General features: G+C 42.3%; 3 protein-coding genes across 4 annotated transcripts; 1 reads left to right on the forward strand and 2 right to left on the reverse strand.

The window, feature by feature from the left end:
* Positions 1 to 4,402: 4,402 nt before the first annotated feature.
* cubn (cubilin (intrinsic factor-cobalamin receptor)) lies at positions 4,403 to 104,482 on the reverse strand (the record flags this gene model as incomplete). Its single annotated transcript, XM_080418203.1, has 67 exons — positions 4,403 to 4,533; positions 5,607 to 5,842; positions 6,591 to 6,756; positions 7,084 to 7,265; positions 7,903 to 8,044; positions 8,821 to 9,029; positions 9,991 to 10,153; positions 10,524 to 10,720; positions 13,217 to 13,434; positions 15,790 to 15,919; positions 17,465 to 17,680; positions 17,974 to 18,123; positions 19,049 to 19,205; positions 20,444 to 20,631; positions 20,993 to 21,218; positions 22,776 to 22,897; positions 23,040 to 23,189; positions 24,529 to 24,732; positions 25,327 to 25,495; positions 26,087 to 26,274; positions 27,247 to 27,387; positions 28,097 to 28,306; positions 28,931 to 29,109; positions 30,232 to 30,418; positions 31,207 to 31,375; positions 33,036 to 33,226; positions 33,499 to 33,645; positions 34,512 to 34,709; positions 35,490 to 35,682; positions 59,877 to 60,058; positions 61,006 to 61,205; positions 62,202 to 62,334; positions 62,526 to 62,654; positions 63,885 to 63,998; positions 64,958 to 65,074; positions 65,286 to 65,442; positions 67,514 to 67,695; positions 67,886 to 68,054; positions 69,473 to 69,654; positions 77,326 to 77,485; positions 79,150 to 79,343; positions 80,626 to 80,782; positions 81,272 to 81,459; positions 81,769 to 81,929; positions 83,312 to 83,498; positions 84,661 to 84,791; positions 85,218 to 85,443; positions 86,106 to 86,271; positions 86,932 to 87,107; positions 89,449 to 89,605; positions 89,945 to 90,135; positions 90,767 to 90,929; positions 91,581 to 91,762; positions 92,132 to 92,366; positions 92,657 to 92,775; positions 93,301 to 93,493; positions 94,089 to 94,213; positions 95,301 to 95,396; positions 96,384 to 96,515; positions 96,912 to 97,080; positions 98,243 to 98,366; positions 99,546 to 99,649; positions 100,630 to 100,731; positions 100,854 to 100,892; positions 102,079 to 102,174; positions 103,529 to 103,658; positions 104,358 to 104,482. The coding sequence occupies 67 exons, from the start codon at positions 104,480 to 104,482 to the stop codon at positions 4,426 to 4,428; spliced, it is 10,929 nt and encodes a 3,642-aa protein (XP_080274329.1). The 3' UTR covers positions 4,403 to 4,425.
* Positions 39,597 to 58,760, forward strand: LOC308077492 (myosin heavy chain, fast skeletal muscle-like; the record flags this gene model as incomplete). The annotated part of the gene is made up of 39 exons (XM_080418204.1): positions 39,597 to 39,803; positions 39,892 to 40,035; positions 40,288 to 40,444; positions 40,540 to 40,567; positions 40,658 to 40,772; positions 40,903 to 40,995; positions 41,083 to 41,146; positions 41,241 to 41,339; positions 41,455 to 41,558; positions 41,679 to 41,817; positions 42,279 to 42,397; positions 43,148 to 43,297; positions 43,882 to 44,052; positions 44,428 to 44,731; positions 45,591 to 45,658; positions 45,938 to 46,025; positions 46,140 to 46,257; positions 46,344 to 46,467; positions 46,922 to 47,058; positions 47,287 to 47,546; positions 48,235 to 48,473; positions 49,589 to 49,765; positions 50,177 to 50,322; positions 50,408 to 50,498; positions 51,400 to 51,789; positions 52,212 to 52,338; positions 52,519 to 52,637; positions 52,869 to 53,065; positions 53,528 to 53,711; positions 54,167 to 54,332; positions 54,815 to 54,939; positions 55,345 to 55,653; positions 56,011 to 56,214; positions 56,296 to 56,421; positions 56,760 to 56,930; positions 57,496 to 57,600; positions 57,714 to 57,809; positions 58,462 to 58,590; positions 58,694 to 58,760. 39 exons carry the CDS (start codon positions 39,597 to 39,599, stop codon positions 58,712 to 58,714), a joined length of 5,811 nt encoding a protein of 1,936 aa, XP_080274330.1. The 3' UTR covers positions 58,715 to 58,760.
* Positions 104,483 to 105,402: 920 nt separating the features above from the next.
* On the reverse strand, positions 105,403 to 121,067 carry trdmt1 (tRNA aspartic acid methyltransferase 1). Of its 2 annotated transcripts, XM_080418209.1 has the most exons (11): positions 120,940 to 121,067; positions 119,118 to 119,227; positions 117,376 to 117,452; positions 117,151 to 117,222; positions 115,294 to 115,359; positions 113,853 to 113,922; positions 113,600 to 113,680; positions 111,629 to 111,966; positions 109,376 to 109,433; positions 108,182 to 108,311; positions 105,403 to 105,938 (listed from the first exon to the last, which is right to left on the reverse strand). In XM_080418209.1, the coding sequence occupies exons 1-11, from the start codon at positions 121,001 to 121,003 to the stop codon at positions 105,838 to 105,840; spliced, it is 1,167 nt and encodes a 388-aa protein (XP_080274335.1). In that variant the 5' UTR covers positions 121,004 to 121,067; the 3' UTR covers positions 105,403 to 105,837. The 2 variants fall into 2 exon arrangements, with proteins under 2 accessions (XP_080274335.1, XP_080274336.1); XM_080418210.1 differs by lacking the exon at positions 117,151 to 117,222.
* Positions 121,068 to 127,177: the final 6,110 nt, after the last annotated feature.

Genomic DNA, 127,177 nt, shown 5'->3' on the forward strand with positions numbered 1-127,177 from the left:
GGTGGCTCAACTCCACCGCCCACAAGCCCCAAATCTACTGTACATGGTCACGAAGAGTCTGGTGCGAGATTTGCCCACATATAAGGATTTTGAAGACATGCTTGGAAAGCTTGCGCACCCTATGCGAAGAACAACACAGTCAAAGACTACTTATGCCTCGTATCGGCTGTGGCCTGGATAAAATGGCATGGGCCAAAGTCAAAACACTCATTCAAGAGGTCTTCAGAGACAGCCCTCTGCAGATAGTGACCTTGCCTACTAAGAAGACGAGCGAAAACACTCAAGTGGAGCCCCCCCAGCAAGAGGAACTTGAGGAAGGACTGGACCTGAATGGAATACAGGCCCAGGCGTCGTCGTGGGAAAAGCAGGAATGGACTAAAAACAAGGCCAGAAGATGGCTGCTGGAGAGGCCCGGATGGCATGCCCTGTCTACCACATGCCCTGCATGAGGAAGTATTCAAATTCTTCCATGGGAAGGGACACTGTGGGCATAAGAAAATGTTGGCCCAGATGCGACAATGGTGGTGGCACCCTAGGATGAGAGACATCACTCACACATACGTGGAAGAGTGCCCTATTTGCAGTGACCATCAAATTAGGCCCACTCTGAAATACCCGGCCACAGGTTATTTCCCAATGCCACCCATGCCATAGCAAAATGTGTATATAGATTACACGGACATGAACCAACGGGTAGGGGGCTGCCGCTACCTGTTGGTGGCAGTTGATCATTTCACAGGGTGGACAGAAGCCATGGAATGCTGCAATGAAAATGCTGCCAACGTTGTCACGTGGTTCACACAGTCTTTAGTGGCAAGATGGGGGATTCCCCGGACCATCTTCTGTGACAATGCCAGTCACTTCAAGAATAAACACATGCAGCAGCTGCTCGATCATTTCGGGGTGAGACAACCTTTTGGAGCTGTGTACAGGCCACAAGCTCAAGGGAAAGTCGAAGTCCAAAACAAAGCCATCAAAGATAAGATAGGGAAGATTTGCGCCGAGGCAAAGGCCAAAGCAGTTGTGGCAACCAAACTTATCCCGGAGAAGCTGGGGAGAATCACCAACAAATTCAAGGTTACATGGGTAGACGCACTGCCCATTGCATTGATGGAGATGCGTGCTCAACAAAACTCACGCACGAACCTGTCTCCATATGAGTTGATGACAGCGAGGCGCATGCCTGGCACAGCTCGTGACCAGACGTTCGATAGCAGTACTGTCTGGCATTTGACTGATCATGCAGAGTATTTCAAACTCCTAACTGATACTCTGAATCGGTCCTCTTCGCAGGTACTTAGAGGGGGACGTCCCTCTCCCGAAGAATTTGCCCTGCGTGGGGGACTGGTTACGAGTCAAGATCAGGAAAGCGCATTATCGGTGCCCGCGCTGGACAGAGCCGGTCAAAATTCTTAAAATACAAGGCAGTGTTGTTTATCTTGACAGGCCCAATCAAGGGTCCCAACCGGTCCACATAGCACCCATCCCACAGGGAGGGAGCCTAACCTCTCTGGTAGAAGTTGAGGAGTCAGATCCCGAGGTAGATCACCTGTAGGGAGTTTCCCACAGGTGTGTGTGTGTGTGTTACTGGAGGCTAAGAGCTCAGAGGATTCAGTGTAACGAGCCCTCACCATTTTTTTGTCATAATTTTTGTTTGATTTTATGGTTTATTGCTTTGGTCACATTGACGTGACGATATGTATGTGTACATCTTCATGGCCATTTTGGCCCTGTCTGGTTCCCAGCCTGAACTGAATATCACGTGCTATGAAGGACAAGATTGTGTGTTTATGGTGCCCGACGCACATGCCTGGTACTCCTATTATAATAATCCAAACAGACTAGAGATTACCCTGTCTATCTGTGTGTGTGCCTCCATGCAACGACTATTGCAGTTTTGACTGCGCTTCGTGGATGGCTTGGACAGCAAGCGTTCTTCTTCCGATCTTGATTCCAGCAGCAATACTCCTTTGCTGCGGCCCTCCACTGATTCGGTGTTGTGTTAAGAGGACCATGTGTTCCATGACATCACGCCAGTCTGACACTGACATAGTGTTGCTTGACACTGAATCCATGACTGTTCCCGCATACACACAATTGCATGACCTAATGACACTAACACAGGAAAATATTTCCACATGTGCCATGCCAGTTGCATGTCAAGGAGGGAAAGAGTAGACATATAGGCACACACATGTTTTACTTATTTTAAACTAGACACAGAGCACGTTTTCCAGGGGACAATAGAGGGGACACGGGGCATACCATCATCGGGCGCACTAGAGCTCGAGCACTTCCTAAGTTTATAGAATGGCGGCATACACCTCACAACCATCACCCCCATTTTTGTCACTCCCCTAGTAATTAGAGATGCACCGATTAATGGCAGTCCCCGAATTCCCAAACTCCTCTGAAGTAAATGGCTGGATTGACCCCACTGCACTAAGAACCCATGCTCACATGAATATCAAGGAGGGTATGGAGTATTCTTTAGTGACAGATGTAGTATTGAGAGAACACGGCCCTACACCTATGCTGCCCAAGGCCACTGAACGACCCCAATTTTTTTTATATTAGCATTGAGGCACGACATTTAATCCTAGCCATCACCCTAGCAGTATTTGCCACACTAAGCGTAGTATATATTGCCCATCACACATGGAGAATGACACGGGAGCAAATACAGAGGAATCCCAATGCACACCCCATAGGCAGTGTAGCGTATCGCCACTTGGGCCCCCATGCTGAACTCGACGAAGAACCTCCTTGCACCATTCTGGCACCCTGAACTGTTGATCAAGGAGGGCGCGGAACTGACCGGAGCTGGGAATGGGGGCCCCTATATATGGTCAAGGGGGCCCTGGTCCCCAGCAACGGAAAGAAAACCCCCTCCCGCCAGGAGGGTATGGATTGGACTGGAGCCTGGGAGCAGGACCCCTGTATATAAAAGGGGGACCTGGTCTCTGGCACTGGAAAGAACCTCCTCCAGAAGACATGGATACACACATACGCACATGTTAGAATAGTCGCGTGTAAAGGCAAACATAGGGGGACTGCCCCCCTATTGTGATCCTGAAGGTTAGCAATACACACATATTACGCGTGATATTAGGGGACACCAAAGTTCCCAAGCTTGTTCAATCAAATGAAAAAGTTATGTGATTGTCCCCAATAAGAGCTCATGTCCGGATGGTAGGCTGGGACTGCCCCATGCCTAGTTCAGAGTTTCCCCTTCAAAAGAAGGTTTCCTCGGTTCACATGACTCAATAAAAGAAAAATAATGGGACCTGCAAAATGATTTTTTGCTATAATGTAATGTTCAGATTTAAATTTTGTGTTGTGGGTACTAAATTCGTACCCAAGGAGGGGTTGATGGTCCATTGTGAAACCTTGGGCCGTCAACCTTTACGTTCTAGAGTGTGGAGCACAGAAGCTGTGCTCCAATTAGAAGGCCGAACGTGCCATCCACTGTTTTTGATATACTGAATGCTAAAGATAAGAACCTCAGAATTCTCCAGGCGCTCAACCGAACGCTTGTTTGCATGCAGACCTAGATGTGGAACGAATTGCCTTCGTAAAATATCAGGTCGTATTTTGTTTTATCATTGAATCTGCTGTTTGTGTAATTCACATTTCATAGAGGGAACTTCCCATGTAATCAATAAATTGCCCTTTTAACTGGTTGATTATGTTCTCTGTATTGTCGTCTATAAACTGGACTTTAGGGTTTATTGAACCTTAGCGACAGGTCTGCCACGGCACATCAGTTCATGGAACGGAATAAACCAGGCTATACGGACCGACTTTGTCAAGCCTGGATTTGACTTAAGCCCAGGCTTATTTAATTCACCTTTCGTGAAATAGGGCCCTGGTCAGAGATTCACTTCAAAAAAACAGATTGCTTTATTCCATCATCACAAATTCCACTGAAATACACATTTGATGTTATGTAGAACATATATCTACAGAAGAAGAAAACATGATTCTCAAACAAATAACATTGGTTTCTTATGCTTTATTTTATATAATGAAGATTTCCTATTTACATTGATTCATCTGCAAAAACACATAGTCGACATAATCAAAACATGTGTAAACATCTGTGTGTGTGTGTGTGTGTGTGTGTGTGTACTTCTTACACCCTATATGTACAAAGTTTATTTGAATTTGAATTGCTCTTTTTACTTAAGTTAATTTCTTTACGATCACAACACATCACCTCTGTTGCATAAGGTTCCTTATCTCCCTGAGTCACATAGAGCAGCACTTATGCAGTTCGCTCTGTGCGTGTGTGCGTGTGTGTGTGGTGTGTGTGGTGTGTGTGGTGTGAGTATGTGTGTGTGTGTGTGTGTGTGTGTGTGTGTGTGTGTGTGTGTGTGTGTGTGTGTGTGTGCGCGCGTGTGTGCGTGCATTGGCGTGCTCCTCTCAGCTGCTCCAGGTGAGTCTGAAGCCGGAGGGCAAAACGGCATACTGAGCCTGGAACACGATGAACACGTGGTGGGAAGAGGAGGTGAACGGAGCGATGTTGGTCTCCTGTCAAACACCACACAAACACACTGGCTCAAACACACTGAGCAAGTCTTACACAATTTTCAAATGCTTCCGCCTTATCAGTCTCCCGACAGACTCTGTGCATAAAGCTATGGTCAGTTCTAGGGGTGGGAATTGGTAGGTACCTGACGATTCAATTCGATTCCGATTCTGAGGGCTACGATTCAATTAAATTGCGATTATTGCGATTCGCGATTAATTTACTTCCATTATATTTTATTGATAATAAAAACTAATGGAAGAGATGTGTCACTGTCAGCTGGAAGGTTATATTTGCCAACATCAACAATTGCAGAAAATCAACAAGAAAATCAACAAGTCCTTTTTTGTAAAATAATACAGACTTATAACAAAGGCTTCTCAATATTCTGATAACCAACCAAAATATGGCTGCTGCTCTGTGAAATTAACGATATGATGAGAAAAAAAATCGAATAATCGATTTTTAATTTTTATAATCGATTCTATAATCGTCCATGTCCGAATCGCGATTAATTGCTGAATCGATTATAATTTCCACCCCTAGTCAGTTCCTTCGGGTGGCCGCAAGCGCCGTTCATTCCCATTATATGGGGAAAACGAGGCGCAGCTTCCCTGTTGCGTTAGGTTGACAGAGCTGAAGCGCGTCGGGTTCAACATTGGTGAACCATGACCTGACAGCGACCGGCACCAACCAATGGGACAGATGTGTCATACGTTCATGCACTCGTATTTCAATAAATGTAAACATCTTTATTTTAGATGAATGGCCTGAATACTTTAAAACCCCATCCCCACCCCCCACCTGAAGAGCTTATGAGCAGTCTAATAGAGAATAGCAGTCTAATAAAGAAATGTTGTTGCCCCGAAATAAACATTTTGGGGGCGTCACATCTCATAGATGAATGGCTCAGCAGCAGATTTGAACTGGAAACAAACGACACCTTCATGTGTTTCCAGTTTAAATCAGCTGCTGAGCCAATCAAATGAAGCGATGAGTTATGCAGAGAGCCTATTGGAGACAGAATTAGACAGAATTAGACAGAATTGCTCAAAGAGGGGGGGGGGGTACATACCGCTCCACAGTAGGGTCCCACAGGAGGTGAGGAGGAGTCGTGCCCATCGTACAGCTTCAGGAAGTTATTCTGGCAGTCGCCGGGGTCATCGATGCTGATCTGAGCAAAGGTGACCGTCACCACGCGCCCATTGGGCGCCCTGATGCCCCACTCGCAGTGAGTACCGTTGGGGTAGGTGCCAGGGTAGTTGGGACTGGCCACCGAGCCATGGTCACCGTACAGCGTGCCACCACAACCTGCCGGAGAACACGTCAGTTTGTTATGTTTCACAGTACAGTATATAATTTTTTTATTTTTTATGTATGACGTTTTTACTGCATTAAGACCGCGAATGCATCTGTGTGTCATTTTGTGTGTGTGTTTCTTTGGCTATTCAAAAATAGCATATAAACAAGCTTGTAGCGCGCTATGAGCTTGTAGATCTGCTATTTTTGAAAAAAACATTGTGAAAAAATGTGTGCAAATCTGTGATATATATATATATATATATATATATATATATATATATATATATATATATATATATATAAATATATTTAAAAAAAAAATTATATATATGGAACAAAATATTTTGAGATTGGGATCCGCGGCCAAATACTGTACATATCATTTTGGCATGTCCTTGACATGAAAAAGTGTGAGAACCACTGATTGTAGCAACATACCTTTTCTTTTTTTAACTGTTAGGATTTAGATGACATTTGTAGAATCCCCAGAAGCAAAGATTTGTGTTCAAAATGGTCGCTTTAAATATATATATTCAAAGATTTGACACGAAAAAAAATATATATATATATTTTTTAATGGCAGATCTACAAGCTCGTAGTGAGGCACCATGAGCTTGCATATCTGCTATTTTTGAATAGCCAAAGTATAAAATAATGGTTAAAGTGGTTACACAGATGAGTACCTGGTTTTAATGGGGTTAAGCATCTATCTTTGTGTGTGTGCGTGCGTGCGCGCGTGTGTGTTTTCAGGTCTCACCCTGAGGGGAGGAGGTCCACGTGGCTTCAAATCCGTTTCGTGCCTGCGAGGCGTCGGTCTTGAAGCGCAGGTAGAGCTGGTTGGACCCGGGGAAGACGGGGGCCGGCAGGGTGGTGCCACAGAACTTCCCCATCAGAGGAGAGGTCGCCGTGCTGCCGTTACGCACCTGACGATCACAGCAAACAAACAAACACACACACCGTGATCATACCGTTACATACAGCAGTGTTTCGCCAACTTTTAAATTCCAAGGACACCCCCGGTTTGATACGCATAAGGGCCACGGACCGCCATTTGATACTATACTGTCTGGGACCCCAATCTACACTGTAAAATCCTAACTCTGAGAGCGAACAAATGGAACCAAATGGATCCTTACGGGTCCAATTGGTTCCATTTGTACACTCTCAGAATGCTGATGTCCTCAGAACTACGGTAATACAAACGTGTGTGTGTGTTTGTGTGTGCGTGCGTGTGTGCACGCGCTGTTCACCTCCAGGTAGTCGTATGCACACTGGCTGTGTGACTCCAGGTCGAAGGTGTTGAAGAACAGAGAGATGGTGTTGCCCTGCGGAGCCTGCAGGATGATGGTACAGTCCAGGCTGTGGGCGTACACGGCAGGCCATCCGGGGCTCTTCAGGTAGCCATACTCCTGCTCGTACGTACGACTGCATCCTGACCATCCACACACAAACAGGGAGAATTTGAATCTGTTTTATTTGTCACATCATCACAGGTTTACAGCTTCAAAGCAGCGGGTGATATTATTTTTCCTTTTTTCGTATTCCGTGAGAAGAGAGAGGAAAGAGCGTTGTGAGCTTGTAGATCGGCTATTTTCAGCATGCAACCAAGTGTAAAAACAGCCATTAACCCATTTAGACCTGAGGCCGATTCTAAAAAACCCTTCTAAATCCTGACCTAAGTTTTCTGAAAAACTTCAAATATTTATTCAAAAATTACAACAAATGTATGTTGCTATATACTGTACGTATAGCAACAAGAACCCCAAAAGGGGTTCCCGTCCTGAAAGGTATAGTTACAAATAGGGGTTCCCGCCAAAAATGGGTTAAGACACCATCAAGGCACCGCCAAAATACATTTTAGTCGACTAAATCAACAGTAGATTTAGTCGACTAAAATCTTATGATATTTAGTCGACTAAAACTAAACAAAAACTAAAACATTTCAGATGACTAAAACTAAATGGAATTTTATTCAAAATACTACGACTAAAACTAAATAAAAAATGTTGGTCAAAATCAACACTGGTCTACTGTATATGGAAGTGTGGTGACCACCGTCACAAACCCACCTGCCACCTGGTAGTTCACTCTCATGCCGTTTCCTGCCATGAAAGCGTCAGATTTGAAGTGCAGGTGCATGGTCCTGCCATAGCTGTAGAAGTCAGGGACGCTTTCCGCCGCGCAAAACTTGTGTGACTGGCCGTAGTCTCCCTGGAAAACAAGTGCAGAGAAGAGATTTATAATAAACACTCTTTGGACCGCATGCATTTTCAGAGCATGTTTATCTTAACGATCAATCGTTGCTATTGTGGGCCACCGGCCCACAGGTTGAGAACCAGTGTAGTATGGTATGATCAGTGGTGGAAAAAGTGCTCTAATGTTTTACTTAAAGTAAAAGTACCAATACTGCAATGTAGAAAAACTCACAAGTACACAAGTAAAAGTCCAGTACAAAAGTATTGGCATCAAAAGTACCAAAAGTAGAAAGTACTCCTTATGCAGAATCTCCCATTTCACAAGTTTTCAAATGTGTAAAATCTATCAAAATCGTTTGAAAATAGTTGACAATGCGTAGCTCGCAATGCGTTGCGATGCGACACATTGTGAGCTTGTACATCGGCTATTTTCAAATGGCCGAAATGTATATAGGTCAATGTATGTTTTGTAATAATAATCCAAATCTACAAAGTAACTAGTGACTAGTTTTCAAATAATTGTAGTGGAGTAAAGTATAATATTTGCCTCTGAGATGTAATGGTAGCCTGATTATCAGCCTGAAGCTGCGTGGAGCTTATAACCTGGGGTCTATGGTCTGGAACTAGGCTAATGTAGTGGAGTAGAAGTAAAAGTACAGACAATTGGAAATACTCCAGTAAAGTAAAAACAAATCTCAAAATTGTGCTTAAGTAAAGTAATTGAGTAAATGTACTTAGTTACTTTACACCACTGGGTATGATCCAATCCAGTATGGATATCCCTCAACTCACCAGTGGTTGGTCTCTCATCTCCAGGTAGTTGGTGGTGCAGGCCTGGCCGGGCTGGAGGACAAAGGTCTCCACGGAGACCTTGACGCTCTCCTGGGCCGGGGCGTCCAGTATCCAGCGACAGGAGACGAAGGGCGGGTAGGCGTTGGGGAACGACGGAGAGGTCAGGGTCTGGACGGTCGTAGTGGCGTTTAGCGTGCCGCCACAGAGCCCTGTGGGGAAAGGACAGTGGAGGGAAAAGTACTCCCATTCTTTCTTAAGTAAAAGTATCGATACTGCAATGTAGAAATACTCTGTTTACGAGTAAAAGTCCGGCATTACAAATTTACTTGAGTAAAAGAACAAAAGTGTTGGTATCAAAACGACTTAAAGTACCAAGTAGAAAGTACACATTATGTAGAATGTCACATTTCACACGTTATCAAACGTATACAAATCTTTTGAAAATAGCAGATCTACAAGCTCACAATGCGTCGCATCACGACGCATTGTGAGCTTGTTGATCTTGTAGATCTGAATTTCTTCTGTGATTTGTGGAACTGGTGCTGTGTTTCCTAAGCCATTAGCACAATAAGTAGCTAGAATTATTATGTTTAGGCATTAAACCTATGTTCTACCTATGTAAACGTACTGTATGTCCTTGCTGTTATACACACACACACAGCCAACCAGTTGAAGAAGTTGCAGATTGAGACTTTAACCTATTTGCTTTCATGAAATATCCATTAGGGTTTTATGGAAGATGCTTCTGAACATACATTCTGTTGCTTGTTTGATCAATACTCTGTAATCTTGTAAAAAAAATTACTGAAATGAATCTTGGCGACAGATAACTTTAAGCTAATGGTGGCCAGTAACAAAGTACATTTACTCGAGTACTGTAATTAAGTACATTTTGTGACTTTGTGAGTATGTACTAATTGAGTATTTGTATTTTTGGATACAAGACTTATTACACTTACAGCTCTGCGACCAATTGATAGTGGGTTACAGTAGAGTGAAAAGACAAAACAAAAACACTATCATCCTGATGTTTTCAGCTTCATCTTCTTTTACCATCCAGAGTCTGTCATTACGCTTATTTTTTAAAGTGATTTGTGTGTATGCAGCATTCTACGTTAGTCCCCAGCACAGAACATACAGTAAAACACGATAGAGTTGAGAGTGTCTTACGGTCAACAGCCCTGTAGGTGGCGTTGAACCCCGTTTTCTGTACGCTGCTGTCCGTGAAGAAACGCACAGTCAGGAAGTTGCCGGCAGACACGAAGGAAGCAGGCATGGTGGTCCCACAGAACGTCCCCACCAGGGGGTAATTCATGCTGTCACCATCATACACCTGCAGAGAGAGAGAGAGAGGGAGAGATAGAGAGAGAGAGAGAGGGGGGAGGGGGGAGGGGGAGTGAGAGAATAATAAAATAAACAAAAGAGAGAGGGAGACCAAAAGAGTGTGTGTGTTACTGTGTTTTCATTGGAATGCTTTTCGCTACGATAATATGATCACTTCACCTCTGTTGCATAAGGTTCCTTATTTCCCAGAGTCACATCTATAAAGCAGCATTCATGCAGTTTGGGGGAATCAATACTTTTATTCTGCACCTTTTTTAAAAGCTCTGCGAATGTATCATTATTATTATTTTTATAATTCATCTACGTAAACATTTCATAAATATCACTATATTCCCAGATGACCTCATGATGACCCTCACCTTGACATAGTCGTAGCGGCAGGTGCCTCCTTCCAGGTCGAAGGTGAGAAACGTTAGGTTGACGGCCTTGTTGACGGGCATCTCGATGGTCCACACGCAGTCCATCCTGGGCTCGTAGCGTCCGTCCAGGTTGGGGTCTGGCGAGCCGAACATGCCCATCGGCATGGACAGGTAGCCGCCACAGCCCTGTGCCGGCCCTGCAACACACAGAGGAGTCAACAGCAGTGGTGGACAGTAATGAAGCACATTTACTTGAGTACTGTACTTAAGTAAAACATTTTTTGTATCTGTACTTTACTTGGTTATTTGTATTTCTTTGATACATACAGTATATGCACTATATTTCAAAGACAAATATTATACTTTTTGACTCCACTGCATTTATAAAATAGTGGAAAATAGCAGATCTACAAGCTCACAATGTGTACCATTGATGACTTAAACCCTATTTACTTGTTTGACCCGGGTCCCCCTGCGATCTATCCTTGGACAGCTCCAGTTCTTCCCTACACCAAATCTCTCTGTCAAAAATAGCCGATCTACAAGCTCACAACGTTGTGAGCTTGTAGATCTGTTATTTCCACCGGTCAGGCCAGATGCACACACACAGGCTTCAGCGCTTCCCTGTATTGGCCTGTGGGGGTCAGTAAACGACCAGAAATGCCATGGAAGTTAGTGAAGGAGCTGTGTTTATAATCTGAATGGAACAGAAAAAGTCCTGAGTCACAAAGCTGGTGTGACAACGCACAGATTGCAACCTTTCTATCATAGACTTGAATTTGTCTCTACAATAGTCACTAGTCACGGATAGTGACCTGTGTCTGAATACAAAATAAAGACCAGGGGAGATAGCAAAAACAGAGGCATTCCCCCCCAATCCCTCCCCACACTAACTTGTTTTTGGAACATGGGAGTGCAGTACCAATAACCCATTCAATCCGGGAACACATGTACAAATGTCTTCTAATGTTGCTATAATATCTAGTGGTGCTTAAACTTTTTCATGTCAAGGACCCCCCAAAATGATATGTAATTGGCCGCCGACCCCCCATCTCAAAATATTTAGTTCCAGGGACCCTCAAAAGCAAAGATTTGAGTTACAAATGTTCGCTTTAAAAATATACATATTCAAAGATTTGCACAAATGTTCACAAAAAAAAGCTTGTAGCTATACTACTCTGAGCTTGTACTGTATATATGCTATTTTTGAATAGCCAAAGTATAAAATAATGTTTTAAGTGGTTGCACAGATGGTGTTCCCGGTTTTAATGGGTTGAGGGAGACTTTTCTGGAATCAGGGCCCACTTGGCCCACCCATCCGACCATTTATCACGACAACCTGTCGGTGTTGAGTGGTCAGATGGGTTGGCTGCGTGCATTTTTCAGAGCATGTTTATTTGAATGCTCATCAGTTAATGCCATCAGTTGTGTTCCAGCGTGGATCAATGGAACTAAGGTAGTATACGTAAGTTCTTATTTATCATTGTCACAATGGAAATAACATCTTCCAGATTTTAAAGAAAAAGGTAAAAACGTATATTGGGCCCACTTATTTGCGATACCCTCGCGGGGCCCACAGGTTTGGAATCACTGCGGTAGAGAATGAATACGTTACTATTAGACCACCCAGTGGTTCATGGGAACAAAATGGAGGAGGGGCTTGTTGTGACACAATGTGGCAGTGAAGGGAGTGATTTAAGCTTCACCATGAGTGCAGGGCGAGTCTGTGGTCACACAGCTGGCATGGCAAATCTATTTTACTCTGTCCTGCTTTGTTGTGTGTGTTCTTTAACACACACACAAGCAGGATGCACTTGTGTGGCTAGATTTCTTGAGGAACAAAGGCTGTGTCTGTGCAGAGAGCAGTCAATTAAACGGACACACACACACACACACACACACACACACACACACACACACACACACACACACACACACACACACACACACACACACACACACACACACACACACACACACACACACACACACACACACACACACACACACACACCTCTTGGGAAATCACAGGCTAGCTCTTACAGGCAGACCCATTGTATGACCCATTGTCCAATTATGCCCTCATGGGAGTATTTTAATAGTTTGATAAGATTACGACACACTCGGATTTAAGGATGAGCGAGTGTTCGATGTTTGAGACAATGGAACAACAGCTACCATGCACACGGACACACCGGATGGGCACTGGGCTTAGATGGATCAGAGCTCCTTGGTCACTAGGTAAAGTGATGTCTGTCAGAACAGAAGCTGAATGGACTATCAACGTTTTTCAGGCCAAGGACCCCCTTAGCTGAAAGAGAGATGCAGGGACTCCCTACTACATGATATGTAAAATTATGTTACAGATGAACTTTTCATGGACTAGCACTATCATTAGTGTTGTGTAAATGTATGTTTTAACTTGTTTGTTTACACATTGTCTTTTCTATTAATATGTTGGATTCATGTTAATGTGTCATTTAACCACTTAACCCTCAATACTTTACATTAGTAAACTTGACCTTTGGCTCTGTACTGTGCTCTTTTCCCCCTCTACACCAAAAATAGCCGATCTACAAGCTTATCGGGGTCCCTGGCACAAAATATTAATTTAGGGATTCTTGACATAAAAAAGTTTGAGAACCACTTTGATATGAACTGTATGACTGTATCCTCCGCGGTCGCCCACCTACCCAGGGTCTCGCTGTAGGTGGCCCTCCAGCCCAGCCCGTTGACCGAGGAGTCCGTCCTGAAGACGATGAAGAGCTGATTGGCCGTGGAGCGGAGGTTTGGTGGGAGGGCGGAGCCACAGAATTTCCCTAGCAACGGAGACAAGGTGTCCGGTCCGTCATACACTGCCACGTAGTCATAGCGACAAGAGGACGAGACCTCTATTTGGAAGGTGTTGAATCTACAGAGAGAGAGAGAGTATAATGGAGTATAACCATAGTCTTCTACTGTTGGTCACTGTGATTCCTAGTATAACCACAGTCTTGGTGTTTGGGTGTAATTTTCAGTTAGATTCATTAAAACAATGTAGATTCCATTGAGGAAAGGATGCTGAAGATGGAGCTGTCAGGTAAGAGGAGAAGAGGATGGCCAAATAGTTCTATGGATGCGATGCAAGAGATAAAACGATACAGAAAACAGAAACAGATGGTAATAGATGATGCGCTGTGGCGACCCCGGATGGAATTAGCCAGAAGAAGTAGGACTTTCCATTGAGGACAATCCCTCAACACACTTTGAACTTTTGAGTTCTCAGGAACACAGAGGAAAGCCTTATTTTCACTGGCTGTGTGTTAACCAATTAAGCCCTATAAACGCTTTGTGGTTTATGGACGGATAGCAAAAATAATAGCATACAAGCTCACAATGCATCACGGCGCGACACGTTGTGAGCTTGTACATCAGCTGTTTTCGCTATTTTGAAAATGCTTTCAACCTTTTCAAATGTATTTGAAGATTTTGGCCTATAATGAGATGCCCAAAATAGGGATCATGGTTAAAAGGATTGCGTGTAGAGCACTGGTTCTCAAAGTGGGGTCTAGGGACCATCAAGGTTGCTTAAGGTGGTTCCAAATGGATCCTTACAGATCAGTAACTCTGAGTGTACATTTCGTTCCATTTGTGCACTCTCAGAGTTATGCGGGTCCTTGAAATAAATAAAACGTTTGAGAACTACTAGAGTTATTGGGCCCAATTCACTAAGCTGTTTACGCCCATATTTTGAACGTAACGGAATTTACGCAACTTCCCATGTTAGTAGTCTGATTCATTCATCTCTTTCTGTCAGTTAATTTTGCGGGAGGTCTGCTTTCTCTCAAGTCTGCTCCGAGGCTGACTTACATGGTATCAAAGCTTGTGTATGTCTTTAGAATGCTTTATTCTTCATGCAAAATGTATTACAATAGTGCCAAACTTCAAATAAAATATGTATGTGCCCAACATTTGTCAACACATAAAAAAGAAAGAAAAACAATGTCAACGATCTATTGCTTCTATGCATATTATAGACATGACATGATGCAAATTCAACCGCTTTTATTTCTTTTCAGTTGACGCATTTAGAGCTGAATTATTAGTTCCCTTGGCGTGCTTGCCATTTCTGCAACTGTGGCCACAGTTTCGCTATTGGGCTTTAAGTTTCATGCCAACTCCATCGCGATATTAATCTATAATATTGATCACATCAGTGATCACATGAATGCAGTCTTATCTTGATGAAAATACAGTATGGGTGAAATATTAGCCTACTCCATTTCCAATACAGTGGAGGGTTCGTCCAAAGAACAGATTCCCCTCAGTAATCAAAAATGCTCTGATAAAAAATATTGTATATCTGCAGATTCCAGAATCATCTTTTTACCTCGGCAAACGTGAGTGGGCAATTGTTCAGTAGAAAGGGGCTTATATAATATCCATTCCAAGTTTTCCTAGCCTTTGGTCGTGAGGTTAAACTTGGTAGTCTTCTTATTCTCGTCATTACACATGAGAGTAGGCTATTTAGTATTTACTTTATTAACGCTCGGCGTGAGGGACTCGCTTGCGCTAATCTACAAGTTGTAAGCTTGTAGATCTGTCAATTTTGAAGCGGGATGACGTTTATGGTCTGCCGTCTTTTATGGTGTTAAATGGGGCGTATAGGATCTCAAAAATGAGTTTCACCTGCGATACACACAAATAAAAGTCCATCGCACGAGAGATTGTGCTCATCAAAAATACGCACCCCTTTAGTCACTTTATTTAGGCACTATTTACGAACAGCTTAGTGCAGTGGTTTTCAACCCTTTTCACATCAAGGTTAATTATTTATTCGGCATGTGAGCCACGGACCACCATTCGATGAGATTTAGATTCTCAGACACAAAACTTTGAATATTTTGTTATCGTTGGATACGATTTTGTCCATAATTCCAAACTGTATTGATGTTGTACCATAGGAGAGACAACAGGCAAACGTTGATCAAAATAACAATTCTTTAATTAAGTAATGAAGATGTTTAACAATAATTTAACTCTTGAGAGCATAAAATGAAACAAAATGGACCCGCAAGGGTCCATTTGGTTTCATTTTACGCTCGAGAACATGAAGAGTTAAAGATCTATAGAGGTCCATTTGGCTACCAACTCTCCATCATTTAGCTGGGGACCACCTGGAACCCCCACCACTGGTCGTCCTCGGACCACTGGTTGAGAACCACTGGCGGAATCAGGCCCAATGTATTGTATATGGTGTATTCTCTGTGTGGAGAGTCAGTCTTACTTGAGGTCGATGACGGTGTTGGTGCGCACCATGATGTGATAGGTACAGTTGATGTTGTGGTGGTAGTTAGACATGGACAGGGCTGGACTGCTCACTGTGCCTGCTGTTGCATTGTAGAAACCACCACATGCTGCAGGAGACACACACAGACGCACACCATATTATTACCATAAAACAATCATCTCTCTTGTGAGGACCAGGAAAATGGTCCTCACAATGCCTATTTCTCAAATTGTACTATACTAGTGGGGACATTTGCACCTCACAAGTATAGTAATCTCTCAAGAACAGATTCTGCTCTGCGTTTGAATCTGTCGGGGGGGTTCGTCATATCGCGTACACACTGGCCTACAAGTGGGCGTGCCTTCAGATCAGGAAGCAGGTCGCGCTTTACCCAATCAAATGCAGTGGGCGGGATTTACGTGTGTACCGATCCTTCCCCACTAGAAACAAACCGAAACTAATTTAACAATAGTGTCCTCGGAGCAGACAAAACCACAGAAAGATATTCACATTTTAACTTGCTCTTTCATCATAGAAACAAGTGGGCTTATAACCAAACGATCCATGTTCACTGGGAGAAGTGGTGTTAGTGTTCCGTGTAGAAATATTGTTAGTGGGAATGAAAACATAGTCACACCACTGGAAGTGAAAGGCTGAAGGCAGACCAAAACCCTGGTTTCCTTGTGTACGTGTGCTACGTCGACTTCCTCCCAGAGCCAAGTGAGATAGTCAAAAACAGCAGAGGGCGCGGTTTTTCCTTTTCATTTGGCGATGGGTTCCCAGTATAGTAACACAAGTACATCTATGTCATTTTCATTACTTCCTAATTTTACTGTATTTTTTTCATGGAATTCCTTAGATTTTTTCTTTTTTAACAATGTTAGATTTTCTTCCCGTAAAATGTTGCCCCCCCCTTTTTCCCCCTTCTTTTTAAATATATTTACCGGCGACCCATACAAATGTGTCCACGACCCACAAATGTGTCCCGACCCAGTGTTTGGGAAACACTGATCTATGTGACAATAAAATCTCTCAAATCTGGCTCCTGTGGGGGGCCTGCCTGCACCCCCATGGTGCAGACTGTTTACACCGCACCGGAGGGGAATGTGGTCCAGAATGTGTGGAACGCTTCATTCAGGCCGGCCAAGAGGGGAACGCCCGGAATGGCAGGACGGTGCACTTTGTGAACAATCGCTGGGGATTTGACCACTCAGCCGGATGGGGAGGAGAGACCCATGGAGGCCATACACACAGAAAAACAGATCAGAAAGAGACTCAGACTGGTATTACTAAAAATGCCTGTCCCTAGACTCATATCCACTGACTGCACTGCAGCGGTGGAAGAAATACAGAGGTTTTGATGGTGAAAATTGCCGATCAACAAGCTCGGTTGTTGATCGGTTATTTTCGAATAGCTGAAGTATTAAATAGGGCTTATTTGGGTAATGTGTGTTTCGTGAAAATAAGTGGTAGTCCAGGGGTTCCCAAAGTTGACCGTACCAGGCATACCAAGGACCCCCAAATAGCCATGCATCCAAATAAGAAAAAGAGGTAGCGCATCAACAATGGGTTTTCTCAGTGGAGTGCTAGACCCAAAATCCAGTATATCTGTGTGTGTGTGCGTGCGTGCGTGCGTGCGTGCGTGTTTGCGTGCGTGCGCGTGTGTACTTACGATAGGTGCGGTATTCGGCCATGAAGCCATTGTCGTTCACACTCCAGTCCGAGTAGAAGTTGATAAACATGGGGCCGAAGCTGGAGTAAGGACCGGGGAGGGGGTGGCCAGCCTGGCCACAGACATTGGCAATGGGCGTGCCTGAGGCGCTGGTCCCTCGGTAGATCTTTACCCCGTCCCGTTGACAGTTGAACACATCTGGGGTGACTGGGGTGACTGGAGACAGAAGTTTTTCATTAGTTTTAATTTTTTTATTTCCATTTCCATTCCGTTTTAACTTCACGTTTTAAATTTGTTTTTAAAGCAGGTTTGTTAAAGCAGGTTTTTAAACCAGGTTTGCTAGACCAATCCTGGACCAATCCTGGTCCTTGATGACCCCTGGTACAACTGGTTTTCTATCCTACCAGGACCTCTAGTACTGCTGGTTTTCTATCCTACCAGGACCTCTATCTGAATACTTTTTTTTCACCACTGAATAACACAGAGGAAGGAGGTGGAGGTTACTGTACTTTCGGTTTGGAGTATGCGGAACGTGAGGACGATGATGGCGGTTGCTCCAGCATCTATGGTGTAGTTACAGTTGGCGTAGTCTGGATAGTGGGCGGGGTAGTTGGGAGACGTCACACGACCGCTGGCTGCTGTGAAGTTTGCCCCGCAGCCTGCAAGACAGAAGGAAACGTTAACAACTTAACACATTAAAACCGGGAACGCATCTGTGTCATTTTAGATTTGACCTATATATAGGTACAATTTAGGATATTTTTAATATATATAGCACATTGGTTGGCCATTCAAAAATAGAAGATATACATCTGCTATGTTTGAAAAATCTTGAAAATGTGTGCAATTCTTTAAATATATATTTGCTTCAGGTGGTCCCTGGAACAATACATTTTGAGATGGGGGTCGGCGGCCAAATACATATAATTTAGTTTGGTCGTTAAGATGAAAAGGTTTGAGCACCAATGATATAGAAACTGGAAACGTTTTTCAGAAAATTGTTGGGATTTAGAAGACATTTGTAGAATCGGCCTCAGGTCTTAACACATTCACTGCCTGAATTATTTCAGATTTTTTGCAGTTTTATGCCTCTTTTATTTTTATTTTTATTTTTATTTTTTTTATTATTTTTCATTAAAAAAATAAAAGTACTCAGGAGCCGAGATACGGAATTTTTAAGTTTTAAGTTAACAAGGAAGTGGATAGGAGTCTAGATCTTCGAAAATATATATCATATCATATCATATCTCCTTGGTCTTTGGGTCAAATTAAAAAATGAATTGGATTTTTATTTTTAAATTTTTTAAACGAGTTAACTGGATCTAGGCAATCAATGTGTTTTTTTTAAATAATCGGCGTACTTAAGCTTTCTCTCCTTATAGCCCGGTCCACACCAATGACTCGCAACGCAGCGAGGTGCAACTTGCAACCAGTTGCAGCGGTCGGAATTGACCTGTCGCAGATCGGTGCAGTTTTGGGATTCTGTAGCAAGTGGTCACAACTTGTGGAATCATTGGTGCGGACTGGGCTTAACCCTCTAAGACCAAATAGAGGCGTTTGTTCTGTGCATTATACAGTACGTACGTGAGTTGAAGTCTGCAGAGAAGCCTGTGGCGGGTACACCCGTGGACTGGAAGCGCACGGTGATGATGTTTGTAGGGGCGACGACGGGGCCCGGGGCCGTGCTGCCGCAGCCTGTGAGCAGCAGGGCATCGTCGGCCTGGGACCTGCCTGACCACACCTTGTGGAGGAAACACACACATATTGCGTCACTGTGTGTACATACAGCAGTGAATAAGGATCAACTTTATTGTCACATCACAGGTTTACACAGGGTGTAAAGAAGAGGGAGATTATTTTTTCCAGAAAGGGAGAAAAATACAAAATAAAACGTAGAAAAAAAACATTAAATATGCATGTCAAAGAGAACATGAAAAGGTCAAGATATCTACATATATGTATGTATAATAATAATAAATTAGAATAATCGATTTGTAAAATAAAACAATGCACTTCTCAATTATTCATTAACTCTTTGACTGCCAGAGTATTTTCATAAAGTACTCCCCCAGTGCCAGCAATTTTCGTGTTTTTTTATTTTTATATTTAGATTTTTTTTCATGAAAATAATTTGAAGACACATAATTTAAAGGCACAGCACAAATCCGCCACTAGAGAGCAGCACATGACAGCTTGATCAGGTCGTTGGGTCACTGTCACCCTTCTTGGGAGATTAGACAGGGAAAAACATGAAAACGGATGTGACGTAGTCCCAGATTGTCTGATCGGCCAAAATTACGATGTGATACACGACGGCGATGACTGATCGTCACCCAGACCATAGATTATAGAAGAGAACCTGTCCGTTTGTCTGTTATACCGTGTGAAAAACCGTTTGTTTACCTATTTTGGACGAAAATGACCGGGGAAAAAAATCAAAAACCGGAAACGGAATCCAGGTCATGAAACCGGATGCAGATGTGGGTGAAGTAAGTGGAACTCGAAAATAACATTGAATATTAAGCAGCATAGCGCAATCAGAGATTAAACAATGAACGCGCGTCCAGCGCCTCGAACGCGTCGACGGCCAACTGGACAAAGTAGCACTTGACGCATTATCGCGTCGTCCGCAGTCAAAGAGTTAATCAAAAAACAAATTGATTGAACCCCTATTTTATGTTTCCTATCTGATATATTATTATGTCTGTTATGTTATTAGGCCAAACGGCGAGCGCCTTACAAACGCTTCCAAGCGCCCAAGTTGAAAATATTCAACTTTTCAGCTCTTGCAGATAAAAACACACAGACCACCTGACTTTGGTTCGCTTCATAGGGGTCTGAGTTCTTTAGGAGTGTTCACATTATGTGCAAAGAAAAATCTCGTTCATTTTGAGGGCTGAAACAGTGTGAAAACACCCTAAAACGCGGCACACCCTTTGTAAACAATGAATCCTGTCCAATTCTCCTCCCCTTGCCCACCTTGACGTAGCTGTCCTGGCATGTTCCGCTGGTGTCTGGGATCTGGAAGAGGCTGTTGAAGCCCATCTCCAGGTGGTTGCCCTCGCTGCCGATGACGTGCCAGGAACACTCCGAGTTGGCGGGGAACTGCTGGGGGTAGCTGGGAGATGTTACGGTACCCGTGTCTGCATGGATCACCCCTCCACAACCTGGGACAAAAAAAACAAAGAAGACAGTCTAATGACGCCGTGGCTTCCCTTTGCAAAAGAAAAGGCTTTCAGAGAGTAATGTTAACAATGTTTGAATACGTTTGGATTTTTTTTTTAAAACAAATCTCTTATATATATTAGAGAAAATATAATATTTTCAGATGGCACAAAATCTTTTCAGATGGCACAAAATCTTGTCAGATGGCACAAAATCTTTTCAGACGGGGGTCTGCAGCCAACCCTAAAATATCAAATTGGGGGTCCTTGTTTGAGAACCACTGGTACAACTAACCGATCAAACCAGAACAGTCAAGAGATTCCAGAGAGTCATGTGCTCGTGTACTGTACTGTCGGTACCCACCGGAGGAGTCGGCTTCCCAGGACGCCACGAAGCCTCCTCTGGACACGCTGTGGTCCGCCAGGAAGACGATCGCCAGCTGGTTGGATCCTGACTGCACGACTCCCGGGGAGTTGGTCCCGCAGTACTGGCCGACGACCGGAGCGCCTGGGTGGCCGCCGTTGAAGATGGTGACCGAGTCCCAGCCACACGTTTGGTGGGCCTCCAGGTTGAAGTAGCTGAAGGTCAGCTGGACACAGGCAGAGAAGCACAGTGGAGACGTTTAATCATGTTTAGAATGGAGGTCTTTAATTGGCTAGTACGTTCACACTGGCAGGCCAAATCAGATGGCCGGCCTCCTAGACAGATTAGAATCAGAGATTGGTTTGATCATGTCTGAACAAAGACAAAAAAATCACACCCAGTGTGAAGTGGGCGGTGTGGTCATCACAGTGGTCATCATAGTGATGGAAGTTCACTTCCAAAAAGTGCATAATCCTATTTATAGGTTATTAATGTCATCATGTGTCTCGCTAGCCAATCACAGTGCTGAATAGAGTCAGCCAATAGAGTCAGCCAATCACAGTACAGCTAGGGGTGTACTAATGAGCCAATCACAGTACAGCTAATGAGGTGTCCCAACCCCACTTATAGGGGCGGCTACACCGCCCAAAAACACGGAAAATTATATTTACGATTCAGATTTGAACCACATTCCTTGGTGGTTTAAAATGCGGTTCAAATCCGATTTCTAAAGATGTGTCTCAGTTTGGACACTAAATTTAAACTATGCTGAAAACAGCCAATCTACAAGCTCACAATGCGCCACATTTCGATTTGTAGATTGGTTATTTTGGGAAATGTGGGCAGGGAACATCGTCATATGACAGAGTATTAGTTTTACTCAGGCGTATGTTGTTACCACAGCAAACAATATAGATAGGTCAACAAGGTCTGAATACACAAATCCAATCTGATCACTTCCAAATGGGTGATGTCTGAACAAAGCCGGTGTTCCCTGCTGTGAAGCCCCCTCCCCACCCTTGCAACTAATGCCTGGTACAGATTAGACAATATTTAGTCAGACAGGCAGCATGTCAAATTGAAGGCAACGGGTGTCTAACCAGACAATTGGGAATCTCAGGATTCCAATTCAGCTCTTGTTGACCTATGAGACTACCGTGAGGTCACTCGTTTGAGTAGCCAATCAACGTGTAAGTAAGTAGCCTTGGGAGCGATGTGACCCATAGGTCAGGGCACATCTCCTGTTTATGTCACGTGAGGCAGCTTGATGTCCAAGTACCCCTCAGGACATGACGCTAGCATGTTGCAGGGACTTACGCCCAATCCAACCCCTGATGCTGAGTGTCAAGCAGGGAGAGATTGGGTACCAATTTTATAGTCTTTGGTACGACTTGGCCGAGTATTGAACCCCGACCTCCCAATCTCACGGCGGACAGTCTAACCATAAGGCCATTGAGCTTCAAATCAATCAACACACTGAATAAGACAAGCCACACTCAATAAGACAAGGCACATGGTCAAAGTAAATAAACAAAAAAAGATGGATAAGAAGCCACCTTCCTCTACTTTATTGGTGGCAGCATGGAGACCACATTTGTTGGGTCACGGACACAATGGGTTGACTGTTGTTCAGTGAGAATTGAGAGCTCATTGGCTGTTGCCTTAGGATGGGTTAAATGCAGATAACTAATTTCACCGTATATGCAAATATACAGTGACAAATACCACAGAGGAGTGTGGACTATATTATTATTATTATATTAGTGTGTTGACAAAGACTCACTTTAATGGTGTGGCCCTCTGGGGCCTCCAGGAGCCAGGCACAGCGGCTGGGCCCTGGGTAGACGTTGGGGTAGTTAGGAGTGGCTATGACACCTCCCTCTCCCGTCTGCCAGCCTCCACAGTCTGAAGGGGAGAGGAGAGGGATAATAAACGTTAGTCATAATGTCCCCGATCGCATTCTTCCACGTTGATGGTGGAATTCCCAGATAGGTCGAGAAGTTGATGTGACCCTGTTGGTAACTGTGAGAGAGCGGTGGGGTCCTACCAGAGAACATGTACTTGGCCATGAAGCCCACGTCTCCCCCTGATGCGTCAGTCTTGAAGTGGACCCACAGCTCTGGGGTGAAGACCACGATGGGCAGTGAGGGGACGGTCTGTCCGCAAATCTTAATCAGCTGCTCTCCATCATGGTCACCTGGAGAAAACAACACAGATTAGTTAGGGGGGAAAAAAAACATGTGCAGCCATAATCTACTGTTGTCTGGCACTGGGCAGCACTGAACCACTTCAACCATATGCGTTGAAGTGCCCCTATTCGGAGCATGTCATAATCGGTGAACATTCGGTAGCATTCGTGCTTTGTGTGTATTTCTTCTGATTATTGCATATTTCAGTAATACAGGGTCCCCACACATTTTTAGCAATGAATTTCCAAAACTTTTCCAAAACTTTTCCAGAATATTTAGCCCAATTTCCAGGCCTATAAAACAATCATTCAGCGCAATAATGTGTCTCTTACTCCTATGTACAATGCCCAAAGATAGGCAGTGTAGCAAAAATAAAGCATAGAATATAAGATAGTACAATTTCATTCAACGTTTCGTGCAAAATTAGGGCATAGTGACCCTGCGAGCGAAAATAGGAGGGGTGGACGACGTCGTTGCACGGTTCGTTGTCGCTCGCGGTAGGTCAGGACGGTCTCATTCAAAAACATGTATTTTAATGAGATTTCATCGCCCGCTCGCTTCGCGTCACGTCGCATCACGTCGCATCGCTGGCAGTGCGGATGGGGTGTTACACAGCCCGTTCGGCGAAAAACTACTTATGTTACATATTTTGTGTAATGTTATACATGTTTATGAAAATGTTTTGTATTAAAAAAAATCAATAGCCAAAAACAATGCATAGCCAAATATTTTTCCAGGACCCTTGATAAATTCCAGGACCTTTGATCAATTCCAAACCTTTTCCAGTGCTGGATTTTTTTTTTTTTTTCAAAATATTTCCAGGAATTTCATGACCGTGGGGACCCTGGTAATAGGCTTTGTACATTTAATATCTGCCCTTTGATATTTGTCTTTACAAAGCCTATAAAGGATGTTGTGTATCGCTTATCAGTTTGCCAATGTGTACGAGGTGGAGGGAGGGAAAAGAGAATATGGGACCAGCATGGGGTACTGACTGTACTGTGGGGCGTGCATCTGCTGTACACCTGTTTTCTTAACCACTTAAACCCCTTTTGGTTCAGCGGAGCCCCTCAGGGCTCTATACTAGTGTATTTTCTGTTTTCTGTTATTGTGGGGAAAGCTTTCGCTGAAAATAGCTGAACGACAAGCTCACGATGCAACAATCCATCACATTGTGATGCTGGTGATGGGGTTCTAAATGGTTAAATAAAAAATGTAATACTTGTCCAATGTCCAATGCAAAAAAAACACAAAAAAACACACACACACAATTAATCATTTGTATAAGAATGAAATTGTCAACTAAATTGTCATGGTTTGTGACGGGCCTGCAGAGCGCTGACTCACCGAGGCGGAACTGGAGGAAGTCGGTCTCGCAGGTCTGGTGGTGTTCCACGTGGAGGTCTGTGATGAGCACCACGATGGATGAGTTGACGTGCCGGGGGTTCTGGATCAGCCACTCACAGCCCAGGTTGTTGCTGTAGTTGGACACGCCGTAGCCCGGGGACGTGAAGTTCCCGCCCGCCGGGTCACTGAGGATCCCACCGCACTCTGAACAAACAAGCATGATACCATTTACAATTTAGGCATAATCAGTGGTGTAAAGTACTGTACTTAAGTACAATTTGGAGGTATTTTTTACTTTACTGGAGTATTTCCAATTTTCTGCACTTTAACTTTTTCTACCCCACTACCTCTCATAGGCAAATATTATACTTTTACTCCACTACAATTATTTGAAAACTTTAGTTACTAGTTACTTTGTAGAGTTTGATTATTATTACAAAACATACATTACCCACTTCAGCCCTATATACATTTCGGCCATTTGAAAATAGCCGATCTACAAGCTCAATGTGCTCAATGCTCAATGCGTTGCGATGCGACGCATTGTGAGCAAAGATTTGAGTTAAAAATGTATATAGGATTTGCACACATTTTCACAATTTATTTTCCAAAAATAACAGATCTACAAGCTCATAGCGCGGCACTCGGTGCGGCGCTATGAGCTTGTAGATCTGCTATTTTTGAATAGCCAAAGACATCTAAAGTGACACAGATGCGTTCCCAGATTGAACGGGTCAATGGGTGGGTGTTATTGAAATATCATCATCGGTCTGATTGATATCTGACATCTTCTCTGACCTGCGGCTTCGTTGGAGGAGTAGCTGGCGGAGAAGCCTCCGTTGGAGTTGGAGGAGTCGGTACGGAACACCAGCGCCATGGTGTTCATGGAGGAGCGCAGCTGGGTGCCCGCTGGCACCGTGTCACAGAGCCGCTGGCGAGCGGCGTCTTCCCCCAGCCCGTTCCACACCTAGCACGCACACGAAGGAGGAGTTGGTGTCAGGAAAACAGCAAGTTAACCCATTAAGAAAATGGGAAAGCCATTTTTTTTTATGCCTTTGGCTATTAAAAAAATCTTGAAAATTTGTGCAAATCTTTGAATATATATTTTTTAAAGCGAACATTTGTAAAAATATTTTGTTCCAGGGAGCGAGAAGCAAAGATTTGAGTTACAAATGTTCGCTTTAAAAATACATATATTCAAAGATTTACACACATTTTCACGATAAAAAAGAAATAGCAGATCTACAAGCTCATAGCGCTGCACCGAGTGCATGCGCTATGACCTTGTAGATCTGCATTTTTTTTATCTTGAAAATTTGTACAAATCTTTGAATATATATTTTTTTAAGCGAACATTTGTAAAATATTTTGTTCCAGGGACCCCCAGAAGCAAAGATTTGAGTTACAAATGTTAGCTTGAAAAATATATATAGTCAAAGATTTGCACACATTTTCACGATTTCTTAATTTTTAAATTGCCAAAGAAATCTAAAATGACACAGTATGCGTTCCCGGATTGAACGGGCTATGTGTCTCAGGTGAGACATCAGGGACTCGCCTCCAGGTAGTCCCACACACAGCCTATATTGCTGATAACTTCCAGCCTCAGGTCGTTGATGGTGAGGGTGACCCTGCGTCCCGCGGGGACGATGATCTCCCAGCGGCACAGGCGGTTGTGAGGGTACATGTTGGGGTAGTTGGGGGAGGAGATGGTGCCCGACGGAGCGTTGAGCTCTCCTCCACACACTGCGAGGAGGAGGAGTAGGAGGAGGAGAGGGAGAACCAATAGAAAAAGATGAGGAGCAAATAAGGAAAATGATGGCTTGGAAAATATTACAAACAGTAATAGTATGGCTGGGAAATTAACCAGAAATATATTGAATCAAATATTTAACCTGCTTAATTTTACTCTGTTGAATCGAATAATCTGAGTTTTTTTTTACACTGTTCATATTTTTTTCGTATTTCTTATAATATCAACACAAATTGACATGAACAAATTATTAATTGATTAGACAGATTAACCACTTAACACTGTATAACACTTTGTTATACAAGCCACCACAATGGTGGCTTGCAGACCTGAAATCTTCTCTCTATGTTTTTTGTAATAATCAAAAGCGTTAAAAGCAGTCGGTATCACAAAATAATTGTGATATTGATTTGAAGTCATATCGCCCAACCCTACGTAGCAGTAATACTAGTACTGCTACTGAATACCACCACTATTACTACTACAACTACATCTGCTGCTGTTACCAACATTGTTACAGTATCTTTCTTCGCAAATACAGTATATCCAAACCAATAATATTACTATATTACATAGGCATAGAGAATGAAACATATACTGAAAGTAATCCGCAATGCTTCCTTTTGGTAACTATATGCATGGGTTGGCTTTCTATTCATTATTAATTCACTGTTGTCGGGCAGAAACCTTGTATCTCCATATTTCAACTTATTATGTTTTTTTCATTAATTAATGTCCTACTTCATCGTACAAGAGTGTCACACAAAAGTAGTGCAAATAGCAGATCTACAAGCTCACAACGCGTCGCTATGTTTCGCGTTGTGAGCTTGTAGATCGGCTGTTTTCACTATGGATTTTCTTTTAATATATAATAATAAAAAAGGAACGGTTTTGGACATAAAAGGTTTCCATCCGACAGCGATGAATGATGGCTATTATTAATAATGTGGTGACAGTATCGGTACCTTCCACGCTGGCTTCGAAGGACAGACTGAATCCAGGCGCGTTGCCAGAGCCGTCGGTGACAAACCTGACGAAGGCGAAGCTGTCCGAGGTGTCAAAGGAGGCAGGCAGGTTACTGCCACAGTGTCTGCCCAGGAGACGGCCTGAGGACAGAGGGACATGACAGACACCCTGGTTACTGTTAGTTATTCACAAATCAATCAATCATCCACTGATCCATCCATCCATCCTGTTTACAGTATAACTATATACGTATGTACTGTATAATGTACTGTTTATACTTAATGTATGATTATATAGGGGAGCTAACAGCTTGTAGCATATAGAATGTATTAGTCAAACTGACTGTGTCAGTCAACAGTTACAGCATGTTAGAATGTGTGATTGAGGGCTCTAACACTGGTGGTGGTACCAGCAAACCGGTTTGGCCTGGTCTCAGAAATTCTGTATGTTTGGCATCCATCGCTGTGCCAAAACATCCACAAGTTTCCTAAGGCGTTGTGGGCATCACTTCCTGTCGATTTGATCAGGTATCAGGGATCAAATCGTCAGGAAGTGATGCCCACAATGCCCTAGGAAACTTGTGGATATACTCTGTGCATAACTGTAGTTCTCTTTTCCTGAAGGTGGCATAAACATTTCCTGTTCCGGGTCAGTTTGTCGCAGCTTTGTTTGATTGGCTCAGCAGCAGAATTGAACGAGGAAAAACACGACGCCCTCATGTGTTTCTGGTTCAAATCTGCTGCTGAGCCAATCAAAATGAAGCGATGAGAAACTGTCCCGGAACAGGAAATGCTTAAGCCCCCTTTTGGAAAAGGGAAGTGTAGTTATACACAGAGGCCTGTTCCCCACCTGTGGCGTTGTATTCTCTGATCTCCACATAGTCTGCCGTGCAGCCGGCCGTGCTCTGCAGGTTGAGTGCATCGTAGGTGAGGGTCAGGTAGTGTCCCGTGGGGCCGTCCAGGTACCACTCGCAGTGGGAGTTGTCGGGGTAGTTGGCGGCCGGGAAGCCGGGGCTCTTGATGGTGCCGCTCTGGCCCACGAAGGTGCCTCCGCACGTAGCTGGAGGGAAGAAAAATACCTTTATTGATCCCGTTGTGGGAAATTCAGGCGTCAGAGACAGCAAAGCAGTAAAAGTTACAGACACAGGGCATAGACGTAGAGCAGGTACAGAAGAATAACATCACAAATATTAATAAAGGGGGAAGGGGTGGGGGGAGAGTTGAGGAGGTTTTGATGGTGCTGGGAATATTTGCGTACTTGTATTGTATACTCGTGAGGGCCAAATGTCCCCAAAGTAAAGTAGAATTTGAGAAATAAAAAAGATTTCCAGGTCGTCACGACTACAATATATAGTTATTTGGGGAGTTAGGTTTACGATTAGGAATACATTCAGGTTGGGATAGGATTAAAATCATGCTTTTAGAGGTTAGGTTTAGGGGTTGGGGTTGAAGTTATGCCTGATTTATACTTAGTTGCACTCACAGCATCACGCACCGGAAAATTGCGTGGTGAGCTTGTAGATCGGCACCTTTTCTGCTATTTTCTGCTATTTTCTGCTATTTTCGATGCGATCCTAAAATTTTTATGTCCTCATAAGAAGTATAGTAATACAACTATTTGTGTGTGCGCGTGCGTGCGCACAGTACTGTACGTGCGTGTGTGTCACAGACATCTCTCTCCTACCTATGCGGTACTTGGCCTTGAAGCCGATTTTCGTGACACTGTAGTCTGAGCGGAACCTCACGAACATGGTGGAGCCCGTGGAATTCTGGCTAGAGGGGCGGGTGGGTCCGCACAGCTTGGCTATGAACGCAGCGTCTGACGTGGCCCCGTCGCGCACCTCCAGGTAGTCGTGCCTACACCTGCAGACAAAATAATGATGGGATGGAGAGGAGACACAGCAAGTTCAGATCCTTCCTTTGTCTCTCCTACACAGTCACTCTCAGCTTGCCTACTGTCTGTCTCTCCTACATTGTCTCCATCTTAACTTTCCCACTGTCTCTCCTACCCTGTCATTTTTCCTACTGTCTGTCTCTCCTACATTATCTCCATCTTAACTTCCCCACTGTCTCTCCTTCCCTCTTAGTTTTCCTACTGTCTGTCTCTCCTACCTTGTCCCCTTCTTAACTTTCCTACTGTCTCTCCTACCTTGTCTGTCTCTCAGCTTTCTTGTTATCTGTCTCTCCTACACCGTGTCCCTCTCAGATTTCCTGTCTCTCCTACATTGTCTCCTTTCCTACTGTCTCTCCTACCCTCTCAGCTTTCTTACTATCTGTCTCTCCTTCACTGTGTCTCTCTCAGCTTTCTTACTATCTGTCTCTCCTACACCGTGTCCCTCTCAGCTTTCCTACTGTCTGTCTCTCCTACGTTGTCTCCCTCTCAGCCTTCTTACTATCCGTCTTTCCTACACCGTGTCCCTCTCAGCTTTCCTACTGTCTGTCTCTCCTACGTTGTCTCCCTCTCAGCCTTCTTACTATCCGTCTTTCCTACACCGTGTCCCTCTCAGCTTTCCTACTGTCTGTCTCTCCTACACTGTGTCCCTCTCAGCGTTCCTACTGTCTGTCTCTCCTATGTCTTTGGTGACATCAAGACATGAGGTACTGCTAATTCTTTTGTTTGACCTTTTTCATTGCACTTTCAAAACGGACCATAATCCACCTTGACGAATAATCTAAAGCAGTCAACATTCAGAATAAGATATATTTTAGAGATACGGACTCCCTCATTTTGGCAAATAAAATGACCAGTGGTGGACAAAGTAGTCAACCCAGTACTTGAATAAAAATGTTCACGATAAAAAAAAAAGGCAGATCTACAAGCTCATAACGCGGCACTCGGTGCCGCGCTATGAGCTTGTAGATCTGCTATTTTTGAATAGCCAAAGTATAAAATAATGGTTAAAGGCTATAGCAAAAAAATGACACAGATACTTTCCCGGTCTTAATGGGTTAAGGGTGACTGGGGGGTGGATGTGTGTGTGTTACCTGGTGTCCCCCGGAGGCTGCTGCTCGATGTCGAAGTCGCCCTCAAAGTCGATCTGGACGGCCTCTCCGTTGGGCACAGTGATGACCCAGATACAGTCACTGAAATGGGGGTAGGGCTGGGGGTAGTTCGGGGAAGTGATGTAGCCCGGTGGGTCGTTGTCATTCAGATGAATGTGTCCTCCGCACGCTGTAGAGGAGGAGGAGGAGGAGGAGGAGGGGTTAGATGCTACTTAGGCCTGTAAAACTAATTTCATAATCACCTGATCGCAATTATTTTGATAATCATAATTATTTGAGATAATCGCAATAGTTTTGCAGAATCATCGGAATCGTTTCCATGTTGAAAAAAAAAATAGTGGAACTAAAAGTTCGAAACACGTTGGAATAAGACACGTTGTGGACTTATATATCGTCTATTTCTGCTTTTCTAATTGAAAGTATAAAATATAATAAAATATATACAATATATGAAATATACTGTTGCCTATTTTGGCCATAGTACCTTATTTATTTTGATTATTGGTACTTGTACTACTTGTTATAGTCTGTCATTTCTTTGTATATTAATTTGTCATATCTCTCCTGTAGATTTTGTTCATAAGCCTAAAAGCCTAAACGTCTGACAAAAATGTAAGTTTGATTGATTGATTTGTTCCAATGTTTAATGCCAAAAACACAATTAAATTGTTTATCACAATTATTTGTATGACAATTAATCATCAAGCATTGGTTCTCAAAGTGGGATCCAGGGACCCCCAGGTTCCAAGGAGTGCCCAACTAAATGATAGTTAGGAACCAAATGGACCTGTACAGGTCTGTAACTGAGGGAGTGTACAAATGGAACCAAATGGACCCGTAATTGGTTCCATCTGTACACTCTCAGAGTTATGGGTGTCCGCGGCCTAATGCATAACCAAAACCGGGGGTCCTTGAAAGAAAAAAATACAAAAGTTGAAATACAGGACAGGGCATTACCCTTGCCATGTGCCTCAAACATGAGTTTGAAGCCGCTGGCCTCGTTGGTGGCATCTGAGACGAAGCGCACGTGGAGGTGATTGTCAGTGGTCTGCACGATGTTGGGGGGGCTGGAGCCACACAGACGACCCCCCAGGGAGGGGGCTGATGCGTCCGGACCATTCCTCAACTAGAGAGAGAGAGAGAGAGAGAGAGAGAGAGAGAGAGAGGAGAAAACAGACTGAACTCCAGCAATAACTCCATGTCATCCATCTCAGCCTGCTTATATCAGGTGTTTATTGCATGCTTTGCAGAAAGTAAAAGCAGGACCTGCCTTAAAAAGTCCCTTAATTTCACTTGACATTGCAATAGTATCCATTTGGCCATAAAACAATTTATAATCTATTAATAAAGTAAGCATCAGGGGCCTGTAAATGATACTTCCAACAGAAGTATAAACAGACTGAATAATTTCCCTGTCACTGCGGTCAAAGCGTGGTGAAGAGCTCCACTTCTTGACCACATGTGACAACTTTAAAGCCTTGCTACTTACAGTACTTACTACCATAGTAAGTAAGTTGTCTGTAGTGTGAGGTGGCTTGATGTACAAGTACACCCCCTCGACAAGTTGTACAAGAACACCTCCTGGACATGACACTAGTATGTCTCAGGGACTTACCCCAAATCCAACCCTTGATGCAGAGTGCCAAGCAGGGAGGCATTGGGTCCCATTTTATAGTCCCCCGGCCGGGGGATTGAACCCCAACCTCCCAATCTCAGGGTGGACACTTTAACCGCAAGGCCAATGTAAACTAACATGAAAATAATACCACCCCAAATTGACAAGAATAACAAAAAACAAAAACACAGATACTTTTTGCCTCTGCCCAGGCAACGTCCCTACATATTGGGTGACAAACTGTATGTTCAAGGTTAGCAGCCTGCCACAATATGAGAGAATGAGTGATTCTCTTATCTTGTGTTAGTTTGTTATTGCATGAATTATACATTTTTTTAATCATAAATTATGAATGCTTTGGCAATATGAGAAAGCTTCACCTGCCAACAATAAAATTGAATTGAATTGAATTGAATTGAATTGAATTGAATTGAATTGAATTGAATTGAATTGAATTGAATTGAAGAGAGAGAGAGGTGTCAGAACAGACAGAGAGACGGGTGACAGGCGGATGGAAAGAGGAAGGAGGGAGAGGTGGGTGTGGGGTTGACGGAGGATACAAGAAAGTATGGAGAAAGCAGGGGAACAGAGAAAGAAAGGGAAGAATGGAAGCAATGGAGTATTTTATTACAATCAATATGACTGAGGACTGAGTGGTGTAATGGAGTCTGCTCAGGCGAGGTCTCCCACATTATTGAATTCAAATGCTAATGTCCTTCATTGGCGCGACGCACATTCTCATATCACCAAAGCATTAATAATACATGATACCAAAAAATAATACATGTCAAAACAATTAATACAAACAAGATGATGCAGTCACAACTGTCATGTATTATTACATTATTAGACCCTTACATCGATACTTAACAGTAAACCCTGATTTATACTTAAAGCCACACAGAGTCCGTTGCAATTTATTTACCGTTAAATCAGTATTTAAACGCATCTTTAATAGTCTATTTGAGCTATTTCTACACAACGCCGCTGTGAGACAAAGTATAAAATAACGCTTAAACTGTTACGTTGAGGATATATATATAATTTTTTTAAATAATCACCACTCAATAATTAGATTAATCGAAAAGGTAATCGATAGAATAACCGCTAAATAATTGATAATTAGAGCTCTGATTGGCTGTATAAATGGGTGGGTCTGGTTGCTCCGCACCTCCAGGTAGTCACCGGTGCTGCACCCCGTCCCAAAGCCCTGGATCTGGAAGGGGCTCTCGAAGTTGACGGAGACTTTGAAGCCAGGCGTCACCATTACGTGCCAGCTGCAGTCCACGCCCGATGGGTAGTTCTCTGGGTAGCGAGGGCTGGTCAGAACGCCACGGTCGGCATGGAGGAGGCCACCGCAACCTGCCGGGACCAGGAGACACAAAGCACCACATCAGTACTTTGCTGAAATCCATCTACTGTATTTTCTCATTGAATGTATATTCTGTACTGTCCATTCTTTGATATATAAGAGGGGGGAAAAAAGAAAAGATCGAAAACTGCTTCTCGATTAATCAATGAATGTACATGAGCAAGATCAAGTCAATTTTTGGTTTAGATACTGTATATTTTGGGTTAATTGCCTGGCCCTAGTCGGCAGAGCTTCCAGTCCATGGTGCAGTTGAACTGCTAACCTCTGGTGTAGGAGGCGTTGAATCCTCGTCCGTTGACGCTGCTGTCTGAGGTGAAGCGGATGAACATGGAGTCTCCGGTGGAGTGGAGAGGACCTGGCAGCTGCCTGCCGCACACACTGGCCAGGAGAGGGGACAGGTTGGTCTCACCTGGCCATGGGGAACACGCACACGCACGAAAATACACATTCACGTTATTATGAAAATACCTCCAATCACGCAAAAATAGATCATTTCAGACAGCTTGCTAAAGGAATTAGCAGTTAACTGGCTTGAATCATCCACATAATATGTTAAAATGTAAACTCAAAGCATTTATTCAGTATTACTGTAGCAAGATCATTTGCATATCTTGAACAAAGCCTACACATCACTAATGATACGCTAACTGCTGTGACTGGCGTAGCATCGTCAGCTGAGTGCTAACGTTGCTGAGCTGTGACTGGCGTAGCATCGTCAGCTGAGTGCTAACGTTGCTGAGCTGTGACTGGCGTAGCATCGTCAGCTGAGTGCTAACGTTGCTGAGCTGTGACTGGCGTAGCGGCATCGGCTGAGTGCTAACGTTGCTGAGCTGTGACTGGCGTAGCATCGTCAGCTGAGTGCTAACGTTGCTGAGCTGTGACTGGCGTAGCATCGTCAGCTGAGTGCTAACGTTGCTGAGCTGTGACTGGCGTAGCGGCATAGGCTGAGTGCTAACGTTGCTGAGCTGTGACTGGCGTAGCGGCATCGGCTGAGTGCTAACGTTGCTGAACTGTGACTGGCGTAGCAGCATCAGCTGGAGGAGGACAGAATTGCAGAGATACATGTAGACAAACCCTGTTCTAGAAGGCTGACTGGCCCCTGCAGCACCATGCCATAAAAAAAAGAAAGAAAACAAAATAAAATAAATTAAAGAGTCTCTCTCGTAACATATCTGATGATGAGGCTGTCCAAGTAGCCAGGTAGGTTGTAAGATAGAGAGAGAGAGAGAATTGTCTCTCTATACGTAGACAGACAGACAGACAGATCTCTCGTACCGTCTCTGATGACGAGTTCGTCAAAGTAGCAGGTGGGGTAGTCCTCCATGTCCAGGTAGAGTATGTTGAGCTCCACGGTGGAGTCCGGGGAGCGGATCACCCAGGTACACTCCAGGTTGTGGTCGTAGTTCTCTGGCCAGCCGGGGGAGAACAGGAAACGTGGCGTGGCGTCAGGCATCAAGGCACCACCGCATGCACCTGAGAGGACACACACACACACGCACACACACAGACACACACACACACACACACACACACACACACACACACACACACACACACACACACACACACACACACACACACACACACACACACACACACACACACACACACACACACACACACACACACACACACACACACGGAAGCCAGTGACTTTATAGAATGCAGGAACATATCGTCGCTGTCGGGCAGAAACCAGCTATCTCCATTTTTCAACTTTTTATTTATATTTGTATAACTCAGTGCTATTGAACACCCTTTACGTCTGTGTGTGGGTTTTACAAATATTGAACCAATGAGAAGTATGACAAAACCTCCTAACTCCATTGGATCCACAAACTGTCGTTCAAACCACCTCCAGCCTGTGGAGATAGTTGTTTTGTCCATCATTGGAAGAAAATAAATCTCAACATTAATGGTCAAAAACCTCCTAACTCCACTTGAGCTGTATGTGGGTAAAGTGGTGATAATATAAGGACAAATTCAAGTATCTGACAAAGTATAAAGTCACCATACCAACTTTGATGAGGCAGTATTGGTGTTGTTCTAAAAACATGTTTGTTTGTTTTTTCATTTCTTGAAAAGTTAATCATTTGGACTGGTTTCTGCCCGACAGCAGAGATATACTGTACAGAAGAAAATGTCCAGCCATCATCTATGTCAATCTATCAATCAGTCAGTCAATCAATCAATCTGATGTGAGAGACATTCAATCGTCTGCCGTAAATCTATCCATCCATCCATCCCTCAGACCTGGAGCGATGGTGGGCAGGGGTCCAGAGTCCTGTATGGCCCTCCACTCCAGGAGGAAGCCTCGTCCCCCGACTACCGTGTCTGACTGGAACTCCAGGGTGACCGTGCTGCCAGTGCTGCGCACCGGACGGGGCAGGTTCAGACCACAGAACGTCCCGATGGGGTAGGAGTGGATGTTGGGTCCATCGAACACCTGGAGGAGCAGGGGAGGAATAGCGTTAAGTCGAGTGGTTCTCAAACTTTTTCATGTCGAGGACCCCAAATTAAAATTGGATTTGGCCACGGACCCCTAGCCTGGCATTGCCAGACTGATCACGTGGGATCACTCACAAGTTCCTCCACGGAGGAACGTCTGAATAATTTGCAGTTTCAAGAAAGGGGTAAACAGAAAGAAAACAAGGGAACCAGGAGACCTGGTACTGCCAGACCCCTAGTGGTTGAAATCTGAATGGCCGGACTTCGCATGACGTGTGTGCAGAGGAAAAGAGGGACAGGACAGGAAAAGAGGGAGAGACCGAGAGGAAAAGAGGGACAGACCGACCGACAAAGCCTCATGTAGGCCGACCCCTTGGGTCTGGCAAAAAGAAAGAAAGAAAGAAAGAAAGAGAACATGTCAGATATGTCAAACATACTGTACCTAGGCTGTAATGCATGGTTGAAATAGCAATACAATGAGACAAAATGTGTGTGCGTGCGTGCGTGCGTGCGTGCGTGCGTGCGTGCGTGCGTGCGTGCGTGCGTGCGACGTGCGTGCATACATGCCTGCACCTACTGTATGTAACCTCCTATCTGTGTAAGTCTCTCTCTGTTTAAATGTGTATTCATGTAAGAGAGAGAGAGAGAGAGAGAGAGAGAGAGAGAGAGAGAGAGAGAGAGAGAGAGAGAGAGAGAGCACACATACATTTGTTGATATGAGTAAAGCTAGTTCTGTGCTCAGCCCTGACTATAGTCTTTTCTTTAAGGTTGGTTTTAGGATTAATTTAACAATTATTTTACTTGTTTATAAAACACTCAATGGTCTGGCACCTTCCTACCTCTTCGACTGCCTGCCTAGCATACATTCCAAACCGGTGAAACCGCCCCTTCAGGTCTTCTAGTGCTGACCTGCTCGAAGTGCCTAAAATGGCGTGTAAAAAACACGGCTTGGAATAAACTCCCATTACGCCTAAGACAGGAAGCCTCTGTAGATAGCTTTAAAGCACAGCTCAAGACCTATTTCTTCACTCTTGCTTTTAGTTGATTTGTTCATCTCTGTGTTGTTATTCATGTCTTCCCTGTTTTGCCTGATTCACTGCCTTTTTTGCTATTATTTTAATGTTGTTTGTATGCTTTTGCTTTAACATTTTTACTTTGTTGCCTTTTCTGTAAAGCACTCGTGCTTTATTCTTGCTCTGTAAAGCACTTTGAGCTGCATTTCATGTCATGAAAGGTGCTATACAAATAAAGTTTATTAGCCACTAGATTTGTGCTTAGGCTACTTTGTATCTGCTTGATTTAATAGGCAAGCTATGACAACCTTGGACTGTATCAGCTGTTTGAGAGAAGCTGTGTGTGCAATTGTACTAAATAGACGTTCAATCAATCAATTCATGCTGAAATGTAATGCTGAAATGAAATGTGATGAGTACGAGGGATTAGGATAGCCACTTTTGTATTGGCTGACATAAGGGGCCAGGGCCAAAATTTTGTCCCAGCCAGACATGCCAGACATCTCCCCCTAAGGAGGTACATCGGCAGCATGGGAAATGGAATGTTTGATCCCCCAGTTTGATCCCAGGCTCCTCCACAGCTAGTCCTTGCACAAGACACTGAACCCCTAGTTGCTGAATCTAATTTGATTTAATTGCATATAAATAATACTAAAATGGATCACTCTACTCTTATTTAATTTATGTATATAAATAATAGTGTATTAAAGTGTATGTTCAACAGGGAACAGGGAAAAGTGAGTGTTCATGATCTTTCTATTAAACCTATAATAAGCTATAACCTATAAGTATAGTCCTACATGATCTGCTCAGATCTCAAGTCAGCAAAGCCAGGGGGGCTTTGTAGTGGCTGAGCTCTGGAATGTCCTTCCCCTTCACATCAGCTCCGCCCAGTCCATCGAGGCTTTTAAGTCCTTGCTTTGCTTAAGACCCACTTTTTCAACTTGGCTTTTAGTTACAGCCGAGATTAATTCAAATTTGATCACATCCTGTTTGATTGTTTGTTTGATTGTTTAGTTGTATTGCTTTACCTGTGCAGCACTTTGGTAGACTACGGTCGTTTTTAAATGTGCCATTTAAGTTAACTCCGTAAGCCAGAGAGGGAGAGAATTGAGCAGGTCGGCGCCTTGCATGGTTTCCTCCGCTGTCAGTAGATGTGTGTGTGTGTGTGTGTGTGTGTGTGTGTGTGTGTGTGTGTGTGTGTGTGTGTGTGTGTGTGTGTGTGTGTGTGTGTGTGAATAAATGCAACATTTACCATTTACTAAATTTACTATTACAAGTACAAATAATGCAAGTAAGTAAAAGTAAAAGTAAGTACAAGTATTAGCAGCAAAATGTACACAATGTACTTTCCCCCACTGAATATTCCAAATAATGTATGACTACACCAAGTGAAGAAACCTAGCACCCTGCCACCCTGCCACCATGCCAATTGTACTGATCATTTTAATACGGGTGATTAAATTGGCATAGATATAAACCACCGAAGCAAGTTCACCACATTCACATGAGGTGCATGTTGGAGGTATCATTTACAGGCCCCTGATGCTTACTTTATTAATAGATAAAAAATAGTTTTATGGCTAAATGGATACTAATGCAATGTCCATCGAAATTAAGGGACCTTTTAGGGCAGGTCCTACTTTTACTTTCTGCAAAGCATGCAATAAACACCTAATATAAGCAGGCTGAGATGGTTGACATGGAGTCATTGTGGGAGTTCAGAGTTCCATTTGGTGGTGAGTGAGACTTCACCTCTCCATCTCTTCATAATTTGTATGTATTAGACATGCTAGCTATTATAAATGTATTAGTCCTGTTATATTCATAGTCATATAAATGTATTACACATGTTAGATATATACATATATTAGTCCTGTTAGCTACAGTATTCATAGACATACATTTATTAGTCTTGTTAGCTATTCATAGTCATTTAAATGTATTATTCTTGTTAGCTATTCATAGTCATTTAAATATATTAGTCCTGTTGAGTCATTTGAATGTATTAGAGATGTTAGCTGCATGAAAATGTGTTAATTTGTCTTTTACAAACATAATGTAACCAGAGGTGGGTAGAGTAAATTTACTCTAGTAAGTCCCTTTTTGAAATAATTGTACTGTAATTGTAATTGTATCAGAATACTTTTAATGCAACACACTTTTCACTTTTAGTGCTCAAGTATATTTATGAAGATTTTTTTCTTCACTAGTAGAAATAACATTTTCAAATGATTCGGCTACAATACACTTTGGGCGAAGTGGCTGACTGGTTATACATCTTTTGCAGTCATTATATTAATTTAACAATGCTTTTATTTGGGCATGTTTTTTACTCGACCAACCTCTGAATCTAACCTTAATTCATGCAATGGAATACAAGTGTATAAGAATCAATCTAGTATTGCTTCACACAAATAAAATGAAACAAACTATTGTGGTTGTAATAAAGAAAACATAAGGTGTTGAAATTCAGGATAAGTAACAAAAAAATCTGAATGTGCAAGTATAATTTTATTTCAAGGCATATAAATAAATTTAAAAATTGATCACCTACTCAGTTGTGGAACAACGTTGACATTTTCATTAGGGATTTATATAATGTTATTTAATTTATGTAGGCTATACATAATAGTGTATTATAGTGTATCATTCAACTCATGTTTATGTCCTCAAAATGATGTGTTTTTTTTCCTCCACACTTTTCCCCACAGAAGTGGAAAGGTTCCTAGCTACTGTGTAGAGGGGGAAAGTGAGTGTTCATATTTTTTCTATTAAACCTATAATAAGCTATAATATATAAGAATAGTCCTACATAGTCATAGAATCATCTGCTCAGATCTCAAGTGAGCAAAGGCATCAACGCCATCTATTTGTCTGTCTACAGAAAGCCGCCACCATGAGTACGGACGCAGAGATGGCGCAGTATGGCAAGGCTGCCATATATCTCCGTAAGCCAGAGAGGGAGAGAATTGAGGCTCAAAGTGCTCCCTTTGATGCCAAAACTGCAGCATATGTGGCTGATGTTAAGGAGCTGTATCTCAAGTGTAAAATTCTAAAGAAGGACGGTGCCAAAGTCACCGTGGAATTGCTCGAAAGCAAGGAGGTAGGTAGAGGTGTATCTAAAATAAAATAGTAGCACAGTACAACTGTAATCACAATCCATTCCGAAGTTTTTTGCTTTTCTTTTTTAGGAAAGAACTGTAAAAGAGGAGGATGTGACCCCTATGAACCCTCCCAAGTATGACAAAATTGAGGACATGGCCATGATGACCCACCTCACTGAAGCCACTGTCCTGTATAACCTCAAAGAGCGTTATGCAGCGTGGATGATCTATGTAAGATTTGCTACCTACTGACTCCGAGAACAGTCCAGTATTCTGCTCTGAGCTGTCAACAGCAAAGCAATGACAAAAAGAAAAAAGAGTAGGAAAATAATAATAATAATGCTTTGCTGTTCCCTGATGCCATGTGCAACTCGTGACTGTAATCCCCCAGCCCTAGTGATCCGTTGTCCCAGATATGTGACGTGCTACTGCTCGCTGCTATGTTGTATATTTTTATAATGTTCTCTCTCTTCTCCCCTTCAGACCTACTCTGGCTTGTTTTGTGCAACTGTGAACCCCTACAAGTGGCTCCCAGTGTACGACCAGGACGTTGTAAATGCCTACAGAGGCAAGAAGCGTGTGGAGGCTCCACCCCACATCTTCTCTGTCTCTGACAACGCCTATCAGTTCATGCTGATGGGTACGTACTGGTCAGGACAAAGTAAAAAAATATGTGTCTATAATGGTTTTGTGCTGTATACATAACTAAACATGCATTTGCTTTATATTTCACAGATAAGGAGAACCAGTCTGTCTTGATCACGTAAGTTTATCATCTACTAGGCATTAAAACAAGAAGATTGTAATCAAATTCACTAACTGCATTTCTCTGAATGTATGCAATTATAACCAGTGGAGAATCCGGTGCTGGAAAGACTGTGAACACCAAGCGTGTCATCCAGTACTTTGCAACAGCAGCTAGTTCTGGAGGAAAGTCGGATGCACCAGCCGGTGCTGGCAAAATCAAGGTATAAGTAAAGGTTTTTAACTTGAACGAATTACACATTTTGAACATAAATAATTTATATGCAATATAGCAATTAAATTTAAAAGAATTCTGACCAAATTTTAAATTTGTTGATGTCTAAAACATGCTAGGGGTCCCTGGAGGATCAGATTATTGCAGCCAATCCCTTGCTGGAGGCCTATGGTAATGCCAAGACTGTGAGGAATGACAACTCATCTCGCTTTGTAAGTGTAAAATAATTATGTAATGAGAAATCCTGCAATCATTTCATAATGCAGAGGGATCTTTACAAATTGTGCTTTGTGAAACAGGGTAAATTCATCCGAATCCATTTCAACAATAGCGGTAAACTGTCCAGTGCTGATATTGAGACGTGTAAGTATGAAATTCAGATACAGGTATGATAATTGCATTATATGTGCCTTCGTTTTTAGAGGAACCGATTTTGAGCTATGTACGACTGTTATAGATCTGCTGGAGAAGTCCAGAGTGACCTTTCAGCTTCCTGCAGAGAGAGGCTACCACATCTTCTACCAAATGATGACCGACCACAAACCTGGCATTATTGGTAAATTGAATGATGATGATGATGATGATGATGATGATGATGATGATGATGCAGTGATAACATGAAGTAATCAATGAAAAACGAATTTTCACCCTTGTTTTTAACCCCTTTTAAGAGATGTGTCTGATCACCAAGAACCCCTATGACTTCCCATTGTGCAGCATGGGTCAGATCACTGTGGCCAGCATTGACGACAAAGTCGAGTTTGATGCCACTGATGTCAGTAAACATACTGTTATAATAGGTTTCTAATATGCAGTCAGTTGCTCTGCAAGTGCATGTATTTTCTAAGGTGATGTTTGTTAATCTAATATTTGAATCTCAATCCTTTGAATACAGGACGCTATCGACATCCTGGGCTTCAGTGGTGAGGATAAACAGTACATCTACAAGTTTACAGGTGCAGTGATGCATCATGGGGTCATGAAGTTCAAACAGAAGCAGCGTGAAGAGCAGGCTGAGCCTGACGGCACGGAGGGTGAGCGGCATCTTTATTTATATTATTATTATTATTATTACTATTATTTATCATGATCACGGAGGGTGAGCGGCATCTTTATTTATATTATTATTATTATTATTTATTATGATCACGGAGGGTGAGCTGCATCTTTATTATTAGTAGTAGTAGTAATAGTAGTAGTAGTAGTAGTAGTAGTAGTAGTAGTAGTAGTAGCAGCAGCAGCAGCAGCAGCAGCAGCAGCAGCAGCAGCAGCAGCAGCAGCAGCAGTAGTAGTAGTAGTAGTAGTAGCAGCAGCAGCAGCAGCAGCAGCAGCAGCAGCAGCAGCAGCAGTAGTAGTAGTAGTAGTAGTAGTAGTGGTAGTATTTATCAATATCACAGAGGGTGAGCATTGTCTTCAGCCAAGGAATGAAAATAATCAACCGTTTATCACAAGTATTGTATTTTCATATGTTCTACCTTTGTATGACTTATTTTAGAGGCTGACAAGATTTCCTACCTGATGGGTCTGAACTCAGCAGAGATGCTGAAGGCTTATTGCTACCCCAGAGTGAAGGTCGGAAACGAGTATGTCACTAAGGGACAGACCGTGCCACAGGTGAGCAATTATTTTATTGTTCTGAATTCATACGCACTTAGAACCATTAGAACTCTAATATCGTTTTGAGTTGTGTCCAGACTTAATTATAGTCTGGAATATTTTGACAGTTAGTGCTACCCATAAGAACTACACATTGTGTAGCCATGTATTGTATGTACAGTATGATCATAGAGTTAAAAATAACAGAGAGGGCACCGGAAATCCTCTCCCATCCACTTGCATTGAGTTGCACCCAGCGCATGAGGAGAAATCACACCTTCTTCCGGGTTGTGAAGTGTGATGGACGAGGCCTATTTGGGGCCACTGTGACACGTTTTGCATCACATCGGTGACGCATTCTGCAAGCTGCGCGGCCCTGTGCGCAAGCTTGTGCGCAAGCTCGTGAGCCCATTGGTCGAAACCGTTTTCGCTCGTTCATGTATAGTAGCCCCGGCCGTTTTGAGCTGCAGTACACTGGCCAGCATGTCCAATGCGCTTCAATGCAACCACTGCATGGGTTCTAGGGGCTTGAGGATGATATACTGCCAAAGAAACAATGAGAGACAGAGTGCAGGCAACTGCTGCTGATGCCCTGTCGAGAGACCAAAGGTGAGAGTTAAGCTAGGCTCAGACTGCCAGACACACAGCACACGCACATGCACGCACGCGCACACAATATGTGGGGGGGGGGAAATGCATGGAGGTACTTCTTTGGAAGAAATGTAATAACAATTCACACCCCTACTAATAACGTTCCTATTTCCTTAGGTAATGAACTCAGTGGGTGCCTTGGCTAAGTCCATCTATGAGAAGATGTTTTTGTGGATGGTCATCAGAATCAACGAGATGCTGGACACCAAGCAGCAGAGAAACCACTACATTGGTGTGCTGGACATCGCTGGTTTTGAAATCTTTGATGTAAGCATGGACTTGTTTTAAGTGGTGGACTAATTATCTTTGTCACAATTACTTTATTAAAACCGGGAAAGCATCTGTGTCATTTTAGATTTTATACGTTGGCTATTGAAAAATAGCAGATCAACAAGCTCACAGCGTATCACTTTGTGCCGCGCTGCGAGCTTGTACATCTGCTATTTTTCAATAGCTAAAATTGTTTGAAAAATCTTGAAAGTGTTTGATTTTTTAATTACAAAAAAGCGTGAGAACTACTGATTGAGAAGGCATTTGTAGAATAATAACTCTGCAAGTCTCCTATACCGGACATCAAACTATTGGCAAAAACTAAAAACATCTCTATGAATTCAGGACTTTAACTCCTTTAACCCATTTAGACCTGAGGCCTTCTAAATCCCTTTTTGGAGTTTTCTGAAAAGCTTCAAAATGTTCAAAAAAAGATTAATGTTTCTATATATTGTATAGGAACAGCTAATGTTACACAAAGGTGTTCCGGGATTGAAAGGTACACAACGTATAGGTGTTCCAGGTCTAAATGGGTTAATGGGTTAAGAGACTGGGGCTAATGATATTTCCACTAATGACAGTTCAACACCCTGGAGCAGCTGTGCATCAACTTCACCAATGAGAAACTGCAACAGTTCTTCAACCACACCATGTTTGTTCTGGAACAAGAGGAGTACAAGAAGGAAGGTATCCCATGGGACCTCATCGACTTCGGCATGGACCTGGCCGTCTGCATTGAGCTCATTGAGAAGGTAGGTACATGGACCTGGCCGTCTGCATTGAGCTCATTGAGAAGGTAGGTACATGGACCTGGCTGTCTGCATTGAGCTCATTGAGTTGTTTTTTTCCTCACATGCATTCCATAAATTCCATAGGGCTAGACCACACATGGACAAATGACATCATCAACTTGCGACAGGCATTGCCCCTATTGAGTGAAAGATGAACTATTTCTAAAACAAATACAATGTGTACGGTGTTTTTTATTTTCCATTTTAGTTATAGAGGACAATTATAATGTATTAAGGCATATTTGGCTTATTAGGCAGGGATCCTTTTAATATAGTTTTTGTCATTGGCATTAAGTTTGTGTTTTTGGTGATTTGTCTTTTGTCTCCTTCACTAAGCCGTTGGGCATCTTCTCCATCCTTGAAGAGGAGTGCATGTTCCCAAAGGCTTCAGACACCACTTTCAAGAACAAGCTCTATGACCAGCATCTTGGAAAGACTAAAGCCTTTGAGAAGCCCAAGCCTGTCAAAGGTAAGGCTGAGGCCACCTTCTCCCTGCTGCACTACGCTGGAACCGTGGACTACAACATCGGAGGCTGGCTTGAAAAGAATAAAGACCCCCTGAATGACTCTGTTGTGCAGCTGTACCAGAAGTCTTCAGTTAAACTGCTGGCTGTGTTCTATCCCCCACCTGAGCCTGAAGGTATGTTTATTAATATAATATAGTCATACAGTTAACCCATTACGACCTGAGGCCAATTCTCCAAATGTCTTCTAAATCCCAACAGTTTTCTGGAAGAAAAAAATATCAATGATTCTCAAACCTTTTCATGTATTTGGCCGCCGACCCCCATCTCAAAATATTTAGTTCCAGGGACCTCCAGAAGCAAAGATTTGAGTTAAAAATGTTAGCTTCAAAAATATGTTCAAAAGATTTGCACAAATTATTATGATTTTTCCAAAATAACAGATCTACAAGCTCATAGCGCGGCATGAAGTGACGCACTATGAGTTTGCATATCTTCAATTTTAGAATAGCGAACATATGAGAACCAATGTGCTATATATAGCTAAAAATCTAAAATGACACAGATGCTTTTCTGGTTTTAATGGGTTAAACTGCTGGCTGTGTTTTATCCCTCACCTGAGCCTGAAGGTAGAATTAGCTAAGTTTAAGATTTATTTCTGTTATAAAGACAGATCAACTTGTTGTTACCACAAGCTCTGAGTCGTCTGGCGCACTGTCCTCTTAAAACGATGACATTTGGCAAGTGAAGGATCGCACTCAGGGTGGAAAGAGTGAGTTTCTTTTGTTTCTTCATATCACAAGAACAAACGTTTCGGCCATCCAGCCTTCATCGGTGTCTGATGAACATCACACTGATGAAGGCTGGATAGCCGAAACCTTTGTTCTTGTGATATGCGGAAATGAAATAAACTCACTCTTGCCGCTTTAAGTGCGACCCTTCACTTGACAAAGGTTTCTGTAATAAAGGAAATCAATATATCTAATGAAATCAATTCATTAACTGTCCACTCATGATTCTAACAAATATAAACAGATCATACAAAGAAAGGAGGCAAGAAGAAGGGGGGTGGTTCCATGCAGACCGTGTCTGCTGCTTTCAGGGTAAGAATAATGTATTCATTATTATCAACATTATAGTCCTGTAGAAATAGGCACAATATATTTTAATGTAGGAATTAAACAATTACTGTATCACCTGTTGTGAGCTTATACAGTAATATTTTTTTAGTATAAAAATAGGGTGATTAATGTATGTTTTAAATTGTCTAAATCTGCAAAGTGACTAGTAACTTAAGTTTTCAAATAATTGTAGTGAACAGTACAATATTGTATAACTTTTCAGAAATAATAAGCCTACTTGGCTCTTTTATGTCTCCATAGGAGAACTTGGGGAAGCTGATGACCAACTTGAGGAGCACTCATCCTCACTTTGTGCGTTGCCTGATTCCCAACGAGTCCAAGACTCCAGGTAAACACAGAAAATAAAACATTTAAATAATGATTGTGGACGTGGTCATTTGATGCAACTTAAGCCAGCGTGTAATTATTGTGTCCTAATAATAATGAAGCAACATCTGTACAGGCCTGATGGAGAACTTCCTGGTCATACATCAGCTGAGGTGTAACGGTGTGCTGGAGGGTATCAGAATTTGCAGGAAGGGCTACCCCAGCAGAATTCCATACGCTGACTTCAAGCAGAGGTATCAGTTACTTTTTTCCAGCAGCTTTTAGTTCCACACCTATTAACGGGAGACACACAAAATGACCATGGACTTTTGCAAAACAGGTACAAAGTACTGAATGCCAGCGCATGTCCCGAGGGCCAGTTCATGGACAACAAGAAAGCCTCTGAGAAGCTGCTTGGGTCCATTGACGTACCACATGATGAGTACAAGTTTGGACACACCAAGGTAAACACTCTCCCAATTAGGGATGGGACGATAATCGTTATTATCGTTTATCCTGATTTAAAATACACTCCAAATAATAACGCTAGTAACGCAAAGATTTTAAGTGATCATGTTCCGTAATACACTTGGATGAATTAGCTTTTGTTGAGCAGGAAAGTCAGTACCACTTAAACCCTCTATACTTGATAAACGCAACGTGTTGTGCGCTAGATCGGCTATTTTTGGCGAACGTTCCCCCCAGAATAGGGATGTTGGGCGTTAAAGTGGTCCACAAAAGTGACATTTCAAGTTTTAAGCATATTTTGATTATTGCGATAATATCGTTAATCACAATTATGTAATTTTCATATTGTCCCATCCCTACCCCGAATCTTGTTTAACATTATTGAGAGAGGACTAAAAGTAGATTTTACGGTTGTTTGTTTAGTTACATTGTTTGTAAAATTGTACTCAGGTGTTCTTCAAATCTGGTCTGCTGGGTACGCTGGAGGAGATGCGAGATGAAAAACTGGCCACTCTGGTCACCTTGACTCAGGGTCTCGCACGAGGTTACGTCATGAGGAAGGAGTTTTCCAAGATGAATGCAAGAAGGTACTTTGAGAACATAATGTAATCAATATTTAGGACAATTTGTAAGTGAACCGGGACGGCATGAAGGGCACCTCCGTTTGGTCACATTTGTCCCATGAAGTCATTATAGTATGTTTTGGGAGTGAGAGTATGCTGATTTCATGGAAACCCTCAATCTGCAGCTCGGGGGGGGGGGGGGGGGGGGGCGAGTGTCCACAATCATGATCCACTGTAACTGTTTCTCCACAGAGACGCCATTTACTCCATCCAGTTCAACGTGCGCTCATTCGTCAATGTGAAAAGCTGGCCATGGATGAAGCTGTACTACAAGATCAAGCCTCTTCTGCAGAGCGCTGAGACTGAGAAGGAGCTGGCAGAGATAAAGGTCAACTATGAAAAGATGAAGACCGACCTGGCCACCGCCCTGGCCAAGAAAAAGGAACTGGAAGAGAAAATGGTGGCTGTGGTGCAGGAGAAGAATAACCTGGCCATGGCAGCGTCATCAGTAAGTACACTACGGGGTGTTTTGTTCATATCTTATCTTTTATCTTATCTGTGATAGGATAAGACCTTTAGATAAGTGCTTCTCAAACTTTTTCCATGTCAAGGACCCAAATGGCCCAAATTGGCCATGTATTTGGCCGCGGAACCTCCATCTCAAAATGTTTTGTGCCAGGGACCCAGAGAAGAGAAGTAAAACATAAATTCAAAAATAGCAGCTTATACATCTGCTATTTTTGAATAGCCAAAGTATAAAATATGGTTAAAATGATTGTGATGCTGTATTAACAAATTTAGCTGGGGACCCCCTGGAACCCCCCATCAAGGACCACATTGACCACTGCTTTAGATCCTACACGGAAAATGTGACCATCAGGGCAATTACAATAAAATAAATATATGAGAAAAATAAAACACAGCAGATAAAGAATCTATGCCGCTGGTTCTCAGCAGCCCTATATCCTTTGGGAGGATGTTGGCAACGGTTAGCCATGATAGACCCCATGCTTCTTCCTCATTCTTACCTCCGCCACCACCTCGAAACCATACCGGTTTAGCACCAACATTAGAGCCTGCTAAGAGTCTGTTAATGTCCCTTGTGTTAACAGGCAACTGCAAAATAAATCTTATACTGTATATCTCGACCAGAACTAATGCTGACATGTTTCCTCAATTTTTTCATTGACCACAAGGGAGAAGATAATCTGAGTGATGCCGAGGAGAGATGTGAGGGTCTTATTAAAAGTAAGATCCAGTTGGAGGCAAAGGTCAAAGAGGTGTCTGAGAGACTGGAGGATGAGGAGGAGATCAATGCGGAGCTGACCGCCAAGAAGAGGAAGCTGGAGGACGAATGCTCTGAGCTCAAGAAGGACATTGATGACCTGGAGCTCACCTTGGCCAAAGTGGAGAAGGAGAAACACGCCACCGAAAACAAGGTTCAACATTGTACACTCTAGCGGTCTTATCAAGTTATGTAAGGGATAATTGATGGCAAGCCGGTCATTGTTGAGAAATAAACCCCAACAGGATGATTAGATCCCGACGCGACGCAGAGAGGTCTAATCATCCGCTTATTACACGGCTACTTAAAGGACGACTTCACCGCTTTTCAACCTATCTTCATATAATTGGTCCTCACTAATACTCATGATAAAATGGTACCATTTTTTTCTACTCGGCCTGTGTCTCAGAGGAGGGCTGTGGACAGTTCAGAGTCCCGTCTACCAGTGACATCATCAATGGGGAATCCAAGCTAATAGAAACTGCAGGCTTTCTATTCCTGGAAAGTTGCAATGCAATAAAAGAAGCCATTGTTCTCGAGTTAATAAAAATCGAAATAAAAAATGTGAAATCTTGTTGGAAAAAAAAATCATGCCTAACGATGATGTCACTGGTAGACGGTTTCTGGACTGTCCACAGTCCTCCTATGAGACACAGGCCGAGTAGAAACAAATGGTACCATTTTATCATGAGTATTAGTGAGGACCAATTATATGAAGATAGGTTGAAAAGCGGTGAAGTCGTCCTTTAATAAAGAAATCTATAAATTGACCCAAAAGTAACAAAACAAAGGATTTCATTGCTTACGGTAATGAAAGTATTCCATTAATTTATGCCAGGTCACGGTGCGCCCAGTGCAACGTGTCGCCTCAGAAAACAACAGGAAGTGTTGATCAAATAGAATCCATTTTCGGACACTGCACTGTCTATTTCTCGCTTCAAATGTTTTCAAAAACATTCTTGGGAGCAATGTTTAGCTGTAAATGACATTGTGTGTTTGTTTACATGGCTGTCATGTTGGATACGGCACAAAATCAAGCAGGTGCTCTGAGCCTTTGATTAGACGGCAGTCTGTTCAGCGGTCATTATTCAGAAATAACACACCGATGAATTCAGTGATCGACCAATCAGAATCAAGCATTCCACCAATATGTATAAAAAAGTACAATAATATAATGATCCACTCATGATTATACACTCTAGCGGTCTTATCAAGTTATAGAACAATAATGATCCATTCATGACAGCAAATTCGGTTCTGCTTATTTAGGTGAAGAACCTGACTGAGGAGATGGGCTCTCAGGATGAGAGCGTTGCTAAGCTGACCAAGGAAAAGAAAGCCCTCCAAGAGGCACATCAGCAGACCCTGGATGACCTGCAGGCAGAGGAAGACAAAGTCAACACTCTGACCAAGGCCAAGGTCAAGCTGGAGCAGCAGGTTGACGATGTGAGTTCACCAAGTGAATCAGATGTCAATTTTGACAGCAGCTTTTGATTACTCATAGTCCTTTGAATACAATTCCAGTCCAAGATTTTAGTTGACTAAATCTATGACTGATTTGTACACCAGCTACTGAAAATAGCCGATCTACAAGCTCAGACAAAGGTCAAAGAGGTAAGTGAGAGACTGGAGGACGAGGAGGAGATCAATGCGGATCTGACCGCCAAGAAGAAGAAGATCGGCTATTTTCAGAGCGTGACAGCCATGCGCAACCAAGCATAAAAATTACAAAAGATAGTCGACAAAAAGTTTTCGTCATAGTTTTAGTCAACAACATTAACACTGCAAGTGAATCAGATGTTTTGAATACATACGCATGTGTATTGTTGTACTGAATAATAATGTATCATTGTGCAGTTGGAGGGTTCTCTGGAGCAAGAGAAGAAGCTCCGCATGGACTTCGAGAGAGCCAAGAGAAAGCTCGAGGGTGATCTGAAACTGGCCCAGGAATCCATAATGGACCTGGAGAATGACAAGCAGCAGTCTGACGAGAGGATAAAGAAGTAATGTGGAACCACAATATGAAATGACATGGAGAAAAAATACCTGCAGAATTACACTAAAGTATCTGTGTACTGTATTCCACAGGAAGGACTTTGAAACAAGCCAGCTTCTGAGTAAGATTGAGGATGAACAATCATTGGGCGCCCAGCTACAGAAGAAGATCAAAGAACTCCAGGTATTTTCTTTTCTTTTCTCGTTAATAATAAGTAAGAGTGTATATCATTTTCATATCGCCGCCTTGCTAAAATAATGGCCTATGTATTTTTTTTCTTCAGAAAACAGAAACAAATCTTAATGATTTCACCCAAAACGTTTATAGCATGACTATTGACATACAAATAATGCTGTCTGTCAGTTATGTAACATAAGAGGATTAAATGACTGAGGCCAATTTGTGTAAACCTGACTTGTTAATGGAGTAAGTGACTTACTTTAGCTTGTAATTAAAGTAAATAAAAGATGGGTGTTATTTTTTTTTTCATTTACTGCTTTCTATAGTTTTAGCAATTTTCGCGATATTTTTTACAGTGGGCGGGGGCATTCTGTCCGGTGGCTAAATATGCCCTTTTTACACAATAAAAAAGGTCCTGTGGTCTTTGATGGCCAGATGTGAGTTATTGAGGGCTAGAAGAGCTACTGTAAATAATAATAAAGAAAACGCCGGGTTATTGTGTAAAAAAATACATATTTAGCCACCGGACAGAATGCCCCCACCCACTGTAAAAAATATCGCAAAAATTGCTAAAACTATAGAAAGCCGTCAATTAAAAAAATGTAACACTCATCTTTTATTTACTTTAATTACAATCTAAAACATAAACTTTGGTTGTAAAAAAACAAAGTTGTCCTTTAAGCAAAAGTTTTTTTGCCTAAGTCACAATGTCTTTGTGACTTAGGCCATTTTATGGCTTAGGTCACACTTTAAGATTTCTTAAGGCCATTATACTACTGGGGTGGGAACAGCATTTTTTCCTATATCCTTTTCAATAAGGATATATAATTTTCCTCAAAAAATTACGTAGGCCATTATTTTAGCAAGGTGACAATATGTTAATCTAATATCATTAATTTGAAAGGCTCGTATTGAAGAACTGGAGGAGGAGATCGAGGCGGAACGCGCTGCTCGCGCCAAGGTTGAGAAGCAGAGAGCCGACCTCTCCAGGGAACTTGAGGAGATCAGCGAGAGGCTGGAGGAGGCCGGCGGAGCCACCGTCGCTCAGATCGAGATGAACAAGAAGCGCGAGGCCGAGTGCCAGAAGCTGCGTCGTGACCTCGAAGAGTCCACCCTGCAGCATGAAGCCACCGCCTCCGCTCTCCGCAAGAAGCAGGCCGACAGCGTGGCGGAGCTGGGCGAGCAGATCGACAACCTCCAGAGAGTCAAGCAGAAACTGGAGAAGGAGAAGAGCGAATACAAGATGGAGATCGACGACCTGTCGAGCAACATGGAGGCTGTTGCTAAGGCAAAGGTACACAATGGAATGAATGCCTGTGTGTATAATTCTTGAGATGATACTTGTTCAATAGAGCTGTGCTCTCCAACTTTTTCAAGTTAAGGACCCCCAAATTGATATGTATTTGGCCGCAGAACCCAATCTGAAGAGTTTGTGCCAGTGAGAGAAGATGTGTGTTAAAAAAAATCTAAATTATTCAACATTTTCAATATTTTTCAAAAACGTTCTAAAATAGCAGATGTACAAGCTCGCAGCGTGGCACGCAGTGACGCCCTGTGAGCTTGTACAGGGGGAACTGGTACAGGGGGATATACATCACTGCCTCTAGCGGCAGTGATGTCAGACTGCGGTTCTCTATGAACCAATCAGAAAAAAAGAAGAATCAAAATACATGAACGTTAGTTCAATGATTGAATATGTCAAATGTTAATTAACAGGGAAATCTTGAGAAGATGTGTCGCACCCTTGAGGACCAACTCGGTGAAATCAAGGCCAAGAGTGATGAGAATGTTCGCCAGATAAATGATGTTGGAGCTCAGAGAGCAAGACTGTTGACAGAAAACGGTAAATGTTCACCGTATAAAGTCTACTTTGTCTACATGGTTCGTCAATGGTACTTGAGCAAATTCCATAATTTGAGAAAATGCTTTTTATCAACAGTTATCCCAGGACTTTAAGGAATATGTATTCAACAAAGATTATTTAAATGTTTGACATGAATATTCAAATTTCTAACTACTGTAGGTGAGTTTGGTCGTCAACTGGAGGAGAAAGAAGCCCTCGTTTCACAGCTCACCAGAGGCAAGCAGGCCTTCACCCAGCAGATTGAGGAGCTGAAGAGACACGTTGAAGAGGAGGTTAAGGTGAGGAACAACTCTTTTTTTTTTGGTTTTACAAATAGTTCTAGTTTTATGGAGGAGAGGACACTGGAGCAGCTCAGACATTTTTAAGCCTTTTTGTTTAAGGTGCTAGTATAGTAACTGGTGACTGACATTTTGATGTCTACGACATCTTCCTCAGAGTGATGGCCTAGTTTGATATATTTTGTAATTCCATTCAGCTGACATTATTTGGGCAATTTTCTGCTTTGTCAGGCAAAGAATGCCCTTGCTCATGCTCTGCAGTCGGCTCGCCATGACAGTGACCTTCTGAGGGAGCAGTTTGAGGAGGAGCAGGAGGCCAAGTCGGAGATGCAGCGTGGAATGTCCAAGGCCAACGGCGAGGTGTCTCAGTGGAGGAGCAAGTATGAGACTGATGCTATCCAACGCACTGAGGAGCTGGAGGAAGCCAAGTAAGTGATCAGTGTTTTACACTATGAGGTACCACTCTATAGCAAGGGTTCCCTAACTTTTCAGGCTGTGACCGCCCCACAATAATTATATTTGAACTGAGGACCCCCACCCTGACAGGCACTTGGAATTGAGGAGTTTAGTTTGCCTTGGTTCCACAGATAAATATTGTAAAAATAGCCGAACTACAAGCTTGTAGATCAGCTATTTTCATTTTGTTTGCCTCTTTCTTAGGTAATATTTGACCATTTGGCCAATGTTTGACTTTTTTTTTATTGTATAGTTTGTTGGTTGCTTTTGACGTAGTATTGGTCTTGTTTTCATTTTAGAGGTATTAAAAGGGTCCCGACCCCCAGTTTGGGAACCATTGCTCTATTACGATTAGTGTTTCACACCACAAGGAACCACTCTCTGTACAACATATTGCCCACAATAATGTGATTCCATTCAAAACCCATCAACAGGAAGAAGCTCGCCCAGCGTCTTCAGGAAGCCGAGGAGCAAATCGAGGCTGTGAATTCCAAGTGCGCCTCTCTGGAGAAAACCAAACAGAGACTCCAGGGTGAAGTGGAAGACCTCATGATTGACGTGGAGAGGGCCAACGGTTTAGCTTCCAACCTTGACAAGAAACAGAGGAACTTCGATAAGGTGCTTTTGACCAGTGTTGAGCAGTAACAAGTCACTGTTTATTATTCAACCCAGTAACGAGTAGTGTAAGGTATTACTCTGCCAAAACAGTATTATTATATTCATACCATATTACTATGTAAGAAAATAGTACATATTACATATATTTTTTTGGCTGCCTTTTGAAAACATTTTGTTTAAAAGGTCAAGAGAGATTGCTGCTTTATTTTATAGCCTTTTTTGGCTGATTGGTGACTCTTATTATTATTATTCCCCAAAAATTGATTCAGTTCTAAAAGGAGCTGGCTAAACAGATTGTGTTGTCTGTATAAGTTATATCTCTTGTGATATGTAATAAGTAATATATTGTATAATATGCTTATGCTTATGTCATTCATCATTTTAAGACAAAATAATTATTGCCTCCTCGTGGGGTGGGGTAAAAATGTACACATGTCATTACAAACGGTGTGCAGGTCCTGGCAGAATGGAAGCAGAAATACGAGGAGGGACAGGCCGAGCTGGAGGGGGCTCTGAAAGAGGCTCGTTCTCTCAGCACCGAGCTGTTTAAGATGAAGAACTCCTATGAGGAGTCTCTGGACCAGCTGGAGGCCATGAAGCGTGAGAACAAGAACCTGCAACGTAAGTTTTCTCTACATATTTCTTTAGACCTGAGGCAGATTCTACAAATGTCTTCTGTTTTCTGAAAAACATATGTTGCTATATCAGTGGTGCTCAAACTTTTTCATGTGAAGGACCCCCAAAATTATATGTATTTGGCCGCCGACCCCTATCTCAAAATATTTTGTTCCAGGGACCCCCAGGAGCAAAGGTTTGAAAAGCCAAAGTATAAAATAATAGTTAAAGTGGTTAAAATCTAAAATGACACAAATGCTTTCTGGTTTTAATGGATTAATAACAGTTTGTTTTGCTTCAATACAGCATGTTTTGTACATTTCTCTTGAGCCACTGCTGATGTTGTTAACGCATCAAATGGTCATCGTTTTGCTTTTAAACTTTCAAGATCAATTGTAGATTAGGCTACACCAACTTTATTCAAAAGCAAACGCAAAATAGTTGCTGATTGAAAAATTCCTCATTCATAATTTTCAATCAACTTGCAGAGGAGATCTCAGACTTGACTGAACAGATCGGTGAGACTGGAAAGATAATCCATGAGCTGGAGAAGTCCAAGAAACAGATGGAGACAGAGAAGACAGAGATCCAGACAGCCCTTGAAGAAGCTGAGGTAAAAAAAACATTTTAGGTTCCAAATTAAGAACGCAATGGTCTATATTTTAGATTTATTTTAATATAATAATAATAATAATAATAATAATAATAATAATAATAATAATAATAATAATAATAATAATAATAATAATGGATTTTATTTATAATGAACTTTACATTTGTGTAAATCTCAAAGTGCAATTAGCATTTGCATAAAAATCTTCACACCAATATAAAAGATCTAAGAAACAGAAACAAAACGTTTAAAACATGAGGGCATAAAGCCTAGGGGTAAAACCAGTGTAGTTTAAAAAAAAGCGTTGTTGAAAAGGTAGGTCTTTAGTCCTCTCTTAAAAAATATATGTTTTATGTTCAAACAGTGTTGCAATGTTGATGTTACATTTAAACTACTACTTCTTAGGGTACTCTGGAGCACCAGGAGTCCAAGATGCTCCGTTTGCAGCTGGAGCTCAACCAGATCAAGGGTGAGGTGGACAGGAAGCTGGCGGAGAAGGACGAGGAGATGGAGCAGATCAAGAGGAACAGCCAGAGGGTGATTGAGTCCATGCAGACCACTCTGGACTCTGAGATCAGGAGCAGAAACGATGCCCTGAGGATCAAGAAGAAGATGGAGGGAGACCTGAACGAGATGGAGGTTCAGCTGAGTCATGCCAACCGGCAGGCTGCTGAGGCCCAGAAGCAGCTGAGGAACGTCCAGGGACAGCTTAAGGTGCAAAACATAGTGGTTAGACCAGTGGTTCTCAAACTTTTTCGTGTCAGAAAAGGACCCATCAAATTGATATTATATTTGGCCGCGGACCCCCATCTGAAATAATTTTTTGGTACCAGGGGACCTCCAGAAGCAAACATTTGAGTTAAAAATGTTTGCTTAAAAAAGATTAATAGGCTATATATATCCTTTATATTGAAATTGGCTAATGGGAGGGCCGGCCGGCGGTACCCCCCTGGGGGTCCCCGGACCCCACTTTGAGAACCAATGAGTTAGACACATATCCAAACAGTGGAACTGCTCTGAACAAGTTTGTTCGACGTTCGTCTTCACCGCTTCAAATGTGATTTATTTTAGGATGCCCAATTGCACCTTGATGATGCTCTCAGAGCCCAAGAAGATCTGAAAGAGCAAGCTGGCTTGTTGGAGCGTAGGAGCGGCCTCATGGTTGCAGAGATCGAGGAGCTGAGAGTGGCTCTGGAACAGACAGAGAGAGGCCGCAAAGTGGCTGAACAAGAACTAGTGGATGCTAGTGAACGTGCTGGCCTGTTGCGCTCCCAGGTAAGTCAATGGAAAAACTCTCAACATATTTAACATACAAGTCACGCATACTTACATTGATAAACTGAATCTTTATTTTAGAACACAAGCCTTTTGAACACCAAGAAGAAAATTGAAGTTGACCTGATCCAGGTCCAAGGTGAAGTGGATGACTGTATTCAAGGAGCAAGGAATGCTGAGGAGAAGGCCAAGAAAGCCATCACTGATGTAAGTTAGGATGATTTAAGTCAATGAACGATTGTCTCACAATCCCCATGTGAATTTAAGCACGCTTATAGTGTGGTTAAAGCAGCACTATGTAACTGTCCTCTTCTACCCCGGATTTGAACCTGTTTTCTTGCGCAAGTGCTGAACCTTTTACCATTGAGCTAATAGAGCCGGCCAAGTTAGTATTAACAAAATTGCATTTTATTCATAAAATGAAATTCACACAATCACACAACACAAGTGTGTTGTGTGATGCAGCGCCATGGAGAGACCAAGAAAATGGGTCCTTGCAGAACAATGAAGTATATATTTTATCTTATACAAAAATGACTTTCCAGGCAGCTATGATGGCCGAGGAGCTGAAGAAGGAGCAGGACACCAGCTCTCACCTGGAGAGGATGAAGAAGAACCTGGAGGTCACTGTCAAGGACCTGCAGCACCGTCTTGATGAGGCTGAGAACCTGGCTATGAAGGGAGGCAAGAAGCAACTCCAGAAACTGGAGTGTAGGGTAAGGTGTAGTTTACTTCAACACAGTTTATAGTCATAGGCCAGGGGTCTTCAACGTTTTCAGGCCAAGGACCCCTTATCTGAGAGAGAGATAAAGCAGGGACCCCCACCACATATTGTATAAAATTGTATACTTACTTGTACTTTTTCATAGATTTCATGCACTTGTTTGACAGCACTGTCATCAGTGTTTGTTGGATTCATGATAATGTGTATTTTCAGACATTTAACCACTTACTGTAAACCCTCAATACTTAGTAAACCTGACCTTTGGCTCTGTACTTGGTCTGCTCTTTTCCCCCCTCTAGACAAAACCTCTTTGCCGAAAATAGCGGGTTGTGAGCTTGTAGATCTGCTATTTTTGGCTAAAGTTCTCCTCAGAATAGGGAGTCTAGGGTTCAAGTGGTTAATGTAAAAAAAAAGGTTCCTATCACACAAAGATTTGGCGGCCCCCCTGTAGTAACTCTGATGACCCCCTAGGGGTCTCGGACCCCCTGTTAAAGACCCCTGTCATAGACAATGAAATAAGAATAAATAAGTTCATAATGTCTAATAACATTTCGAAGGTGCGTGAACTGGAGGGAGAGGTCGACACTGAACAGAGGCGTGGAGCAGATGCTGTTAAAGGTGTCCGCAAGAACGAGAGGAGGTTGAAGGAGCTGACATACCAGGTATACTGTATACGATATTCACTTCGATGACCATCATGCCATTGACAAAATGAATAGATTGCATGAACATACCACTGCTACAACAACTACTGTTAAATTAACTCTCACTTCAGACTGAAGAGGACAAGAAAAATCTTGCCAGACTTCAGGATCTGGTAGACAAACTGCAGATGAAGGTCAAGGGCTACAAGAGACAGGCTGAGGAAGCGGTAAGAAAAATATAAATAGTGATGGATTTACACTTGTGGTTGCCATGGGCATGGTGTTGTTGTCACAGTGTAACTAAGGAATAATAGTTATGTAAAAATAATGCTGCTATTATGTGAAGATGACCAACAGCAGAGCATTTTTCAGTGTCTATCTTGCTGCTTTCCACGAGCGGCACACATAATCTCTAGATTGCTGTGCCTCTGTGGTATGGCATCCGCACCGCAGAGCTGCACTGCATTGGGCGCTGTGGAAGCTCTGACATGATACTGTAACAAAGGAAAAGGAAAAGCAAGCTGTTCCACCACAATGCATACATGCTGCAGACGCAGGCAGTGTGTTTCAGGCATAATGGTAAAAGTACATTTACAAAATGGACAACAGAAAGCAATAGATTTTGTTTCCTCTAAGATTTTTCGCTTGGGGTGCCAAACAAGAACAAGAACAGAGCCACGATCGTGCCGTTCCAATGAGAACCTGTCAAGGCTCATTCATGTGGTCCCAAGGCACTCATGAACATGAAGCTGCATGGGCTATACTGCATTAGCCACAACCACACGTTACACAATATCCTGAAATTGTCTTGTTTGGACTATAATTGCAAGATGCTCTTTTCAAATATGGAGGCTTTGAACCATCTCTATCATATTGTAGGAGGAACAAGCCAACACTCACCTGTCCAAGTGCAGAAAAGTCCAGCATGAGCTGGAGGAGGCTGAAGAGCGTGCTGACATTGCTGAAGCCCAGGTTAACAAGATGAGAGCCAAAAGCCGTGACTCCAAAGTAAATACATGTGCAATATGGAGGTTTATTATAATGATTATCGACTTTAACTAAGATTTAACTAAATATTAATGTTGAATATCTTATATTCCTATTTGTACAGGGAAAAGATGCTGCTGAATAAGTTCTCCAATTCAAGTCACCATACAAAGTCATAAAATATGACCCATTGTTTTCAATAAAGGTGGCTTTCTTGCATGCATTACTTTGTCTTGTCAATGACTTTAAATCGACCGGTTTGTGAGAGTTTTCTGGTTCCAACTCACATGTATATACCATTTGGTAAATCCATTGCAAAGATGCATAAATGTGTACTGAATCTTAAAGGTTTTCAATGCAAATCACACAATGGTTTTCAAGTGCCAAGACCTCACAAAATTATACCACGTGGGCACCTGGCATGAAAATGACAGCTGCATTGGTTGGAAACTAACAATGACACCTGCATTCTTTATTTGTTCTGCTTTGCACCGGGTGCAAAAGATATAGGGCCCATAAGTGTGAGCCAGCACTGGGATCTATAGCTGCCTGTCCATTAAAGTCAGGTTGGTAGCTGCTGGTTGGAATACTCAAACAGGCCACAAGGTGACCACCTTACCTACTTACAGCATTTGACATCTTCAGTCACTTTGCATATTTTATTATTTATACAAAATTAAGTCACTTAAGTCCTATGTCATACTTCGGATATTTGAAAAAAGCCGATCTACAATGTGACGCATTGCAAGCTTGTAGATCCGCAATTTCTGATTGTTCATTGGTCAACATAACCCCACACAAACACACACCCACACAACCAGATTCACGTCTGAATATTCACCTGGTTCCGAGCATACAGATGAGCAATCAGAAATTTGATTACTATGGATGGATGACTATTTGAGCCGGTTTTGCAGAAACCAAACAGTGGAAGAGACAATCAGCGTCTGCGCTCAGCATCAGGGCCCTGTGATTGACAGATGCCGATTGGCTCTTCCACTTTTCGTTTTTCTGCAAAACGCCCACCCAGCGCTTGGGGCCAGACCGGTCTACAGAAGACGCATGATAATGTGAATTCAACCGACCGGGATGGTTTACCAGGCTATTGTCCAACACGGAGGGATTAGAGACGCAATAAGCAGAGAGCGGATTCTTCTCTGCACATTGTTTATGTCAAATAATTGTAGCAGAGTTAAAAAGTACACTATTTGCCTCTGAGATAGTAGTGGAGTATACTTATAATGTATACAAAAAACAAAGTAAAGTGCAGAACTTGAGTTGATACTACACATAAAGTACTCTCTTACTCTGAGCTGGTCGTAGTAGCAGTTGGACAGGTCCTCTATGTCCATGTCCAGGAGTCGGATTTCCACGTAGCTGTCTCCGTCCACGGTGATGGTCCAGCGGTAGTCAGCGTTGTTGGGATAGGTACGGGGGTACAGGGGAGAGGCGATCTGGCCCGACTCCCCCGTCACGTCATTGCCATACACTGCAGGAAGGGAGAGAGATCTCAACTGTCTGCTAACCGCTTTCAACCTGCTGTCCAAAAACAGCATCCAACCAGGCATCCCAAAAGATTCCGGAGATAGCGGAAATAGACGATCTATAAGCTCACAACTGGTCACTATGCGACGTGTTGTGGGCTTGTAGATTGGCTATTTTCGCTATTTGCCCGAATGACAAAGTATTAGTCTTGTCTGGTTTTACAGCCCTTAACTACACACTTTAACGAGGCAGTGTTGTTTTCCGTAGTCTGTTAAAAGTTACTATGCAGTGTACCTGTTTAACACGCTAATGTTATGAAGACAACTATTTTTCTAAAATCTATGTAGTGTTTTCTGAGGAGAGCAATGTGACAAGAAATGCATTTCTCTCGCTAGTTCTACTGAAACTGAAAGTCTGTCAACCCCTCTTTGCAGAAGTTATTGAAATATCTAAAGTCCTGATTATTATTGTAGGCTTATATACTGTAAGCAGTGTCATGAAGCATCAGGGCATTCATTCTCACGTTGTGAAGCATTGTGGGCTTGGAGGTATCAATGATGGACAAAACCTCCTAACTCCACTTCAGCTGGATTTGGGTAAAGTGGTGATAATATACATGCAAGTATCCGACAATATATAAATTCACAATACCAACTTTGATGAGGTTGTATTGCTTTGTTTTAAAAATATAAGGTTTTCTTAATTTCCTGGAAAATTTATATTTGTTTTTTTCATTTCCTGAAAAAATAAAATGTTGGAGTTAGCTGGTTTTTGCCCGACAGCATAGATATGTATTACTGATGAATTTAGTACAATGGACCTCAATGCAAACAAGCTGCCTGGGTCTTTTTGCGTTATTCTTTTAGCATAACCTTTGACTGTACAACCAGTCACTGTTAACAAACGTGCTAATAAAGAATTCCACAAATCAATACACATTAACACACTCACAGTGTGAGAAGGTCGCTCTGAAGCCTCTTCCGGCTATAGAGTGGTCGGAGCGGAACTTGATCCAGAGGATGTGGCCAATGAGGGACGTGTAGTTGGACGGCAGGGAGCTGCCACAGAAGCGGCCCACCAGAGCCCCCGTGGAGTTGCCCTCCCTGATCTCCACGTGGTCGTTGTTGCAGTCGCCCTCCAGCTGGAACGCTCTACGGGGGGTCAGAAAATAGAACGCGACCCTCAAGACTCACGAGTGTGACTTTGACACGACTTGACCCATTAAGACCGGGAAAGCAACCGTTTTAACCATTTTATACTTTGGCTATACTTTGCTTCTGGGTGTCCACAGCCAAATACATATCATTTTTGGGGGTCCTTGACATGGAAAAGTTGGAGTACCACTGATATAGCAACATACTGTTAGGATTTAGAAAACATTTCTAGATATGTATTTGGCCACCATTTTAAAATGCTTTGTTCCATGGACCCCCCAGAAGCAAAGATTTGAGTTACAAATGTTCGCATAAAAATATATATATTATATATATATTTTTTCAAGATCTTTCAAAAATAGCAGATCTACAGGCTCATATGAGCTTATAGTAGATGTGCATTTTTTGAATAGCCAAATACATCTTAAAATAACACAGATGCGTTCCCGGATTGTATGGGTTAAAGTATTCCCCAAAAGTTCTCTAACAATCTACTAAGATCTACAACAGACTCTAACACTCTCACTCTCCAACACATACATATACATACATTAGGGGTGTCGGAAAAAATCGATTCGAATACGAATCGCGATTCTACTGTTGGACGATTCAGAATCGATTCTCATTTAAAAAAAATCATTATTATTATTATTATTTTTTTTTTAATCTTGGATTTACCTTTGTGTGTTTACATTATTATCAGTTGATAAAACCTTTACAATTATAAAAGCTACATACATGTACTCTGTTCTCATGCCAGCAGATTGGAGTAGACCCTGAAATCCTATGTTTTGAATCAAGAATCGTTTTGAATCGAAAATCGTTTGAATCGGAAAAAAATCGCTTTTGAATCAAAACATTTTTGTTTTGAAAAAATCGATAAAAATCGGAATCGTGACCCCAAGAATCGGAATCGAATCGATTCGTGAGATAGCAGACGATTCACAGCCCTAACATACATATTTGCAGAGAGCAGATATCTTGGTAACTAACATGAATGAGAGCTGGAGACGGTTCCCTGGGGAGCTAGTAATGGTCCAGACGCACTCCACGTTGGGGGGGTACGCGTCTGGGTAGTTAGGACTGTTGAACGCTCCGCTCTCCATGACCAAGTTTCCTCCACAACCTGATGGAGGAGAGGAGAGGAGAGGAGAGGAGAGGAGAGGAGAGGAGAGGAGAGGAGAGGAGAGGAGAGGAGACAGGTGAATGTCTGTGCAGATAGATTGTGGTGTTGTGGATTTTGAGCTTTAAAAAAAAGTCTACAGTTTCAATTAATAATTTGAGTCAAAGGGTCAAATGAAGACTGAAGAGTCTTACTTGAGGTGGATCCAGAGTATGTGGCTCTGAAACCCTTCCTGGACACGGAGGAGTCAGTGACAAAGTTGACCACCAGGGCGTTGCTGAATGACGTGACTGGATGAGGGAGCTGAGTCCCACAGTAGCGACCTAACAGGACAATGTAATCGTCAGAAATCATCAGGCAAAACTCAACGGAACACTAAACGCAACAGTAATGCGCCTAAAAGATGTTTGACAACAGCCATGAACCACTTTCAACCTGTCAATATTGTGAGCATGTCATTATAGCCTTTTTGTTTTGTTTTTTTATCAAACTCAAATCTACAAGCTTAAATTGCATAATTAATCATATACAAGTTTCACTAGTAGACTAGTTGAAAATGAGTTTTATCAGTCATGAACACCCCTACCATGAAGTATACTGTATCCTCTAGAGAGAATGGCCAGTTAGTAAGAAATTAGATACTAACGCATGTTTTTACATCGTCTCATGTACTACGTGGCAATTTATTTTTGCACCTTAAAGTCTAAATGTCATGTACAATATAATATATATAGCAGTGGTTCCGAAACCCAAATGAGAAATTTGATGTCTCCCCGGGACCCAAACTAGTGAAATTAGCCGATCTACAAGCTCACAACACGTCGTGATGTGACGTGTTGTGAGCTTGTAGATCAGCTAGTTTCACTACTTAATAAAACGTATATTTTCCCCTCTATTTTATTTTATTTTATTTTATGGAATCCTTTTGAAAGAACCTTTGAATTTGTTTTTAACTCAAGAACATTTTTGATTTTTGGGGAAAATGTTTTGAACAAAATCGAGTAAACAAGAAATAAAGGGGATATTTACTCTCAACCCATAAAAATTGGTCCGCGACCCACATACAGTATGGGTCCCAACCCAGTGTTTGGGAAATAGTGGTATATAGTGCTATTCTGCTATGTTCATGCACCTTATGTCTAACCTCATGTACCAGATGGATATGCTATATACAGTATGTGCTGTAGATATCTTTAGTTTTTTCTCATTTAATGTTTCCTCCTGTTCTTTCTTCTTGCTCCCCCTCCTCTTTTAAATTTTCTCTCTCTTTCTGGAAATAACAAAAATGATGGAGCTGGCACAAAAAAGAACAAATTGCACCCACTGTTTTACACATGTAAACCTGTGATGTGACAATAAAGCTCATTCTGATTGTGATAGATGTAACACTAACAAAATTAAAAGGACCAGTTCACATTTAGCTAGTCCTTTACTTTTCAAGTAAGCAATGTCCTCACTTTGCCGGACTGTCCTCATCCTTGCGACACACACGCGCACACACACACACACACATGCACACACAGTCACACACACACACACACACACACACGTACCTATGGAAGGTGCGTCGTAGTTGTTTCCATCCAGGATCTCCACAGCGTCATGGCTGCAGTTGGAGTTGACCATCTCCAGTTCAAACTCCGTAAATGACAGAGTGACATGGTTGACTGTGCAGAGAGAGAAGGAGAGTGGCATTATGACTTGTCTCTTAACCCATTAAAACCGGGAAAGCACCTGTGTAACCACTTTAACCATTATGTTATACTTTGGCTATTCAAAAATAGCAGATCTACAAGCTCATAGCGTGTCACTTTGTGCCGTGCTATGAGCTTGTAGATCTGCTATTTTTTAAAGCAAACATTCTTAACTCAAATATTTGCTTTTGGGGGTCCCTGGAATAGGATATTTTTAAATGGGGGTCCGTGGCCAAATACATATCATTTCGGGGGTCCTTGATATGAAAAGGTTTGAGCACCACTGATATATATTTAGAAAACCTTTTTTGAATCTGCCTCAGGTCTTAAAACTTCATTCACTTTGATGTGTTTGCTGTACAACCATTTACTGTTTTGCTGCTTTATGACGCACTTTGTCACTGTGATTCACAGGTATTGTTTACCATGATCTTATGTTTATATGTGATACATCAAGTTGCCACCGCTCGGGTGGCGCAGTGGTAAAGTCCCTGCCCACCACCTCAAAGGTTGTTGGTTCAAATCCACCGTGGTGCATCCGGCTTTGTCGGGCGTCTATGTGAACACAATTGGCCCGTGTTCGGGGCAGGGAGGGTGATATTGGTCATTGTACGTACTCCTACAGGCTGGGGCGGCACCTGTCAGCAGGGAGTGTTGGGCGGGAGGAGTAGGACGAAGGCCCTACGTCCTCCCGGTGGGGGCTCCTCACTGGCAGGTGAGTCAGTAGGATACAACAGCATTGGCAACACAGAAATGTGTGTGAGGCGGAATTAATTGGCATGACCACTAAATTGGGGAGAAAAAGGGGGTAAAAATAATTGGCTACTCTAAATAAATTATAACTAAGTTGCCAAAAATATATATAGTTTTATTATATACACCCCAGTTCAACCTGTTCAAATTAAATCTGGACATTATGATGGTCGACTCACATGGCTCCTGGGCGGTGATGATCCAGCTGCAGTTCTGATTGTTTGGGTACAAGCCTGGGTACCGTGGTGACGCAATAGCCCCGCCCACATTGTCTGTTACGATGGTGGCTCCACACGCTGCAGTTGAAAGAAGAAAAATGTTTCAAACGCAACACAAACCTTGCAGGAAAGATGCAAATTCATCTGTGATATATTTATGTTTCACTGTTTAGGTTAGTGCTAGTTGTGGCTAGTCATAGTAGCTGTTCTATTATGCATAGAGAGAGATTTTGATACATTCAATATACATTTTATATCATTAACATGATCGATATTGGAGGAGACCCACCCTCGGAGAAGCTAGCGCTGAAGCCCCGGTGAGTGTTGCTGATGTCTGAGCGGAAACGCACGTAGATGGTGCTCTGGGTGGAGGTTATGGCAGGGCGGAGGGTGGTGCCACACACACGAGCCAACAGAGGAGATGACATGGTTGGACCGTCATATATCTACAGAGAGAGAGAGAGAGAGAGAGAGGCATAAAAAGAGAGAGAAAGTGAGTATTGTCATAATGGAAAATAAAAGTAAAGTTCTGTAAGTGAGGGTAAGTTAAGACTCTTGTCAGAAGTATGTCGACCCATTAAAATCACGTTCACCATTTTTAACATTATTGGGCGGAAAATTGTTCAAAAGGTTTTATGGAAGTCAGAAGATTTCCGCCCGGTTCGATAGCCGGCTCCTCCTGGCTTCAAACTGAAGTGTCCTTGAGCAAGACCCTGGACCGCTAACTGCTCCTGATGAGCAAGTTGTTGTCTTGCTTATCCCTGTCTGTTTGTGTGTGAATGTAACACAATGTATATGTAAAGCACTTTGATAAAAGGCGCTATGCAGTACAGTACAGTAAATGCAGATTATTTAAATTGCATGCAGACCATTTACAATATTGAGAAATACAAATTATAATACGATTATAAATTGTGTACAGAAACTGCTGATGAAAATGATTTTTTTTCTCTCTCTGTTGCCAATACTTTCTGCTGCAATGTGTAACCCAATCGACTGACTCTTGTTTATTCAGTCAGGGTCAAGTAAATAACTGGTGTCCACAGAACCAGCTGTGTCTGCAATTTCAGTGGAATTCCCACCTTATCAAACTGTTGTGTGTCTGTGCCGAGAAGTGACACAGGCTCTTGTGAATGATAAGAATGAACACAAACATTGGGTTTTTTAAGTTACTGGAATGGATCATGTTTATCCTAAATAAAATAAAATTGGCTTAAGGGAGGATTGGCTTGCCGGCAGGGCGGGGACCACTCTTCTTGGACCGCTCCATGTCTGGGCCACTCAGACATAACCATAAACAAACCCCATACGCCCATAGGCAGGACCACGGCCACGTCACTCTGACTCAGACATAACCATAAACATACCCGATACGCCCATAGGCATGTCACTATGACTCAGATAGAACCATAAATAAACCTGAGGCATATGGATATCCGGTTGTCCAGAGCCCCAGATCCGACCGCAATGCACATAGTATGGTCATATACAACATATATGGGACCGACCGACTTCAAACTCAGCGAGCACATCGGCAAGAACTCGAGGGAGTGCGGTGGATGCCGCAGAGTTGTTTGGATATGCGGTTGTCCAGAACCACAAATCCGACCGATATGTCCATATATGGGCATATATGGATATCCAGTTATCCAAAACCGCCAGTCCAACCAATATGCCCGTATATGGGCATGCCAATATACAGGGTATGGGCATATAATAATGACAAAATCTTTATATCCTGTATATATGTGATGTTGTTGTTTTTTGCCTCAATAATGAACTAGTTCCACTGCAAGACACACAACGTGACATGATTCTTTTTGAAAAGCAGTTCTAACCCTTATCCATGAGTCATATCACTCAGAGATGAGGACTCGGTTGAAGAGAGTACTGGTTTGTTATGCAACCCAGAAGCCATTCACACACTGTCTGTGAGTCTTTCTGTCCCTTTGACCACATTACGATGAGCTACCGTCTGCTGCTAATGTGAAGAGAGAAACCGCCGGCCACAGGATGCAGTGTCAGAGTTACGGGCTGACAGACTGGAATCAGACGAGATAAGTATGTGAGTCAGTAAGGGAGTGGTTCTCAAAGTGGGGTCCGGTGACCCCGAGGGGTCCTAGAGGGGGTTCCATGGGGTCCCCAGCAAAATGAGTGAATATTGCATCCAAGTCAGTTGTAAACACCAGAATCTACAAGTATGTAGATCTGCCATTTTTAAAAAAAAACAATATCGAAAATGAGAAATGATCTTTTTTTTTTTTTTTTTTACAATGCAAATCTTATATGGGGGTCCCTGGCACAAAATCATTTTCAAATGGGGGTGCAAATACATATCAAATTGGAGGTGTCCTTGACATGAAAAAGTTTAAGAACCACTGCAGTAAGATATTGGTAGAGCACTGGTGAGATGGTATGTTCCGTAATAACTGCTTTACCGTGACCAAAAGGGGGAAAAAAAATTATACATATTCTTGACTAAGTATGAAAGTTGACAAAAATAAATGTTTAACTTACAGCCACATAGTCATAGAGGCAGCTGGGGTGAGGCTCAAGAGCTAGGTCAGAGAAGTTAAAAAGCACTCGGTGGCTGGGGTCCACACTGATGACCCAGGAACAGTCCACGTTGTGGGGATAGTTGTTGGGGTACAAAGGGGAGTGGATCTCCCCGTACGGAGCAGTTACTGGTCCCCCACAGCCTGGAGGAGAGGAGAGGAGAGGAGAGGAGAGGAGAGGAGAGGAGAGGAGAGGAGAGGAGAGGAGAGGAGAGAGGCATGGTGGTATGATTTTCTCTTTTTTCACAAAATGTCAGTGACAGTCCAGGTGTTTAGTGTGTGCGTGTGTGCGTGTGCATGCGTGCGTGTGTGTGCGTGTGGTCCAGCCACCCACCTCCCTGGACTTCGGTCCAGCTGGCGTTGAACCCGCCTCCACTGACGTAGGCGTCGGACTTGAACCTCACCGTCAGCATGTTGCCGGTGCTGGACACCTGCATGGGGCTGGTGGTGGTGGTGCACAGCTGGGCCAGACGCGGGGCCGTCAGGTCAGGGCCACCGAACACCTAGAGGGCAAAGGTCAATAGAGGGTGTTTGCGGAGGTTTTGTTGGCGACACAAACTGAGGATGATGCATTAGTGTAGGTGCAGCCTATAGCGATGGCAAACAATAACTTCACATCTCACATGTGCTATTTTGATATTGGTTATGTAAATCGTTGTAAACCGTTTAAATAAGAGCAGAGGATAGAAACATCTTAAACAAGTAGTAATGTTCCTATACCTTTCCCCCCTGATGTACAAAAAAGAATTTCACCCACTTTTTTACCTTGTAAACCTGTGATGTGACAATAAAACTGATTCTGATTCTGATTCTGATTCTGATTCTGCTCATGTCTACATTTACATTACTAGGCAAACACAGAGGAGGGAGCGCACACCTGTGTTGATGAGGTGCTGGCCACCGCAGGTAACAGAAACCCTGAGGAAGACTTCACTGTCGAAACGTTGGTTTCCTTTTAAATAAACTTTTTGCATCGTGGCTAAGAGCTGTGCGACCTCATCCTTTGTCAACACTACATTTACTTTACAAAATATCTTATACCTTATTTTCTTCGGCCACACTGATCTATCTATTTAACTAACATTGCAACTCAGATTCATTTCAAAGATGTCCCTGAAATCGTTTCAGAGCCAAATCGCTATACACGTTGATCACACTGTCTCCCTCTGCATGAATGAGTGAGTGTGACCTTGTGTCAGGACATGACCAAGAAAATGATTGCAGAGTGACAGAACAAGTGAGTGTCATGCAACCACTGAAGATGACAAACCAAACAAAGCAGCAAAGCAGGCATATTAACTGATTTTCAACTGAACGCAACACATCTTCCAGTTGAATGTTATAGTTGAGCAACACAGTCGTGCGACAAAGTCTAAATAATCGTCGGGTCTCACCAGTCGTGGAAGAAGTACTACATTTCTTTACTTAAGTAAAAGTATCAGTACTGCAATGTAGAAACACTCTGTTACAAGTAAAAGTCTGGTAATCAACATTTACTTGAGTAAAAGTACAAAAGTATTGGCATCAAAATATACTTAAAAGTACCAAAAGTAAAAGTACTCATTATGCAGAATGTCCCATTTCACAAGGTATCATAATTATGCATTAAAATCTTTTGAAAATAGCAGATCTACAAGGTCACAACGCATCGCATATTGTGACGCGTTTTCTATTTGCAAATAGCCAAAGTTTAAATAGGGCTGAAGTGGTTAATGTATGTTTTATAATAATAATTCCAATCTACAAACTAACTAGTAACTAAAGTAGTGGAGTAAAAAGTACAATATTTGCCGAGATGTGGAGTAGAAGTAAAAGTATTGAAATTTGAAAATACTGCAGTAAAGTAAGAGAGCCTCAAAATTGTACTCAAGTACAGTACTTGAGTAAATGTACTTAGTTACTTTCCACCACTGGGTCTCACCTCCAGCACGTCATAGTTGCAGTCGGGGTGATACTCCACGTTGAACTCATGGATGGTGATGGTGACACTGCTGCCGGTGGCTGTGGTGATGTACCAGATGCACTCTCTGTTTTCTGGGTACCTGTTGGGGTAACCTGGGCTGTTGAAGGAGCCGCTGGGGCCGGACAGCACCCCACCGCAACCTGTCAACGACCACACCAAGTCAAATGGTTAGCGTGCGTGCGTGCGTGCGTGCGTGCGTGCGTGCGTGCGTGCGTGCGTGCGTGCGTGCGTGCGTGCGTGCGTGCGTGCGTGCGTGCGTGCGTGCGTGCGTGCGTGCGTGCGGCGTGCGTGCGTGCGTCGTGCGTGCGTGCGTGCGTCTCTCTCTGTAGACAGCTAATCTCGAACACCAATGGACCGACTGACACAGATCTGGGTAGTCAACCCAGACTGCTGGGTATCTGCACTCAGGGGTGCACATTGTCTAGTTACACTGTAAAATCCTGAGTGTTAAGGCCATATTATACTTGACGTGCTCGCGTAGCTGCGACGTTACGCCAGTGTCATATGATTGTGTGTGCCTTTCCGATTTTATTGTCATGCATACTTTGTGCACGAACACGGAGGTTCTGTCTGAGGAGAGGATGTACTGTATGCGGAGATCCGTTGCTCCACACATCTGTATAACTTGTCATTACAAGCCTATAAAGATGATCCAATGTGCTTCAACTCTTTTTTTTCTGTTCTTTTTTGATATATTTGGGGCTTTTCTTATTGGATAGTACAGTTGAGAATGACAGGAAACAGGGAGAGAGAGGCCCGCTGTCAAGCTGCATTAGAGCCTATATGGGGTATGCGCCTTAACCACTAGGCCATTGGCGCTCCTGTGCTTCAACTCTTGGAAACAAATTGCTGTTGGACAGGTTTGTCTCACAACCTCATAGGAAAGGAACACGTGTGTGTATGCAGACATAAAGATTTAGTAAAAAACAGAACTATGTATGAATCGCTATCCGTGGACCCTCATGGTTATGTGGACACAGCAAGTATAATCCGGCCTTTAATTTACAGGTCCATTTGGTTTATATTTGTACACTCTTAGTTACAAATTAATAAATGATCACTGATGATTTTACTGTGTTTACTCTCTTGACCCTGTCCGTCGTACTAAAATAATAATAAAAGTATTGCCAAGGAAGAAATGTGTACACTTGAATCATTGCTCTCTATTCACTGAAGAATTAAGAACAATATTTAAAGTGAAATAAGTAAAGAAAACACACAGTAAAAAAGTAAACAAGTGGAAAAAGCCACACAACCAGTGCCACACAAAGTCAGTGACATTGGAGTCTATTACAACATATTAGATGTTGGATACTGCTCATCTTGATCAAACACTGGCCTTTCACGCTCAAAAAAAGAATTTCATACACTGCAGCTGTCAACACATATGGTTATCACCAACAAATTCACACACCGCGGAGCATAAATACTGGGCCTAGGTCGGACGTACACAACTCTCACCAGCAAGTAGAAAGGTATGAAACAGGACCAGTGTTAACAGTCTGAGTGCCAGACAACAAATAGAGAATGAGAGTCTTTTTAAGTGTATCGGTGCTTCTATTTTGCTGCGTCAGAAACAGCAGAGCAAACATTCTCAGTGAGATAGAGAGAGGAGTTAAGAACAAGAATGAAATATCACAGCCAGAGCCAGACAGGAACTGTCTGCCTGATATGTGTGAACTGTTGATGAAGATTGGAGCCATGGAAGCCAGGCTGAAGGCTACAGAGATGGAGAATGAAGGTAAACATGCAAGCTTGTTGAGGTCACAGTCTAGTTTAGAAACCAATATAAAACATGGACAATTTTCGATTGTATTGATTTTTTTTTCACTACAATTGTTTTTAGCCATGGAAGCCAGGATGAAGTCTACAGAGTCACAGGTGGCCATTCTACAGAAGGAGAATGAAGGTAAATTAAGTCAACATGTTTATGTTTGTGAACAGGCAAGCAATTTTATTTGACACTTAAAGGTAGGGTACAGTAAGTGATATTTTTTGGAGGGTTTTGTTAAAAGGTTAAAGTACTATATTCTGATAGTAATCATTGCTACAGAGCGTTTGTTCGGTCACAGGGGCCTCTCCAGCTCTTTAGTAAACAGAATATATGTACATTTTCAGGTAGGTGACAACATTTAAGCCAATCAGGAGATAGTACTGAAAATGCATTTTCTGTTTAATAAAGAGCTGGAGGGACATGGAGACTCCTTTTACTGCACAAACACTCTAATAGCAATGACAATCAGAATATAGAGCTATTTAACACTTATTTGAACCAAAAATACTTAAAATAGCAGATCTACATCTACTACATCGTCTTTTTGGTGTGTTTTACACCTTTCTCCCCAATTAATTCCTCCCCACACACATTTCTGTGTGTTGTCACTGCTGTTACATCCTACTGGTTCACCTTGGATCACTGTTATGTGTTAAACTACTGTCATGTCTACTGTCTACAGAGCTAACAGTTGCAGTGGACAGCAGTGTGTCAGAGTTGAGAGATGTTCACTCCAGACTGAGCTCCACTGAGAATCATCTGCAACAGCTGCTGGAGACGTCAGGTAAGACAATCTCTTATCTACACATGAAGACTGGACGGTAGAAATACTAGCAAGAGAAGAATCATCACCTGCGGGTTCAATATTCAGTGTCTCTAAGAAACACTAACGCTGAATTAACACCAGCAGAGGCAGCGATTTCCAGCACTCTGTTTTCCCACTTCATAGTGGAAAAAAACGAGGTATAGGTGAGTGACACCCTCGTAAATAAGCAAGTTGTGGTCCAGTGTGAGCTACAATGCTCCGAGCAGATGTTTTGCAGCACTGCGGCAGAGGCAAAGTTGATCTTTTTCTCTACAATGCCACTCCTCACTCCTAGCCATAGTCAATGCATTGAATCTCGACACTTTCTCAGAACTGGTGTGAATTCAGCGTGATGAATACTTCACATATTTTCAAAGTTATTTCCATTATGGCTCCTCACTAATGCTCAATATCGTCTTCCAAGCTAATGGAAACACAGCCTTTCTCTTCCTGGAACATTAGCGTACTAAAATAGTAGCTTCAGTTGTTGTTTAAATACAATTAAATAAACAATAAAAAGCAAGACTGACATCTACAGTAGGTTGATTTTGATGTCATAAACAGCTCATTTGTGTTCGAGGAATTATCTGGAGTTAAAGAATTACAGTACTGTACATCTAATGGTTCATTCCAGTAGGCTATTTTGAAACCAAATGATTGTTGCTCAAGCTGTTAGTCCTGACATTGTAACTCCTCTGCAATGTCCTCTCATGTTTTTTATTTTTATAGCTAAATCTAAAGTGGCATTCTCAGCTGGACTTGATAATAATGGGTACCAAGGACCCTTCAACACAGACACCACCCTGAAATACAGAAAGGTTTTCACCAACATTGGCAACACTTACAGTCCAAACACAGGTATTAACTATGGACAACTGAGCATAAAATATACAAATGTTGGGGGATATTCAAGACAAGGTAATTAATCTCAATCACAAATCTCTTTTTAGGTATCTTCACAACACCAGTAAAAGGAGTTTATCACTTCAGTTTCTACCACCATCATGGTCAAGGAAAAGTTGGCAATGCATCCCTCTACAAGAACGGACAACGACTTGCAACCGCATATGGTTATAATGGGGATGGAAGTTATAATACTTCTAATGGTGTCACGGTGCAGTTGGAGGAAGGAGATGAGCTATATGTCATCTTAAGGTCAGGTTCATGGTTATATGATAATGATAGTAATTTAAGTCACTTCAATGGCATTCTGTTGTTCACTCTGTGATAGTATACAGTACATATAGGTATCAAACCCATGCATGGCTGCAGTGTGAAGATTAACTGAATTACCTTTATGAACACCTGGCATCCACATGCTAAGCACCACAATGGAAATCAAGCTTTATTGTGTTTTATACTTTCGACAAATATGTATACTAGAACTATGTTTGCATTATGCATTTTTGACAATAAAGATGTGAATCAATCAATCAATGCATCCGTGTGTCTACACTGAAGCTTCCTGATGAGTGCATGTACCACAAAATAACAACGTCCTCCTGTGTTTAAATCCCATTGCTTGCCTTGGATGGCATTTGTAAACTAAGATCACAATTACAGCACTTTGACAAACAACAACCAGCTCAACGTTTTCTGATTCGACCGACAATGCCTTCCTGTTGGCCCCAATGCTCATAATTCACTGAAGGTTTAACTTTTTTTTTAAAAAGTGCAATAAGTAATGTGTCATAATTAAAAACCCACAGACTACCTTTAAGCCATTAAGACCTGGAACGCATCTGTGTCACTTTTTGATTTGAGCTAAAAAGAAAATTTGTGAACATTTTTAACTAAAATCTTTGCTTCTGGGGGTCCTTGGAACAAAATATTTTGAATTGGGGTCGGCGGCCAAATAAATATAATTTTGGGGGTCCTTGACATGAAAAAGTTTGAGCACCACTGATATAGAAACATAGATTTTTTCAGAATACTGTTGGGATTTAGAAGACATTCGTAGAATCGGCCTCAGGTCTTATTGGGTTAAAACTGTAAACAAGTGGAAAAAGCCACACAACCAGTGCCATTGGAGTCTATTACAACATATTAGATGTTGGATAATGCTAGTCTTGGTCGAACAGTGGCCTTTCTCGCTTAAAAAAACGCCTCATTTTCATACAGTTCAGCCCATATGGTTATCACCAACAAATTTACACACGGCTGAGCATGAAGGTACTGGGTCTGGGTCGTACACATCTCTCAGCAGCAAGTAGAAAGGTATGAAACAGGACCAGTGTTAACAGTCTAAAAGTGCTAGACGCCGAACAAACAGAGAATGAGAGTCTTCTATAAGACTGTGCTTCTGTTTTGCTGTGTCAGAACCAGCAGAGCAAACATTCTCAGTGAGACAGAGAGAGAGGTTAAGAACAATAATGAAATGAGTGAGGAGAACACATCACAGACAGACAGGAACTGTCTGCCTGATATGTGTGAACTGCTGATTACCCAGAGGTTGTTGGGTTATTTATCAATTATGGCGTCTCCACCTTACATTAGTAACTAACTTGCAATCAGGGCTTAACAAGCTGACTGTGATTGTGTTTCCAACCGACTTTACACCTGATGAGTAGGGCTGTCATGATCACTTCAGTTTCTACCACCATCATGGTCAAGGAAAAGTTGGCAATGCATCCCTCTACAGAGAACGGACAACGACTTGCAACCGCATATGGTTATAATGGGGATGGAAGTTATAATACTTCTAATGGTGTCACGGTGCAGTTGGAGGAAGGAGATGAGCTATATGTCATCTTAAGGTCAGGTTCATGGTTATATGATAATGATAGTAATTTAAGTCACTTCAATGGCATTCTGTTGTTCACTCTGTGATAGTATACAGTACATATAGGTATCAAACCCATGCATGGCTGCAGTGTGAAGATTAACTGAATTACCTTTATGAACACCTGGCATCCACATGCTAAGCACCACAATGGAAATCAAGCTTTATTGTGTTTTATACTTTCGACAAATATGTATACTAGAACTATGTTTGCATTATGCATTTTTGACAATAAAGATGTGAATCAATCAATCAATGCATCCATCTACACTGAAGCTTCCTGATGAGTGCATGTACCACAAAATAACAACGTCCTCCTGTGTTTAAATCCCATTGCTTGCCTTGGATGGCATTTGTAAACTAAGATCACAATTACAGCACTTTGACAAACAACAACCAGCTCAACGTTTTCTGATTCGACCGACAATGCCTTCCTGTTGTAGCCTGGTAAACCCTCCCTCCGGAAATCTAATTTCTATTTGATTCCTGGAGTGAGTCTGGCATGAACCGCCTCTCTGCAATATTGGCTGTGTATGCCAAACGCCCGCGCCTATCAGCGTCGTCGCTCATTGTTCTGTGATTGACAGCTTACGTTGGCCAATCAGGTGGCGAGTTCGAGTGAGCCCAAAACACGAACGGCAGCCATCTTTTTCTTGTGCGGCCAATTCTCCGCTATTTTTTTACTTCAAAAAGCTCTCTAACTTCTATTTTGAGGCACGGAATTTACTTATAAGATATCGTTTGGATAGAATGTAGTTGTTTAACTTCATATATGTGGTCAATTAATCATGACAAAGCCTATTTAAAAAAAAAAAATTAGAGAACCGGTAGGGGCGGGCAGTGACACCATTGTACCCGAAAAAGGCAACCCATTTTGGGTATGGCTGTCTCAAAAGTCCCGTCGCGTCACATTAAGACTGGTGAACTGCTGATTGGCTGAAGGGGAAAAATTATCATTGGCTGAAGGGGTTGTCAGTCAACGGTATTACTCCCGCCCAACTCCAGCACAGCCAATATTGCAGACAGGCGGATCAGGCCAGACTCACTCCTGAAATGAAATGGAATTGAGATTTCCGGAGGGAGGGTTTACCAGGCTATTCCTGTTGGCCCCAATGCTCATAATTCACTGAAGGTTTAACTTTTTTTTTTAAAAGTGCAATAAGTAATGTGTCATAATTAAAAACCCACAGACTACCTTTAAGCCATTAAGACCTGGAACGCATCTGTGTCACTTTTTGATTTGAGCTAAAAAGAAAATTTGTGAACATTTTTAACTAAAATCTTTGCTTCTGGGGGTCCTTGGAACAAAATATTTTGAATTGGGGTCGGCGGCCAAATAAATATAATTTTGGGGGTCCTTGACATGAAAAAGTTTGAGCACCACTGATATAGAAACATAGATTTTTTCAGAATACTGTTGGGATTTAGAAGACATTCGTAGAATCGGCCTCAGGTCTTATTGGGTTAAAACTGTAAACAAGTGGAAAAAGCCACACAACCAGTGCCATTGGAGTCTATTACAACATATTAGATGTTGGATAATGCTAGTCTTGGTCGAACAGTGGCCTTTCTCGCTTAAAAAAACGCCTCATTTTCATACAGTTCAGCCCATATGGTTATCACCAACACATTTACACACGGCTGAGCATGAAGGTACTGGGTCTGGGTCGTACACATCTCTCAGCAGCAAGTAGAAAGGTATGAAACAGGACCAGTGTTAACAGTCTAAAAGTGCTAGACGGAACAAACAGAGAATGAGAGTCTTCTATAAGACTGTGCTTCTGTTTTGCTGTGTCAGAACCAGCAGAGCAAACATTCTCAGTGAGACAGAGAGAGAGGTTAAGAACAATAATGAAATGAGTGAGGAGAACACATCACAGACAGACAGGAACTGTCTGCCTGATATGTGTGAACTGCTGATTACCCAGAGGTTGTTGGGTTATTTATCAATTATGGCGTCTCCACCTTACATTAGTAACTAACTTGCAATCAGGGCTTAACAAGCTGACTGTGATTGTGTTTCCAACCGACTTTACACCTGATGAGTAGGGCTGTCATGATCATGACATTTTAGTTGACGATTAAATGCAGAAAAAATGGCGAGTCTGTTTACATTTATGTTTGCCTTGTAAGCTTCATAAACACAAATTGGACAGGGCAGATATGACAAATAACTCAAATATACAAAGAAATGTCTGACATAATTAATAATTTTACACTTTAAAAAAAGTTATAGTGGAAATAGCAGATCTACAAGCTCACAAAATGTCACAATGCGATCTTGAAGATTGGCTATTTCCACTATTATTTTAATGTTTGAACTGTAAGAAAAATTTTCAACATGTAAACGATTATACAAAATCATCGCGATTATCCCTCATACATGTAAATGCAACTACATAATACATGTGACAGGCCTAACTGGTGACAGTGTGATCGTCGTGTCTTACCGTTCTGGGACCACATCATCTGGAAGCCGGACATGCCCACCGAGAAGTCCGACCCGAACACCACCGTGAGGAAGGAGCCTGTCGTGGTGTTCGCTGGAGGGGGCCTCGTCCCGCAGAACGCGCCAATCAACGGGGCTTGCGTGTTAGGCCCGTTGTAGAGCTGGGGAAGGGATGCCAGACAGTGGAGAAATTAGGCCTATGCCGCACGTGTGTAAGTCCCACAAGATAATCCTAAAGTTACATATTGTGCTCACTGCTCAGGTGCTTATCTCTGGAGTTGATGCTTCTACTTTAAAGGCATAGTATGTACATTGTTTTGTTACTTACATAACAAAACAATACATTATTGTTTTACCCATCATTTCCCTCTATATCAGCTGTTATCAGCCTGGAGTAGTGTGGTGGTGTTTACCTGCAGAGACACATTGCCCTCTCGCTGTATTTAGGTGTTTTCACTGTTTGTTTTGGTAGACGAGGACTGTTGTTATAGAGGGATATGATTGGTAAAAAATATATATTTATTGTTTTGTTATGTAAGCACAGGGCAAAGATACAAACTATGCCTTTAACTGCAGATGGTATGGCTGTACCATCTAACTGTGCATCCACTTTTAACTGTGATTCCTTAAAGTTACAATCTCTATGTTTTATGTCCTCTCCCAACGGAGAGAGATAATTGCAACTTTAACACCCAGGATATGAACATGGGTCAGCCACGTGGGAAATCATATTTCTTTCCCACTTATTCAAGCGGGAATCCCTGCTTAGCCAAGAGAGCTTATGCGCTTCAGGCAGGTGCCAGTAGCTGTCCTAGTAGGCCTACCTGTTTAATTATTTTATTGCATATTATTATTATTATTATCAAAATTAATCTTCAAAAATAGAGGAAATAAATGAGCAGATGTACAGAATGATAGCTCTACAATGTCACATTGTGTGAGAAGCTTGTATTGGCCTGGTTGCTTTGGAAACCTGATCTGATAAGAGTATGACCTGACACACACCATGAAGACAAGAGACAGATGTTCTGCTTTTAAGAAGACACGCACGCATAAGCGCACGCACACACACGCACACGTGTGTGTGTGTGTGTGTGTGTGTGTGTGTACAGTATATGTCTATTACAGAAACACACAGGCACAATATATACACACACACACATACATGCATGTATGCACACACACACACACACACACACACACACACACACACACACACACACACACACACACACACACACACACACACACTTGTCTGTTATTCATTGTGCGGATGATGTCATGGTGTTCGAGTGTAGTCATGGTGACGGGGGGGCCGGTAGGAAAACATGCAGTCATCTTTCCTTTTCTCTTTTCCTCCAAAAGTCCTTTTTGTTTTTCCACCAGTGGGAGTCCGTTATGTAAGACACAGTAGACTACTTCAAACAGGATCCCACTGAACAACTAAACCCCCATCAGAACACACTGTAGCAACAACTGTGCTCAATACCATATCGTTGCTGTCGGGGGGAAACCTTGTAAGTCCAAAACCGTTCCTTTTTTATAATAAAAAAAAAAGTTTTAAGCTCAAAATAGTCAAAATAGCCGATCTACAAGCTCACAATGCGTTGCATCGCAAGGTACACACATGGTACACCCAGAATAGACACTAGGGTTAATGTGTGTGTGTGTGTGTGCGTGTGTGCGTGTGTGCGTGCGTGCGTGCGTGCGTGCGTGCGTGCGTGCGTGTATGTGTGTATGTGTGTGCATGCGCGTGTGCATGCGCGTGTGCATGCGTGCATGCGAGCGTGTGTGTGTGTGTGCGTGCGTGCGTGCGTGCGTGTACCTTGACGTAGTCGTAGTATTCACAAGCGCCGCCAACATTCTCCAGGTCAAAGGCAGTGAAGGAGTAGTTGACAGTGTTGCCCATGTAGGCCTGTATGGTCCAGCTGCACCGAGCCAAGTTGGGGTAGTTGTTGGGGTAGTTCAGAGACTCAATCATACCCATGTGCTGCCCAGAGATCAACACGCCAACACAGTCTGCATGGAGAGAGTACCAAAATACACTCTTAAGATCCACAGAAAGCATTTTTGAGCAGAGCAATATCATGTCCAGAGTGCTTCCCAGTGAGTTTATTTACGCCCGCAACACTCAAACCTATTTAACCGTTGCTGTTCCTGAACGCTAGCCAAGCAACCCCACATTGATATGTACTGAATCTGAAAATAATTTGTGCCAGGGACCCCCATGAGTGAACATTTATATACAATGTTTTCAAAATGATTGTAAGTAGACAAGTGACTGTTATGCAATACCCATTATAACCTATTCTGTGTCCCTTTTGTCCGCATATATGGAGATATCTGTATCTGTCCCCTGTGTCTCGTTTATGCCATATAAGGAAATCTGTCTGTCCTTGTCCCCTTTATACCCATATATGGGCATATCGGGTGATGGGCGGTTCTGGAAAGTCCTTGTGCAGTGGTAAACGTCTGTGGAGAATGTGTGGAGAATGTCTGAGGAGTGCAAACTGACTGTGGAAAGTAGATTGACTAAATAATCAAATGGCAAATTTGCCAAATCAAGCTTAGGCTGGGGTTGCCATGGCAATCAATTGGCTCATTTGGGCCACAGCCAGAGCCTTTTCTGGCGGTTCTGGACAACCGCCTATCTAACCGAAATGACGCCGGGCACTACACACTCCCTCGGGTCGTCTGTGAGTGACGTGTGTGGCAAATTTGAATTTGGTCGGTCGGTCGAACGGTTCTCAAGATACGCGGATTACAGACGTACGTGTATGTGTGTACAGAGATTACCTGCATTTTTAACATTGTTTCCACAGTTCTTCAACGTTTGCAGGTCTACGAGCTCACAACGCATCGTGGTGCTATGCGTTGTGAGCTTGTAGATCTGCTATTTTCAAATAGCCAAAGTATAAAATAGGTTTAAACTTATTAAACTGATTTTGATGCCACTGTACAATTAACACATTTTGTTGGGGACCCCTTGGAACTCCCTGAAGGACCTCTGTGGGTCTCCCGAACCCTACTTTGAGAACCACTGGTCTACAGTATGACTTCTAGAAAAGTCACACATGGACACACACACTCTCTCTCTCTTTTATTGTGGGATTACCGCCTTCATTTTCTGAACCCCATTATCTCACCAAGTTACCATAGTAACCCACCCAAAGGACACTTTGCTGTATTTGATGTAACCGTGTGTGTGTGTGTGTGTGTGTGTGTGTGTGTGTGTGTGTGTGTGTGTGTGTGTGTGTGTGTGCGTGCGTGCGTGCGTGCGTGCGTGCGTGCGTGTCCTCACTGGTGGTATAGGAGGCCAGGAATCCTCCAGCACTGACGCTATTGTCGGTGCGTAGCTTCACATAGAGCTCATTGCTGGAGGCGTTGATGGGGGCGGGGATCTGGTTGCCACACAGCCTGGCTAGCAGAGGAGCATTGGTGCTGTCCCCGTCATACACCTGCATATGCAAACACAGCATGTATTAACAAGTATTCACAAATGTTTTGATGTCAAGGATTCTCCCAAATGTTATTTTGCATGTATTTTGCCAGGGATCCCCATCTGAAAACATATTGTGCCAGGGACACCCATCTGAAAGGATTTTGTGCCAGGGACCCCTATTTTGTGCCAGGGACCCCCATTTTGTGCCAGGGACCCCCAACTGAAAACATTGTGTGCCAAAGAGAAGATTTGTGTTGTTAAAACTGTTCAAAATGATTCAACATTTGTCTCAATTTTGCAGAATCTTCAAAAAATATATAGCAGATCTACAAGCTAACAACATGTCGCATCATGACGTGTTGTAAATTGGCTATTTTTGCATTAATATATTTTTGGGGGGTATCAATATACTTTCTAAAATAATAGATGAAATCGATATGTTCGATTCATTGTTGCACCGCTATTTGACAGCGTCATAACGTGCTGGTGATGTGGTGGTACTCACAGTCACGTAGTCGTAGGCGCAGTTGGAGTTGGCAGCGCCCTCCAGGTGGAACGGGTTGAAGGAGAGGACCGCCAGACTGCCCACATTGGTCCTGATGCTCCAGTAGCACTCAGCGTTGGGGTGGTACGCCAGCGGGTAGTTGGGAGAGGAGAAGGTCCCGGTTGAGGTGGTGAGGGTACCTCCACAGCCTGGACATACAGTACATACATGTATGCACACAAGCGCGTGCATACACACACACACACACACACACACACACACACACACACACACACACACACACACACACATAGACTCTCATTTAGCTGTAATTTCTCCCACATTAAACCATCCCATGTTTCTATAGCAGTCATGTGGAATGTATGATGACACCAGCCTAGGTAAACACTGCCAAACAAATTACACACACACACACACACTCACACTCACACACACACACACACACACACACACACACACACACACACACACACACACACACACACACACACACACACCTGTCTGTGTGCCGTCCCAGTGGGCGGTGAAGCCCCGGCGTGTGGTAGATGCGTCAGCACGGAACTTGACCCAGAGGCGGTTGCTGTGCGACACCAGCAGCGGTGGCATTTGAGTGCCACAGTACTTGCCAATCAGAGGAGAGGTTTCATATCCACCGTCCCTGTTGAATGAAGAAATAATTAAAAGTTTAGAATATACTGTATACAAAATAAATAATAATAATAATAATAAAACTTTATTTGTATAGCACCTTTCATGACATGAAATGCAGCTCAAAGTGCTTTACAGAGCAAGAATACAATTACAGTTAGAACCAATTTAACAATAAAGCAAACAAAGATAAAATAAAATAAAATAAAAGCAAAGGCATAAAACAACATTGAAATAGGGAATACAGTGAGGAATTAAAAATCAACCAAAGAATCAGCTAAAAGCAAGAGTGAAGTAATAGGTCTTGAGCTGTGCTTTAAAGCTATCGACAGAGGCTGCCTGTCTTAGGTGTAATGGGAGTTTATTCCACACTGTCGGTCCGTAAAAGCAGAATGCTGCTTCACCGTATTTTTTATATGTCATTGTAGGCACCTCGAGCAGGTCAGCACTTGAAGACCTGAGGGCCCGGTTTGGAACATATCTCTCTAGGCAGTCAGAGAGGTAGGTAGGTGCCAGACCATTTAGAGCTTTATAAACTATTAAAATAATTTTAAAATCAATCCTAAAAACAACCGGGAGCCAGTGTAGTGAAGCAAGAACTGGAGTGATATGTTCTCTCATCCTGGTTTTAGTTAAAATTCTGGCTGCCGCATTTTGAACAAGTTGTAATCTGTCAGTTGTTTTCTTTGGCAGGCCAGAGTAGAGTGCGTTGCAGTAATCAAGCCGAGAGAAAACAAAAGCGTGGATCAGCGTCTTTGCATCGTCTAACGACAGATAGTCTCTAATTCGCGCAATATTTCTAAGATGAAAGAAAGCAATCTTGGTGACATGATTAATGTGTGTATTGAAATTCACTTGAAATTGCACTTATCATGCATATAGCAGTTATTTGGGTGAGGGGCAGGGCAGGAATTTCATGGAGGCCATGAAGGCCATGGCCGCTGTGGCTCCTTAGTTTGGCCTTCTGCCCGTTAATACATTTATCTGGTCTTTTGTTGAAATTCAGCAATGATTAACTCTCGCCCACACGCATGACCTTTTGACTCAGGAGTTCATACAAATATTGGTCATTTGTGTTTATTTAAAAAAAAAATCGAATTGAAATGAATTATTTCCGTGGACGATGGCCTTCCTGAGGAGAGGAAAATTAGAACGTAAAATGATGAAATTCCAGGGTTGGTGAGTGGACTGACTAATTCTATGTGCATTTTCTGTTTTTGAAAATCAGTTCTACACTGATTAGAATCGATTTAGCACTTTATGACAAAAATATCGTCAAAACATTGACAAGTGGCAGACTAGGATTCTCCAAAATCGGGATCGGAGCCTGAAATCTGGGATCGATCGGGCTCTGCTTATTTCATCTCATTACTCATCAGACTTCCACCTCACCTGATCTCCACGTAGTCATAGTTGCAGGTTGCATGAAACTCCAGTTCAAAGTCAGTGAAGTTCAGCATGATCTGCTTGTTGACCTGCACTATGATCTTGAAGATACACTCCCTGCTGTTGGGGTAGTAGCTGGGGTAGTTAGGTGAACCGAACAAGCCCGTGGGGGAGGTGAAGGTCTCGTTGCAGTCTGCCGGTGGGAGGAGAGGGCGGAATTAAGTACTTAAACCCTCTAGTCTTAGTAAAGTTGCACTGTACTCTGTGTGCTGTACACCAAATCTCTTCGCCAAAAATAGCTGATCTACAAGCTCACAAAGCGTTGCAACGCGGCGCGTTTTGAGATTGTAGATATATATGAATTTTTAGTGAACATTCCCCCCAGAATAGGGATCCTGGTTAAGTACGTGAGCACAGGGTTCAATTTGTAAAAATAATAAAATACAAAAAACATACATACAACGTACATTTTCTTAGCAACTTAACACATTGAATGCCAAGAACGCATGTATGCGTTCTTTGCGTTCTTTTGAATCCATCACTTGAGTGCCAAGAACGCATAGATGCGATTTTTTTTTTTTTTATTTGACCCAAAGACCAAGGAGATATGACTCACAGAAGATTTAAACTCCCATCCACTTCCTTGTTAACTTAAAACTTAAAAATTCTGTATCTCGGCTCCTGAGTACTTTTTTTTTCTCAATGAAAAACCTCTGGCATAAAACAGCTAAAAAATCTGAAATAACTCTGGCATTCAATGTGTTAAGCCTATATACACCTCTATATTCTGATAGCAAACCTTACTATAGAATGTTTGTTAATAATAGGGTTCTCCCTGTCTCTTTAATAAACAGACAATTATTTTTCAGGTCGCGATACCAATTGGGGTCCGCAGATGATTTTGCTTTATGTGCAACATTGTTTTCTCGCTCAACAGTAAACAAACCAACATACAGTATAAGTGTATACAGGGTATATCTGCAAATTTCTAAAGTGCCAATTTAATTACTTTTAAGACCTTTTTGGTACTACTGGGTGAAACAACAAACTATACTGGTCAACAAATGGTCAAACATTGGCCAAATTGTCAAATATTACATAAGAGGCAAACGTTGTGAAAATAGCCGATCTACAAGCCTGGAGTTCTGAGCTTGTAGTGGCTATTTTCACAATTATGTTTCTGTGGAACCGAGTCAAAATAAATGTAATGCCTCAACTCCTACAATTCCAAGTGCTTTTCAGGGTGGGGAGTCCCCACTTCAAATATGATTATTTTGGGGAGTCGCGGCCTGAAAAGGTTGAGAACGTCTGTGCCAGCAGAGCTGTGCTAGCAGGACTGGGCTAGCGGAGCGTACCGGTGGTTGCGTCCATAGACACGTATCTGGCAGAGAATCCCTCGGTGGACACGCTGATGTCAGACACGAACAGCAGCGTCAGCATGTTGTCTGTGCTGGTGATGGATGGAGGGATTGTACGCCCGCAGTACCTGCACACACACACACACACAAACACACACACACACACACACACAACCGGAGGGGCATCAATTATATTGTACATGTAAGACCGAAGGCTGGTGGGTGGATGCTAGCTTGAGAGTCCTGAATTAAAACGTTGCGTTAAACATGCTAAAACATGCTACCATTGAGACTTGAGGACGCGACACATTGGTTTTTGGGACTTGTGACTTGACCTGAACACAATGACTTGTCAGACTCTTATTTCTAGCAAATATAGTAAGAATGTCATTGGAATGGACAGAGCTTCGTCTGAAGGGATGATTGTCATCTCAGTCTCAGACTCTCAGAAAGCTTTTAGATCGACTATTCAACCATCTCACAATGGTCACAATGGCTAATTGGCTAAGGCTAAGCCAATGGCTATTTGGGGGCACTTGGCATGTAAAAAGTACCTTCCAATCATGTTCCCGGTCTGCACGGTGCCGTTGTCGTAGATCTCCACGTAGTCATAGTTGCAGTTGGTGTGGAACTCCAGGTTGAAGGTGTCGAAGGACAGCCGGATCAGGTTGCCCGGGGCCACGTTGACGTACCAGGTGCAGTTGGCACCGTGGGGGTAGCTGGTAGGGTGGCTGGGGCTGGTGATGACGCCCGTCGGATCCGTCAAGGTGTCACCGCAACCTGACAAAATGGAGGACGGGAGACACAGTCAACAACATTTTGGAAATGGTGGGATCATTGTGCACAATTTAGCAAAATTAGCTAAATCTCAACCACAGACTAAAAGCCCTAATACACGTATGAACTTCATCAACAGACAACATACAGTAAACATCAATGAGCAAGATGAGTCTTTGTCAAAGAATTCCAATTTTAGAACATTACTTATTTCACTTTTCAATAGAAAAGTGCAATGTCAACGTAGAAAATGTGCGTTGCTGGTTGATATTGTTATAAAAATGTAAAATAGTGACAGACAGACAGACAGACAGACAGACAGATTAAAACATCAATGTTCCACTTTGGTTGAAAATCTTGAAAGTGTTCATGGCCATGTGCATTTTCAAAGCATGTTTACTTTAATGCTCAATCTATCTAGTGTTGTGGCTTGGATAAAAAAGATTTTTTTTCCCAATGTTTTAAAGAGATTTTTTTTTTTTACGTTATTGTTTTTATTTTATTTATATCAATGTTATATTATAATTAAAACCTTAGTGTTTGTCAATTATTTGGGGCCCCATTTGCAATACCCTCACGACCCACCAGTGGGCCCCGGCCCCACAGGTTGAGAAACTATGTACTACATACATAATTTAGTAGATGAATATCATTGCTTTAGTCACCCTCGATGGCAGATCCGTAGGAGGCGGTGAAACCATGGTTGCTGACGGAGGAGTCGGTCTTGAAGCGGATGTACATGGAGCGCTGGGTGGACTGCAGCATGGGAGGCATCTGGACGCCGCAGAACGTCCCCAGCAGAGGAGAGCTGGACGACGCACCGTCTCTCACCTGGAGACAGGTGGGACAAAGGAATGGAAAACAAACACCACAGCTGTGTGTGTGACTGTGTAGTGTATGGAACCCAAGCAATGTGGGATAAGGGCTTCTGTGAACTCAGGATGATTTACTTAACACCACTTAATCCCCATATACTTTGTTGTACGACGAATAGTGGAAGCTCACAATAGAATAGCGAATCCTTTTTCAATGTAGTAATTTACTTTTCCATTATTCTACGTAGGTTCGATTTCGATTCGTATTGAAAATCGCGACGCCCTTACGGTTGTTTAAACATTTTTTACGCTGCATTAGAAATGGACAACAGAAATTGCAATTGTGAACACGTAAAGGAGTAGTTCACCCAAAAGAGATTGTTTGCTTTAATTCAGTGCAGTACAGCAGTGGTCCTCAACCTTTTCTGGATCAGGGCCCACTTGAAAATTTGTTTTTTTATTCTTACTGAGTTTCCTATTGACCGATGACCCGGTCATGAAATTATTGACTCAGGAATGCGACAAAAACAAAAAAATCTCCATGAATTCAAGGCTTCATGGGGTGTGTAATTGATAGAAAATAAGTAATTTTTTGGGTGAACTAATCCTTTAATAATAATAATACAAAATGATGTTTGATCAAATGAAACAAGGCATTTTTCACACCCATTCTTACCTCCACAAAGTCATAGCGACAGGTGCCGCCCTCCACGTCAAAGGTGAGGAAGCTGAGCGTGACCACGGAGCCTGCGGGCTGGTTGATGACCCACTCACACTGCTTGTTGTGCGGGTAGGCGTCGGGGTGGTAGGGAGTGCGGATCTGACCCCTGCCGGAGAAGGTTCCTCCACAACCTAAGCAGAGGGACGGACAGAGGGTTTGGTTAGACCTAGTCAGTGGTTCTCAAACCTTTTCATGTCAAGGACCCCCAAATTAATATGAATTTGGCGGCAGACCCCATCTGAAGATAGTTTGTGCCAGGGACCCGTCCCCCCCATACAAGATATGCGTTGTTAAAATGTTTCAATTTTTTTTTCAAGATTTTTTGAAAATAGCCGATCTACGTGTCACTCTGCTTTTGATACACCCCCCCCCCCCCTGGTAATTAATTTTGTTTTATCCCTGCTTCTGTTCAGACTGAATTGAATACAAGCATTTCCTTTTGGTATCTAAGAGAATGTAACAATAACCACCAATCATTAAATGTAATGTACTGTACATGCGAGCAGCAGCCTTTTCACCCCACCTTTTTTATAATGGTGTAACCTGCACTGGTTATACACCACCTGTGACGGCCCTTAATTACTATGAGCACAATACACACTCTGATATTCATGCTTCCATTATGACACACTTTGAAGCTTTGTCTGTATTTCCTTAAACTGTCTCTTGGGTGTCGCTCGTCTGACTAAAAGGCTTAAATGAATGGTTTCAGCTCTTTGCTTAATCAGAATCGACCCAAACCGGGTCTGAATATTAAAAGCAGATCCTGGATGAATTGAGAGAGGACACTGGGTGGGCGCTAATGGAGTCTGACAACTAACAAATTGTATGCTGACCCCACTGCACAGGTCAAAGCCATTTCATCCATTAGCTAACACCACAGCACTAGCCCATGTCTCATGTCTGGTTTAGAAACACCATTTGAGGGTCAGACACAGCCCTAACAGCATACTGTACAGTCTAACGCACAAGGCTAATGTATTCAATGAGCAGCTGGCCACAATGACAACCGGTCAATCAGTCAGTCAGACAGACAGTCAGTCAACAGTCAATCAAACGGTCAGTCAGCCAGTCAGCAAACTCATCCAATTTTCTTACACACAAGTGCGGGCAAACGTGTGCGCACACGCACACACACACACACACACACACACACACACACACACACACACACACACACACACACACACACACACACACACACACACACACACACACACACACACACACACACACACACACACACACAGTGTGAGTGAGAGAGACCAGAGGTCAGTCAGTATGATGTGGAAATCCATTCATTCTAACTGCATTAAGCGGTCTAGCTGCAGGATAATATGATGAAGGTCAGAGGGAATGGAATAAGGTCTCTCTCTCTCTCTGTCATATTAAGAACCTCAGCCCAGCATTCGTCTTTGTTCTTCTAGATGGGCTCAACAACCCATAAACACAGCGGTGGTCGAGAAATCTTCTATGAGTAGCAGACCTCTAAATATGCAACCACCTTCACTGCAAAATGACATATCATGAAAAATGTCAACATGTGTGCAAAATGAGCAAATGAGAATGGAACGCATTATGTTGCTGATTAATGAATCATTGGTTAACAAAGAAATAATACAAAGCAAAAATAGCAGATCTGCAAGCACAACTCATTGTCATGCGAGTAGGTTAATAGTCATTAAATACAGACAGAATGTACAGTAGCCTATTGTCAGGGCCGGTTCTTGCTTGTATGGTGAGCCCCCCTTCAGTGGCCCTTAACACAAATGTTGCATCTATCGCATGACACCCCCAAAACCATACATTGAAATGCAGTCCGGGCCTGACAGCCTAAATACATTTGTTGTACAATAACCTGAAGGTACAGTACAACCTCCTTGGCTAATTCCTGGAATATATTGAAAGACTCAATACAGTACATCACAAAAGATACAAAATATCAGCATAATAGATGTCTTTTAATTTTGCCTACAGCTTTGGAAATTCCTCTTACTGTGCTAAGGTCTACACAATCACAGAACACCTTTATCACGTCACGGCAATAAATGTTAACCAAATAAATAATGCGGTACAGTGTCTGGGTTATAATAGACACTTATAGCTGCTCCATCCCCTCCCCATCTTGTACTTGTGAGTAAGAGAACTTCCCAGGAAGTAGCCTGTCTAGCTTACTAACTAGAATCAGGGTGACCACTCCAACAAGCCAAGTCACATTTATTTATATAGCACATTTCATACGACAAGCGCAGACTCAATGTGCTTCAAAATAACAAGTGAGAAAACGCACACATGATTAACACAGAATGAATTAAAATCAAGAGGCAGTACAATAAAAAAGTAAGATAACTGCATGTGTGTGTGTGTGTGTGTGTGTGTGTGTGTGTGTGTGTGTGTGTGTGTGTGTGTGTGTGTGTGTGTGTGTGTGTGTGTGTGTGTGTGTGTGCCTGCGCGCGTGCGTGCATATCTCACCGACGGTGTACACGGCCCTGAAGCCGGCGCGGGTGACGGAGCTGTCGGACCTGAAGCGGATCCACAGGGTGTTGGAAGTGGTCAGGATGGGGGCAGGCAGGGTGACGCCACAGTACCGACCTATCAGAGGATCTGTCTCTCTGCTGCCGTCACGCACCTACAACACCACCAACCAACGGCAAGTGCAGGAGGTGGTGCAGTTGGTACAAATTGACAAAAAGGGTAACAACTGTTAGTTGAGTTCAGCACAGTACAGTGCAGTACGGTACATTGCAGTACAGTACAGCAGTGGTTGCAGTGGTTGACAGCAATGTCAAGGACCCCCAAAATGATATGTATTTTAAATTTGTTTACGTATTATTATTTGTATATTAATGTTATATTGCCATTAAAATCTTAGTGTTTTGCCAATTATTTGGGGGCCTAATTGCAGTATATCCTCACTGCAGTACAGTACAATGAGAGCAGCAGCCTTGCACACGCTCATGGCTCCTACCTCCACGTAGTCAAAGAGACAGCTGCTGTGCGTCTCCAGCGCCATGTCTGTGAAGTTGAGGGAGACCACCTCGGCCGGCGGCAGGCGGACCAGGTAGATGCACTGGCGGTTGTGGGCGTAGTTATTGGGCCAGTTGGGAGAGATGATGGCGCCCTCGCTGTCCGTGTAGGTGCCTCCGCAGCCAGGGTCAGCTGACAAAAGCAAAAAAAATGTGTATATATTGTCGCTGTGACAGGTGGAAAAACCTTCAAACCGTTCAAAATGGTTACTTATTAGGCTCTTTAACTCCATGGCCAGCCGCTACGCCTATATGAACTGGACTAATAGTTTTAGTTTTAGTTATTTATGGGTCTGTGTTCAATAACAAAGGATTATTATTATTCCCAGTGACACCTTTTAATACTTTTCATGCCTAATGTATTCATACAGTATATATTTTTTAAATATATTTGTCTTATCTCAGTTTTTAACCTGTGGCCCCCCTCTTTTTGTGATGTGTTTTTTAACTAACTTTAATGTATGCCTGTTTGAGCTATGGGACATCTGAATTTCCCTTCGGAGATCGATAAAGTATCTTTCTATCTATCTATCTACTTTTCAGTAGATGGGAAAAAAATAACATGTGTTCCAATGGATCCAATGTAGTTATTATTTAGTCACAAGCTCTTGTTAATACTTTTCATTGGTTTCTTTCTTTCTTGATTGATTGATTGAACATTTTATTAGACAGAAATGTAAAAACAGCACGAGTACAGTCAAACACTTTGTCTAAAAGGATAACGCTAACAAAGTCCTTGCGGTCTTAGCACTGCAATGTCTTACATGGAGAGGTGGTGTAGGTGATGTGGAACCCTCGGTCGCTGACGCTGTAGTCGGAGTGGAAGTGTATCCATGCGGCAGGACCGGTGGTCTGCAGTGGGGCGGGGGACGCCGTGCTGCAGTACTTCCCCAGAGGAGTGTCTTCAGGGAGGAGTCCGTCACGGATCTAGAAACACATGACAGGCACTGAAAACTACTTATTTTTTTCTCCTTCAATTTAGAGTATTTGGCAATTTAGAGCCAATTATTTTTACCCCCTTTTCTTCCCAATTAACTGTAAATCGAGTGCCCGTTTTTCCCGTTTTTCTCACAGAACCAGGAGATAACGCGATCCAAAGATGTACTGCTCCGTTCACTTCCTGGTTAAAGTATTTGGGAAATATTCTGAATCTCGGCTCCTGTGTTTTACTATGTATTTTTGAGCGAAACATGCTATTTTCAACTGGGTATAACAAGCGAATGGGAATTGTGACTTTTTTTTTTCTTCACAGAAGTACAGTGAAACCCTCCGTGATTAGCAACCATCAGGGGATCGATCATACTGGAGATAAATATTCTGTGACTACTTGAAAAAGGTAAGAAAATCGCAAAATCCTGGCAGTCTGGGCTTTTTGGGTTATTTAGTGAATGGCAGTGAATGAGTTAATTCCTCCCCACACACTCGTGTGCCAGCGAGGAGCCCCCACCGGGAGGACGCAGCGCCACCCGAGCGCCCCGACTGAAAATTACTTCAACTTCAAACAGACCCTTTTGGTTAGATTTGTACGCATTTTACTGTGTGGTGTAGGATGTGTGTCCACGTTTCTAATTGGCTGACCTCCAGGAAGTCGAAGTTGCAGTTGGGGTGGGTCTCCAAACTCAGGGTGCCGAAGGCGAAGGTGATGAGGAGGCCGGGGGCCGTGTTCACTGTCCAATAGCAGTCTCGACTGGGCGGGTAGTTGCCGGGGTAACCGGGGGAGTTGATGTTCCCGTACGCCGCAGTCAGTTCGCCTCCACACACTTGATGATGGGGAGGTCGTGGCATTTGTTAGTTATAGCAAGTAAAAAGAGAAAGAAGAATATTTCGAAATATTTCACATTTTATTTCAAACAAAATTGCTACACAACACAAAGACTTGGTACAAACCTTTCCCAAATATTTAAAAATTCTTCAAAATATTTCAACAGTAGCATAATCTGTTTTCAAACTGCCCAAGTATAAAATAGGGCTTAATTGGTTCATTCATTTCCAGCTTGGCTGATTCAATCCCCCTACATGCCTACACAACTGTACCCACACACACACACACACACACACACACACACACACACACACACACACACACACACACACACACACATGAATACACCCCTGGTCAGCAGACCTACCTGGGAGTTGAGACGTCCAACTGACTGTGAAGCCGCCAGCGCTGACGGAGTGGTCAGATCGGAACCAGAAGTACAGTGTATTGTGGGAGCTGAAGAGCTCCTGGGGGTTGTTGGTGCCACAGTACTTGCCCAGCATGAAGGCAGATGCACTGTCACCATCATGGATCTGCAGGAAGTCGAAGTTGCAGTTGGAGCTGGTCTCCAAATGGAAGAACGGAAAGGTGATGCGCAATATCTGGGAGGAGAGGAGAGGAGAGGAGAGGAGAGGAGAGGAGAGGAGAGGAGAGGAGAGGAGAGGAGAGGAGAGGAGAGGAGAGGAGAGGAGAGGAGAGGAGAGGAGAGGAGAGGAGAGGAGAGGAAAGGTGATGATGATGATGATATATTTTATTATTATTAAGATTTACTAAGACTTATGTCTCACACACACACACACACACACACACACACACACACACACACACACACACACACACACACACACACACACACACACACACACACACACACACACACACACAAACTTACCATGTTAGCCTCCGCACGGATCACCCAAGCACAGCTGACCTGGTGGTCATAATCATCATGACCGGGGGTGTTGGGATAGCTGAAGGTACCAGCAGGACCTGTCAGGTAGCCACCACACTCTGGAACACACACACAGTCACACACACACACACACACACACACACACACAGGTTCGACAACACCACAGTAACCAGGACAGTGAATATTCACACATTGATAATACAACATGCAGTACTCAAACCTTAGTTGAGAACTGAAAAACTCCCTCCACAGACTGTAAAAGAAAGAGTCCCGTTTTGATGCCTAAGTCCCGCAAAATACATGGTCATTTTTAGTCCAAATGAATCCCTCCCTTCACACTACTGTGTGTTGTCACTGCTGTTGTATCCTACTGGCTCGCCTGCCAGTGAGGAGCCCCCACCGGGAGGACATAGAGCCTTCGTCCTACTCTTCCCGCCCAACACTACCCTGCTGACAGGCACTGTCCCAGCCCGTAGGAGTACATGCAGCTTAACTTTAGCATTAAATAACCAAACAGGAGCACCGTCGTCAATACATGTCTTTGTCTATTCACAGCTTCTGACATAATGTCTCTGTCCCTCTTGCCCCGAAGCCATGCAGCCTGTCCCTGTGGCTTCCTATACCTTGCTGTGCGGTCTGGCAGAGCGGTCCGGTCCACAGGTTGGTGCAGGTGCAGGTGAAGCCATTGAGGCCGTCCGTGCAGGTTCCTCCATTCTGACAGGGGTTGCTGGCACACTCGTTCACGTTCTGGTCACAGTTGGCGCCCTGCCAGCCTGGGTTACAGTTACACATGTAGCCTGGGGCTCCGGTAGTGGCCTGCGGAAATGGGACACAATGAGGAGATGACATGCAGTGGTGGTAAAAGTACTCAAAATTTGCAGTATTGACACTTTTACTTAAGTAAAACATTTAATGTTTTACTTAAGTAAAAGTATCAATACTTCAATGTAGAAGTACTCCGTTTCAAGTAAAAGTCCGGGGAAAAAAGCATTGGCATCAAAAAGTACCAAAAGTAAAAGTACAAAAATATTTGAAAATAGCTGATCTACAAGCTCACAACGCGTTGCGACGCGTTGTGAGCTTGTAGATCGGCTATTTTCAAATAGCCTATGTATAAAATAGGGCTAAAGTGGTTAATGTGTGTTTCATAATATAATAATTTACATCTGAAAAGTAACTAGTAACTAAAGTTTTCAAATAATTGGAATGGAGTAAAAGTACAATATTTGCCTCTGAGATGTAGTGGAGTAGAAGTAAAGGTATTGGAAATTGGAAATACTCAAGTAAATGTACTTAGTTACTTTCCACCACTGATGACATGACATTTCTACGTTTTATTTGTTCTATATTATGTTCAATTTTTCGAAATTTTCTATTCGTCATATAACGTGACGTTGGAGGACGTCCTCACCACACATTGTCCGTTGACACACGGGTTGTTGGTCTGGCAGATGTTGCTGGTCTGGGTGCAGCCACTGGGACCGTATCCATTTCCTGCGTAGCCTGGTGGACAGGTGCACACTGGGATGGTGGAGCCTGGAGAGTCAAAGAAAAACCACGGGCTCAGAGAACCTAGATTGAAAACCACTGGTTCAGGAAACACATGGTGTGTTGTGTTCCCTGAACCTCCTTGGGGAATATAAACCACTGGATCAGGGGAAAAGAATGAAAACCACTGGGAACCATAGGTTTCGGTAGGGTAGAATACCAGCAGTATTGGTAGGAAAGAATACTAGCAGTATCGGTAGGATAGAATTCCAGCAGTATTGGTAAGATAGAATACCAGCAGTATTGGTAAGATAGAATACCAGCAGTATTGGTAGAGAACGGAGCAGAGATATTTGTTTAAGAAAAGTAGATGTTTGCGGCAGTATTTATTGCTCTGGTGTTTTCTTCTTAAAAAGTGGGATTCCCTTCAAATGATTTATGCTTGTGTCGCACCGAAAATAACGATCTGAAAACGATGTGTCGTGCGTCGGTGTTTCGGCTCGCGGGTCGGTTTGGTGCGCGGCTCGCGGCTCACTTTGCTGCTCGCGGTTTGGTGTGCGCTCGCGGGTCGCTTTGGTGCGCGGCTCGCGGCTCACTTTGCTGCGCGGATCGCGGCTCGGTTTGGTGCACGGCTCGCGGTTCGGTTTGGTGCGCGGCTTGCAGCTCGCTTTGGGCGCGGCTCGCGGCTCGGTGTGGTGCACGGCTGCGTGGCTCGGTTTGGAGCACGGCTGCGTGGCTAGCGGCTCGCTTTGGTTGTATGCGTCCCGTGGACGCTGTGATGGTTGGTTTAATGCGTCCTTTATTAAAAATGTGCGTCAGAGACGCAGGACGCAGGGCTAGCAGCATCTCTGGTATTGTAGGATTTTATCGGTAGAATAGAATACCAGCAGTATTGGTAAGATAGAATACCAGCAGTATTGGTAAGATAGAATACCAGCAGTATTGGTAAGATACAATTCCAGCAGTATTGGTAGGATAGAATACCAGCAGCACCGGTAGGATAGAATACCAGCACTGCAGTATTGTAGGATTTTATCGGTAGAATAGAATACCAGCAGTATTGGTAGGATAGAATACTAGTGTGTGCGTGTGTGTGTGTGTGTGTGTGTGTGTGTGTGTGTGTGTGTGTGTGTACCTGGGTTAGCAGCGCAGGTAGCCAGTGGGTAACAGCCTCCATTGTTGGTGGCACAGATGTTGGCTTGAGTGCACAATCTGCCATTACCCTCATAACCTGGAGACAAAACATATTGACAGTGAATATATGAGAGAGAGAGAGAGAGAGAGAGAGAGAGAGAGAGAGAGAGAGAAATGCAAAATGGCGTAAAATCGAGTCTGACACAATGTGCGGGGCCTACAGTACATGGATATGCGGATGGCACACCACAACCATAACCATAAATGAGTTATCATTATAGTTATAGTGCCTGGTGTGAACTGTCCTTTATGGGGGTCCCTGGCACAAAATCTTCTCAAACGGACCCCGAAAATACCTTAATTTTCGCACTATAAGCCGCACCTGAATATAAGCCGCAGCAGCTAAATTGAATGATTTGTACATATATAAGCCGCACTGGACTATAAGCCGCGGGTGTAAAATCCATAGATTTAGGAGGTCCCCTAGTGGCCGTTAGCTGTAAAAATCCATAGATAAGCCGCACCGTTATATAAGCCGCAGGGTCGACAAATTGGAAAAAAGTCGCGGCTTATAGATGGGTTTCCGCGCGACGTCATCACAGAGCAGAGTGCGCAATCTGCGCATGCGCGGGGGAGAACGAACCGGAAGCGCCATTCACTCTATTGTTATTTTCGGGATTTAGATAGGCATAATGCTGCTATTATAGGCATAATAGGCATAATGCTGCTATTATATACAAACAGATCCAACTTCCGACAAATAATTTTTATTGAGTAAAGAAGATATTACAAACTGCATCATTTAATCTACTTTCATTAAACCTGGTGAAGACCATTTATTTTATGGGTAATAGGGTATAGGATATTTTTAGGGTAATAGCGCCCTCTACAGGCTCATCCCGCCACTGCGCGCGCATCATCCTCTCATGTTTACAAACAGGAAACCCATCTATAGTCCGAAATTTACGGTACATACAATTTGGGGGTCCCTGACATGAAAATGTTTTGAGAGCCACTGGTTTATAGGACAATGGTATATGCCACAGTGGCCGCCTCCCCGGTAGGTTTCCTTTGCAGTACATACCGGGAGGGCAGGGCCCGCAGTGGAAGGAGCCCATGGTGTTCAGGCACTGCACCATGGGAGCGGTGGAGCAGCCGCCGTTACTGCTTGAACATTCATCCAGGTCCTGACAGCTGTAGCCGTTGCCTTGCCAGCCTGAGGGGGAGGAGACGGACATTATTGCGGGACAAAGTGGAGGGACCGTTATTTACAACACAATGAACATTGAACCATTAAAGTGCTACTACTGTATGTAATGTCGGGTATCAGCGGCCACTTTGGACACAAATAACGTCTTTGACTTCATTGACCAGATTCTTTGCATCCCTGTTCAGACTCACCAGTGACGTGAGACTAAAAACTAAAGCTAATCAAACTAAACTAAAACTAAGCCTTTTCACAAAGTAAAAAGTAAACTAGAAACGAATCACAATTTAACTGAAATTGAAAACATAATGCCATAACAAAATAAAAATGAAAACTAATGAAAAATGAAAAACTACAATAACCCAGGTACGTGCATGTGTATATGAATGTGCAGGGCGGTCATACCTGCAGGGCAGGAACCACAAAAGAACCCAGGCTGGGTGTTGTAGCAGGGTACCGGAGGGTTGGCGGAACAGGGCTTGTTGGGCAGGTTACACTCGTTGACGTCTCCCACACAGGCTGGGTTGCTGCCAGTGGCCTCCCAGCCATCCTCACACACGCACTTGAACTTGGGCTGGAGGTTTACAGAGAGAACATGTCTCATTTATCACATTATGGAAAGACAAGCACAGTCTGCAAAAGTAGACTAACTAGATTTGGCTTTCCTACTGTCTGTCTCTCTTACCTGTCTCTCTCTCAGCTGTCTTACTGTCTGTATATCCAACACTGTCTCCTGCGAAGTCCCTCTCAGCTGTCTCTTCTTTTTCCCTCTCAGCTTTCCAGCTCTGTCTCTCCTATTTAACTCTCAAGCTTTCCTATTCTCTGTCTGAATAACAACCAAGGGGTCATCTTTAAATGAAATCTCTTAGGGTGTAACTTTAATGATGTTACCATAGAGCTTATTTGATGAATGAAAATATATCATTGGTCTTGGCACATCTAATACAAGTGGGATATTTCCCGGTGCGTTGCACTGTTCCTTAATCAAGCACAGTTTTCACAGGTCTAATATTTTCACTGAAATTTCAATCCAGAATAGGGACGCTAGGGTTCATGTGGTTAAAATGGCCATGGGCTTCGCCAGCTTCACAAGCGTGCATTCATTTAGCCAAAAAAATTATACATTGTTCATTCTGAGGCACATAAAACCAATCACCATCTATCATGGTCAGTGCTCTAAGCTGCAAGGACCTGTGGCTGCAGAGAAATGTCCTTATTTAAACAGTCTCTACTTTACTGTAAGACATTTTAGTTGTTACTATAAGCATGGCAAAACAATATTTCACTTCTGTAAACGCCTTTAATTTTTGTGTGCTCAAACCTTGGAACCTATATGAGTCAAAACTGTGCACGAAAGAGAGAACGGTGACTTAATCCCAACCTTTCACACCTGACTAGTGTCAAGAGTGACTTGAAATAAGGTGGCCCCAAGAGGGCTGGTTTGTCTGTGTTCTTTTAACAACTTTACGGCTGCAATATTACAAGGTCAAAGTCAAAGGTCACGATAAAGAGAGAAACAAACAAACAATCAAAGAAACAACCATTTTTCTGCCATATAACTTCATCGAAAATAGTCCAACTTACCGGTACATCAGTCGGAGAATAAAAGTGTCTTGAAAGTAGTGTAGTTACATTGAAAAGTAAAATGAAGACTTAAAAAGGAAGGATTTCTATTATAAATGTAAGGTTGAATGGCGTGTTGAATGGATGTTTTGTGCAGGGCTACTGGGTCATACCTGTCCCACTACCACTCTGTCTGCATCGATACACATGCCATGGACACACAGGTCCGCTCCACTCCTACAGTCATCATAGCGGACTGCACACAGAGAGCCCGACCACTCTGGAGAACATGTACAACTGTGTGAGAGAGAGAGAGAGAGAGAGAGAGAGAGAGAGAGAGAGAGAGAGAGAGAGAGAGAGAGAGAGAGAGAGAGAGAGAGAGAGAGAGAGAGAGAGAGAGAGAGAGAGAGAATGTAAAGATGTAAGGATGTAAGGAAGTAAAGGAGATTCTATATCTCCTAGCATTATTCGAATTGGGTGGAGACAGGCAAAAAATCTCTGTTATAATTAGTTACGTGACACCGGCACACAACAGAGAAAAAACATGGCTTCAGGAAACTTGGACTCAATATGAAGAACATAACATTTTGTGATTAATCAATAGATGGTGAGACAGCAAGCTGTTTTAAGACGTCATCAAGGATTCACAGAACAAATTAGATGGATTGATGGAGCAAGTCTGCTTGTTATCATAAAGTAGTGCTACTTCAGCACTAGCAAAAGCAAGCAAGAAACGTTCTCATCCAAAGTGACTTAGAAAGCGCAAGACTGGAGTAAGTGGCGCAAACCAGGGTTAATGTGGTTCACAGTATGCTAAGCTATGGTATGTGCTATGTATTTTAACAAGACCTGATGGTGACACACATTTACGTTTAAGTGTGGTAATATGGGAAAATTCAGCACAATACATGTGATGATTTCACAATAAAAGTGGTGTCAGAAAGCACAAATCTAACCCATTAAAACCAGGAACGTGGTTATCCTTTTAGATGTTAGCGTTGGCTATTCAAAAATAGCGTATTTACAAGCTTGTACATGTGCTATTTTTGAAAAATGTTTAAAACATAAAGTGTTTGAAAAATGTTGAATCATTTTGAATTGCGAAAACGTTTTCAGAACTACTGCTTTAGAACATGGGTTCCCAAACTTTTCAGCCCGCGACCCCAAAATAATGCGGCCATTGACTCGCGACCCCACCTAACCCTGGAGGTAATTTATGCACATAAACTTGCACGTTCGGTGCGCATTTGTAATGTATTAAAATGGTAAAATGTACTATTTGTAAATTTTAGATTGTATTTCATCCATTCTGTTGAATTAATTTTATGACCCAAAATAATTTCGCGACCCCACCTTCAGTGTCCCGTCGCGACCCCAACTTTGGGAACCCCTGCTTTAGAAGGCATTTGTAGAATCGGCCTCAGGTCTTAATTGGGTTAATGCAAGTCTAGGATGGGAGGGTGTCTTTCCACCTACGTGAAGGAGCCGGGGGTGTTGACACATGTGGCCCCGTTCTGACAGCCCTGAGACGACCCTGCAAACACCTGACACTCATTGACATCTGAGGCACAGTTTGAACCCTGCGGGGACACGCGCACACACACGCGCACACACGCGCACACACACACACACACACACACACACACACACACAGGAATGTGAAGTAGCAGTCATAATTATGTGTGAGACTCAAACGCAGTCAGTAGCCGGGTTTGCAATTCATGGTTTAACACACAAGGCTCAAGGGTTGATCTGTGTGCTGTTACCAGATATTACATTTCGTTTGCTGTCGGGCTTGTATCTCAATTTTTCATCTTTTTTTTTTTCTCTTAAATTTTTATCCCGCAATTTTTGTAACCCATTTTTTTTCACCCGGTGCCAATTTCCTAAGTGATCCTGGGCACTACACCAGCCCTACACCAGTATTACACCTGTCACCCCACAGTAGGGAGGCCAGGGCCGAGCTCATGCTTCCTTCAGGCATGAGAGCCAACTGACCTTCTTGTCACCTGACAGGGGGGAGTTTCCCTGGTTGGACGTAGCGCGTGGAAGGAACACGTTATTCCAACCAGTTGCCTTCCCCTCCATCAGGCGCCCCGGCTGTCATGGGGGAGGCGGTATAGTGACCAGGATTACTACATGTTTTTGTGAGGGTATTAACTACCATAGGAGACACGGGGAGAACATGCAAACTCCACACAGAGTAGGCCCTTTCGCCAACCCCACCTAGGGTATGGGCGCTGATGACGCGGAGGAGAAGACACGCCCCCAGTGCCCACAGCGTCCCCGGCGGGAATCGAACCCAGGACCTTCTAGCTGTGAGGCGACAGCGCTACCGACTGCGCCACCGTGCCCCTGAATTTTTCATCTTTTAATGATGCCCCTCAATTTTTCATCTTTTAATGATGATTTTTTTTTCTCCCTCTAAATGTATGCCTTACTAAAAATGGAACAGTTTTGGATATACAAGGTTTCCACCCGGCTGTTGTGTATTCTATTGGTTTAATTTGTGCTTCATCGTTACACTCTGTGGTGGTGGTGGTGATGGTGGGATACTCACAGCCCAGTTGCTGGGACACATGCAGTGGAAGGCGTTCAACAGGTTGATGCAGGTCGCTCCATTCTGACAGGGGTTACTGCTACATGACTGCCTCTGCACTGTCTGCAAGACACGAGAGGAGAAGAGAAGAGAAGAGAAGAGAAGAGAAGAGAAGAGAAGAGAAGAGATTATCCTTATTTATTCCCCTCAAAAAAGACCTGGTGGTAAACTGAATTGCTTTTTACCGTTTCAAGTGTGGCCACTTTTGTTTCCAGTGTAGCTGTCTGAAAAACAAGGAGAAAGGTAGTTTCAGAGCAGATTTATTGTCACATCACAAAATGATTACAGGTGTATAGAAGTGGATGAAAGTCTCTTTTTTCCTTTTTGTGTGCGCTCCATCATTTAGTAGTGTTACGTGAGAAGAGAGAGGGTAGAGGACAAGGTGAGAAGAGAGAGGATAGAGGTAGAGTGAGAGCAGAGAAGAGAAGAAAGAAACGCAGGATGAGCAGCACATTCACACGCACAGGACACACTGTTACCATGAAAAGGACAATTATAGCCTATATGCAACTGATTCAAGCACAAACTATCCAGTGTATTTGTTGTTTGTACATGGCCTAAAGGTTTACACAGAACTCTCTAGGAGAAATATGTTTCCAAATGTTTGAGTCCACAAGACAGAACTCTTTAATGGGAGAAAGGACAATAAGTTCTGTTTTCCTGAAGGAGCACTTCAACCATTTTCAACGTTATCTTCATATAATTGGTCCTCACCAATGCTCATTATAAGATGTCACAATTTCCGTTCACTCACTCTGCATCTCATTGGTGGGCTATGGACAGTTCCGAAACTTTTCCACCAATGACATCATCAATGGGGATTCCAAGATAATAGAAACTACTGCCTTTCTCATCCTGGAATGTTAAACATGCTGAAATTGAAGCCATTGTTCCTGCATTCATTTAAAATATATCTTGAAATCTTGTTCAAAATATACTGAACCTGCCTACCGATAATGTCTCATACCGCATAGATCATACGGACATGCCACGCCAAAGCTTGCCTATGAATTGATCATGGGAAATGTAGGAACACAGAGATTGTCCGAAATAGACAGAACACTTTGAGTTCTCTTGTTTTGAAATTAGAGGTTGGGTTTAGGCTGATTTAGTTTCATATTTCATCTTACCCTGGTGCCCAGCTGGTTTAGTATAGTTTAGTTATATCTTTCAACATGTATCTTACCCTGGAGTCCAGCTGGTTTAGTATAGTTTAGTTATATATTTCAACATGTATCTTACCCTGGTGTCCAGCTGGTTTAATATAGTTTAGTTATATATTTCAACATGTATCTTACCCTAGTGTCCAGCTCGTTTAGTATAGTTTAGTTATATATTTCAACATGTATCTTACCCTAGTGTCCAGCTGGTTTAGTATAGTTTAGTTATATATTTCAACATGTATCTTACCCTAGTGTCCAGCTGGTTTAGCTTGTTGGTGACTTCAGGAGGTACCACACCTCCATGAGTCTTTATGTTATCGATGTCAGCCTTGTTGGTCTTGATCTGAAATCACACAAAACAAAACATAAATAACTAGAAAAAGTGCTCCTCGGAGCACAGGTCTCCGCCAGGTCAGGTACGTTATTCTGGCTTCCTGGTGGCGCTATAATAGGCCAATGTGAAAAGGGTGCCATTTCTTCCTCGGCATAGTGGGAATGTGCGTGTGAAATTTCACGGAAATCGCAAGCTGCGTGCATAGTTTGAGGCTTTTTGTTCAAAACGGACCAATCCTTTCACGGCAATCAGACACTGAATTCATGATTTGAGGCATTTTGTTCCAAAAATGTGTTTTGCTAAATTAGACCTGCTGGTGGCGCTATAACAGACCAATGTGAAAAGGGTGGCATTTCTTCCTCGGCATAGTGGGAATGTGCGTGTGAAATTTCACGGAAATCGCAAGCTGCGTGCATAGTTTGAGGCTTTTTGTTCAAAACGGACCAATCCTGCAAACTTTGGAAGCCAACCTTAGGCAATGAGGATGGAATATGGGAAATCGGACAGATCTGTGTTGATCACATGACTATAGAGATACTGTGTACCGATTTGCATGACGTTTGGATACAATCTGTAGGAGCAATATAAAGAAATGGGTTTTGCACAAATCGGCCTCCTGGTGGCGATATAACAGGCCCATGTGAAACATTTGGGGCAGACGTTCTGAATTGGCATCCAGGGAGTGTGTGTGCACAGTTTCGGAGCGATGGGGCCAACGGTGCCGGAGATTAGCTGCTAACACACAGACAGGCCGGACGGACGGACGGACGGACGGACGGACGGACGGACAGGGGGTAAAACATACTCTCAGACAATATAAGTTGCACTTGATACACACAATGTCATTTATCTACATCATTTGATGACACATTGAGTTCACTGTTGTCCAATTTGTATCATACAAGATACAAGAACACAGCAGGGACACATGTTTTCAATATTTTAGTCCAGCCAAAGACAATTTTGACATGCATAATATGCTAAATCCAAAGGTCTTTTTCCATTAAATTAATTAAAGATGTTGTCATGTGGATAAACTGTGTTGATCTTTGGCTGAGAACAAAATGCTGTGTCTGCTCTCTGGAACTGTTAATCATTCATGTCCCACGTGAGGAGGGCACTACACACTCACACCCTGTAGATGATAACACAAATTATACTGTCACAGGAAAAAGGTCTTGACAACCTCCCAGACAAACATTTTGACACAATCATCATCATTGAACATTATTCAGAATAATCGAGCAATAATTATGTCAGCGATTGCAACCCAAATATTTTCCATAACTAACAGGTTTGTTTTGTGTATACGTATTGGATATGTCTGTGCGTGTGTGTGTGAGGTGGATCCCATGATTCCAACCTGATTCATGAGCAGTGTGAGGTCCTCTCCCCCCACTTTGACGCTCCCAGTCGCAGCAGGCTGGAAGCGGATCTCCTTATTGGCTCCGGTGGAGAACACCAGGTTACCGTTGTCTGATACCATAGTAGGTCTGTAAAGGGGGGGGGGGGTGTCACAGGTCACATCCCATCCCAAGGATAAGGGATTTGTGTCTCTTTACAGTAGGCTACTTGTATGTCAGGAGTCAGGACAGTATGAAACTTATCTCATCATCAACTGGATTTCATATTGTCAAGCCTTAAAGTAACACATGATGCTTTCAAGTTTATTTCAGAAAAGTATACAAGTTTCCAATTTTGCATTATTATTTCCCCCCCAAAGCAGATATGTACCATTTATGTAACTGACCCCTTCAATTTAACTCATGGTCCTAATCAATAGTGCTATCTCCATCAGTGACCTCTGCACCAGTGGTTCGCAAAGTGGGGTCCGGGTACCCCCAACAGTCCTTGAGGGGGTTCCCCAGCAAAATGTGTTAATATAGCATCAAAATCCTTTGAACCTCTTTAACCCTATATACAGTATATTGGATATTTGAAAATAGACGATATACAAGCTCACATCATGACGGGATGCGACAAGTTATGAGCTTGTAGGTTATTTGCAAAAAATAACGAAAAGAAATCTTTCAAATTGTTTTTAAATATATTTTTGGAAACAGAAATCTTGTAAGGGGGTCCCTGGTACAAAATCTTTCCAGATGGGGTTACGCTGCCAAATACATATTAATTTGGGGTCCTTCACATGACACCGTGACTCCCTGAAAAGACGCTTAAAAGATCCAACTCACTGGTCATCGTGGATGTCCCTCTTGTTGCGCTGATGAGTCCTCTGTCCCGTCTCCCCCTGTAGTCCCACCAGGAGGAAGAGGAGGATGACGAAGAGCGGCCTCGAAAGCCGCGGTATCCCGGCCATGCTGAGAGTGACAGAGATGCTGCTCTCAGGACCAACCACAGACACTGTACTGAGGTCTGACCTGACCGAAAGCCACTAATGCCCCAAACGCCAACGGAACCTCTGCAGGGGAACTTTGCACTCACACCCCCCGCTGTTCCCTAACCTGCACACGTAAGTACCGGTACCCACCATAAAGTTCTCCTAAAGACACCAAAGTCGACGTGTTTGTGTTGGACGGATGTAATTCCATAGCCGTTAACAGCGCTTTATTGGCCGATTTACACAGGATCCATCACATGCTTTGAGGAGATGAGTAACCAAGGTGTGCGTGCATGTGTGTGTGCGTGTGTGGTTAATGGCAATGTGAGGAATCCATTTAAAATGCCCTCCTGAGCATTACTAGGGCAATGAAAATTAAGAGTGAATGTGATTGCAATAAAAATGCAATCATAAAGTATTTCAGTTTCTAGGAAACATTAACCACTTAAGCCCTATTATACTTATATTATATATTATATTCGGAGCCTGATGCCTGTAAAATACTTCAAACTACCGGTAACACTAAACTTACCAAACTTTATAAAAAAGGCTATTCTGATTCCATAAGTAGTTTTATAAGATGTTTTTGTTTGTTTTTTAAATATATACTTTATTAGCAGATTTCCATTGTGGTCCAAGACAATACATTACCTATCAACAACAACATCATGACAGACCATACATTACATACTGTATCAACAACAATACTAAAAGAGTGTGATTTCAAGGCGTTTACGTTTATGTTTTAAGAGGCATCAGACTCCAACAACAATTATGAATCGGCCAACATGTCCCAATAACTGAAAAAGATATATATATACTGTATATATATTTTTTTTATTACGGTTTTGGTGATAAAGGACCCACATGTTTAAAAGGCTGGTATGCTTCTTTAACATTTTGTGAAGTGAGTCTGACAAGGGTTCAAAGGCAGCATTAGAACAGTGTTGAAGGTTCAGAATATTGGTACATACAAAACGATATTTTATTTAGAGAAACGGATTTAAAAAAAAAACATTAACGAATAGTAACGAATAGAATACATGTTCACCATTATAGTCCAGAAGTGCTTTTTGTTATTTTGGTTGCCTACCATTGAACAAGCTGTGCGTAGCAACAAATGTTCATTGTCCGTTAACCACAATGCCACTTCCAAAGAGGAAGTACTTCCTTGGATGACCGTCCATCATAGGCGAAAGGTTCCAACCAAGAAATGTGTATATTTCTCTGTAGTCAAGTGCAGTCTTTGGTGGTCTCAAGCTCTACGGTTACAGGCAGACAACCAATAAGCAGAACAGTGTTGTTGTTTCAGTTATATTTCTGGTGTCTCTGTGTTAGGATACCATGAGCTGGATGAGCCTGGCCACCACAAGCACATTGAGACTGTTCCCCAGCACTCGATACTGCTGCTTGACCGATATCTTCTCTGGGAAGGCTGCAGGAAGTGTTGAAAGAAAGAAAGAAAGAAAGAAAGAAAGAAAGAAAGAAAGAAAGATTTTCAGTTTTATAGTTGCACCATTCACACACTAATTCAGCATAGCGATAGTTCATGTAGGCACGGAAGGCAGGAGGTTTACATGATATTAATTAATACATACACCTACAAATCAGTCTGTCTCTCCACGTTCAACCTCTCTTCATTCTCATTCGCTACAAGCTAACTCACAAACACTGTCATACTCACAGTGCATCTCAGGCGGTTCATTTAAGCGGTCTCTATTCACTGTTCATTCTACGTGCTTCGCTGTCTCAGCTGGTTGTACAGCTGTCATTTTCACAATTCCCTCCACCTCCCCGGCCTCCTCCCTGTGGCATTTAGTTCATATTTACAATTTAGGCATTTAGCAGACGCTCTTAATCCAGAGCGATTTACAGTAAGCAAGGACAACACAAGATAATACATCAAATGCATAGAACTAGATATATAATAGTAAAGTAATACATAAGTAAACCAATAATCTAATAATAACTAATACATACGTACACCAAGAACCTATCATCAGCCTGTACATTGAAACTATACACATGCATAAGCCTGCAAGGTCATCAAGGCTAGGGCAAGTGTTACGGGCTGATGTGGAGTCTGAAGAGGTGAGTCTTCAGATTACGGTAGAAGATTGGGAGTGAGTCTGCAGTTCTAATTGCAATGGGGAGTTCATTACATTGTTTGGGAGCCAGAAGGGAGAAAAGTCTGGGACGTGTGGAGCGTTGTCCCGGATGTTTTAGCGAATATTGTTAATAGGATGATTCTGTGGATTGTACTGTGGTTCTATGGATTGTACAATGATATGTGGTAGTTTAATTATGCAAAAGAAAGTTCAATGTTATGTTCATGTAATAACTGTATCTTATGCTCTGCTCCTCGGGGTTTGTGATCTCAGATTCTGTGTCATGCTTGCGCAGGTAATCTGTCATATCTATCACATGAGCAGACTCACACCGCCAAACTGAATGCAATATCATTGCAATAAATGGTAAATGGTTAATCCTGAGTGTCTAAATGAATTAGAATTACCACAAAGTATTCTTCAATCACCTATATTTAATCATATTTACAATGGATCTTTGTAAAAAGAAAAATACTATGCATAAGGCAAATCCATAACTGTCTTTTACAATGTAATCTGAGTGTTGATTCTGTATGTGACTATTATTAAACAATGTTGGACAAAGTACACAACCTTATTACTAGAGTCAAGGTACAGACACTGTAGGCCTATCCTTGGATAATTTTTTTCTTTTTTTTATGTGCGCGTGCAAAACTGCATGGCAGTGTTCTGATACAGCTGTGTGTGTGTATGTGTGTGTGTGTGTGTGTGTGTGTGTGTGTGTGTGTGTGTGTGTGTGTGTGTGTGTGTGTGTGTGTGTGTGTGTGTGTGTGTGTGTGTGTGTGTGTGTGTGTGTGTGTGTGTGTGTGTGTGTGTGTGCGCGCGTGTAGGCATTAGTCAGAAAATTGCTGTAGATGCAGATTCCTCAGAAATAAAACAATCAACCTATCTTAAAATCCCAGTTACACTTCTTAGCTTTACAATTGCTGCAACAACACTGCTGGCAGTGAAACAAACTAAATAAAGAATAAATAATTGTATTAATAAATTGTCTACCATGCAAACAAGGAACTACACCAGTACTGTTTTCATTTTGAGGTTAACACTCACTCAGTTGTTTTTATTGATCAAAAGAAGTGCACTTCTGCAGTCAATGTAAACAATATTTGGGAATGACTACTGTACTACTGTCACATCTTCTCACAGTGGTGACAAGTAAGCTATTCAAACTTGAAGAAGTCCTTCAATTCAATTCAATAGCTGACTTCAAAGATATGCTTAAACGTAACGAATAAAGACAACCTTCATATAAATGTATTGGAGTCAAAAGTACAATATTTGTCTTTGAAATGTAGTGTAAGTTAAATGTTTTAAAATAGAAACTTAAATAAAATCTTAGTTTTTCAATTTGATTAGAAACTGCTGCACTTTATGGTTTGTGCTAATGTCATAATAGGCTTACCTTGATTCTCTCTCTCGTATAGATCTGTATACTTTATTAATATTTGTTTACGGGTGTCTTTATTATGATGTTACTCTTCTGCACCTACTGTCCTTATATATAAACTGAGACCGTACCCAAAAACGTGGCGTGAGTGTGGTTAGTTAGTTATGGTAAATGTTAACTTACAGAAGTCCTGTGGGAAGCCCATGAGGTTGGCGATCTCTCTGGGAGTGAAGTAACGCAGCTTCAGACTGGACAGACGCTCCAGTTTGTCCTCTTCTGACATCTGATCCAAGCCCTTAAACACAGCCTCCATCTGCACAAACAGAGAGCACGCAAACACACAAAAATACTAAATAAACGTATCTTATATTATCTAATTAAGAGTAAAATGATTTGCCTTTGGTACTATACAACATAGTAGCGGCAATAACAACAATAACAAAGGAATACATCAAACATGCATTTTGAAAATGCTAAATTTCAACAGCTCTGATCAATTTGAGCTACAGAAGATGATACGAGTAAATTCATAGTTGCGATTTCCCTACTATACATATAATATAGGTGTAGCAATTAGGTACATTGTCCAGGGTTGGTCTGAAGAGAGAGAACACAGCGAGGCTCACCTGTATAAAGAATTCTTGCCATATATCAGTAGAACTTGTGGATTGTATAAGGAGCTACTGAAAATAATTAAAATTAGAAAGACAGGAGCCAGTATGGCTTGTTTCAGACAGAAGCTGAACTGAGGTGCTGCATACAGAGCCAGTATAAAATCAAGGCAAGTTTATTTGTATAGCACGTTTCAATTCAATGTGCTTTACATAAAACATTCAAGGAGCACTTCACCTATTTTCAACCTTACCTTTAATCATATAATTGATCCTCACTAATGCTCAATATAAGATGCCACAATTTCTGTCTACTACCTACAGGATGTGTTTCATTGGTGGACTGTGGGCAGTTCAGAAACCTGCCTACCAATGACATCATCGATGGGGATTCCAAGCTAATAGAAACTACAGCCTTTCTTTTCCTGGAAAGTTAGCATGCTTAAATAGAAGCCATTGTTCTTGCATTAATAAAAATATATTTACAGAGTGAGGAGACAGAAATAGAGCCATCTCATAATGAGCATTAGGGAGGATCAATTACAGTATATGAATATAAAAGTGTTCCTTTAAGCAAAGGAAACGCATTATAAAAGGCGTTATTAGAAAACAATAAAAACAAAAGAAGAAAAGTTAAAATGAAATGTTTTTGAACTGTGAATCATGCAAAGCTACTCTAGTGGAGTCCCAGAATTTAAATATAATAGCTGGAAATGAGCTAATAGGCCCCCCTTTAAGGAAAGACAAGAATGAAGTCACTTCCTACCTCTGTTTCCACACAGGACTGCAGTACAGAACCGGTTCCCTCCACATAATGACCATAGCTGTTAGAGAGAGCACAGGAAAACACAAATAAATGGAAAGCCAAGCATTTGTGTCTTCATGATTCAGACATTTTTGGGGGGTCTATGTGGCCTAATGCATCGTAAACTGGGGTTCCTTGAAATGAAGAAAGTTTGAGAATCACTACACTAAGCAACACCAACAGTGTTCTGTGTCACTTTGGCAGAAAATACATGCAAGCTCTGAGGATACAATATAAATGCCTTCTGGTGGTCAGTCACACGTATGTCAACACAGACAGTGCCAGAGTGAGGATGCACCTATCGCCTTTGAGCATACAGAAAGACCAATGTTTTCCACAAAGCTTTTCCTCTACTTTCACTAGAGGAAAAGCTTAATTGGGGAGGCAGGTTGCTAGGTTGCATGGTCTCAGAACATAGTTAATCTCCTTAATCCTCTTAATACTTGTTAACTTCTTAGATACTTATTTGTTAGCAGCTTCAAGCCTTCAAAGAGTGAGAAAGAGCAAAGGAGAGAGAGCAAGAGACAGAGAGAAAGAGGGACAGAGAGACACAGAGAGAATTGATGAAAATAAATGAAAAAAATCTACAATCTTATTTAATTGAACATTATATTTTAACCAATATGTATGGTAGAGTATGTTTAACAATATAACTAGTACATCTGCAGTAGTTGGAGGTGATCTCCCTACTCTTCCATTGATACATTTAACATTGCTCATTGCTTAACAGACGTAAGACAACGGACATAAGACTTACTGTACTTAAACCCTATTTGCTTCATTGACCGTTGTGAGCTTGTAGAACGGCTCTTTTCGCAGAATGTTTGCCTATTATGAGATTCCCAGAATACGGACACTAGGGTTCATGTGGTTAATAAAGATTTTAACGAGTTGCTTGTTCTTTGCCAAACCACAGCAATAAATGTTCTATCCTCATCGGTGCGCCTGTCCAGCAGCCAATGTTTTGGACCCCCCGGGGTGCCACCTCTCCAGCTCTCCACCTCTCCAATCAAATCTCACCGGGCACCTAGGCTCGCGGGTTCGAGTCCCGATCCCGACGACCTTTGCTGCATGTCACTCCCCGTTTCTCTCTCCACATTTCCTGTCTATGTACTGTACACTATCAATAAAGGCCGAAAAAGTTTCACGACTGAACATTTTTGACCCAATCTGTGATTTGTGAAACAGCATGAAAGGATTCCCCCCTACTAGTGCTCCGTTTACTAAAACAATTAGCACAATGTGTGAAGTTATGATGTTTACGTATTATCGGTCTAAATACATGTTCCCACTTCCCACTGTTATACATACAGCCAACGAGTTAAAGAAGTTAAAGGCTTTTAGCTTTGAGACCATTAGGTTTTATGTAAGACGCTTCTGAACATGTATTCTATTGCTAGTTTGACAAATTCAAATATTCTTTAATCTTACAATAAATGTAATATCTATTATTACTGTAGGGCTTGACTTTATCAGCCACATGCTTTGGGGTTATGGCTGATTTATACTTGGTTGTGTGCCATGCATTGCACTGAAATTAGCAGATCTACAATCTACAACACGTAGCAGTTCTGCCATTTTCAGTGTGTGCCCCCCGCACGCAAACAAGACTAATCATCCCTTAGAGCAGTGGTTCCCAAACTGGGGGTCCGAACCCCCAGGGAGGTCCCCAAATTATTTTGGGCGGTCCCCAGATGATTAGCAACATTGTTTTCTCACTCAACAGTAAACAAATCAACATACAGCTTAAGGTATACAGGGTATTTGCACATTTCTTAATGACAATTGAAGGACTTAATACCTTTTTAATACCTCTAAAATGAAATTAAAATAAAGTAATAATAAGACCATTACTACGTAAAAAATAACCAACAAACTATACTATAGAACATTTACAAACATTGTCAAATATTACCTTAGAAAGAGGCAAAAGAATATCTAAACTTGAAAATATCCGATCTACAAGCTTGTGCTTGTAGATCTGCGATTCTGCGATTTTCAAAATATTTATCCCTCAACTCATACAATTCCAAGTGTTTGCCAGGGTGGGGGGTCCCCAGTTCAATTCTGATTATTTTGGGGGGGTCACAGCCTGAAAAGTTTGGGAACCCTTGCTTTAGAGAAAGCCAAGAGAAAGACATGTTGACTATATGGGGACTCTGTGGAAATGACTGAAATCAGTCGTGGCGACTAAGAACTTGAATCCATGCGTACCCTTTGGTGAAGCAGATGGACCTCCGGCAGGTGGGCCTGACGATGTCCATCAGCATAGCGTAGCGCAGCAGGGTCTTAGGGGGCAGGAGGTACCGCTCCATCCCCGCTCCCTCTCCCCCCTCGGCCTCCGGCTCCGGCATGAACTCCCGGATCTGCCGGAGCGACGGGTCGCTGTTCTGACTGGACTTCCTCTGGACGTCGCGTGTCGTCTCCAGCTTGTACAGGACGCCCCCAGCTTCCTCCGCCTGCGTGCAGGTGCCCGGGCAGGAAGCGTGTGAGGCGGGCGCAGAGAGGTCCGAGGCTTTATTCTCAGCGGGTGGCGGGAAACCTTCTAAGATCTGCTCAGAGGGACAAATATGCAGACATTGTTGTGGCAGGTGGGAGGAGCATGTACTGAATATAGTTACTGGGTGTCAACAAACATGTCACTCAGTGTGATCCTGAGGAAGGATACACAAATGAATGATTGAAATGCTCCTGTACCGTGTTGATGTTTGACATCACAACTGATTTTAATTGCACCGACAGGGGTCTAAGGGCTGCAAAATGTAGGCTAGCTATGATGTTAACTAAACTTTTCCTTAACCACATAAACCATTTTGTCCTTATTCTGGCAAGTCATAATAGGTGAACAATTTTGGTCAAAATAGCCAATCTATAAGCTCAGAACGTGTCACATGACATGTTTCTGGTAAAGACATTTGGTGTAGAGGGGAAAAGGAGCTGACAAAGTATAGACCCCTGAATGTTCTCCCCGTCTCTACCTAGGAAAAACTACACAGCAGTGAACTGCACACACGTTTTGTTTTGTTTGGTCTCTTCTCTCTTATCTTGTTTCTATCTAGACTATTGGAAAACTGAGTGTGGGCAGTTAAAACACTTATATGGCCCATTATGTTATACCAGAATGAACTGCTTTCTCTGCTGACATGAAATGTATGAGCAAATTAACTAAACACATCAAGGATCTGTGTTAGATCATCCGTCCTTTTGATTTATTCTGTCACTGCCTGTCTGCAACAGTAATCTTTGAGGAGATGGGAAAACCTTACAGTAGAGCAGGACAACCATCAGTGCAGCACTAAACCAATCGGCCCTTTATGGTAGAGTGGCCAGACAGAAGCCATTACTCACTAAAAGGCACAAGGTAGCCTGCTGCATGTTTGCCAAAATACATCTTAATGCCACTAAGACCTTGAGATCAAAATCTTGGTCTGATGAAACGAGGATTGAACTATTTTGCCACAAAAGTGTATTGAGGAAATCAGACACTGAGCATCACCTTATTAAGGGGCTGTGTCAACACAAAGCGTTTTTTGAGTTGGCAGCACTTGTCTGCCATTCTAAGGTAAAGACACGCTGGTGCGCTCCTCTTTCCAGCGCCTGAGCATAGCGCGCTGCCCGGCGTTTTTTGGCGCAGCGCCCTGTGCACTTAAAGTTGGAAACAGTTCAACTTTTGGAGAGGGGCGCTGCTTTTTTGGTCCTCCTGGCTGTGTCTGACAACTCTGTAACTCTACAGTCAAACACAGTGGTGGCAGCATCATGTTGTGGGGATGTTTTTTTCCTGCAACAGGGACTGGGAGACTAGTCAGGATAGAGGGAGATGCAGAAAAATATAGAGCAATCCTGAGTGAAAACCTTTTTGCTCAGATTCATAAGATTGAATTCTGATTCTCAGGATCCCAGGACTGGGTGAAGGTTTATATTTCAACACTCTGCATCCAACATTGAATGATTCTGCCTTGAAGAATGGGAGATACTCCCAAAAGAAATATATGCCATATATGAATGTGACCCAAATCTGATTGCGTTTTTTTGTTCACACTCCTCAGCTATTTGGGCCACATTTTCTCATTATGTGAACCCAGAATGGGTGCAAGCACTATCAGCCTTGTCTGCAATCAGGAAAGGTTAACGGCATTGTATTTCTGTGTCACTGTGACACCACTGGTTAATGTTGGGCTCACTTACCTCTGAGTGTGTCTGGAAGGAGAAGCTGCCTGTTTTTCTGGCAATAAGGAAGTAACGCAGTCTTGAGTTTGGGATGCCAAGCTGTGTTCAGAAATGAGAGGAGAAGAGAAGAGAAGATTTTTACAAAATGAGTCTTATTTGGAATATGATAATAACAAGATGTATGATGGAGTCTTAGTTGGCATATCATGACAAGTATAATTAAGACTTATTTGGCATATGATAATGCCAAGGTGCATAGATGAGGTCTTACACTTGTCGGTGAGACCATGAGCTCCTGAAAAGTGTATCCACAATTCTTCAGTGTTTCCACCAATGATTCCCTAAATAAAGAACAGAAACAAGAAGTCAAGACCAAAATCATGTCTTACAACATTAAATTACATAGTTTGAAGAAGAATATGAAACTTTGTTGTCCAAAAGTGTATATATTTTCTGGGAAAAGGACGACACAAACAACAACCAAAATTGTGTTGTATTCATCTCAGATATAAGTGTTTTCCAGACTAGGTTATAACCTGTCTTTCCTTCTTTCTTTTAAAGAAAGTTCAGATGTTCAAGGTGAAGGAGCCAAAACTTTTCGGTGAGAGAAGGCAGAAGGCAACATTCTTTAGTTTACCATCCTGGCAGGCAGTCAGGCTAATGCTTTTAGAAAGGCTACAGTCGGGTTTCTTTGGCCAGAATCCCCAGGGAAGGTCAAAACACACACATAGCCTGACCCACTTACCCATTGGCTGCCCGCCAAGTTGCCATGGGGACTACCCCCCCATCCCCCCCGGCCCCACTGCTTGCACCCACCCTTGCTGTCTCCACTAGTGATTGTCCGTCCGACATATCGGTTCCATCGAAATATCGGGCATGTCGGTACATTTTGTACAATATCTGTACCGGCTGCTTCAATATATTAATTATGGATATCATCGGCCATGAAGAATTCATATCGGATAACGTCTAGTCCAGTAGTCTCGCAAACCAGACAACTATTCCACAATCTCTGAATGCTACATAGCCTGGAACTACATGTACACCTCCTGAAAGCTGATAACAGGAAGATGTCATATTTGTCATTTCCATTCTCGAAGATATATTTTAAAATATCTTAAAAATATATTTTTGCTAAGGAGCAAGGCCAGCAACCTATATATGCTTCTCATAATTTGATTTACATCCGCTTCACTCCCATATCATTTTCAGTGCTTCCGTTGCACAAACTGTAAGGATGTCACGATATATTGTCCCGTGATACTGTATATTGCGATACTAAAACGTGACGATATGTATCATCGTGATGTCATACTATATCGCGATTTATATTTATTTATTTTTGCCTGGTGAATGTTTAGATTATAGATGATGGCCAATGTTGATGACGACTAAAACTTAATTTAAAAAAAACATTGTAATAATAATAATATCATATCGTATCGATATTGTGAGCCCAATATCGTGTAGACTTATAGTCCAGTGGTTCTCAACTTTTTTTTTTTCAAGGACTCCCAGTCTGATAAGAGATAAATATGATTTGTATCTCTGGGACTCCAATCTACACAGTAAAATCCTTGTTTAACTGTATGATAAAGTTAAAGACGCATAAGGTTCCATTTAATTTGGTTCCTAACCATCAGTCATTTAGCTGGGGACCCCCTGGAACCTCCTCACGTTGAGAACCAGTGCTCTCTAGTCTCCGTGGTTACCTTGCCGAGGAGGTCTCGAATCCCTTGACGTTCTCCAGCAGGATGAATCGAGGAGGCGTGGCCAGCCTACAGGCAGGGGAGGGGACAGTTGTTCAAAATTTGCACATGTGCTACAACACTTAAGCAATGCATCTGGTCCGTCCAATGTGATTGTAATGTCCATGTCAAATACATAAATCAATCAATCAATCAATGTTTCAATAGGAACTAATGAGCATGTCACAGTGAGGGAGCGCTTATTGATTAGAGGATCGGGTGGCTCAAGGAAAACCTGCCTACACCACATGGACCTACGACAGACCAGCTGTGTCACACCCTGCAAGGACCCCCTCCCCCCCCCCCATCTGTCCCATCTGTCCCATCTGTCACCGTAAATACTGTACCTACGACTGCCAGATTATCCTGCATGTTCTGTCAATTTCAGTGCTGTACTATTTGATGCAACATTTTGTATATAGTAGGCCTATACTCGACTGAAGCCATTCTTAGTCATAGGTATTTGTCGACTAACCAATTAGTTGATTTAATCAACAAATCTGTTAAATTGTGCATTATACAATTATACATGGAGAGGTTGAGGTTGAGGTTGAGAACTAAACATTCTAAAGTTGATTTCACAATGGCTACTAGCTATTTAAAGGTAGGGTAAGTGATATTTTTTGGTTAAAACAAAAAGTATTTTGTTAAAAGGTTAAAATACTATATTCTGATAGTAATCATTGCTATAGAGTGTTTTTTCAGTAACAGATGTCTCCCTGTCTCTCCAGCTCTTTAATAAACAGAAAATACATTTTTCGGTAGGTGTCAAAATCTCAGCCAATCAGGAGAAAGTACCCATTTTTAAGCTTAATTTGTATAGTGTTCCAGTTCCAATTTTGCCTGCTCATTTCTTAGTGTCATCACTTCCAATTTCACTTGTTTAATCTGTATCCTGATTGAGTTCTCTGTCCTGGTTGGATAAAATTGGAAATGAAACTGAAACTGAAACGAAAATGCATTTTCTGTTTAATAAAGAGGTGGAGAGACAAGGAGACTCCTAATACTGAACAAACACTCTATAGCAATGAGTACTATCAGAATATAGAGCTATTTAACAATTATTTTAACCAACGCAAATCACTTACCCTACCTTTAAACTTGTAGACTGGTAGAATTAAAGTGTCACTGTATATCTAGAGTTTACAAGAGATAAGATAATCTCATCATTTTTCAATAAATAATTAATTCAGCATGGAATAAATCTTAAAACAGAATACTAATGCACTAATAAAGTCTTGGTCGACTAAGACCAAATCAACAGATTGATTTATCGACTATGAGGGGGACAGCCCTAGGAAATATGCTAGTCTGTGCAATATACTGTATCTTTATTGCATAAATACTCAATACTCATGCCCACAAGAGCCATTAGCTCATAGACAGGCCCTTACTATATCTCTAACTCAGTCATACAGTAAGTACTGTAAGTACAGTCATAAGGTTTCTTATTCTTTATTCATTTTTCTATCTGTGATTTCTTTGTTTGCCAAATTCCTTGTGCATGTGAACCAACTCTGACTCTGATTTTAAAAAAAAAGATGTCCTTATCTCAGCAACTGCACCAGCATCTCAAAACCAGCAAGAGCCCATCACTGAACAATACCTTATTCTGTGTGTAGGAAGTGACTAGTGGCTACAGAAATAGACTGGTGGAAACAAAAAGGGGAAGCCCATCCACTACGGAGGTGAGGTAGAACACTGACTGTAAAATGACTGCATCATGATCACATCTAGGACAAAAGCCAGCTGTTCAGACAGATAGAAGGACACATTGTAGGACAGAGTGAGTAGTGGTGGTTGATACGAGCTGTGTCTGACCTTGGAAGCAGACTGAGAATATAAAGAAAGCTCTTGGTCCTTGGGTCAGCCGTGTCTCCCTGCAAACCGATTCTGTACAGAGACACACAGGGCAGGTGGAAAAAAAAGAGCTAAAGTGGGAGCAGTTTTGTAAACAGATAAATAACCATGATGGTATTATTTTGGGGGGTTGGATTCTTCATGCATCTCTCTTTCTCTCATACACACAGAGATGTGAAAACCTACCTGGTGAAAGGTTGACATGGCGGACTCATCAAAATCATGTCAAATGATAATTTGTTGAAGTTATCCAGCGTCATCCCCTGAAAACAAAGAAATCCAAGCTTAAACAATATTATGCACAAATAGCGCCACAGGCTTACCAACTCCAGAATAAATCAACAAGGCAACACTGCCATGTCATAATAACTGAACAAAACAGTATTCCATAATAACATAAAAATGGGTCAAACTTATATAGGCTAAATCAGTGCAACATGAAACACATTTAACATTTCATGCTATTTTTTATGTTTAACCACTAAAAACACTATACTTCATTGAACAGGGTCCCCCAGGGGTCAATACTTTGCCCCCTCTTTTTTCCCTCTACACCTAATCCTTCGCCACAAATAGCAGATCAACATAAGCTCACAAGACAATAACGTTGTGAGCTTGTAGATCTGCTCAAGTAGTGTCTTGGAGGAGAGGAGGAGGGGGGAGGAGGGGTGCAAAATGGAGACAGACCAGCGTAAGTTCTCCGAGTTACAAAAAGAGGTTGTGCTTCAATAGTGGCATTTCTCATGTGAGTGCTAATCTGCTTAACCCAAAATCCAAAAATATGAAAAAGGTAGCACGTCCCAAATTTCATTAGCCTGGTTCCAAACCATAGACCCCGCCCACTCTCTGAGTGGACTGCCTCTTGGTCTGGTGTTGAAATGTGAGCCTAGGATATCTTCGATACCCTCCAGTACCGTCCAATGAGAGTCGGAGGTGGGGGTGGGTCTGACGACAAGCCAATCAGCGAATATCTGCTAAAACAAGCTGTGCGATGACGTCAGATGTAGGCGGATCCGTGGATCTCTTGTGATTGGTTTAGGGAAATTCGAATCCCCTCCCCCTTGCAATCGGCGACACTGCAGCCAATTTCAGACTGAAGCTCCACGCAGCTTCAGGCTGATAATCAGGCTAAAATGTTATGCCAATAGAGGACAAAATACCCATATTTCAAATGAAGTTTATTTGACACACACCAAAACACTTCAACAAAATGTGAAAATAGCAGATCTACAAGCTCAAAACGTGTCTCATCGGGAACAAATTGTGAGCTTGTAGATTGACTATAGTACAACGAAGTATAATGCAGGGCTAAGTGGTCAATCAGGCAATTCGATTTAGTCAATTATAAACAATGTTTTAGAACATTTTGGGGGTGTTCATTCGTTGATAAAGAAGAGAAAACAATGCTTCTCTCTCGATTATTCAGTTATAAGTCGGTTATTGGTTCTAAATATCGGTTTCAATATATTTTTGGGTAATTGCCCAGCCCTGGTTAGGAGACAGGCGAGGGGACTGCCTGTCTGCAATGCTTGCTGCTGCTGAGCAAGCATTGGACCTTTACTCCTCAGTAAAACCTCTGAAGTTACACTTTTACCTTAAACACCTAATTAAAAAGCTACAGTCACGGGACAGTGTCAGCAGCAGCAAAACAAATAACCGCTTCTTTTTTAAGCTTGTGATTTTATGTATTGTGGCAACACGGTAGACAGGATATTCATAGTAGTTCAATGTAAATTAAATGAAAGAAATTCAAATGATCATCAGCTGGGTCGTGTCGTATATATTTTCGCTTGTTTGCAGAGGCCATGATGGGGTTAGTCAAGGGTGTTCGAACGGTTCAAAATTCCTTGCCTTCAGAATGTAGGCCAGGTTGAGTGTGGTCAACCACCCCAACCGACCCACCCTCCCTCGCCCCCATCAACACACACCTCTATGGTCTTGGGCCAGAGGGGCGTGTCCGGGAAGTTGTGCTTGTAGATCTCATTGGCTGTGGTGTTCACGTCCACGGCGGCCACGACCTGCGCCGCTACGCTGCTCTCTAGAGGGAGAGAAAGCTGTATGACCTGGATTGTTCTGAGTGATGCACACACATGTTAAATACACTGTTATTTAATGTATACATTTGTAACTCGGAGGTTAACCAAATGGACCGTTTACATGTGCACACTGTCAGAGTTCATTTAACACTTTTACTGTGTACTGGATATTGGCTTCCATGGGTGCTCAAACGTCAATCATGTGATCAGTGAGTCCAGACTGAGACTATGGAGGTTCTGCCTGGGACGACTTGTCCAGTTGTTCCCCATAGCAACTCCATAGAAGCAGAACTAAACTTTAATCAACTTTAATGAACAGCTTGTGAACATTTTTCTTTCTTGAAACATACATTATGTTGACTTTTGCTTTGAAGTCAGGTTATAATGTAAGGTTATTGACTTAGTCTTAGCCATTAAATCCTAGATATTTGTTTCTGGTTATTGTTGTCAATGAATATGACTGTACATACAAAACACTGTCCTTATAATCCTAAGAAATAAGACAAACCAGGTTAATATCCAACATGAGACATAAGAACAAAGGTCAAAATAAGGACGAAAAACCCACAAATGCTGCTCCCGTGCAACAACCTTGCACATTAACGGTACAGCTTTGCCAACACTTAGAAATGGTTATAGGGCATATAGTATAGTATCTGGAGTCCATCTCAGAGCTGGGTGTCATTCTTTCACCATGTTGCTGGGTAGCTTGAAAAAGGTTCCATCACTGCATTCCCACTGCACTGGCACATCAACAGATGTGCAGTTTGCCATTATATCAAAGAGAGAATTATCCAATCCCCATCAGCATCATCCATTTCATTGTAGCAATACTTTTGTACTTTTACTCGAGTACATTTTGAATTCCAAATTTGATTTTTTTTTTTTTTTTTTTTTAGTACTTTTTCCACCACTGGACAATGCATGGTTCTTAAAGTGGGGTTCCTTGAAGAGGTTCCAAATGGACCCATACAGGTCAGTAACTCACAGACAACTGGGGGTTCTTGAAATTAAAACAAAGTCTGAGAACCACTGAAGGCTAACATCAGGTCCAATACATACAGAGCACACACTCTTTGGGTCTGTTTGTCCATAGAAGGAGTTATCTTTAACGCTATGTTACTTTCGAGCTAAGTCTGTAGTAAAAAAAAATAATACACTTCGCTACTCACCAAAACAATGACGGTTTTAAGATGGTGAAAGCCTACTTTCCTTAGTGGGAACACTCAGAGCCGCCCACCTCACGTCTAAAATACACTTTTTGGACAGAATAGAAAATATTCCACCAGATGGAGAAACAATTAGTTATTCCACTGCGCCCCCTACAGATCTTGTCAATAGAGAAATGCCATTGACCAGATCTGTAGGGGGCGCAGTGGAGGAACCTTAAAGAACATTTCCTTCCGGAGAAATATTTTATTTTCTGTCCAAAAGGTGTATTTTAGACGTGAGGTGGGGGGCACTGAGTGTTCCAACAAAGGAAAGTAGGCTTTCAACATCGTAAAACCGTCTTTATTTTGGTGAGTAGCAAAAGCGTATGTTTTATGTTTTACTACAGACGAGAGGCTGCACACTGCCGTGGGTGTGCGGGAAACGGCTCGAAAGTAACATAGCGTTAAGGAGAACTCCTTCTAACGCTATGGACCGGAGCTATCTCTCAGATACAAAAACCTCAAAGAAAGACAATATGCACACTTAAACATAATGTACATACCTTTCAAAGCATAGTGCATCCCTCCAATGCCACTGTACAGCTCTAAGACCCTGAGACCGTCCATTGTTGACGTTAAACAATCTGACAAAAGAATGTAAATACAATACACGTGTTTCCAGACGTGCGCCGTTCCGACCAGAAACATCGTCCGTGGAAAGGTTCCGGAGAGCTTTAGTTCCGCAATCATCAAATCATCAATATATATATATATATATATATATATATATATATATATATATATATATATATATATATATATATATATATATATATATATATATATATATATATAGTCTATAGTCTGTTACTTTGAGATTTGGCTCCATATCTATACAGAGTTTCAAAGACATCAAAGAAGGAAGAACAAAAAAAATATGGTTGTTTATAGCCCTAGAATGTCTGTGATCTTACATACATTTCAAGTATTCCAAATACACAGTCATAGATCGCTCTCGGAGCCCCACTGTGTAGTGGCGATCTGCGCGGCCATAAAAGTGCTCTAAACTCCGTCTGTACTCACCCAATAATTAATTCCTAAGAGTTGGAGTCATATTTTGTCCTCTAGTTTCATATCCATTTGAAAGTTCTGCCAGAAAACGTGTGTTTAGTCAAATATCTCCACTTTATCACGAGCTGCACACGGACGACTTTCTGTAGGGAGCTAGGGGGGGCGACTTGAGTGACGGACCGAATGTACCCAAACGGTCCATCACTCAAGTCGCCCCCCCTAGCTCCTCCACTACACAGTGGGGCTCCGAGAGCGATCTATGACTGTGTATTTGGAATACTTGAAATGTATGTAAGATCACAGACATTCTAGGGCTAGGTTGTTTAACCCATTGATAATGTGTTTAATTAATCATAATAGACGTAGGGCCCTGCAGGGAACAAGCTCTGTGGGGGGGTCCCTGTGGGGATTCCAGGGGGTCCCCAGCAAAAGTAATATAGCATCATTAACCGCTTTATCCATTTATATGTTGGCTATTCAAAAATTGCAGTTCTACAAGCTCACAGCGTCACTTTGTGCCTGGCACAAACCTTTTCAGATGGGGGTCCATGGCCAAATACATATCAATTTGGGGGTCCTTCGCACAAAAAATGTTTGAGAACTACTGCTATACTTTCATTCCTTATTACCTCAATATTTTATACACACACAGTAAAACAATTAGTTCAAAATGCAAAGAATAGTGCAGATTAATGTTACACATTACAAATATAAAGTACTTAAACATGAATGCATACCTTCGTTCACAGTACATTATGACGCCAACTAATATACTGAATTTTGCCATCATCATCTTTGCAAAATTTGCTTATAGTAACCTATAACACTCTTAATTATATTGCTATTAAGGAGTGGACCCAACTTGAGTAATATTAGCTTATTATCAATATTAACCCTGTGAATAATGGTGTCCCTGTTCTGGGGGCAAATATTGTGTGAAAATCTACAAACTCACAACACGTTGTGAACTTGTATACTTTTGGCGAAGAGATGTGGTGTATTGGGGAAAAAAGGAGGGGGGCAAGTATAGAGCCCTGGGGTACTCCGGTCAGCAAAGTATATAGGGTTTAACTATATATTGATTTCACAGATAAAGAGGTTGGCATGGGAACAGGACACGTCATTCCATCTATTTAAACGCTCAGTACGTTTGTTGTAGTTCTCAGCACAATCTTCTTCTTTGTCTGCTGCTTCTCCCTTATTATCAGGTTGTGAAGGATACCAGAAACTGTCAAGACAGAGTAAAGCCAATTATTTCTTTTATTTTCCATAAAGCTGACATGCAATTCAAATTCCTTTTTTGTCTTAAAATGTGACACTATTTGTTTGCATAATCATTTGCAAGGTGATGATAGATTTGGAGCGAAAATGCAGCTACAGTTGGAATTTCTAATTACCTTTAAAGCTATAGCTATATAAATAAATTCTTGTATATAACCCAAGGACAACTAATATTATGCATAATTATGCTCTTGACTATTATTTTTGATACCTTTCATTCAGCGGTGTTTCGTCTACCCATTTCCACACTCGTTCTTCAACTCGGTCGGTCAGACCAATCCAGACTCTTTTGTTAGAATCCACAACAAATTTCTGCAGGCAAGAAACATAAATGAAGTGATACAACTGTATGAACAATGAATATTTCAATAATCAAATGTATCTTCTTCTTTAACTTTTATCTTATCTTTTAATAACATGATACTGTACTTTATGTGACAGAGATTACTTTATTTGTTTAGCCCTTAATCACAGTTACCGTCTCAAAGGTCTTACAGGCTCATGTTTAACAACCACACACCCTGTGCTTAGACCCTCAACCGGACATGGACAACCCCCCAAGAAAATAACCCTGGTGAAAACAAAGGAAGAAACCAAGTGGGCAATATTCACATGCAAAAAAAGAAAAAAGAACACAGCTACTGGTTGGATTGCTGTGAATCCTGCCTTGCAGTTTCATGCTGATGAACCCTACTGATTTTGGACCACATGGCATTTCCTCCAGCACTAGAGTTAGGCCAAAACTTCCACTTGCGCACAATATATATCTACTAGTGTAGACTAGAGGGGGGGAAAAGAGCACACCAAGAACAGTTGCAACTCGGGTCCGTTTTACTAAGAATAGAGGGTTTAAGCGGTTAAACCTTTGTTACAAATATTCAGTACTTCCATACTGTATACTGTTGTAGCCTGTTTCTGTCCCTCTCAACTGGTATCTGTGTGTGTGTGTGTGTGTGTGTGTGTGTGTGTGTGTGTGTGTGTGTGTGTGTGTGTGTGTGTGTGTGTGTGTGTGTGTGTGTGTGTGTGTGTGTGTGTGTGTGTGTGTGTGTGTGTGTGTGTGTGTGTGTGTGTGTGTGTTTGTGTGTGTGTGCTGTCTCGCCACACAGCAGCAGTGGCAAAGTTAACAACTCTTGCCACTTCTCTTTTTGCTGAAACCACCTCCTGCCGCAGTAAGGAAATATAATTAGTTTTTCTTCCATGTACAGAACGGAGCATGCATTGTGAGGAGAGAGAAACTGGTGAAACAAACCCACACAGTAGCCTATGATTGATTGAATTTACAAGACAAATGATAATATCAGTGTGCACAACTCAGTGTGGAAGACAGTCCACAGTGGATAGCTATCAATGGTAAATACAGACAGTACTAGTCTCTCTCTGTCTAGTCTGTTGTCTCTGCCTGTCTGTCTCATACCAGCGGGCCTGGTAACTTTCCACATTTCTATGCTACCTGCTCCTCTTGGCTGTTGATGATCACCAGGTGAGCTCCTCTCTCCTGGCAGTAGTGACGGCTCCTCTCCCAGTCCTTCTTTTCAGTAGAAATGTAGTAACAGCTATTTCTAAACATCGTCCAGCAGTCTTTGCATACGCCAGTCCCTGTTTTAACAGCATGTGTTAATGCAGTTCAGTCACACAGATCATAACGTACAGCATTGCAAAATACTATGAGTTAACTATAAGAAAATGATGCAAACTGATACTTAATAATTGGCACGTATACTTGAATGAATGACATGATATTACCATGACACATCCGAAGGTTGTCATATTGTTTTTTCAGTATGTCTCTCTCATCAGACAGGTTGGTGTAAGAAATCCTTAACTGGGCCAACTCCGACTCGTCTCTGGTGACTGGTTTGCACATAAGCAAAATGTGAGTTCCGACAGACCAAACCATATAACCTCATACGTATTCTGTCATGACGTGCTCAGTGTTTTGTCATCTTGGGGACAAGATATACTCACAGTGGACACACAGCAGGCCTACGATCCCAACCAGTAGGAAAAGACACAGCAGCCCCAGACACCTTAAAGCTTTAGAGGGAGCAGTGTCTGAAAATACAGTAGGAGGAAATATTCGAGTTGTAAAAGCCTTACTGTTCATTTAACTTGGAAAGTCTAAATATTTATACACTTAAATTAACCGTACATCTGCGTCTGTGTCTGTGATTGTATGGTTATTAATTAACATGAGTTCACGTCTAAAGTTTTTCATTCAATCACAACCATTCAAATTGCAGTCATTCATCCAGTCTCCATTTTCTCCCAATGCACCAATGGAAAAGAAACATTCTTCTTTGTCGCTCCAGTCCCCCTGCCCCTCTGAAAAGGCCCTTATTTCTCCATTTCTTGACAAATACATATTTCACATTGTTGGAGAACATGCAGTAGCCTGTTAAACCACCCGGTCAAAGAAATCGCATTTCATTTTATTTCAGCAGACAAATGCAATGCGATTTCCGTGACCAGGGCGGTTTACCAGGGTAAACATGCAGCCCTATCTGTTCAGAAGATGTGTGTCCATATCCGTGGGAAGTAGGGGTGCTGAGGGGGATGCAGCACCCGATAAAAATAATGTATGAAAAATAAAATAATTTAATAAAATTAAAAAAAATTAAAAGTTTTTTGCATAATGTGCCTGTTGTTGTTGGTCGTTATTTGGGGGGGGATTTACTGCAATATGTGTTCTGGAATCGAATTAACCGAATTAAAGTAAAAAAAAAAGAAGAAAAAAAAGTAACAAACCTGTTAAAAAAACGTAAATCTTCGCGCTCGCACACGTGCACACGCTAGGCACGCATACAGCACCCGAAACCTAAAACGTCTTCCCACGGCCCTGTGTGTGTCTGTGCACACATATGTCCATTTGTCCGTTCATGAATGTATAGAGACCATGTGTGCTGTATGGATGTGTGTGCATATTAGATTCATAATTATGCACATACGTAGAGAGTACCACACAATACCACATGCATACATGTAAATGACCTGAGTTACCTTTAGTTCCTCCTGTGTTTGGACTGGGAGTGGACTGGGAGGTGATCGCATCATTATTGGCGTAGATATCTTCTCCTTTTTTGCCTGCCCATTGTCTCTGATAAAGCTGATAATTAATTAATTTTATAATAATATGTAAAAAGATGGTTTGGTACTAAGACCCCCAATACCCGTCCAGTCAACACCCAAAGAAATGATAGTCAGACACCTGGTAAGTCAAAAATGATCAGTCTATATTGCTCGAGCGTGTACACAGAGACAGTACAAGTTACAGACAAGAATAATAATCACACTGAAGTTTTAACAACAGACAATGTTATTTATACAGAGTTGGACATCCATGGCATCAGATATAGGTGTATTCTTCTGATTGGTTGTAAGACCCTCATACGTAGAAGGAAGTCATCAGATGGACAAGGCGTCTGGCTGTCTGAATAATAAGTTGTTGTTCATCTTAGGGTATCCTTGTATACATCTTATGGTTCCATAAACAAGTTATCCCTTCGATATTATAGGACATGTGGCAGGTTTATCTGTGACAGGGTGACAGCTGACAGAGTAAATTAGTGACGATGTCAGGTCATACAGAGATATAGGTCATGTATAGAGATACAGGTCATTAGGACATTAGATCACACCATTTGACATTAAAGCGCAAAGCGTTGACAAGACATGTTTTAACTGATTGGGAACATTCTGGAGATAGCCACTTACGGCAGCTGCAGCTACATGGCCTTGGTTGGCAGACAGAGAGACTGAGAGTACAGAGTACTGAGTACTTTTAACATGACAGTATTACAGGCCCATTATGAGACCATAATTAATAGGACATTTTAACCAGGTTAAGGACCCTAGACACATTATGATAATTCAGATAAGAGACCAAAATGACTCTATCAATCCTACATCTTATCATGATTTGGATAGGGTCAAAGGTCAAGCTGATTGTACCTTGTGACATTATTCAAAACCAAATCACAGACAGGCAAAGATTTAAATGACTTAAGGCCAAAAATAAATGCTTAGTTAGATAACATACACATTTATACTTCTTCAAAAGGACTGTATAATTTATTTATTCAAATAGGAAGCAAAACAGGGCTATAGTTCATGAATTCCCAAGACACTCCACACGTTTCCACAAGTTTTCCCTTTGCAACTTTGCAAATAACTTTATTATAATTCAAAAAAAAATCTCAGCTAATGTCACCGTCCCAAGCAAATCTTTTCAACATGTTTGGTTTAACTAAGACAGACAATTTTAGCACAGTTTAATGGCATGGCAGCAGAGAGATTGTAGGGAGGGACAACTCACCAGTCTGTAAGTTTTCATATTGAAATCTGACAAGAGACCTACGTCTCGGGTCATTGATTGTTTCTGTACACGTTCAGAAATAGAAAAGTTACCTTCCTCCTTGTGGAGCTGCAGTCCTTGTGCTCTTATCAAGATAC

The sequence above is a fragment of the Gymnoscopelus braueri genome, assembly GCF_963280865.1.
Source record: "Gymnoscopelus braueri genome assembly, chromosome: 21".
NCBI classification, from domain to species: domain Eukaryota; kingdom Metazoa; phylum Chordata; class Actinopteri; order Myctophiformes; family Myctophidae; genus Gymnoscopelus; species Gymnoscopelus braueri.

Bases quoted from the DNA above. Each gene is read 5' to 3' on its own strand.
- trdmt1 (XM_080418209.1), bottom strand. From the start codon at position 121,003: ATGGACGGTCTCAGGGTCTTAGAGCTGTACAGTGGCATTGGAGGGATG. The intron at 113,923-115,293 runs GTAACCACGGAG...TTCTTTATTTAG, and splicing joins TTCGAGACCTCCTCGGCAAG to GGAATCATTGGTGGAAACAC. The intron at 111,967-113,599 runs GTAAGTGAGCCC...CCCTCTGAGCAG, and splicing joins CCTTCCAGACACACTCAGAG to ATCTTAGAAGGTTTCCCGCC.